Raw genomic sequence first — 144179 nt, 5'->3', positions numbered from 1 at the left:
CTAGGGTGGATGTGCAGGACAAGCAAATTTCACATCTTGATTGGAGGAACTATGCAGACATTAGAAAAAAGTATTTTAATTAGAGCCATTTTTGGTATCAGTCTACTCTGCTGACTCACTTATTATTAGTTTATTTACTTTTTCATTGGTATACGTTTGTAGTACATAATGATTGCATTAACTGTGGGGAGTTGGTACATGCACGTGACATTTAATTCTTCTTTTTCTCCTTTTCCTGTCCCTCCTTTCTCCTCCCTGCATCTCTTAGGCCCCTTCTCCTATACTTATATTTAATTTAAACCTTTGGGTTTTTTTCAAATGTATTTAACTATGCAGTGATTTTTGACATTTTAAATTTTGAAGTCACTATGCTATATGTCTTTTTTTATATACACATATTCATGTCCATGGCTTGCTGTCTATGTATAAACCTAAAATAAAACATGTGACTGTGTTTGCAATTATTGTGACCAACATTCTCCTGGAAAATCTTTTAGATATATTCATATTTATTATTTACTCTTACTGGCTCTATTAGCATTTGCACAGGGAAATAAAACAAGCAGAAAACTCAGGTTATTTGTTGGAATTCTGAGTCAAGACTTTTTGCGCTACTGTATTTTCTGTTGCACTGCAGTGATAGCATTCATTATTACCTAGCCCATCAACACTCAGACTAAATGAAGAATTGGGACAATATAAATAGAGAATCCAGGTCTTCCGCTCTACCCTGGACAAAGAAGAGAGGGGCCTTGGCTCTGTTTTATTTGGTTTGAGCTGAAATGAGCTCAACTGGATAACTAACTACATTGATTACATTATCTGACTCATGATTTTTCTTGGATTTAGGCATTTGACGGTATAATGCCAAACATCTGTAAAACATTTTTTTTTTATCAACAGTGGCAATTATGCATTTTTGTAGGAGAATGTTCCAGTTTTGGCATGTAATTGGCATCTTTTTTTTTTTGGAACCGGGGATCGAACTCGGGTCCTTGCACTTGCGCAGCAGGCAGCGAAACCACTGAGCTAAATCCCCAGCCCCCGTAATGGGCATCTTTATAAATGCTTTTTAACCAGATGCATCACACCACCTGGGCAATTCCAGATGTTTGGGTTAAAAAGACCCAAACTAATTAGGTTTAACATAGGCAGTTGGCAATCCCTGTAGATTCCTACATTCCCTTTCTCTGTGTCGGCATCATGTTCAGAAACATTTAAAATATATTGCCATAACATTTTCTAAATGACTGTATTGTAATTTAATTTTATATTTGGCAAACATACCCTAGAATATAGTAGCTAATAGTGCAAGCTCATTTTATTTGCATACCATTGTTAACTACTTTCATGTAGTACTTACAAAATGTGTCAGATTATTTTAGGATCTATTTAATGACTTAATGGATGAGACACATTGTTCTTAAATTCAATTATACCCTCTGCACCTCTAGAATTAAGGTCATGTCAACATTTCTATTATGTAAATGTCTGAGTTTAGCAGTCTTTAACTAAGCTATAAAAGTTGGCTTCCAAATCAAATTTTAGTAATAAAGGCTAGCACCTAAAGGACCCAAATTTAGTATATATAATTTTTTGGTACATCTCCTGCTTTCTAAAAAAATCTCTTACAATCTTCACATGATAGATGAAAAGGTCTTTCATTTCCTGTTTGCTTTATAAGACTAGATTTTCCTTCCTTGTTGAATGACAGTTATCCCAAGAAATCTGGATTTTAGTATACTCTGTACTTTTTACTGATTTTATTAGCCCAAGCTGTAACTCAGCCATTTTGTACTTCATCTGTAAAATGGACTATTAGTAGTACTTACCTCATAAATTTGTAGCAAGAATTTAATTAAATGTTACAGCACATATGTTTGGGGTAACACATATTAATTGCTCAGCAAGAGTTTGGTTTTATTATTATAATAAGAAAGAGATGAGATTTACTGAGTCCATTGAACATTAGTGGAACATCTGAAAAGAATATGCCACTGGCGTAGGATTTGGTATTTACTGAGAGGTATGGAAGAGACTATGGCTATAAGGATCATCACTCTAACATAAACACCTTTTTTCTTTTAGAAATCAATATTTGTTATTATTTATAAAGCAAGAAAAGAAATCTATTGTTTATAGATTTGTTTAGGAAGAGAACAAGATTTGCTTGACATGGTTGTGTTAGGGTAGGTTATGGCCCCGCAATGTTAAAATATTACTGTATGCATTGGCAATGAAACACTTAAGGAAGATCTATGTGGCTGCATATTAATCACAAGAACATGGATGCATTTTCCTGAGTACAGGAAAAAAGCTACTCCTTTACTGATTTTTGTTTTTGGATAAAAGGTTTGGCTAAGCAGCTGAAGTTGTGCTCAAACTTGTGATCCTCCTGCCTCAGCCTTCTGAGTGCTGGTTTTATAGATGTCCACCACAACATCCAAGCGTTACCGATTTTTTTTTTTTTTTTGGTACCAGGCATCGAACTCAGGTCATTGTGCTTGCATAGCAAGCAACAAAACCACTGAGGTAAATCCCCGGTCCTGATTTTTTGAAATAAATTCACGAATAAATTTGGTTTGGCATGGATCATGTGCTCCATTTATTCTTGAATAACATACAGAAAAATTTCCTTTTAAAACTTGGAAAGGGATGGGAAAACCTGCTTTCCTACTTTCTCACAGCAGAATCAGTAGTCCCTAAATTGTCATGACTTCCTGTTTCTGCAGGGAACACATGACTGTCTCCAGGACCCCACAACAGGACAGTATGGCAGTGTGATAGCTCCCGACTCTGAGCAGATTCCTCAGCCCTGGTGATGTATTACCTTGCAAAAATGTCTCAAAAAATGAATAAACCAACTGTATATCAGCTGTATATCTTTTTAAAGAAATTTTTATTTGAGTATATGCTGTCCAGGGGCTGGGGATTTAGCTCTGTGGTTCCGGGGCCTGGCTCACAAGTGCAAGATCCCAAGTTTGATCCCCAGTACCAAAAAAAAAAAATGCTGTCCAGACACTGTAAATTATAATTTCCAATTCAATTAATACATTTCCATCTCTATTTGAATTCTTTGGGCTGTTTTATCTGATTTAGGATGAATTTGGTGTTTTTTTTCCCTCTGACATAATACAGATGACAGTCATAAAATGGCAATCTGTTGTTTGCACCCTGCCATTTTACAAATGGAATCCTAGTGCTGGAAAGTCCCGCAGAATTCATTTTTACAAGTAAGTACTGAATATTTAAATTATTCTGTTCATATCATTTCCTCTCCCTAGAGAGAAAAGTTCACAGCCTTTGATGGGCAAAGTTTAAAGCATGGAAAATGACATTGTTTAAAGCCCTTGCTAGGCAGACCCATCAAAGTTAAAGGAATCTGATTTGGAGATCCATAACAAAACTTTATAAAAGGGAGTAAGGTCACCTAGAAGAACCATCTAAGTATGGCTTATGATTTGTTTGATTGCAATGTTTTTTAAAAAGTCAAAATAATCTGCAATATTTTCTAGCAAATAAGCAAGGTAAGTACAGTCAATATTCTAGGCAATAGACTACTTGGCACCTGATTCTCATAAAGAAAGTTAGAGGACTATCAAATTCCTTTTCAAAATTCAACAAATGTTTAAAAAACATACACCCTAGATGACTGGAAATTTCAAAGTTGGTATGATTTCTGAATAAATCTGGTATCTATTGGTTGACCATAAACCACTACTATCAACTTTAAAATGACAATTACACGGTTCAGTAGTCCATACTACATTAGTACCAGTAAGGGATTAACACTGGATGATGATATAATGACTCAGAAATTCATCACCATCATTCTATAAATTCTATTTAACCAAATTAACTGGGGAAGTGGCCAGCATACACAGCAGGCAGTAATTTTTTTTCTTAAAATTCTAATGTAGGCATAGTTCACCTGGAAAGAATAATACAGAAGTCAGCAGACATACATCAGTGGGAAAGCAGTGTCTCTATTCAAACAGAAGTGCAGAATTGTTACCAACCCACTCAATGGCATGTACAGTGGAAGAGACACAATTTTGCCAATTTAGAAAGCATGTGAACTTTATGTAAGTGTAATGAATGGATTATGCAACCTAAAAATGTTTTCAACTTCACAGAAAGAGCATCTTATATCCTGTAATTCTATATTATTAACTGAAGAAAAATAATGATAAAGTGAGGAACAAAGTAGTACATGTGCATTAACTTTCTGAAATCTCTTTCTTTTTAGTCCTAACTCAAATGATTCTCAATAAAGCTTCATGTTACTCACAGAGACAAAAATAATATTTTATGGCCCCAAGTTAAAACATGTACTTCTAATATTGTCGACATTTTAATAATTTTGTGTATATGTTAGTTCATCTATTAATATAATAGAAGTTTCTTGGCCCTGTGTCTTACTTATTTTTGCAAAACTGAGCACATTTCAGTCCATAATAATATATACTGAATTCATATGGGTCATTAATAGATGAGAAAAAGAATGTTCACGATGCCAGTGATGCTTGTAATTCCAAAGATAAATGTTTGACAGGCAAAACAAATTTCTACAGATCAGATTTCTGTTTACGAAAAACATCTGCTTGTCAGATCAAATTATTTGCGGTATCATCCAGAGACAAAACTCAAAGAGATCTTGCAAAGTTGAAGAACGCATCTATTCAACTCAAGATGGTACGTAAAAGAAATAAGAACCAATAATAATTTTAAAATCTTTGATCAGATCTTATGTCTAAAAGATGATTAGGAAAAAAACCCTGCATTTAAAACATCCACTTTTATTCTAATATTTAATTTGGAAATATATGATTTTTTTCCATATATAAAAAATTAACCTCAACCCTTTATTTCCATACATAAAAATAACTTGAAGGGATCTATATGATTTTTGTACCAATGTCTTAATGGGAGAAGGGATTGTGAAGAGGGTTGCTCATCGTTCTGAATTAGTGTAGTAGCTGTTTCTTCAGTTCTCTCCTCTGCTACCTTATGGCGATAACTTGTTATGCCACATGTTTCTCTCTTTAGGATGACACAAATGTTGTGAGGGAAAACTTTAAAAATTAAGTCAATACCTAAAAATGCAAAGCATCCAGAAAGAATGCAATGAAGACATTATTTGTTATTGATGTTAATAAAATGAACACTTGTATTCAGCTATCTGAAACTGTTATAAAAAGTTGTTCTCCTAAACTACATGCATTCTTTAGATGTAATTCAAACATTTTGGTCCTGAGTTTATGTAGAAATATTTGATTTGACAGACAAAAACACCTGGTTTTGCTAGATCACTAGTCTTGCCACTGACTTGCTGATATATTTCATTGAGGACAGTTTGGGTGAGCAATTAGGGCCCTCAAATGATATCGGCCTTCTGTTCTTTGCCAATTACATCAGCCTGGAAAGTTATTTGACCTCATTCTCAACGTCTTCATATACAAAAAGAAGACAATCAACTGTTTCAATGACATCATGCATACAAAAGCACTTGTAAACCCTAAAGTACCATATAAATGTTCGGGTTAGGGCGTCATCATATGACACGCACACATGGAATCTAGGAAGCCTATCTCTTTCAAATGAGCTTCCCTGCAACCAAATAGTGGAGACTTTTTACATTTGGTTTCTTGTTTTTCTTTTTTTCCCATTTTTTATTATGGAAAAATACACGTAACATGTAATTTATTATCTTCACCATTTAAAATATTCAATTTAGTGGCATTAAGTAGACTCATGTTGTTATACAACCATCACCACACGCATCTCCAGAACTGCACATTGCAAACCCGGAACTCCATATCCATTAAACAGCAATTCCCCAACAGCAGTTCTCCCCCCCAGCTTCCTTTTATTTTGAAGTAGTTTAAAACTCAAATGCTGGTTGGTTCCACATTATCCCTAACACAAAATTCGCTGTCAACCACTTAATAGTGATAATCTCAATCCCATCTGCTACTTCCATTATTTTTGATACTGGAGACATAAACAAAAGATATAGTGAAGAAGTGCTAACATGTAGAATTTGCATAAGGAAAATTTGCAATCCAGGTTCATGAAAAAAGCCCTAATATTTTATAAACTTTTGGACATAGTGATCCTTCTGGAAACATATTCTGAGGAAATAACTAGGACTATATACAAAGAATTATCTGATAATGGTTTTAAAAATGAGCAGCTTTCAAATTTCTATCAATTGCTGATCAGTTTAAAACAAATACATGTATATAAAATGAATCATATATACCTACTAAATATCTCATTATAGAATTATAATCAAACGATGTGTAGTGGCATGTCCCTTCCAGCTACTCTGGAAGGCTGAGGGCTGAGGCAGGAGAGTCTCCTGAGTCCTAGAGTTTGGGGCCAGTCTTGGAAACAGAGTGAGACCTCATCTCTCTCTTTTTTTAAATTTACTTTTTAAATTAAAAATTCTTTTATATGTATATTTTTAAAATTTTATTTTATTGTTGCATTTTAGGTATACAATATAATGACATTCATCATTGGAAATTTGCACCTTTACATAATCTCTCTTGGTTCTTTTTTTTTTGGTACCAGGGGTCAAACTCGGGACCTTGTGCTTGTGAGGCATGTGGTGGAACCACTGAGCTAAATCCCCGGCCCCTCTTGGTTCTTATTTTTTACCCCTTTCCCTGCCCTTCCTTCAACCCCTCCATTCCTCCCTATTTACAAAGACTTTGTTTCCATTTTTTCATTTGCTCATATTAATTCCATTCCCTTCTTTCTTTTCCCCTACTCCTCCTACTCCTCCCACTTCCCCTTCCCCTTTGCCCCTTTTCTTCCTATTTCACATTATCTATTATACCTTTTAGTCCTTATTTACAGTTTCAGTTTCTCACACTAGAAAAACTATTCAGTATTTACACATGTGTGTCCTATTTCTTTCACTTAAAAGTATCGCCTCAATGTGAGTCCATTTAGCTATAAATGTCTCTAGTTTTTTGTTCTTTATGGCTGAGTAATACTCCATTTTATTTTTTTAAAAACCACATTTTCTTTATCCAGTCTCCAGTTGATGGTCATTTGAGCTGCTTCCAAGTTTTAGCTATTACAAATTGTGCTGCTTTGAACATGTGTGCACATATATCACTGTGGTATGATTCTTTTAATTCTTTGGGGAAGATCCCCAGCAGGGGAATAGCTGGGTCAAATGGGACTTCCAGTCCTAGTTCTTTGAGGTCTCTCCATACTGATTTCCACAGTGGTTGCACCAGTCTACACTCCCACCAGCGGTAGAGCAGAGTTCCTCTTTCAATACAGCCCCGCCAGCATTTGTTATTGGTTGATTTCGTGATAGCAGCCATTCTTTCTGGGGTGAGGTGGAATCTCAATGTTGTTTTCATTTGCACCTCTCGAATGACCAGTGATGTTGAACATTTTTTCATATGTTTATTTGCTATTTCTACTTCTTTGTCTGAAAAGTGTCTTTGTCTTCTTTGTCTGTTCATTTCAGATGCCCATTTTTAGATTGGGAGACCTCATCTCTTAAAAAAAGAAAAGAACCAAAAATAAGGGGTATAGTTATGCTGTAATATTAAGTTAAAAATTTTTAAAACTATATATAGTGTTTTGATATTATTTCATTAATATACCAACTAAGTGCTAAAATAACACAGGAACATATATATATGTGTATATATACACATATGTGTGTATATGTATATATATACATGTACATATATGTATACATACATATATACACGTATATATGGGGAGATTGAAAGATACAATGAGTGTTAATTTAAAAAATTATTACAGCAAAAGGCACATTGCCAAGAATGAATGGATAAATGTGTTCAACGCAAAGGGTAGTATTTTGAAGGGGATTAATGGGAATATGTCTTTTACTGTAATACATCTAAAAAAATTAAACATTCACCATTTTGATCTCCCCTCCCATATGTATATATACGTGTGTATATATAAACACTGTCTGTGTGTGTGTGTGTGTGTGTGTGTGTGTGTGTGAGAGAGAGAGAGAGAGCAATATAGAAAAATGTTAATGGTAATTTCTGCATGGCAGAAATATTAGTGATTTTAATTTCTTTTATGTAATATTTTTATGTTCTGTAATTTTTTCAGTGGCCATATTTTACTTTTATAATCAGGAACAAAGTACAATTAAATAGAAACTCAAACACAGGCCACCTCTACAGCAAACCCAGCAATGAACCCTGAAGTACTTCAGCTATGAACACTTAAGTTATTGGAAATTTGGAGGACCCTAAAAAGTAGTCACTGGAGGCTACTATTTGAATAGAAAATCCAAAGAGCCTGTTTTGAATCATGCCAACTTTCACATTGCTTATATAATTAAAGCAAGAAAGTCAGCAGGGCCACATGCCACTCACCCTTCAGACACACGTCACAGCTGTCTGCACACTCACTATCTTCACCTTGCTCAAATTTTACAGTTTTTAATATGCATATGAATTCCCTTTTTCATAAACCTAACCGATAAATGCCACAACCCCTCTGAGGGTTTTCCCCAGATTTCTTGTTAGGCTACAGAAGAAAGGATGTAAAAGAGACTTTTCTTTTGTAAAGTGATTCTATAATTCTGTCCAACATCCATCATTTTCAAGGCCAAGTAATGATATTTAATAGACCCTAAATTACATTCTGTCAGGCAAGGATTCCCTGGATAACATTAACCAGAGCACAGAACTGACAGTCAGTGGCCTGAAAATAAGATATTGTTCTACAAAGAGCGGACACAGGCTTTTTTGCAGGCATTGACTCTAGTAGGTCTGCAGGGGTGCAAGATCTGAGAGCTCATCCCAGACTTCAGCCTTGCTTGAGTTACTCACAAACAAGCTCCTTATTTCCTGTCCTAAAATCACTTTTAAGATGAAATTGGTTGGCATATTTTTGACCTTTTCCTTGACATAAATTGCCATTGTGAATTTATTTTTACAACACTACTGTAGGAAGACAGGTGGGTGGGTAAGACCCTACCTGCACTGTTTCTATGGTAGGAAAAGGAAAGAAAAAAGCTTGAATGACTTTTTTTAATAACAGGAAAGATTGCAAGACCAAGGTACCAAACAATGGGTAAATGGAAAGGTTTTCCTTTGGAAAAGGAGGAACTCACAGGCCATATTTTTATTAGGGGAAGAGTTCTTGTCACTCCTTCTGTGAGTCTGTAAAGCAGTGGAACTTATTTTGTGGACTTTACATTTCAAAGGTATTAAAGAACAAGAAGAAATTTTAAAGTACACATTTCCCCAAGTTAAACAAAGCTTAAGTGTTTGATGCTTCAGTGATTAAAGTAATTCAAGCACAAATCCTTCTTTTAAACTGAATCTTTATTCAAAATCCAATTATTGAACTCTTACTATATACCTAGCCCTTATTGATGCTTTGTATCTATTGACCCATTTCATTCTTAGTCTGTAACCAGTAGATACATTTATCCCAATGTTAGGGATACCTATAAGCCAGCCCTTCCCTTCTCATTTCTAAAATCCTAGGATGGCTCAGTCGCCAACAATTTGAGCCACACTCAACTTTTGATGATCTGTCTCAACACAGAATTGGATGTCATTATTGTGAGGAAAAAAAATACCAAGCCAGTTGGTCTAAACCTCAAGATATGTGGATCTTCAAGTTCTTGCCTAAAGAAAAATTGTTAAAATACTGAAGGGTAGAGTATGAAGGAGAGATAATGGTAGTCATTGTTTAACATTTTAAGCAAGAAGTAGGATGATGAGCCGAAAGTAGTAGAAGAAAAAATACTAAACCATACCAAGATATTTGTTTTATAATTTTGAGGGGTGAAAATACACAAAGGGACCAATTCTGTCTGCTGATTTCTGACCAATTTTCTTATTTCTCTTCTTTCTTTTTTAAAGTTTTGGGGTCTCTATCTTTTCTTTGCTCTTCTTTACCAATTCTTTCATTTTTATTCAGATCTCTTCTTTCTCATTTATACTGTACTCTTACTTTTTCTTTAATGTTTTCCCTATACAAAAAAAGAGAAAAAAAATAAACCTGGCCTCTATGTTTCCCTTTAAATGTAGTAAAATACAGGTGCAAAAACTGAAGGAAGGAATTAGCTGGTTTCATGATCATTTCTACTATCTTTTATCATCATTAACTCCTCTTGCTACTCTCTTCTTCTTTTCTTCCTCCTTTCCAATAAGTTGCTCCCTTCTTTTCAATAAATCACCAAGGCTGAGATTTAAGAACACTTTGCCATATTCTGATACACTACAGTGGTTTAATTTTCATGTCAGCCTAACCCAAATTGGTTTCTCATTGACAGAACTCAGCTGCTACCTCCTTGCCTGCTGAATCTGCCGAATGGAAAATCTCAGTACAGTCTGTATTATCATTTATTTCCACTGTGGAAATATTAAGCAAGTTGGAATATTGTGATTTCTTTAGATTTTAGAAATCATAACACAATTATTACAATAATAACAATTTGCAATTTCCCTGGGAATGAATTTGTGTATGAAAGAGAATGATCATTTAAAATCTGACCATCAGAGATCTCCAGTGAATGTTGGTGCTTCCTTGGGTCTGGACATGTTAATATACTGCTTACCTTCTTCTGAGTGTCATTATTTTAAAAAAGGATTAACATTCTTTCATCTTTTAATGGGGTTATTTTAAAATTCATTTTTCTGTTCTCCATCTCCATTGGATACACAATAGCAGCTCTCTGCATTTGTGCTGCATTTTACATTTTTCAGACAAATTTTATAGCATTTATTTAGTCCTCATTAAAACCAGCCACTTGCCAGGCACTATGTTAGCTATTTTGGTTCAGATGAAAATATCACACAGTTCCTTTCTTGAGAGGCTGGCAGAGAAATTATGGAAAGACGTAATAATTCCAGACTTAATAATGTATTATGAGTTTCCATAACTTTATATATATGTGTAGATGATAGATAGGTAGATAGAAAGAATTATATATAGATACTGGTTACCAAATTACTAATTCTATTGTTTTCTGATAGAATTAATAAATACATTTTAATTTCATATATTTGGATCAATTGGCAATTCCTATCAAATTGTGAAAATTTCAAAGACAGAGATAAAACCATATTTCTCTGTATTCCTACTGTCAAACAAAGGGCTTTGAACATTATGTGATTACTCTTCAATGAATGAGTGAATGAATAGAGTGGAGGTACTATATTTAACTGAGAACTGCTATAAGTAGGACCTTTTATGTGAGGGAAAAAGAATGAATTGCTTTTTGGTTACTAGAAATATTGTCTTCTTTATTAATATGAAGCTAGCATATTCTAGATTGCAATATTAATTGCCAACTCTTTGTGATGGTATAACTGTAATGATCAAAGTCAGACTCCTATGAAGGATCAAAATTATCACATTGACCTTCATTCTGAGGAGTGAGATCCTTTAGATTGCTGCCCTTATTTTTCTTTTCCAACAGGACTGAAATTCATGTCTCATTTAGGAACATATTATTTTTCTATTCTTCCATCTTCATTTAGACAGATGGCTTCTTAAATATATGTGTTGTTATGTTAGCTTCCTGTCACTATGACAAATATAATCAACTTATAAAGGGGAAAGTTTTATTTTGGCTCACAGTCTGTAGCTGTTTTCACCGTTGCTTTTGGGCCCATGGTGAGGCAATGCACCCGGAATGCATGGAAGGGGAAGTTGCTGGCTTCATGGCAATCAGGAAGCAAAATGAGCAGAGGAGGAGGGGGGGATGCTACCAATGACCTAAGACCTCCTATTAGGCCCCACCTCCTAAACAGACCACCAACCTCCCCATAACCCCCCTCCGCCAAAGCTGGGGACCAACCCTTTTCACATGAGCCCATGGGGACACTTTTGCAAAGTGTAGCAGTTGCATTTCTTTTCTATGTGTATCTTCTTCAATTTCTTGTTCCTCCAACTTCAGCTTTGTTGACCACCATCCTAATTATCTTTGATTGCCTATTTTGGAAGGCAAACAAGAAAAGCTAAAGAGGAACTGAACTCAGAATCTCATTTTCTCATATTCAAACTGCATAGAAAATACCAGGTAGGGGCGGGGATTTAGCTCAGAGGCACCATGCCTGCCTCCCAAGTGTAAGCAAGGTCCTGAGTTTGATCCCCAGTACTGAAAAAGGAAAATACTGGGTAAAATTTGTAGCATGGTAGACTTTCTAAAATTATTTTACATTTAAATTAAATTTTTTTTCTTTCAACTGATACCCCAAAATATGATTTTATAAATTTATGGGTTACTGTGTGATATTTTGATACATGTATACATTTGTGTGATGTTTGAGTCAGGTTAAATATAACTCTCTTCAAATATTTATAATCTCTCAATTTCTAAAGTTTTTAACTTGTTCTAATTTTTAAAATTCATTTCATTCCTAAGCTCTCAGATGTATCTTATTTGGAGAAATGCTGGGCTGTAAGTAATTTTACTCACAGGAAAGGATAACGATAAATACTGTTAGCTTTTGCCAAGACTTTGCCCGAAAACCGTTTTTTTTTTTAACCTTATAGCCTTCCCCACCTCAGGAAAGTTAGATGAATATCTTTTATTACCACTGGCAACACCTTTATTTGTGACTCATCAGTTTAGACACTGTGTTTCCTTTATTTCTATTCCTCCTCTGATTTGGAAGCTGGGCTCCTTATCTCCATCTATGGCTTTCCTTGTTCAGGAATGAGGACCTAACGTGAACCTTAACAGTGGAGTTGATAAGGAACCTTATCTCTTAGCTGGTCCTCTTTTATAACTCTGTTAGGAGGAGCTTTAGACACCTTTCTCTTGTTTTCCAGGGGCTGGGTTTTCTGTGAGGAAACTGACACTTGTGGCTGACCTTGCTGAGAGCTGACCATGTGCCTACACTGACCCCACCAATTCCGCCACTGAAGACCCCTCCAGATACTTATTCTATGCTTTCCTAGAGAGACACCTGCTCTTTTTCAAGGGGAGTACTCACTGCGTCTTCCTTGTCCTCTCCTCCGGTTGATGCTTGGTTTCAGGCCCTCTTCCTACACTGGTTTTATAATAGCCACTCTCTGGCTATGATCTTCCTTGTGGTCTAACTCCCACCACTTTCTGAAACATTCAAGTTTTCCAGATAGTTTTAGCCTTCTTATTTTTTTCTGGCTGCTTCACTCAGTTCTGGCTAAGACAACAAGAGAAAGGGAAAAGAGAAAGGCTTTTTTCTTCAAGAGAAGCAGCTTTCTGTGAGTCAAGGAGATGATGATTTATATAAGGACCTTTTGATTGTATTCCAAAATGCATGAAGAACCCCCTCTGGACCATTCCGTTCAGAGTCTAAAAAATCTTAGAAAGGTTCTTTCTAGCCCTTTTAAAATTACCAGACTCACCAGGGATTTAGCTCAGTGGTTCTGCCGCCTGCCTCACAAGCGAAAGGTCCCGAGTTCGATCCCTTGGTACCATCCCCCCCCCAATAAATAAAATTACCAGACTCTTCCTGTAATGCCTTCATTCCTTGGATGAGGGATGAAGGTAGGAGAGAAGCAAAGGCATCCATAGCTAATTGTCTCTGGCTTGCTCACCACTGGTTGTTAGCCTTCCCTGCCTAGTCCTGTGTAGATGTGTACCACTCTTAATTTCCTGAGGGCATTAGTCAAGCTACCCTGAGGAAAGAGGAGGCTATTTCAAGGAAATGTGTAAAAGAGTTGATCTATACAAGGTCCGTAGGTCAATTTAAGTGAACAAAGGATGGTAAATTATCTAGGGCTAGAAGCAGGAAAGAGTGTTGAGCAGCCCTAGCATGAAGAGGCAGAGTGAGGGAAAAGCTACCAGAACTCAAGAGACAGATGTAGCTGTTGAAGAATACCAGATGGTGGGGGCTACAGTCTTTTCCAGAGAAAAGGAGCCGCTGCCAACACTTGTTCTTGTGGGGAGTAAACTTGCCCTCACTTTGTTGCTTCATCTTCATTCTGCCCTCACCTCAGGCTCCCTAGCTCTGGCAGGGCGGGACTGGCTGAACTCACCCGAAGGTAGAGGGGGAGGAAGCTGGGACGATGCTAAGAGCAGAGCTCAGCTCCCAGCACTGGTCAAGATGGGGAGGGTGGATAGAGCACCTGGAGGGTTATATTGAAGATTCCGGGCTCACTGGGTGATACGAGGTTTTTGCTGCAGTGAATGGAGTATATCAAAAGGGGTAGGGGTAGTGGGAAAGGAAAGAAGGGAAAGGAAAAATGATGAGACATGGAAAAAATGGAAATAAAGTCTTTGTAAATAGGGAAGGGTGGAGGGCGTGAAGGGAGGGCTAGGAATGGGGAAAAAATAAGAACCAAGATGCATTATGTAAAGGTACAATTCCCAATGAGAAATGTAATTGTGTTGTATACCTACAATGTACCAATAAAAGAATTTAATACAAAAAAAAAGAAATCTTATAGACGTCTACACAGTCATTTTTTCCCACAATGCTATTTTTTAAAAATAGTCAAATAAATGGTAGATAGAAGGTTTCCTACAGCCTTAGGGCCTCCCTGGGTCTTTGGCACACAGTTTTCTCCCAAAGCCCTCAGTCTCCAGCATTGTAGTGCAAAAATTGCTTCTGTGGTAGCTGAATTTGTGATAAAACTCCAGTTTTCTTCGATGCTGTGTTTGGTTATATTCCTTGCAGCAGTTGACATCAAACCACAAACTGACTTCCTCTCTTCTGCTTTCTTTCACTGGAGATTAACCTTCTTTATGAGACATGTCTACCAATTATTGGAAGCTGCAAAAGGATGTCTCCCTCCTCTGCCATCTCAACACACATGTGTGAACACACACACACACACACACACACACACACACACTCCCCTTGTAGAGAATTTGAAAACAGAATCTTTTGCTTTTAGGAGTGTGAAACCGACTCTTCAGATGGGAAACTGCGATATTCCTGAGCTGAGTGACAGCTGTCTCCTGTTGTGAGCTTGTGCAGCTCTGTGATTCAACATTTCTTCTGGAAATAAGTTAGAGGACTCCTTTATCTGCCAGCTCCAAAAGGGGCAGACCAGTCAGTGTACTGTAATCTCTAGACACAGGTTCTCAAACTAGCAGAGAAGGAGCAGCTTTGAAAGCAAAGGATGTCACTAGTTTACATACATACTATACTGTTCTTTAATTCTGCTTTGAATGCATTTTTATACTTCTTTAAAGAGGGGACTTGGAGGCAACACACTTTCCTCTCCACGGTGACACGGTGTCTAGTCACAGCTGTTCTAAAGGAGCTGTTCTAAAGGACTGCCTGGTGCTTCTAAAGACATCTGCACTGTGAGGGAAACCTGAGCTGGGCGGTCACAGCTCCATGCTGGGACACACATGCTGAGCCTCAGAAAGAGCGCTACAAACCCAGGAAACAGATTAACAGCAACACTGACCCCATGCAGTTGACATGGTGAGAAGTGCTTTGCCACCTGCTCCTGCTCGCCCTCCCTTGGAGAGCTGAGAGCTCCGGAAGGCTGCCTGCTGCTCAGCCGCCCACGCACTAGGTTCTCACACCATGAACCATGGAGCTCTGCACTGTGGCTAAGCAGCAGGTTTCCTGTGGCTCCAAGGCTAATGGATTTTACACTTCTGGTTTATAGAATTTGATGTTTTTCCTCTTGTAATTAAGATGACTGTTTCATCCTGGTTTGCCTGGGACTTCCCTGGGTTTAGCATTGGAAGTCTCGTGTGTTGGGAATCCCTCACTTGACACCTGACTTAGACTCTTGTGACACTGTGAGATGTAGGGAAAAGTCCAGATTGTGGTGCAACACATCTGAGTTGAGACCTACTAGGAGTGAGGCTGCAGTGTCACACCTTTCTCCACCTGGTCTCCAGGGATCCATAAACCAGGCTTATTGCTTCTGTCCCATAGGGCACTTGGTATGGTAGTGGGCTTGCTGAGATTTAAGCAAAATAGACAATAAAATAATGTGTACTAAAACTCTTTTTAGATGATAAAGCACTATACAAGAATTATTTTGATTACATTAGATTTTCTTCATTGACAATCTGTGCCTCAGTCACCTGTGGATCTCTTTAAAAAGGGAAATTATACACATTATTAATTTAATAAGCTACATAATAATTTGATACCTTTAAATATAATATATTGAAATAATAAATATTAAATACTTCATGTATCTACTGAATATTGCACTGAGTGCTTCTCTACAGGGGTAATTTTTAACCCTTCTAAAAACTCTGTGAAATAGTTAATATTTCCCATAGCCACTAGAGTCCATTTTCTCAATCAGAAAGTCTTGTTCTCTGTTGGTGTAGATTCAGGGCTGATGAAAGCAGGTGAGCCAGTATAAATGACCTGGGCTGGCTCTCCAGAATGGGCAGGCTATTTTGCCTATCAATCTATATCCCATGTGAAGATTTTTGTATGGCTAACTCTTTAGGACAGGGTGAGGGGCTCAGAATTATTGATTTGTGAGTGAAAATGGTTCTGTGTGGCCTTGCTCATACCTTGAGGCCTGCAGGTCTGGTTTATTACCACCTGGAGCCATATGTACAACCCAGTGACTCGAAAGGCCACAGAAGCAGGAGCTCAACTCCACCGTAATACATAGGTTAGAAATCTCCTACAGCTTCCCATGTCGTATCAGAAGAGTTTCCAGATAATGTCAACAAAATTATTGTACAGTCATGGTACAAATAGTTTTCTAAATTTTATATTTATCTATACAGCCTATCTTACATTTTCATTCAATTTTTATTGTTTTAGTTTCCCAAGCATTCACCTTTTATTTTCCATTGAGTTAAATATATTTTTTAAGAAGGCAGAGTGAAGTCCTCTTCTTACCAAGTCAATCTACACCTACCAGATACAGTATGGATTTTTATGATGCATTTGATACAGCAATTGAATCATGATATTTATTCATTTCCATTTATCCAGAGATGTTGTTCCCTTTCCTCTCACATCTAAGGCCCAGTTTTCTCAGAGGAAGATCTATCTGAAGGAAAGTCTTTTACTCCCTGATAGCAGCTAAGTCTGAATTCTATTGTCCAAAGAAGGAATTCCTCTCTATTAGTTGAATCAAAGTGCTCAGAGCTCTCAAAGAAACCATTTTTCTATATATTTGGAGGTTCTTGTAGATACCTATAATACTTTTCAATGACATATCTTAGCCAAAGTAGTAAAAGAATTACAATTTTTTTTTACTAAATGTTGTTTAAACAATTTGTTAGAGAAACAAGTTGTAAGCCCAAGTCAGCCACAAGGAGTGAGACCTTTAAGGATGCCAACTCAGGATTCCCTTTAGGAATTGTATAGCAAAAGTGAATGGTTAATCATTGTTAAACTGAATACAAGAAAAAATAATGTCTGGTTAAAAGTTATTAGGCTAGCCAATCAGCTAGGTGGGTAACCTTGGCTTCCCAGAAGTCCTTAATCTCATTTAGATCTATCAGAAAAGTGCTCAAGCATTTTAATAGCAATGCCAATTACTTCCCAGAGGAGCTCGTGAATTATACCTGATCACATAAAAGTACTTCCCTGGACTAGGCTTAGGACAATCTTTGTTCTCTATGTGAATATAACTTATGCCAAAAAGTTATCACCTATTCTTTTCTAAAATAATAATTTTAACCTCCTACTTGATTTAAGGTGGCTAACCCTTTTGGAATAAAGCTATGAAATATTTCTTACCTTAAAAAAATGCTGTACAATTTGAGAAACATGATAGACAAATCCAATATTTCTGATAAACAATGAGATTGAATGAGGAAGTTTGACTAAAGTGAGCTGCAAATGGAATTTTAAAGCAAGCCAGAGTTTCTAGATCTATCAGTTTATATAAAACACATAGTAAATTACACCCTGGATGGGCAGTGAGGATTGTCTAAACTATGGGAATTCTAGAAGACCCCAATCCTGGTTTCTTCAACAAATTGCAAGGAAAGGGAGGGAAGAGGAGAGAGAACCTATTAAAAACATTCCAATATTCACCAATCAACCACAATGTGTGGATTTCATTTAAATCCCTACTTTATTTTATTTTATTTTTGGTTTTCTTGAGACAGGATCTTGCTATGTAATTTAGGCTCACATTGAATTCACAGTGTAGCCCTGGCTGGCCTTGAACTCATGCAATCCTCCTATTTCAGCCTCCTGTGCTAGGATTACAGGCTTTTGCCACTGTGCCCAGCTTGAATCCCTATTCTAACAAACATACTAAAAACAAAATTATGCCATCTATGAGGTCGTTAAAAATTTGAATTCTTACTGGATATTTAATATTAATGAATTATTGGTTATTTTAAAATTATAATAATGGTATGGGGTGTATGTTAAAATCATTTACAGGCACAAAATGAAAAATTTGCATGTGAAATCACATGATATCTATGATTTGCTTCAAAATAATACAAGAAGAGAAGTAAGTGGGGACATAAATGAAATACCATCAACCTGAGTTGATATTGTTGAAGTGATAGGTGTTTGGAGTTCTGAGTGTGTCTACTTTTGCTTATGTTAGAAACTTTCTTTAGCAGCAAGTTTAAATAAAATGTCAGTTAGCTTGATTTTCTGAGCTGTTGTTGCTTTCATTGTCATCCTAGCTAAACTTTTACTCTAGAGCCTGTAGCCAGATAAGCTCTGGGCACAAAAGGAGCAGGTTACAGGGCAGTAATGCCAAAAATAGCAAACATGAAGTGATGCCATAATACGTTGTAAGGGAAACCTTTCCTCTATAGCACAACATAAAGGAAGAGAGAAATTACAGCTAGACACAAAGAAATATCTCTCACTTTTCTGCACTGTGGTGAAGGGTACCATTCATCTCTCTTTTGGCAATAAACAACATTATGGGGGTTCATTGGTCATGGATGGACAAGAGAGAAACAAGTGACAAAGAATGTAGTCCCATGTCTAGCCAGGAACAGAACTGTTCTTTACCAGTTAAAAGGCACAGGGCTTCTTTGGGGAAGGAGCAGTCCACTCAGAGGACTGAGATAAGGAATTCTGGGAAGTTGGTTAACAAACGTCTTCAACATCTCCTCATTCCTCCTTTGCATTCTCTTCTCATCTTTCTTTTTCTTTTCTAAAGATATTTCTCTAAAAAGCAAATTCTTTACCTTGGCTTGGCTCAGAGGTCTCTGTCTTTCCATCATGCTTGAAATAAAATGGTGACCAGTAAATGGTTGCCTTCATCAGTGTTTCTACTGGCACATTGTAAATAACAGGAATCCTGCACTTTCTAGTTCAGCAGATCAGAGCAGGTGATGGGATGCATGGAACTGGTGACAAAGAGAAAGCACACAGGGAAAGGGGAGCCCAGCAACAAGGCCAGAGTCCGGGCCTTTGGAGGGTAAAACACCTGAGAAATTGTGGTCTTACATTCGACCTGACATTTTTTCCTCATGGCTATTATTACTCCTCTCTGTCATCATCCCAGTAAATGACCACCCCACCCCTTGAGTTGCACAAGCCAGAAACTTGGGTTCCATCCTGGCTTCCTCTCATTCTTTCACGTCTGTATTTAATTTATCTGCAAATTCTGCTGGCAGACTTTCGGCGTATATCACAACCCAAGCACTCCTTACCATCACCAGAGCTAGGACGCTGGTTTCAGCCACCAGCTCTAACCCAGGTGGTTTCAATAGCTTCCAGATTTATTTTCCAACTTCCACCTTTGCCTCTTTTGGTCTTTCTATCCAGGAGTGAAATGATCCTCCTCAAACACAAGTTAAATCATATCGCCCTCTCTCTACTCCAGAGTCTGTGTAGCTTACCGGTTCTCTCTTAGTGAAGGCTGGTGTCAACACACTGGCCTTCTGGCCTGAGCCTTCTGCTTCCCACCCAGCCCTGGCCTGGTACCCCTCAGATTGCCCTTCGTTCATTCTCACTGTGGTCACAACTTTCCTCAGTGTAGAGTCATCAGTGAAGCCTCCTGAGTCTTTTTAGTTAAACAATCAATGCTTTCTTCTCAACATTCAGCTCGCCACCAAGCCCCTGACTTGTTTATTTTTTTTTCTACACTGTGGATTAAACCTGAACACAAGACCTTTGCATTGAGCTGCATCTCTACTCCTTTTTCTTATTTTTAAATTTTAAAACAGAGTCTTGCTAAATTGCTAAATTGCCCAGGCTAGGGTTGAGCTTGTAATGCTCCTGACTCCCCTTCTTTTTTTTTGTTTATCCTTTTATTGGTACATTTTAGGTGTACAACATAATGACGTTCATCACTGGAGATACGCACCTTTACATACTCTCTTGGTTCTTATTTTTTTCCCCCTTCCCCTGCCCTCCCTTCAACCCCTCCATCCCTCCCTATTTACAAAGACTTTGTTTCCATTTTTTCGTTTTCTCATATTAATTCCATTCCCTTCTTTCCTTTCCCTTACCCCTCCACTTCCCCTTCCCCTTTGCCCCTTTTCTTCCTATATCACATTATCTAGTATACCTTTTAGTCCTTATTTACACTTTCAGTTTCTCACACTAGAGAAACTATTCGGTATTTACACATGTGTGTCCTATTTATTTCATTTAAGAGTATTGCCTCAATGTGCATCCATTTAGCAATAAATGTCTCTAATTTCTCATTTTTGATGGCTGAGTAGTACTCCATTTTATAAAAAAAACCCCACATTTTCTTGATCCAGTCTCCAGTTAATGGGCATTTGGGCTGTTTCCAAGTTTTAGCTACCACAAACTGTGCTGCTATGAACATGGGTGCACATATATCACTGTGGTATGATTCTTTTAATTCTTTGGGGAAGATACCTAGCTGGGTCAAATGAAACTTCCAGTCCTAGTTCTTTGAGGTATCTCCATACTGATTTTCACAGTGGTAGTACCAGTCTACACTCCCACCAGCAGTGGAACAGGGTTCCTCTTTCCCCACAGCCCCGCCAGCATTTGTTATTGGTTGATTTCATGATAGCAGCCATTCTTTCTGGGGTGAGGTGGAATCTCAGTGTTGTTTTCATTTGCATCTCTTGAATGACCAGTGATGTTGAACATTTTTTCATATGTTTATTTGCTATTTCTACTTCTTTGTCTGAGAAATGTCTGTTTATTTCAGATGCCCATTTTTGGATTGGGTCTTTAAATTTGGGAGGTCTGATCTTTTTAAGGTTCTTTATAGATTCAAGATAGTAGACCTTTGTCTAAGGGACTTCTGATGAAAATTTTTTCCCACATTGTGGCTTGTCTCTTCACACTGCTGGTGGTTTCTCTTGCTGTGCAGAAGCTTTATAGAAAGAAGAGATCCCACTTGCTCATTGTGCTAGTTCATGGGCAACTGAGGTTTTGTTAATAAAGTCTTTTCCTACCCCAATGTCTTCAAGAGTTCTACTTAACCTCTGTTCCACCCGGTTCAGCATTTCTGGTTTTTTTTGGTACTGGGGATCGAACTCAGGTCCTTGTGCTTGCACAGCAAGAGGAGAAACCACTGAGCTAAATCCCCAGCCCTCTGTTTTTATATTTAGATCTTTAATCCATTTCAATCTGAGTTTAGTGCATGGTGAGAGATATAGGTCTAGTTTTAGTCTTTGGCAAGTTGAAACCCAATTTCTCCAGCACCATTTATTAAAGAGTCTATCTTTCCTCCAGTGAGGGTGTTTGGCTCCTTTGTCAAAGATGAGGTGGCTGAGTGTGTCTGTAGTTGTTTCTGCATCTTCTAATCTGTTCCACTGGTCCTCAGGTCTGTTTCTTTGCCAGTACCATGCTGTTTTTTATAACTGTAGCTTTGTAGTATAGTTGCAGGTTGGGGATTGTGATACCCCCTGCCATGTCTCTGTTACCTAGAATTGCTTTTGCTATTCTGAGTCTCTTCTTGTTCCAAATGAATTTTTGGATTGTTTTCTCAAGCCTGATTCAGCCTCTTACAGTGCTGAGATTAAAGACCTGCACCACCATTCCCAGCTTGTGTCCCTTTCTCTGCTTATTCTTTTTTGATGTACTTATTTCCAGGGAGGTCCTGCTACCATATCTTATTGTACTCATTGTTTAAGTGGCTTTCCTAGAACATAAATTCCTGGAAGGTGGAAATTTTTGTCTTTTTTGTTTTCTGCTAACTCCCCATCCCCAAGGCCTGAATAGGGCCTAGTCTGTAGCAGATGCTCCACAAATACTTGTTCAGTAGATTAATCAATCCCTCAAACTTTTAAATCCCAGCATTTACAAAATCCTTGGGCGAATAATGCTTTGGATGGTGAGCTAATAGTTCCAAAAATTTAGTGGAAACACACATTTTAAGTAAGAAGTGACAATGGAACTTGATACCCTGGAAAACTTCAGGAGATCTTGCTGATCTTCCATAATAGCCTGAGCCATTTATTTTGGTATTAAAACAAGGGCAGTCATAGAAGTTGGGCAATATTTGGGAATATTTGGTTACTTCTAAAAAAATTTAAAGTTGCATTTTGAAAACATGTCTTCTCATTCTGGACATTAATATATCTAATATGCTAATATGTTTTGCAATTTGTTTTTCAGAAAGAGGTTTAAATATTTGGTTAGACATCTGACAACCCTAATTAACTATCTTAAACAGGGCAGAGACAATCAGTGCTCCATTCTATATCTGTCCAACACGGGACTCACATCCAGGGCTGAGCTGGAGGCTGTGTGGATGTGCATGCCTTGTACACAGGCCACTTTCCTTTGCCATTTTGGTACATTAGAAAGAAACATTTTGGTACATTGTTTTCACACAGATCTAGGTTTGATCTGCTCTGGCTCTGCTAGTCTGCTTCCTCCTGTGGAACCTTGTGTAAGTTACCTAACACCTCTGAGTCTTGGCTGTCTCTAAATAGGCTTACTCTGCTTCCAAGGGCTCTTCTGAAAAGTAATGGCATCTGTATGCAGACTGCCTTGTGGAAGGGTGGTCATAGCACTAGTATGGAGTAGTAAATGCTCAACAAATATCAATTTTCTTTTCTTCTTGTACTGGATAATATGTACACTGATAGGCAAATTTGTTTTTCAATAAAATGACTTCAGTATTTGGGGGGATAATCTCAATTAAAATATTGGCATGTTAGGCAGACAAAAAAATTTTATTTTAATTCAATTCCAATTGGACGTCTTTGTGAATCTTCTTCTGTAGATGGTTATGGCTAAAAGTGCAGAAGACAGCTCAGCGCTTGGAGTTAATGATTATTCACAAAGCGCAGGGGTCTGTAGCAAGAAGTGATCACTGGTCCCTCTGCTTGCCCTCTTAGGGCTCTCCATCTCTCGTCACAGGGTGAGGGGGTGGGACATTGTTCCAGTTTGACCCGTTAGATTGCACCCATCTCTACCTTGCAGAGGTAACAGGGCAAGGACTCTGGATGGAGAGGCCACATTCCTGGGGTCCTTTTGATGCCCTTGATGCCTCAGCCAGGGTTGGATCTCAGGGCAGCACTACTTGGAGCTGCTCTGTATGGTGTGTCCCACAGGAAGCCGCTCTTCTCCATGGGACATGATGTAGCTTGCACGATGAACAACCAGTGAAGAGAGATTCTGCTCTAGGTTGGCATTTAGGACAAAATATTTTTGTTTCAACTGACCTAAGCCATTCAAAGCAAAAGAAATGACCATTGGAAAGGTGAAGAAAGAGGACTGAGTAAATGATTTGTGTAATATTTTTTAGTTTTGTTTGTTTTTTTTGTCTTTTTGGTGCCAGAGATCTAACTCGGGTCCTTGAACTTGCAGGGCAGGCGTCAGAACCAGTGAGCTAAATCCCCGGCTTGTGTAATATTTTTAAATGACATTTTCTTTTTTGGTACCGGGGATCGAACTCGGGTCCTTGTGCTTGCGCAGCAGGCAGCGAAACCACTGAGCTAAATCCCCGGCCCTAAATGACATTTTCTACTCCATGAAGATAGGGATCTGTGGGAGACCAGAGAATTGAAGCCCAGCTGGACTCTTCTGTGAGCCCAGAGGAGAAAGGCTGCACTCAGGGGTGTTGGAATGTTGCAGGTTCCAGGGCAAAGTTAAGACAACTGAGGTTAAGTTGTTTACTGGAGCATGCGCTGACGGATATTGGGAAGCAGATCAGTCTTGTGTTACTTTGATCGTTTGTACCTGTGTTCGGGTGAATAAAGGCGAGATGAGCCAGATGCAGGGGGCCCCTCTGTTTACTAAGAGGCAAGAGGCCCCTGGCTGCCTGCATGTCAAGCTGACCTCGGGTCTCTTTGTCATTCACCCTCATTCTGGGTTAGGGAGAACAAAGTAGCAGGTCTAGGTCCCCCACAAATGGCGCGTGGGTGAAGAAAGAGTGGGCTCAGAGGAGTGGGCTGGCTTGCCATGGGTGGCGCCTGGGGCCAGAGGGACCAGAGACCTGGCCGCTGGCTGGGTCAGCTACAGATGGCACCTGAATAGGCATCCGGAACCTCTATCAGCTACAGGACTCCTTAGAACCTCGCAAAATGGATACAAATATATGTTTTTCATGAACTGATGGGCCTTTGCTCTCTTTGGCTATATGTTATGTGGCATAAAAGGCTTCTAGCGAATAGTGTGGAATGGGGTGAGCAAGGAGAGGTGGGAATGAATCTCCCATCTGCTCTCCATTTCACTCTGAAGAAGATCAAACCAGAATTTGCTTTATTTTGGCATAATGGCTCTGTGCTTTCTTCCCAACAGCTGATTTAAACTACTGGAGTGGGATGTAGTTCGATGTCTTGCTCTGTTGGTTTCCTCAGCTTCAATCCCCTGAGCTTCGGCTGCCTGGCTGCTTGAGCAGCCCTGAGTAGGTAGCAAGCCAGGTCATTTACTGTTCATCCGTCTCTGTGTGGTTTCTCATATACAGCAGAGAGTGGCAATCACACAGTGATTCTTACAGGATGAGAGTGAGACAGTGTCTGTGTGTTCTGTTTTCCTGGGAGGAGGAGGATCTCATTTTCTTGGAGACATGAGTGGAAGCTGCTAGTCTCAGGAGTTTGGGGGTGAGGGGTATAGGTGCCTAAAAGAGATGAGAAGGAAAAAGATAACATTTGAAAACGTAGATAGAGCATCAGGGTATTGAATCAGGATGATGCTCTGGAGCTCAGTGAGGGCAGAATTTGGATCAGAGTCGCAGCTGTCGGGGGTTGTTTGGGGCTTGCTCTCTGTAGTGTCTCCTGTCATAGGCAACCATGTGTCCTGCTCAGCATATTCCTGGTTAGATCTGTTGCCCAGGGTACATAACAGAAGCACCCCCTTTTACTCTTACAAGGGTCCGGATTTGGGTGGTAAAAATATATTCACTTATGAGCTATTCCTTCGGTATCCCAGGAGGGTGTTAGGATTGACAGCCCAATAAAACATACACTGAAGCTTGTTTCAGACCAACAAGCTGAAATTGGGTAAGGATTTTCCTTGAGAAGCAGTGGGTTTCCTAGTGGCTACTAGGCATTTAATTTTAACTGTATACAAATCACTTTTGATCCTTTCCTTACTTCATTCCTTTTGGCTAGAATTTTTTGTTTTGCTTTTTCAAACAATATTATGCTGTAAATTTTTTTTTACTAAAAATGTAATTAAGTATTTCTCTATTAATTGTTTCTGCTTATGAACAATGCATACACATATGTACTTCCAGTTTCCTGCATTTATTTCTGTCTTCTTACCACGTAAAATAAGAAATCATAGAAAGGAAAAGAAAAAGAAAAAAATAGTCATAGGATTGATGCTAGAATTAAATGGTGTATTGCACATAAAAGCACTTAATACAGTAACTAGTCAAGAGTAAATGTTCAATAAAATTCACTCTGTTGTTATTTAAATATTAATTCCATAATTTTTTTCCCTTTTCTCAGAGAGCTCTTATTTGCGGCCTTCCAACTAGTGGAAATCAGGATCTTATGCCATTTTGAGGTGATGGGCAGGGCCATGGCATGTCCACATAAAATGCTTTCCTGAAGCATCACCCAGGACCTCACTAAGGTGCCAAGTTACGTCTCCAAAGTTCATGTGGCCTACGGCCCCCCTCAGCTCCCAGTTTCCAAGTGGATGACTCAGCCATTTCCATCCGGGCCAAGATGTGTGAATATCATTGAGATATTAGACTTTTTCCTCATCTCTAGGATACAAAGCTCAAAACAGCTAGAGATGCGAGGTTGTGGGAGATGGTAGGAAGTGATCTGCGATGTAGGACGATGGGAGAGGTGGACCTGGCACTCTATTAGAGCTTTCTTGTTGGAGGAGCTCCTGCTGAAATGGGAATGGGAATCTGCAGGATGAAGAGCTGCCACAACTTTTATGTTTAGAAGTTTGTTTTCCTGATGTCAGGAAATTGTCAGCCTTATATAAAGAGATAGCTCTCTGACCTCAAAAGAAAGTGACCAGCTGCCCCCTAAACATTTCTCTGCAGTCCAGAGCATCTAAAAGGAGATTTCTCTGGATGAAAATCAATTTTTTCCCTTTGTTGTTTCTGCTTTTTCTTAAAAGTGTTTTTCTTGATGTGAAGGTCTCCTATGAGAAACAGATCTGAAGAGCTTCCCTAGCCCCTGTCCTGGTGAGGCAAAGAAGGGCTTGATCTCACATGAGAAAGCTTCTCAAATGACACACTGTGGTTTTCAGTATTTTCTCTCTAGTTCCCACCTGCAGCGGTGCAGCGGCACATCCTGACAAGCTACAAAATCTGCTGACCCAAAGCCAAAAGCAACAAGACAGAAACTCAAAATACAGCTGAGTAAGACTGAGGCTTTAAGGAACTGCCAAGAAGAAAGGAAAGATGCTAATTCTACCCAACCAAGAGACAGAAAAGTTCAGGAGACAGAGGGAGGAAATGAAGAAAAATAATAGAAGTCTTACCATGTTTAATCTTTGTCTGCTTTCAAAGGACTTACACAATTTAAGACCAGTCACAGTGGAAAAATACTGAATACACTTTAACAAAGTCGGACTAGTAGGTGGTTATCATGTACCTACATAGTACAGTCTCCATTTTTCAGGGTCATAGGAGTGACAGCAAAGATAAATTAAACCCACAGACCCCCAGAAGAAAACTTTCATTTTTCTCTTTAACCTTACTTTCTTATTGTCCAGAGTTTAAAAAGGGAAAGAAAGAAATCACTCTGAGTTTCAGCAGCTTCTTTTCCTATTTATGTATTAATAAGTTATGAATATGGCTATTGGTAAAACAGAGGAAAGAAAGAAGCACAAAGTCTTGTTGGACCACACTGTGGATGCCTGTGAAAAAAGAATTCGTAGATGAAGTGCGTTGTGTCTATGTGAGAGAGAAACATAGACAGGGAGCTTAGCCTTGCTATTGTGTTTGAAGATTGAAGGAAATGAACTTAGTAAATGCCAGGAACCGTGATTTTTGCAATATATAAATTTAACTTCTATAACAGCCTGGTGAAGTGAAAATTTGTGTTCTGTTTCACAGAAGAACCTAGACTTCTCAGGATCTTGGTAGAAGTCACATATCCAGAAGGTGGTGGGGCTAAAAAGAATCAAAGATGAATCAATGTATTTGCCAGGCAGTGAGCAGGCATTTTTGCTCTATAATTTGAACTGAGAGACAGTTCTGAAAGGTTCTGCTGAGTCGCAGCCAGAATTGGTATTCACTCTTCCAAACCAAAGCTGTGATCCTTTGGTGTGACGCACAGTATCCCAGGAATTGGCTGCTTCAGGCAAGGAAGAAGCACATGGAGAAAAGAGAAACCAGAAACCACCGAGGGACATGTGTGTGTGTGTGCATGTGTGTGTTTGTGTGTGTGTGTGTGTGCGCGTACCATTTAAAACTACAGATACACGAACCCCTTCCTAAACTATGCAATGGAAGTTACCAAGAACTCTTTTAGCATTTCCCAAGTGATTCTGCTATGCCAGAGTTGGTAACCTGACCTAGTTTGAGTAGATTTTGTTCCTTGAAATCCTACAATGACTCTGACTGTACCTTTAGCTCCCTACCTTTGTACTTTAGCTCATGGCATTTCCTAAGCATAGAAATCTTGCAGTTAATTCAGGAAAAAGGCAACTGAAAAGAAAAACAAAGAAAAGATGGAGTCTGAACTCATGGCTTCTTTTCCTCTCAGATCTGCTGACACTTGTGCAGTTATTTGTGTTCAACATTATCAGAATTTATAGAAAGACTGTAGAATCTTTGCAAAGTGGACGCATAGCCACCAGAATGATTCAAGTGCAAATCCTTTTGCGTGATAATCAATAAGTGTGTATTTCAAGTCCTAGTGGAAAGATGGTATTTGTCAAATGCTACATCCAGTTATTTGTTGTATGTGAATGTTCTGTGTCCTGTATCCAGTCAAAGGACACATGCCTAGCTTACTCTAAAATACATGAATTCTACACATAGCTAGAAGAAAATTATTTGTGATGGGGAAACAGAAAATCACCCTTTCTTCTTGACTTATATTTTGCTTTGGACCTTTTATGATTCATTGAATGTATTCATGTGGTTTGTACATTTTCCAGACTTTTGTTTCTCTGGCCTTTCCAGAAATCCCTGCTTTTCTGTGATGTGTGAACATGTTGTGACAAGTGGAACAGAAAAGGGTCAATTGAAACCAAGGACAGCACAGAATAGCTCTTCCCTCCAGCCCTGGTCTTACAGCTGAGGGATCCTTCAGCTGTTAGATGAGAGAGAGGTCAGAACACAGAATAGTTCCTTCTGTTCATTCCACCACCCATTTGGAATGAAGGTCAAATCTTCACTAGTGTGGGAAGACAATTTTGAATAAAGTGGTTTCAGTTTCTTGTGTTTTGCTAGATGCCGGATAAATATGCAAATGTAGGATAATGACACGTCCACTCTTTAAAAACACAACGTTTAGAACTTTTCTTTGATACTAGGAATGCTGTTAACCACTGAAGATAAAAGAGCCCTCATCCTTATGGTCTAGTTTCTCTCTCTCAGGCTTCATTCTTTAGGTAAAAAATTAGTTACATTTTCCAGAATAAGATGTTTCCAGCTGAGTTGATGCTGTCACTTTAGGTCTGATTCAGAGATGCTTATCTGGAGGGATGGCTGTATTCAAGATCCTTCTCTTACTAATCTACCCAGGATCTACCCTGAAATATGTCACTTTATCAGTATATACAACAGAGTTGAAGTTCCCATTTGGAGTACTGAATTGCGGGCTTATAAAAATATGTTTCTTCTTCAAGAAGAGCTTAAGTCATATTTGAGTCTCTTTAGTAATCAAAAACAAAAAACTACTATCCCGTAGAGTTATCAAAGTTCATACTAATAATATTATAGAATATACAATTACGTTAGACACATTACTATTCTCACTTGTGGCCTGGTATAATACTGTATGTGCAAATTTTTAAAACAGTTTCTACCACTCAATGCAAAGAAATAGGAAGATATCAAGCCAAAGCACATCTAGAAAATTCGGTTTGCCAAGTCTTAAGCTCCACAAACAACACTGAGCCAAAAGGACCAGTAGGATGTCACAACAGCCTATAGCAATGGTCACATTTATCTTTGGGATGAGAACATGCATGTGGGTGGGGAGGAGAGGGCTGAGGTTAGGGAAAACAGTAGTTAGAGTTTGCATCAAACCACACAAAATCAGATCCACTTTTCCAAACATCCTATCAATAAGAAGCACACCTTCTGGGTCATGTTTTTCAAAAACATTGTCTAAGATGGTAGCAGATTTCTCTGCTGAAATTTAAACATGATTTAGATCTCTTCTTCTTGTCATCATCATCTAGCTCAAAAGAGTGAGAGAATTATGTGGTGTTGCTGTGTAATAATAACAGAGTGTTTGCCACTGTCTCCATTTGTCACATGCATTTATCTTGCATATTAAAGCACTTTTCCTGGTGAGAGGAGATTGGTAACAGTTTTCAGCAAGACACACATGCCCTTTTCTTGTTCTGTATTTTGGTTCTGTATTTGTTCCTTTTTCAGCCTCTAGGAGAGATTATTTCCCTTTCCTTCACCTACGTTTCTTCCTCAGTCTCTCCAGCTTCTCGTCTGGGCTGCTTTTTATTTCCCAAAACTTTAAACAACTCACAAATACAACTTTCTCTGATCACCATTTGAAATCACAAATTAAAATTTTTTTTTCCAATTCAATAAACTCTATTTACTTAGAAAAGGAAAGGATTCATAGGTATCTGGAAGAGAGTACTGAAGCTTGATGAGAAGGATAGGCTTTTCTCAAACGAGTGACGGGATTCAGAGAGGAAAAGACATCACAGAACTGGCCAAATTTTGCCAAATTATTGCTTGTGCCTGTGTGGTTGTAGACCTAGAATAGAATCATAGGGTTCTTCCCTGGTTTCTGGAAATAGCAGCTGGTAAGATTCTTCCTTTATCATAATTTACACAAAGACTTTACAGAAGTCAGACTTCCAGAATGTTCTGAGGTTGGTCACTGAGCTACAGATGAAACAGCATGTTTGTTCATGCTTGAGAGAGAATCGGTCACTGTATCACCTGATGATTAACTTCCGTGGTCATTACTTCCACATGAGATTCTGAGTGCAGTGGGAAACTCCAGCAGAGAGCACCTACCTGGTAAGAATGTCACTTCTTACTTCTGAATTGAAAGTGTGGGCCATCTAGACTCAGCAAGTCTTTTGGCAAAGAGCCTTTTATGGCTCTTCTGGTAGGAGATACACTCAGAGTGAATGTAAAAGTGGGAAAATTGGAAGAAAATGGACAAAACAGTGTCAGCAGAAGCTGATTCTTTGATAAATGGGTTATTGGGCATTTGGGATATCTTTGTCTAAATACCCCTTGTACCTACTGTAGTGCCCGCCAAGTAGTGGATCCTTAAGATGTGTGACAATTGAACGGCTCTGAATGAATATGTTAAATGACATTGCCCCTGAAAACAGGTGGCTTGACTGCCTTACTGCTGAATGGTGGTCTTTCGCGAGAATTCAAAGGCTCGCTGATCTAACCGTCAAGTTAGCAAATACTACCGAGCTCCTATTATGTGTCTCTTAGCAATCTATTGGAAATTATTCAGTTCATTTTTACTTCCTACCCTGACACAACAGGGCTCTAGAATGCAAAATCCATGAGAGCAGTAAGCTTTTTGGTCCTTCTTATTGCTTCATCTTTAGCACCTAGAATAGAACCTTAAGGATGGGAGGGGAGTCCTCAAAAGGTGTCAGGTGAATTTTCTGCCAGTTAGCACTGCCTGACTTGCAAATGACTTTGAATCTTTCCTTGTACTAAAACTGAATCCTGCTGGTGGAGATGGTTCTGAGTGGGGCTTGAGATCCTCTCTTGCAGGAACTTTGTCCATCTGATCAGCCTCTGCAGCTACCCAAGGCCATGTCCCAGGCTGACTCTGGATCCCATACCAGTTCATTTGATTAGAAATTCCATAGGTTTTCTGTATGTTTTTGAAGTTCATTTTTGAAGATATAGAGTCTGGTACTCCTTTGTGAAATCATTTCTGTTTTTATTTTATAAAATCCATAAAACATTGGATGTTAAAAGTTCAACTTTCCTTAGTAGAAAAATGCTTGAGAAATATCTTTGCCAAAACCTTTTTCTCTATGTTGCCAAGAGAGGATTGGTCTCATAAACGTTCCATACTGCAGGCTGCAGAAGACTAATTCCTAGGCTGAAGGCTGCCTGTGAGAATTTCCCCAGGTCTTTGGAGTATCCTGTTTTTTTCATTTGCTGCCCCAGTTACTATTCTGAAACCTACTTTCTGTTATAGAGGGAAAGAAATCAAAGAGGAGAGAGGTATTTTCATAGAACACAGTTTACAAAGCTTTTTCAAATGTTATTTTTAAAATCCTTGTCACTGAACTATAAAATGTGTATTATCTTAGTTTAGGGATGGTGAAGTAGAGGCTGAGGAGGTTACAGAGCTCACTAACAAGAAACACCATCTTCTAAATAGGAACCTTGCATGTTTTTCTACTTCCAAACTGTCATAAATTAATCTCTTAAATTTTTTAGATGTTTTGTTTGTTTGCTTCCTGCTCACTTTCCTTGTGGGCAACATGATTTCCCAAATTTACTCCCTCTTATATTTTTTGCTTAGGTAACTCATTCATTTCCCGAATCTGAGCTCAGGGAGACTGCCCACTCAGTGGCAAAACTGAGCTTTTGGAGTGACCCTGCCTAGACCCCATAGTTAGACCTTGGTTGGTTTCTTAACCTCTCAATCCTTGGTTATCCCAACTAGGTAATGGGGATAATTACAATGTACTTCTTCAAGAGCTGTCAATAAAGGATTGTAGATATCATATTGCTTAAGAATATTCACTTTGCTGCTGCTTCTGTCCAATTGAGAATGTCACCAGTCTCCTCTGCTTCCTGAACATTGCCTTTCATTATCCTGGGGTTTCCAAAAAACACCATTTTCCAAAGAGAGGAAAATAAAAGAGGGGGAAAAAAAGAGAGAATAGAAAAAAGATCATGGAGCAAGTGGAGAAAATATCAGATATAGAGAAAGCTTAGCCAACTGAAGGGAAAGAAGAGGAATATTAAAAGAAATTGTTGTGGCAAAGTTGGAGAGAAGAGAGAGAAATAGTTAAAGATGGCGCTGTGTGTCTCTGTAGACAGGTCTGGGCTCAAAGGGATCAGATGTGGATTGTGGAACCACCTCAGGAGCGTGGGTCCCAGCTTTGCAACTGAGTGAGGGAGGGAAGGAGTCTGAGACAAGCTGGCTTGCAAAGGAAGGAGGAGGGATGACAGGAGTTGTATCTGTGTAAGTCCAAGTGGCAGTTGGGGTGTATTTACATTTTAAAGTTTTTTTTTTTGAAGAAAGGACAACAAGCTTTTTATATACTTTTTGCTTAGCAACAAGAGACACCAAAGGCATGTGTTCAGTCAAGATGTCAGTTGCGCAGCTCATTAAAATATTAAGTGAAACACTGATGACAATCACATAGCACTCAGCCTTTTTGTCTGCCAAAGTGTGCCTTTCTGTGCGCAACAAAGTGGATCGTAGTTTGTTTTGTTATTTTATCACTTCTTTTTATCTTAGAGCTTCAATGGAGTTTCTTTTCAGTAGGTAAAGTGGTTGCCAAGTTTGCGGGGAGTCTGAGGACCAGTCCACCACAGAGACTCAGATGTCTACTTCTGGATGGACAAGAAAAAGAAAGCCTTCTTGAATTTTCTCTCGGGGCTGACATTCACTCAACAAATGTATTCTGAGCTTCTACTATGTGCAAAGCCCCAAACTAGATCCTGGGAATGAAGTCCTGAGCAGGATAGACATAGATTCATGATGAAGTCCTCGGCTTCTACTCAAGTCTGTTTACCTGGAAAACATCTTATGTTAAAATCTCTCTTTCAAGTACATAAAAGGAGATACATTAGTATCTTCTAATCATCTTCTGTCAGCCCTTGAAATGAGAATGACTATTGATTATCAGTGAATATTAATGGATACTGGGGTGTTGATGGCAAAGTCACCTTCCTTAGGTGACTTTTACCCAAAATACATCAAAATATACACTGGAAATATAAAGCCTTAGTGTACAGGATTGAATTTCTGCTTGTGCGATTTCAAGCATACATACACTTTCATCTATGTTGAACTCTATGGATGTACGTACTCATATTTTGATGGTTGTGATATAATGTGAGTGAGTATTCATTGAATAGCTACTTACCAAGCACCAAGAATTGTGTCAGGCACTTTAAACGAACAAACTCATTTAATTTTTAAATCCTTTAAGGTATCAAGAACTGTGAAGCATCTGAGATTCTGCTCTATTTGGCAGCTTCTGGATGCTGAAAGAAGACAAGAGACTCCTGGGTCAGAGACAAAAGATATCACACTATTCAAGACTTGTCCGTGGCATCATGAACTTCACATATCTGTGTAATGGCTCTGGCCTGAAGTTGCACACACAGTGATTTATGTTATTGAAGAACACTGAGCTTGGGAAACTTTCCTTTCTTCTAGCGGGGAGACACTATTTATATATTTCAAGCCTAACTGGTATACAGTATTATTGAGAAGACCGTTTGAAACAAAGGGCAGTCAGTGTCTTACAGGATAGGTAGAAACACAAGAGGCTCATAGAGAACTATCTTCCAAAAAATACAGTGAATGCACACTTTCTACAATGAGTAATGGAGACTTTCTTCTTTCTTTGCTTTGTCTCCCTCCCACCTTTTGCTTGCTGGTTACATGTGTTGCCTGGTAAGGTCCTATTTTAGATCCTTCCTTTCTCTCTCTACAAAGTCTTCTGGAAATTTTAGGCATGTCCATGTATTCAAGTACCACTTCCCATGCATGCTCATGATTCCTGAATTTTTATAATTAGCCCATAGCTTTTCTGAGCTTCAAATCCATATACACAAGGGCACCTGATTATTTTCACTTACTTGCCCCACAGATTGCCCTACAATAGTGTCCAAAATAAAGCTATATTTCTGGCTATATTAGGATGGCTTCTTTGGTGATGGGTCCACCACTCATCTAGTGGTTTAAGCCATAATCCTGTGCATCACCCTTTTCTTCCCCTCACCTGCATCCCCCATATTCAATCAAGCAAGTCTTGTTGATTCTATCTCCCGAGCATCTCCTGAATGCATCCATTTTCTCCACTTCAATGGCATTTCCTAATTCAGACCACCATCGTCTCTCATCTCCATGACTGCAACATTCTCCTTATTGATCTCATTGATCAGTCTTGCTGCCACTCTCCACACTACAGCTAAATGGATCACATCATTTCCCTGATTACAATCTTGCAACAGCTTTGCATTGCCCTCAAGCTGAAGTTCAACCTCTGCAATGATGCATGACACTCTATGAGGTAGACTTTGCTCATCTCTGCCTCTCTCCCTTCCCCTCCCTGTTCTGTCTCCATACACCTAATGCTCCCCTGGGACAGAATTTCCTTCTGGTCTTCAGGTGAGCCATGTTCTGTCCCACCAGAGGCCTGTGTGTACTGTTATCTTGGTCACAAAACTGCTGTACAAGCTATTCACGGGTCTGTGTTTATATTACCACCTTCATAAGCCTTCCCTGATTCATCAAGCTCCTGCAGGGGGCGCTTCCTTCGTGTGCTCTCAGTATCTACCCTATCATCAAATTTGGCACGTTGTTCTATAACTGTGTGTTATTTATCAATTCTCTCTCTACATCAGCCTCTGTGATGGGAGGAGCCCTTTCTGCTTCATGAATATGCCCTATATTTAGTGTAGCCCGACACATGGTAAGAATACAACCCACAAATGTTTACTGACTGAGCACAAGTCTGACATGTGCTTAGGAAGTCACACGTTGACTTTTTCTAAGCTGTCTTTAGTCAGAGTTAATATTAGGTGGAGTAGGATAGGAAGGGGAGAACAGAATGGAGGAGGAGGCCCAGTGGGCAGGACACTGGGTCCCTAATGTGATTTTAACCAGAACAGTTTAAAATTTTTAAAGTGTGCACAAGTGGTGTCATATTATATTTTATATGAGGAAAGCAAGGAAAAAGGAAACAAAAACAACCCCAATCTGAGTAGGCTATTGAAATAGATTTTTAAAAATCATCTTGTCATTAAATCAAGGAGACTTTGAAATGCAGGCAGATACTGTGGTCACTGAAGTATCCTGGTGTTATGTATTATTGGTATCACCAAAAAGGGTACAACGCCTAAACACTTTCCAAGTATAGTGGTATGTATACATAAGTGTGCCTCTTATTAAATCCATTTAGTTAAACTACCAATTGACATTTATTTATTTATTAGCAAGACTGATAATTTTAAGTCACCTTTTTCTTTGTCATTTCTTCTCTGTATATTTCTGTTGCTCTAGAAGACTGTACTTATATGCAATAGGACCTTTTGCTGAACAGAAAGGAGAAACATTTATAATCCTACTTTTAGACATTAGATTAAACCTATATAGGGAATTTACAATCTTAGTCTGCTACTTCTACTGATGCATGGGCATGATTTTGCACCTTATGGATCCCTAGTGGAATTCTGCACATATGTCCATGACCCATTTTCTAATACTGGAAATTGTGTTAGACAAAAAAAATTTTTTTCTCTTGGAAGGCTGTCTTAGTTACTTTTCTCATTGCTGAGACAAAATATTATATATTCAAAGTTAAAGGAAGAAAGGTTTGTTTCATCTCCCAGGTTGTAGAGGTTTCAGTCCAAAGTCAGCTGGTTTTAAAGCAGGGTGGCATGCAGAGGATCACAGCAGAGGAGAAACAATCCATGGCATGGCAAGCAGAAGGCAGTGAGCAGCAGCTATAGCAGCCAGCCTACCTTTCCCTTTTATTCCATCCAGGGTACCAGCCTTTTGGTGGTGCCACCTAGAACTATGCTAATTTAAATGAATGGACTAATTCAGAAACACACATCCTTAATGTCAGTATCACATGCCCTAGATCCAGCCAGCTCTAAAACCCCCCACCTCTGAGCACATGAGGCCTTGGGGGACATCTACAGACAAGCTATAACTTTCTCTCTCTGGGCCCTGAAAGTCTTATGCACGTTTCTTTATCCAAAAGGCTTTCAGTCCATCTGCAAGAGTTACAAAAGTCCTAACAGTTTCAGCATTGCTGAAAAGTCCGAGTCCTAAGTGTCCTCTGAGATTTAAGGCAAACTCTTAGCTTCAAGCCTCCGTACAAACGAAAAGAAACTTAAATACTTCTAACATACAAAGGCACAAGATAAACATTCCTATTCCAAAAGATACAAATAGGCGGACAGAAAGAGTGGGACCAAAGCAAGTCCAAAATACAGCAGGGCAAGCATGAAGTCCTGCAGTTCTATGTCCATTATCCAGGGCAATCAGTGGCCATATGTGAACTCCAAATGGCTTGCATGGCTCTGCTCCCATATGGCACTTCTTGTTGTTGTAGCTCTTGTAGCTTCTCTATTGGGCTGGCTTTCCTCACTCCTTGCAACTTTCCTCAGATGATCCAGATCCCTGGCTTCTCCAACCTTCTGGGGTCTCCACTGTATCTTTGGCTTCACACTCACAGTTTCACACACTGTCCTCTCAGGAGCACCCTGCCTGCCCTCCCAGGCCTCTTCTGAAATCTGGGTGCAAGCCTTCCGGACCCCACAACTCCTGCATTCTGCATATACCTAACACCAGCACCACATGGATGATGTCAGTGTCTGCCACCAGCTGGAGCAGTAGCTAGTTTCCTTCCTCTCTTTCTTGTAGGGTTGAGTGCCTGGATTGCTGAGCACTATGAATCAAATCCTGAGGAACAAGTTTCCTAGGCTCCAGTCATTCTTGGAACATGGTGGTCTGGGACTCTTTCACTTTTGCAGTTTTGAGAGTGCAAAGGCTAGAGTCCTGCTGTTTCTTGTGATGTCCTCAGGCCATTTTTTCTATTGTCTTCTAAAATACTTGGCTTTCTATTGCTAGTCTTTTTAGCAATCAGTTTCTCCTCTATTCTTCCTTTGTAAGCCACAGCTTTACTGGAGCTTTCTTTCTTGCTAAACTCAAAACTTTTAAAATCATTCTGTTGTGGGTTTTGCTCTTGATTTTCAACACAGATCTAGCTAAAAGCCCCAACAGTAGCCATGCCACCACTTCAACATAAGACTGCTTTGAAATTTCTTCTGTTAGATTAATTAATCCAGTGGCCTTAATCTCCATCTCAGACAAAGTCTTGGACATGAGCAAAATGCAGACAAATTTTCTACCAAAGCATAACCCACATGATCTGGAGTCCAACAGCCAGTGCAGTCCTTGTTCCTTACCGAAACCTCCTAAGCCTGGTCTCTACTGGCTGCATTTTTATCAGCATTCTGGTCTTCTGAGCTCTGACCAGAATCTTCTATCAAGTTCAGTTTACAGCATTCCAGGGCTGCTTCTTCAGCTGATATTTCCCAAACTTTCCAAATTCTTCCCACAAGTCATTTCCAAAGGTTCCTGAGCCACATGGCCAGGTAGTGTTACAGCAACAACCCCACTTCTGTGGCACTAAAATCTGTATCAGTCAGTGCTTACTACAGAAACATGTTTAATGCAAGATATACAAATATATACGAATTTACAAGGTTGGCTTACAATGGCCAACTGTAGAGTCAGTTGTGGAAAAGTGCAAAAGGCTTGTCTGTGCATTGGCAATCTGAAGGATCCAGTTGAAGGCCTGCAGCTCAGTGTAGAGTCCTGTGCCAAGTCAGTAGCAGGAGACCCAAGATCTATGATGGAAGACTGATGATGGTTCTGTGCTGGAGGCTGAAGAGTTTGCACTGGAAGTCAGGAGATGATGCCCAAGGTGAAGCAGAAGACTGGAGCTCCCCCGAAGAAACAGGAGTGAATCTTCCTTTGTTTCCCTTTTATTTCATTCAGGCGACAAGCCTACCCAGGGGAGGTCTTCTGTTTTTAGTAAATCCCCTCAGCCACATCCAAAACTATATTGATTCAATCCAGTTGGGCATTTCTCAATCAAATTGGTACAATCAGTTAACTAATGAAAAGCATTCATTCAAGCATGCAAAATAGCGCCTACTGTATACAAAGCACATGCAACATTTCTGGTGTTTGCAGATAAAACATTAAAAAACATAGAAGAGATCCCTGCCATTATGAGGCTTAAATTGTGAAGAAAGAGACAGTAAATAACAGGAAGATTTTCAAGAGTGACGAGCTGGATGAAGCCAGGATACAGTGCTGGGACTGACACCACGAGAGTGGAAATTCAGTGGCGCTGCCCTTCATGGAGGTGCCTTCCAGCTGGGTGAACTGCCGTGAAAGAGGCAGCGCGGTGGAGAAGTGAAGGAGGGAGGCTGCCCGTCAAAGGGAGAGAGTGACGGCCATTGTCCACTCCCTACATTTCCCAGTGGTTCCTTCAGGCAACCAGTGCCTGAGGTGGAGAATGAGTGACAAATCACCCCCAGAAAAAGAGGCCCCCAAACTATGCAGAAGTAGGAGACATTACTGAAAGCAAAACAAAACAGGTTAGGGAGAGAGGAGAAAGGAGTGAAGTGTTTATAGCGAGATATATCCATTTGAGTAAAATATCTTTTTCTTCATTTTGACATTTAAAAGAAGGTAATATTAAAGCTGTACACAAAATCCCAAATAAAAAATGGCCCTAAATTTTAAGGGGATTGAATTGGAGCATGTGTTCTTCCAGATTGGCCACTAGAGGGCAGTGTTGCCCATCAAATGCGCTAGAAGGCAGGACTAGGTGGCGGTTCAGGTTTCCAGGGGGAACCCAGCTCACCGGTGAGCCTGCCTCCCGCTTGCGCTTACTGTCTCTCGCCATCTCCCCTTGATCACACCCGGTAACTCCCTGACGTCTACCTGTCTACAATCTAGGTAAGTTTTACGTTTAGAGAAAAGTCCCTGACTCCACAGGAAAAAAAAAAAAAGAAAGGAAGGAAGGAAGGAGGGAAGAAAGAAGAAAGAAAGAAAGAAAGGAAACCAGCACATTTAACCTTGTGAAAGGTTATTTTGACCTTACCCTAGCCGCAGACTCCTGGGGTCAACAATTCCCACCTACGAGGCAAAGGGGCCGGGGCTTGGACCATTCTGCCCAGCTCTTCGGGCTCAGACCCATTATTTGGGCTACAGGTTAACATTTTTTTAGCCTACAGAGCAAGGAGCTTTGCTCCCTCAGTGTGTTAGAGCTGCTGCGGGCTGGAAGGTTTGGTGGCCTTGACGGGCGCCAGGACGCTTTGTTCTTTTCTGACCAGGCCAAGCTCTGTTTTGTGTTCTATATTTTATTTATTTCTTAATTGAGCCCCTTAATGAAAAAGTACACAAGAGAATGGATTCACCAAGAAAAAAAAGGAAAAGGGAGAAAGAAACAGCAGCATTTTAGCTATAGCCACACAACAAAATAAAGGCAAGAATTTAAATATGAGATAAGAATTAATATGCAACAATGTTATGAATTTATAACACTTCTTCCTTCCAACGGAGTCTTTGTGACATCATAAAGCAAAACACAAGTGGCTAGGAAAGGAAGGTAATTTATTTATTTAAAATATATTTACTATCCCCTTTCGTGCACTAGCAACCAGGAGTAAACCTGAGCAAACAAGGACAGAATGAGATCAGGAATCATACAGAAACAGCGTGCCTGTGTGTGTGTGTGTGTGTGTGTGTGTGTGTGTGTGAGGGCTGGCTCAAAGCTGGAAGGAATCTTAAAGTTATCATCTCTGATACTCTTCATTTTACAGATGAGTAACTGGTGGCTCAGAAAATTGTCACTGATCCAGAAATGAAACAATTATTTCATTTTGGCAGTAAAATTAGTTTTGAGCAAATGGGAAAACACCTATTATGTTTACTTAGCATTCAGTGTTTGACAAAAGAAAAGAGGATAATTAAAGAAGGGAAACTGCCCTTGGATACTGATATATTGAGAAAAAAATGATCCTATGGATCCTTATGTCACAGTAACACAGACATGGAGGGACAATTATTATTTAAAAATCATTAAACCTTCATGAAATTAAGGTATAGAGTAGTAAGTTGTATTTTAGTGAAGGGATTTCTATGTGAGGTCAAACTACTACATAACCCAAGAATGAGACTATTTAATCTGACATTACACAAGGATAGAGCCAGAAAGTCTGGGAAAATGTTTAACTCTTTTGATGTCCAGCACTGAATATCCATTCAGTCAACATGATGACTAAAACTCTTTCAATAAAGCCATTGCCCCCACAAGGCTGTCTGGTCCATTGAGCTCTAATTTTGCCCCTAAATTATCTGTTCTGTTGTTTCAATATCCACTTTTTGCTTGCGTAGATTCATCTTAAAGGAGAGACATAGAATGGAATACTGGTTTTTAAAAGAATAGAATACAAAAGAAATTGGAAGGTTTGACTGTGTTGTCTGTCTTTTCATTTGAACATAAACTCCTAGAGCTGGAATTGAATCTTGGATTTTTGGTTCTGCTGGCAGCACCCTGTGCTCAATAAAAATTAATCCATCAATCAGCAGGACAGAAAATCCTATTCTGCCAGAAGTAGTGCCTCCTGTTTGTCCCATACAAAGCCAATGAGAGTGTTCGGGCATTGCAATAGAGACAAAAACTGAGGAAAGTGATAAAAATAACAAAAATCTCTGAAACTATCAAATAAAAAATGAGAGAGGAAAAAATAAATACCAGTGGAAAGTTACTACTCAATTCAGTTTCCCCAATGACAGCCACTTTCAATTTAAGTTGCACTACAAGCATGGAATCCTGAATGGCCAACATCTCACTGGGGTTGGTGGGGGGCAGTGTCCATCTCCTTAACAGGCACCCAAGGTCTCTCATTGCAGAGGTCCGGCAGTCTTGTCCGTGACCTGGTGCCGCCATCAGTTCTGGGTCCTGCTCAAACTTGTTTGGAACACAAATCTATGCGTGGGCACAGTTTGGTGTATGATTCTGTGAATCTCCATTGTGCACACCAACATACCTTTTGTCTCATAAATTTTTTTTTTTTTTTTGGTACCAGGGATCGAACTCAGGCTCTTGAGCTTGCGCAGCAGGTGGCAAAACCACTGAGCTAAATTCCCGGCCCTGTCTCATAAACTTAAAATTTTGAAGTTATGAGTTTCCAAATCTTACTCATAAATAAGAAGTTCTGAAAACCTCTTGAATTATAACAACTTTTTTGAATTAAAGTTTCTGCAGTTTTGGAAAAACTTCCTAGAACTCTTAAGAATGGAAAAAAGTGGACAATTACAAGGGTAAAAACACCTGTTATTAATGCTTTTCCTCATGTTATAAAACACTGTACTTGTGGTTAGGGTTAGGGTTAGGGTTAGGGTTAGTCCTGACCTGGTGCAGAGTCTAGGGACTTCGCTTCATCCTCTTGTCAATGACCCTAGTAGGAGAGATTGGTATCAAGGGTGATACACAAAGGCAGTGGTGCCTGGGACACACAGCCAGAGGGCCAGGAGGAGCAACAATTTCCACTGACCTCACAGTGTGTGCAGAGCAGGCATAGACACAGTAGTGGCTGGCAGACAGAATGTGGGAGGAAATGAGGGGAAATCAATAAAACCAAGATGAAGAGGGCCAGGGATTTAGCTCAGTGGTTCCACCACCTGCCTTACAAGCACAAGGTCCTGAGTTCGATCCCTGGTACCAAAAAAAAAAAAAAAAAAAAGGCCAAGATGAAGAGAACACTGTGCTCCCCCGCCATGAAGGGAAGTCATTATGAGGACCCAAGTTAGGTCCCATAGTGCTTCCAGGGCTCAGAGAAATGAAACTGTCAAAAAGTGTTAGTTTTCTGAAGCCTACAGGCTGGATATTATTTATTCAAGTTAACTCCCATTTTAATAATAATAAAAAAGAATACAGTCTACCTCAGAGGGAAGAAAACTCTTGCTGATGTGTCCACTTCTTTTCTGCAGCACCTGTGTTGTTGCTGTAGCGCTTTGTGGTACTTTCTCTGTTGAGCAGCTTTGCTTTGCTTTAGGTGACACGCAGTGCATACTTCCGCCTGGGTCTGCCACTTTTCGTGACAAGCAGGCCAAGCATGTCTGAGTGTGTGTGTATAAATGCACTATTAATCTAAGATCTATGTGTATTCCATGAATGATGATTCAAAGCAGGAAAGAGAAAATGAAGACCAGCATAGATATGAAATCAGTCCTGAGTAAATTCTATAAAATCGCAACCCATAAAGCTGTCAAGAGAACAGGGCTGAGGTAGCCTCTGGGTCCAGATTCACTTTTTTGTGGTGACCCTTTTGTTCCCCCTCCAGGATCAGTCAGTGGCTGCCTGGGTATGGTCCAAATTTGACCTGGTGTGAAGGTAAACAGCACCTGGCTGCCAGCTTTGGGGATGTGGTTTCCGTGCTGCAATTTGCTGGTCTTCTTCGGGTTTTCCCAGTATATTTTCTCACTTCTGAGTCAGTGCATCATCTAGGTCTCTGCATGGATAGAAATCAGGTAAGGAGACCACAGCAGTCGGACCCTGGATGGGGCAGTCTGATACCCTGGTTCAACTCCCTGGTCTACCATTTGCTAGCCATGTGGCAAATCACTTCACTACTCCATGTCTCAATGCTGCCTCAGGATCGGAGGTAATATTACCTACCAGGTGGCTCCACTTGTAATTCCAGCACTCTAGGAGGCTGAGGCAGGAGGATCCCAAATTTAAGCTCAGTTTGGGCACTTCAGTGACTAGCTGGATCCTGTCTCAAAATAAAAAATAAGAAAAGGATGGGAACGTAGCTCAGTGTGAAGGCCCTGGGTTCAATCTCCAGTATTGAAAAAAAAAAAAAAAAAGATTACTTACCTCCAGGGATGTTAGGAGGTAGAAATGAGTAACCTGTGAAAGTAGTTTAGAATAGTACCTGGTACATGATGAGTTCACTATTATGGAACATTTGTTGTGATGATGGTTGTTGTTATTTTTCTGGTAACCACACACCCACACAACCCACACAGGAGTGGACATATAACACAAATCTAGTGAATCAATAAATTCCATCCTCCTGGCTACAGATCAGAACTCAGGGATGAAACAGTGATATAAATTGATCCGGTCAGGAAAAATCACAGGAATTTGTTTAGAACCATGGGGAAAAAGTTATCTTTGTTGTTTTGGTTTTGGTTTTAGTTTAAAATAGGGTCTCACTATGTAGTCCAGGCTTGCCATAAACTAGAAATATAGACCATGCTGTCCTTGACCTTGAGATCCTCCTGCCTCAGCCTTACAGGCATTTACTAGCACACCAAGTTGTCTTTGTGTTGGGTAAAAGGATATAATTCTGGAGCTACTAGGGCTACCACGTGGTTTTAGTCAATCTCAGACTAAAGCCAGTGCAAAGGAACGATGTACCAAGTGACAGAGAATGAGAAACAAATTGAAGCTGTAGAACCTCCACGACTCCAGCCATGCCTGAAGCCCAGGACAACTCCTGAATAATTCAGTTTGTTTTAAGCAATTGAAAGAACCGTCACTAACTCAGGTCCAACCTGTCCTTGAAAACACAGTGAAAATCTCACCTAGTGTCTGTACCATCTATTTAGCATTTATTACCCTGAATTAGAAAGTGAATCTTTTCTGATGCATTCATTGCTGAGCTTTAATGCTCTGCATTGACTCCATGTTTTACTCCATATTCCACTCTTTGGTGATCTCCACAGCCACGTAAGCATGTGGGATTTTACAGTAAGCTTACCAGCACTTGTTTCTTGAATTCTTTCTGTCCTCTTGTGTCCATTAGAAGAGGACAAAGGAATGTAAGCAGATGAATACATGAAGTCCACAGAGATGGCGCGGAATGGGATTGTATTGTTCATAGAGGAAATGTTCAAGGAAGGAGCTTAGCCTCTTGTCAGGTGTGGATATGAACTCTTTGATGTATGTCCCAGCAGGTTGTAAGTGTTCTATGAGCAAGGGCTGGCTCTTGTTTTTAAACACTATTTCCCAGTGCTTGGCTCTGTGCCTGCCACACTGTATGTGCTCAATAAATACTTGTCCAGTGTATGCTACATCTTACAGGCAGGGGACTCAGATCAACTAACTAACCCTTACCAACATGCAAAGGAAATGAAATGAGAAAAGAATTGCTTGTTCTGTGAAGCCAACACCTTCTTCCCATTATTCTGAGCTCTTTCTACCATCACCTCATTTCTCTGAATTACAAGAGTAAATAAAGCCATTCTCAGAATGACAGATGAGGTGCAATGACTGGAGCATGTTTGGAATTTCCAGCTTTGCAAGAAAGCTGTTATAAATTCCAGACCCAACAAAGAAAGACTTGCCACAATCAGAATGAATGGATGGAGGGATACGAAACCTGAATCACAGATTTAGAAAAAACCCACCACATTGGAATGTTCAGTGTACACACAGAGAACTCTGAGTTTGGGTCATTTCTATTTGTTTATATAACATTTTGTGGCATTAGTTCTATAGCAGCTTTACATATCATACTTTGGAGAAATCACAAACCACTTTTCCTTTAAGCTAGTTGATTGATAATATCAATACATTAATTATCCTTTTTTGTATTTCAATATTCTCCAAGTATTCATCCATTATTCACATGACAAAATTGTCATCCTAAACATTTTTATTCTGTCAATGTTTTCTCAAAAATAGTTGCTCTTGGGCCGGGGATTTAGCTCAGTGGTTCCGGCGCCTGCCTTGCAAATGCAAGGTCCCAAGTTCAATCCCCGGTACCAAAAAAAAAAAAAAAAAAAAAAAAATAGTTGCTCTTAGCATCAAATTTAAGCTAAGTCAGACAGCCAAGGCCTTCAGGAATTTGATCTCAATCCACCTTTTCATATGTGAACTTTTCTCATCCCCTCATTCAAGGCTCAAATTTACTTATCCTTGTGTAGTTATTGTCTCTTTCAGTTGCTTCACACCTTTGTACTTCTGAATTTTTCTCTCTGCTTATTTAAATGTATGCTTTCTTGTAGGTGACATTCTTTAACACCGTCCACCCCCCTCCGCCGGAGATATGATGTCCTGCCTCAAATCCTAGAGCATGGCTCCTCAAAAGAGCTGTCACTAACTCAGGTTCCCACATGACACAACCCATCTGTCTTGATTATTCAAGTCCAACCTATCTTGAAGTACAGTGAAAATCTCACCTTTATGGAAGAGATGCCTCCTTTTCTAAGTTCTTACAGCATCGACCATCTGTACCATCTTTTCAGGATTCAGCATTCCACTTTAGAAAGTGAATCTTTGCTGATCCATTCATTGCAAATCTTTAATGCTATGCATTGGCTCCATGTTTTACTCCATATTTCACTCTTTGGTGATCCTCACAGCCACTTAGGCATGTGGGACTTTGCAGCAAGCTTACCAGCATTTGTTTCTTGAATTCCTCTGTCTTCTTGTGTCCATCAGAAGAGGACAAAGGAATGCAAGCAGATGAATAGATGAAGTATGTGGAGATGCAGCAGAATGATCTGCATCACTAACTCCCTGGAGTGGTTCAGCTGTTCATGTTAGAGTGTTTTAAGGCCCTTACTATGTACTCCATGGGCAGAGATCAGCTCTTGGACTTCCCTGGTTTTTGCTTTACATATAATATGGATTATTTCAATGATAATTTTGGTAATAACAGAGGCAATACATAGCCAGGGCTTTGCACTATTATGCCTGGGAGGTTTTGCCTTTTTTTCTTTTATTACTTTTTATTAATAGATGTTTACAGTACATAATGATCACATTCATCTTGGGGAGTTGGTATATGTATATAACACATCTTAATTCTTTTTATTTCCCCTTCACCTCCACTCTGTCTCTCCTTCTTTTATCTGGAGATCTTCTTTCCATTTGCAAAAGATCTACCTCCTTCTTTCCTATTGTCTGTCCTTTATTTTGCTCTTTAAACTGTTTATACTTTAGGTTTCTCACAGAAGGCAAAACGTGATATTTAAGCTTGTGTGTCTGATTTATTTCACTTAAGATTATGGTCTCTAGGTCCATCCATTTTTCTACAAATGACTCATTTATCCTTTATGACAGAAGAGTACTCTCCTTGTGTATAAACCACATTTTCTTTATCCTTTCACCTGTTGATGAACATATAGGTCACTTTCAAGGGTTAGCTATTAGGACTTTTGCCCTATGTTGGTTAGTACAGTATTCCCACCTTATCCTTGGGGACTATGGTCCAAGGTCCCCAGCAGAGGCCTAAAATCCCCAATAGCATCAAACCCTATACTGTTTCCTACACACAGGTCATATGATAGGCACAGTGAGAGATGTTAATAACTTATAATAAAAATAACATAATAAAATAGAACAATTATAACAACGTACTATAGTCAAATTTATGTGATCTTTCCTTTCTCTCAAGAAAAATTTTTTTCCATTGAGTTTATTGGTACATTTTAGGTATAAAATACAGTTACATTCATCATTGGGATCTTGTACCTGTACATGATGTATCTTGGTTCTTATTTTTTCACCATCCCCCTGCCCTCCGTTCACCTACTCCACCCTTCCCTATTTACAAAGACTTTGTTTCTGCTTTTTTCCTTTTCTCATATTTTAAGAAATTTTATTGTACTCACTCAGGGTATTGTCTTTTCTCATTTAATTGAGAATTTTCATCTTTTCGCTTAAAGGAAATATTTTACAGCTTCTGTGCCACATCTGAATTACCACTATTACTAGATTTGCACTTTGGGGCTAGTATTAGGGCTACTTGGATAAAGCACTGTGATGCTGATAACTAAGATGGCCGCTAAGTGACAGTGGATCAGTAACATACACAGAGTGGACATGCTAGACAAAGGGATGAGTCATGTCCCTGTAGGAAAGAATAGGACAGCACAAGATTTTATCATGCTATTCAAAATGGCAAATTAAAACTTATGAACTGCTAACTTCTGGAAATTTCCATGTACTATTTCTGTACTGTGGATGATTGTAACTGAAACCATAGAAGTAAAATTGTGTATGAAAGAAGACTACTGTAATGCCAATGGCCTTTTTCAATTTATGAATATCCCTCATGACTGAAATAAGTTAGAATTGTTTTCATTTTTTTTCCTTTTTATGAACACGTGGCTTTAAAGTTTGTAATCTATTGACAGCTTTATAAACCAATAAGCAGAAAATCTAAATAGCCAATAGAAAATTGGGAATGGGGTATGAGTAATGAATAGCTAAGCTACTAAAATATAAAATGATGCCCATTTTAAAACTAAAGTTTTAAAAATTACAAGATTCTATCTTTTATCTATGAGACTAATAAAGATTAAAAAATTAAAATTTTCAGTGGACAGTATGGGCAAATTTGTGGAGAAATGGGAACCTATATTCACGTTTGGAGGGTTATTTAGCAATACAAGTAAACAATTTAAAATTTCTTAATCTTAGGTTGAAGGAGTCTACTTTTAGGAATTCTCCTTCCTGTATAGTCATAGAAGAGCACAAACACATGTAACGCATAGATGAAAAGATGTTCACTGCAGTATTCTATAGAACACCCAAAGACACCCAGTGCTCTTCAGTGAGGATTCACCCAAGGCTAAGCAGCAACCTGTGTGGCTGCTGGGACAGGGATCCTGGCAAGCTCACCGCACATTTATAAATACAAGGCTTTCCTGCTGCCCTCTGAATTTACTTAGGGCCGTTGTCTTAGAAGCTCAAAATCCTCTATAGACATTTTTCTGGTCTTTGGCCAGAGAGAAGAGTAGCTAGGAGTAAGTCATAAACATTACTACAGTCAGCATGGGCAAGACTAGAATTCCCATCTTTTTAACTCTTAGTTTGTAAAGCACTCTGCCATTTCTCATCTCAGCTTTGAATTGACACATATTTATTGAACTTGGTTACATGTCTGAAAATAAAAAGAAAAGAAAATGTTCTAATGAATCTTTCAGGGTGTTCTGATAGCTGCTCTGTATTGAAGTATATCTGATGAATGATTTATACTAGATTTATTTAAAACACATCCATTACTCTGGGACCTTTGGTAGATATCTAAGGGAGAGTGAGCAAAATATATTAGAAACATTGAACCTCCACCCAAAAAAGGTGAAATAAAGTGTGAGGGCAGGGAAAGGGCATTGAGAGGTGGGTAAAAATTATTAATGTATGTTATGCATGAGTACAAATATGTCAGAATAAAACCCACTAACCTGTAACCATTGGAAAAGAGAAAGAAAAATTCTCCATAATTAGATTAGGAATGGCCCACCTTTTCATGACAGATCAAAAGAAGCTCTGAGAAGTGAGCACATTTGTTCTCTCTAATTCATGATGCAGAAACAGAACCACTGCAGAAGATAATCTTGCTCCCATTCCTGTTGGCTTCAAACTTCAGACTTTTGCAAAGTCAGGCAACTGACTTTATTCCTCCCTGGTTCTAATTTATTAGACTCCCATTATGTTTGGACAAAAAGAAAATCTCAAATGAGATGACAACAAAGTACACTGTGCCTAGTTTACATAAGGAAAGAATGATTGAAGTCCCATTTGACCCATCTATTCCTCTGCTGGGTGTCTTCCCCAAAGAATTAAAAGAATCATACCACAGTGATATATGTGCACACATGTTCATAGCACAATTTGTGATAGCTAAAACTTGGAAGCAACCCAATTGCTCATCAACTGGAGACTGGATAAAGAAAATGTGGTTTTGTTTTTTTTTTTTTAATAAATTGGAGTATTACTGAGCCATAATGAATGAGAAACTAGAGACATTTATAGCTAAATGGATGCACATGGAGGAGATACTCAAGTGAAATAAATAGGACACACATGTATAAATACCAAATAGTTTCTCTAGTGTGAGAAACTGAAAGTGTAAATAAGGACTAAAAGGTAAAATAGATAATGTGAAATAGGAGGAAAAGGGGCAAAGGGGGAGGGAAGTTGGAGGGGTAGGGGAAAAGAAAGAAGGGAATGGAATTAATAGGAGAAAAAGAAAAAATGGAAACAAAGTCTTTATAAATAGGGAGGGGTGGAGGGGTTGAAGGGAGGGCAGGGTAATGGGGAAAAAATAAGAACCAAGATGAATTATGTAAAGGTGCAAATTTCAAATGATGAATGTCATTATGTTGTATACCTTAAATGTACCAATAAAATTAATTTTAAAAAAAAGAAAGTACAAAGATCTTTCAAAATCAACACTAGGTACAAGAGATTTCTAATTCCTTTGAGAAGTCAGCTGTAAAAGATAAACAAAGGGTTCAATATTCTCTCTCTCTCTCTCTCTCCCAGTTTTCTAACTACATTTTAGGAAAAACCAAAAATGCATTAGAGTTTGGAAGAGAAAAAGGTAAAAAGGTTGCAGGAATGCAAGATTTCAAGATTCATCTCTGAAAGCTAGGCTAATATATCAATTTGGTTCAGACTGCCAAAAATATGAAAATATAAAAACATCAGACAGAAGAGGAAAACCTAGGTAGAGGAGGTGAACATTCTGGGCCGCCGTTCCACCACCTCCAGTGCCAAGGAGCAGAGCCACCCCCAGTGCAGAGATGAACCTTCCAGGCCAACATACCACTGCCGCCAGTGCTGAGGAGCAGAGCTACACCCAGCCCAGAGGAGATAAAACTTCTGGGCTGCCATACCACTGACCCCAGCGCTGAGGAGGTAAGCTGCACAGGGGCCAGAGGCACCCCTCCCCCAACGTTGAAATGAAAAGACACATAGACAAGTCTCAAAACCAGACTTCCAGATCACCTAAAGCAGCCCCAAAGGGAAACAAGATGGAACAATCTGATACTCAACCACCTGGACTCCCCAAACTGGCAACAAAAGAGGATCTGGAAAATATGAAATCAGAAATAATTTCTTAGATAACAGCAGAGATTGTACCCATAGTGCAAGACATGATTAAGAAATCTAGACAGGACACAGATAAAAAAAATAGAGGAGCAGAGGAACATGATGGAATCCCAACATAGGAAACAAATGGAATCCATAAAACAGATGCAAACAGATTTCCAGGAGATTAAAAACTTCATTGAAAGTTTACACAGCAAAATGAGCCAATGTGAGGACAGAATTTCAGATATAGAAGATAAGATTGCAATAAGTGACCAGGAAAAGGAAAATTTCTTTAAAATAGTAAGGGACCATGAGAGATCAATCCAGTAGCTGCTAGATGATGCAAAGAAGAATAACATAAGACTGACTGGAGTCAATGAAGAAACAGGAGAGAGTGCAGATGGCATAAAAAACTGTTCACAATAGTGATGGTAGAAAACTTCCCAAGCAGGGGAAAAGAGCTTGACATACAGATAAGTGAGGCATATAGAACTCCAACTAGGCTTGGTCAAAAAAAAATCTACACATAGGCATATAATAGCTAAGATTCCAGAAACCCAACAGAAAAACAAAATTCTACAAGCAGTTAGAGAAAAGAAACAAATCACATATAAAGGAAAGCCCATCAGAATCACAGCAGACTTCTCAATGCAAACCCTCAAGGCAAGAAGAGCCTGGAGTGACTTTTTTCAAGCCCTAAAGGAAAACATCCCTGCAAAACTATCTTTCAATAATTGATGGAGAAATAAGATATTTTCATGACAAAGAGCACCTTAGGAACTTCATGAATACCAAACCAGCACTCCGGGAAATTTTAGACAATATCCTGGGAAAAGAAAACAAGGATCACAAGCCCAGGAAGCCCAGCAGAATGAATCCATCAGGTATGACAAGAAATTAAAGCAAAGGGGGAGAATCCAACAAAAAAAAAGTCATGACAATGATAACTCAATATGAATCAGTTATAACTATCAATGTTAATGGTCTCAATTCACATCAAAAGAAATAGACTAGCAGAATGGGTCAAGAAGCAAGATCCAACAATATGCTGCATACAAGAAACGCACTTAATTCAAAAAGAAACTCATAGACTTAAAGGGTGGAAAACAATGCTCTATGTGACAGGAACCAAAAAAAAAAAAAAAAGCAGGAGTAACTATCCTCTTTGCAGATCAAGTGGATTTCAAACCAACACTGATTAAGAGAGACAAAGAAGGACACTACATCCTTGTAAAGGTAACAATCCAAGAGGGAGAGATGAGAATCATAAATATATATGCACCAAATACTAGTGTGCCCAACTATACAAAGCAAATACTAACAGACATGAAAAATCAAATAAGCACCAATACAATAGGAGTGGGGGTCCTTAATAACCCACTGTCACAAATAGATAGATCAACTAGACAAAATTAAGCAACAAAATACTACAACTCAATCAAACTCTTGAACAAATGAAGTTAACAGATGTTTACAGAGTGTTCCACCCCCCAAAATCAGAATACACATTCTTTCAGATGCATATGGTTGTTCTCCAAAATAGACCACATACTCACACATAGAACATGTTTAAGTAAGTGCAAAGGAACTGAAGTAATCCCCTGTTATTATCAGACCATAGCGTGATGAAATTGGAAATAATTAGCAAAAGAAACCACAAGAATTTCATAAACACATTGGAATTGAACAACAGCCTTCTGAATAACCAATGGGTCACAGAGGAAACTAAAGAAGAAATCAGACAGTTCCTTCAATTAAATGACATTACAACATGTCAAAACCTGTGGGACACAATGAAAACAGTCTTACGAGGGAAATTCATAGCAGTGAATACGCATATTAGGAAAACAGAGTGAGCCCAATTAAACAACCTGATGCTGAACCTCAAGCTTCTAGAAAAGGAAGAGCAAGACAAACCCAAAACTCATACAAGGGAGGAAATTATAAAGATCAGAGCAGAAATCAATACAATGGGGACTAAGAGAATGATACAAAAAATCAATGAAGCCAAGAGTTGGTTCTTCAAAAGAATAAACAAAATTGACAAACCCTTAGCAAACCTTGTCAGAAAAAGGAAAGAAAAGGCCCAAATCCATGCAATTAGGAATGAAAAGGATGAAATGACAACAGACCCAGCAGAAATCCAGAGGATCATCAATACCTACTTTGAGAACCTATATGCCAGTAAGATGGAAAACACAGTAGAAACAGACAGATTCCTAGATACACATGAATTACCAAAGTAGAAAGAAGACCTAAAAATTCTAAACAACCCAATATCAATCAATGAAATTGAGAACATAATTAAAAATGTGCCAGCTAAGAAAAGCCTGGGTCCTGATGGCTTCAGTGCTGAATTCTACAAGACATGTAGAGAGGAACTATTGCCACGACTGTTTGAACTCTTCAATGAAACTGAAAGGGAAGCAATACTTTCAAATTCATTTGTGGAAGCAAGCATCATCTTTGATCCCCAAAGCAGAGAAAGACCCAACTGAAAAAGAGAACTATAGGCCAATCTCACTAATGAACATAGATGCAAAAATCCATAATAAGATACTGGCAAATAGAATGTAGAAGATAATCAAGAAGATCATACACCCTGATCAAGTGCGATTCATCCCAGGGAGGCAGGGATGTTTCAACATATGCAAATCAATAAATGTAATATACTATATCAATAGAGCCAAGGATATAAAACCATATGATCATCTCAGTAGATGCAGAACACGTATTTCACAAAATCCAACACACATTTATGATAAAAACCCTACAAAAAATTGGACTAGACGGTCTCTACCTTAATCTAATACAAGCCATCTATGAAAAACCAAGAGCCAATATCATGCTAAATGGTTAAAAACTGAAATCCTTCACACTAAAATCAGGAACAAGAGAAGGATGTCCACTATCACCACTCTTGTTCAATATAGTTCTGGAAACATTAGCCAGAGCAATTAGACAAGACAAAGTAATAAAAGGAATAAAGATAGGAAATGAAGAAGTCAAATTGTCATTATTTGCAGATGACATGATACTGTATATAGAAGACCCCAAGAACTCCACCAAAAGTCTTCTAGACTTAATAACCAAATTCAGTAAAATAGCTGGATACAAGGTCAACACGCAGAAATCAATAGCTTTCCTCTACACGAATAACAGACTCATTGTGAGAGATATAAGCAAACAATTCCTTTCACAATAGCATCCAAAAAACTGAAATACCTAGGAATCAACCTAACAAAAGAAATCAGACCTCTTCTCTGAAAACTATGGCACTCTGAAAAGAGTGATTGAAGACGATATCTGAAAATGGAAAGACATCCCTTGCTCCTGGGTAGGAAGGATCAACTTAGTGAAAATGGCCATACTTCCAAAACTGCTATATAGATTCAATGCAGTCCCACTTGAAATCCCAGCAGCATACTTCCTGGACCTTGAGAAAACAATTCAAAAATTCATTTGGAGCAAGGAGAGACCCAGAATAGCAAAAGCAATTCTAGGTAACAGAGACATGGCAGGGGGTATTACACCCCCAACTTGAAACTATACTACAAAGCTACTGTGATAAAAACAGCATGGTACTGGCAAAGAAACAGACCTGAGGACCAATGGAACAGATTAGAAGATGCAGAAACAACTACAGACACTCTCAGCCATCTCATCTTCGACAAAGGAGCCAAAGGCCCTCACTGGAGGAAAGATAGCCTCTTCAATAAATGGTGCTGGAAAAATTGGGTTTCAACTTGCCAAAGATTCAAACTAGACCTATGTCTCTCACCATGTACTAAACTAAAATCAAAATGAATTAAAGATCTCAATATTAAAACAGAAACACTGAACCGGCTGGATAGAGGTTAGGTAGAACTCTTGAAGACATTGGTGTAGGAAAAGATTTTATGAACAAAACCTCAGCTGCCCATGAACTAGCACAAACAATCAACAAGTGGGATCTATTCTTTTTAAAAAGCTTCTGCACAGCAAGAGAAACCACCAACAGAGTGAAGAGACAACCCACAATGTGGGAAAATATTTTCACCTGCTGTTCCTCAGAGAAAGGTCTACTATCTAGAATCTAAAAAGAACTTAAAAAAATCAGACCTCCCAAATTTAAAGACACAGTCCAAAAATGGGCATCTGAAATGAACAGATATTTTTCAGACAAAGAAGTAGAAATGACAAACATATAAAAAAATGTTCAACATCACTAGTCATTCAAGAGATACAAATGAAAACAACGCTGAGATTCCACTTCACTCCAGAAAGAATGGCTGCTATCATGAAACCAACCAATAACAAATACTGGCAGGGCTGTGGGAAAAGAGGAACATTGCTCCACTGCTTTTGGGATTGTAGACTGGTGCAACCTCAGTGGAAATCATTATAGAGATACCTCAAAGAACTAGGACTGGAAGTCCCATTTGACCCAGCTATTCCCCTGCTGGGTATCTTCCCCAAAGAATTAAAAGAATGATACCACAGTGATGTATGTGCACCCATGTTCATAGCAGCCCAAGTTTTAATAGCTAAAACTTGGAAACAGCCCAAATGCCCATCAACTGGAGACTGGATAAAGAAAATGTGGTTTTTTAATAAAATGGACTACTACTCAGCCATAAAAAATGAGAAATTAGAGACATTTATAGCTAATTGGATGACATTGAGGCGATATTCTTAAGTGAAGTAAATAGGACACACATGTAAATACTGACTAGTTTCTCTAGGGTGAGAAACTGAAAGTGTAAATAGGGAGTAAAAGTTATACTAGATAATGTGAAATAGTAAGAAAAGGGACAAATGGGAAGGGGAAATGAGAGGGCTAGGGGAAAGGAAAGAAGGGAATGGAATTAATATGAGAAAATGGAAAAACAGGAACAAAATCTTTGTAAATAGGAATGGAGGGGTTGAAGGGAGGGCTGGGCAAGGGTGAAAAATAAGAACCAAGAGAGACTATGTATAGGTGCAAATTTCCAATGATGAATGTCATTATATTGTATACCTAAAATGTACCAGATTAGAATGAATAATCAATAATGCAAAATAAGAAGAAAAGGTCCAAAGGGGTAGGGGTAGTGGGAGGGGCAGGGGAAAGGAAAGAAGGGAAAGGAAAAATGATGAGAAATGGAAAAAATGGAACCAAAGTCTTTGTAAATAGGGAAGGTTGGGGGCGGTGGGGGGGGGTGGGGGGGTGGGAGTGGGTGGGTAAAGGGAGGGCTAGGAATGGGAAAAAGTAAAAACCAAGATGCATCATGTAAAGGTACAATTCCCAATGATGAATGTAAATGTATTGTATACCTAAAATGTACCAATAAAAATTTTTTTTAAAAAAAAGGGGGGCAAAGGGGAAGGGGAAGTGGGAGGGGCAGGGGAAAGGAATGAAGGGAAAGAAATTAATATGTGAAAATGAAAAACTGGAAACAAATTCTTTGTAAATAGGGAGGGTGAAAGGGGTTGAAGGGAGGGCAGGGAAATGGGGAAAAAAATAAAAACCAAGATATATTATGTAAAGGTACAAACTCCCAATAATGAATGTCAACATATTGTATACCTAAAATGTACCAATAATATTAATTAAAAAAATAAAAACATAAATTTCACATGCATAGCAGTAATCTATTTGCTTGGTGCCACATGTACTTAGGATAATGAAAACAGGTGGCATTAGGATAGCAGGAAAATGTTGAGTACTTATGTAAGAAATTTTTTTTTTAAGAAATTTTAAGTAACAATGAGTTGGTATCTTATTAGAGTACACAGTTTAAAAGAAGTGGCCATGATTTATCTTGGACCAATGATGAGTCTTCTCAATTTAGCATTATCGTGTTCATTTAGGAAACTATAATACCATATAGTACAAATCCTTTATTAAATCAATGAATTCATTCTCTGAAAGAAAATTTTATTCAATTACTGTATTTGATGGACCAGACTATAGCACAGGGGTAGGAGATAATGGATTGGCTGGGGGCCTCAAGGAAAAGGAGCTCAGACCTCCTTTCTTACTCTAAAAAGACAGTTTCTGATGCCATCAAGGCATTCAGAAGGGTGACAAGGACTCTGATTCAGCCCTTTGTGGTATAACAAATCAGTGCACGAACTAGCTAACCATGTAACTGGAGAGAGGAAAAAATGAAATCATTCCTACTTAAAAATCTATTGGTGTCATCTTTTAACTTATTTAGGGGAATTGGCTCAGATGGCTCTATGATGATCCAGCTAGTTATTTGCTAAGAGCCAGCAGAAGCCAACATCAAAATTTGCAAATCTGCTTTTGCTCTCTGCAAGTTCTACTTGCTTAGCCCGATCTGTCCATCTCTGCTGCTGCTCAACACCTGGGGAAAGAGCATGAAGAGCTCTTAGGAGAGATAGGAGAGTGTGAGACCCCTAGGCACATATGCACACAAAACACAGATCCAGAAAAAATATGCTAATAGGTATTTTCACAGCCTGATTCACTTAAGCAAGAGGGAAATCAAGGCTTCTTGAAAAAATACTCACTTTCCCATAACTGTCTAAAACTCTCGTTGTCTATTGTTAGTCTTTTAACACTCCTTTGTATTTTGGGTGCTGAAAATATTATCAGTTTAGACTAATTTTAACAATAACTAAATACTAAATTCTTTTGGCAAGGGGGCAGAAACAAAGTTGATTCACATGTATTTTTTTAAAAGCTTCAGGACCAAAAATCAAATACACACTCGAGTAAACTGTTGTCATTTAAATATTGATGTGAGGTCTGTTTCTGAATGCCAAAAATTCCTTAAATTTCACATCTTAAAGATATTTCCCTTGATCACTGCAGATTTTTGCAACCATGTTCTGGATGCGAACATTGTTACAGGGGTCTCTGGGAAATGCTCTTTTGCAGCTAGTTTGAGAAATTACAATGGAAAAGTACTCATTAGCAAAAATTGTGTAAAAAGATAGTTATGCTACTTCCAGAACTTTTAATAACTATTTACATTTATTTTCACACGTAACTGGCATCACCATGTTAATATTAATGGTTTCTGTTACTAGTATGAGGAAGGGAAAGAAAGAAAGGAAGAGAGAAAAGAGCCAGTGGCTTGGCAAGGGTGAAATCAGCAGCTCTTCGCTTCTGAAAATATTCTAAAACTATCCCATCAGCAGGAGTTCAGATTTCCTACCTCATAAGGGGGAGGTCAGTAATTCTTGATTAGAGAGGCGATGGCTTAGGATCATGTCTTGCATTATTTCCCCATGCTTTACCACATGAGTGAGAAGAGGACAGAGGGAATGAGCCCCTTCAGAAGCAGTGTGGCCCGAGGTTGGACCAGCTTCCATCCAGGTCATGGTCAACACTGCATGTAGCAGACACCTTTACCCAGTTTTAGCAGGCTGTAGTGGCACAAGCTTCTTGTTCCTCCATAATTTGGCTGTGTTACATTGGAAGTAGCAGAGCTTGGGTGAGTTCACTCCTAGTGAAGGTCAGCTGACTCCAACTAAATTCTTCCCTTCTGAATTAACCATTTGTTCTCTTCAGCAAAGATATGCTTGTGCCCTCATTCTATAGTCCTGTCTGCTTGATACTTGCTATCAGCAGGTGTCCCAAGGCCTGCCCAGCTTCCTCCCTTCCTATGCTTGTAAAGAATAAACACTGGGTGGCCTGGGAGTTCTTTGTCTTTGCTGCCCAGAGCAGCTTATATCATCAGCCCAAGACTCAGTTTCTCTCAAGTCTCTGTCTGTGTTTTTTTTCTATTTCCCACCTTCCTATGTCAAGGATGTCCTACTGTCTTACTGGAGTCCATGACCGCTGCAGGGTCTCTGGCAACATCCCCTTTCCCTTTCCCTGTAACTGCACCCACTGCATCTTCCAACTGCAGCTCAGCTTCAGTGCTAAAATGTACAGGGTTGTATGCTTTGACTTATCCTGGACATAGTATAGGAATGATTTACAAGTGATGAGCAGAAATGGGTGAGTCCTGAGATACCTATCGTCTTCTGAGAATTCCCTGCCCACTTGACTAAGGTGGAAATAAGTGAAGTTTGCAGGGCTCTAAAAAGGCTCTCAGTCAGGTATGCTCAGTGTTCCACTTTTGGCCTGGGATCTTGAAAGAGTAGCAAATCACTGTTGTCTTCCTTTCAAAGGAATTATTCACATTAATGAGTGTTTTGTGGGTCCTGGGTTAGAAAAGCTGATACACAAGACAGCAAGTACCCATTTCCTTTCTTAACTAGTCTGGGGTGGCATTTGTCTGTCCAGTTGAACTGCCCAGTAAATATATTTTTAACATGTTCGTGATGGGGCCCTAATTTATATGTCTTGCTGCTGGGTGGCTCTGAACTACTGGTGGCACATGCGTAACTGTCTCATTGCATGGCATGGGACAGTCCATTGGGTGGTGCAAACTGTCAGATGGGAGGGTCATGCATCTACCATTGGAGGTTCATGCCAGCAGAAACGTGTTCAATCCCTTATTCAGGTTTTTAATGAATAAAACCTTTTCCCCCAGCCTTTTTTTTTTCACATTGTGTATCTATTTTCTCTGTGTTAGAAAAGAGGTAATTTTCTACCTCTCCTTATATTGACAGGAAGATCAGAGCTTGGCAATTTAAACTCTTTAAGAAACTCTAGAAGTTTGAAGCACTGCTTTATTCACTCATTAGGGAATAAAGACCTTTCCCAAAATAAATGGACTTGAGATCTGGACCACAGAGATCTAAATCTGTACCTAAAGTTAAATGCAAAAGAATTTCTTTTGAAGAAATTCACTGTGAAAATAGGGCACAGTGGCTCCAGCTATTTCTTGTGAGGACAAAAGATTAGGGACTTTGTTAACTTTGCTGTGGGATGAATTGTGTCTCCTCACCTCAATCCCACCCACAAATTTGTATGCTGAAATTGTCCTGCTACCTCAGAACATGGCTCTTTTTGGAGATAAGGCTTTTAAAGAGGAAACTGAGATAAAATGAGGTTATAAAATAGACAGCAATTTAATACGACTGATGACCTTACAAGAAGAGATGAGCAAACAGATACCTCAGAGGGTGAGAGGTGACCGGGTGAGGACACAACAAGAAAGAACCACCTGTAAGACAAGGAGAGAGGCCTCAGAAGCCCCCAAGTCTGCTGACATCTTCAATTCGGATCTCTAGCCTCTAGGACTCTGGGGAAACAACTCTCTGTTGTCTAAAGCACTTGGTCTGTAGTATTTTATCACGTCAGGCCTAGCAAACTTGCCTGGTAATTTATAAAGTATTATGCAAATGTTGGCTCTTCTCATTGTCACTATGGAGAACATTCTTGAGAATGAAGGGGGAAAAGTATCATGAAGGAGCTTGGGAAATGAGGCTGGAAATTTAAAGCAACATAGTGTAAATAAAAGGATATTGAAGGCTGATGCTGTTATTGGGTGTACAAGGTGACTAAGGTATGCTTTTTGATTCCTAGAAAATGTCAATATAGTAAGGCAGGTGTTAAAAGACTAGTGAAGCTCATGGAAAAAGCAACTGCTTCTCGTTGGGCCTGGTGGTGGAATTTGGAGGCAAGGGAGTGTGCCAGTGTTTTCATAAAAAGAAAGTGGCATTTCATGCTCTCAAACGAAGACTTCGCTGTGCAGCTGAGGTGAGAGCAGAGAAGGAAATCATCCAGGGGTGCTGACACATGACAGTGCACTGTGTTGTTGGGATGAAACACACAGGATGCCAGGAGGGCATAAAACACATCAGAAGGTACTTGGAGTCAGGGTCAAAAAATAAGATGGCAAGGATTTGTGAAGAGCTTTGAATGCCATGAGAAGGCATTTGGACTTTATTATATGGGTAGTAAAAAAAGAAGTGTGTGTGTATGTGTGTTTGTGTAAATTCTCTCAATGGTTCTTTATTTTCTGCTCTTCCTTGTTTTTTCTCACTTTCATTTTTACAAATTTATCCAGACGTCAAGTGCCTTCCCTCTCTTAAGTCTACCATGTTCCATCAGACAAATGCCTCCTTAAAGGCCATCTTTCCTGGAACCTTAACTGATTTTCCATTGACCCGTTTTTGAAAAGTAATTGATATCCAGGAAATCTTAGACTCTGTGTTAGGTTTAATCCCAATTTGATGGTTCTTTTTAGGATAAGCCATTTTTATAATTTGTCAAGATCTGGCAATAATGGTCACTCACAGGGGTCCTGTCCAACAACATATGTTCAGGCCAAAACATAAATTTACTGGGTGAGTCACATGTATTAAAAGCTGTTGTATACCTCTTCTCTGGCCTAGCCATTCTCTCTTTGTCCCTGTGTCTTTCTCCTTCTGTATCTGAATTAAAATAACAACTATCAATTATGGAACACAGCCAAACCATTAAAGACAAGTTATGAGATTAATTGGAAATGCTTGTCACTCCTTGGAGAAATTTCAAGAGGAACCTTTACTGATTCAAGTTTTTATATCATAAGGAATAATGAAAGTCACTTTCACCCTTTATTTAAAATAAACCGTCATCTTATGTATTCAAGTACCTCCACAGAATCTTTTGACAATGGTGGGAAAGTAGAAGAACACTTAGCAATTATAGGGTGCAAGAATAGGTGAATGCACAGAAAGGCAGAAAAAGTCTTAGTACCATATTATCTATTCCTCTGTACCAACTTGTAAATTAGAAGCTCATATACATGCCTGTGATCTCTAACTCTATCTTCAGGACACTAATACAAAGCATCCATTTTGGCCAAGAGATTTTTTTTCATTCTTATAACATATCTAAAATATCTATAATTTTCATTGTAGAAAGGCAATTCTTTGAGAAACATATGAACCAAGCAAGAGCTCTGGTGTCAGATTAACCAAGTCTAAGGTGTGGTTCTCCAGTTAGTAAAGACTATGTAAAGGCTTCAGAATACAGCTGGGTTTTGCCACTTGGCATGAAGTGAGTTGACAGGGAAGAGGTAACAGCATCAGCTATCACTCTCCTCTGCACTACAACTTCTCCAGTCAGTGGGAATAAATGATAATGTGGAGTTGGTAAACCACAATTCCAAATTTATAAGTTCTAACTGGTGGCTCTGAAGAAGCTGACTTTACACAACACTAGCAGGAAGCTAAAAGGTCAGGCAGTTTGTACTGACAGAATATGGGAACCTCTGAAGAAAAACACATTTATACCTAGGTAGAAAGGCTTATTGTTAAGCAAAAATGTCCAGGAAGTACAATACTATTAAACTCCTTAGTCCAATTTTGTACCAGTGGGACAAAGACATTCAAAATGGTGTTAAGAGCAGTTGGTGTGAAGAGCTCACTCATCAAGCAGAGGGGTGAAGTTCTTACTTGTTGGTCTCATTGCTAAGCCAGCCACAGGAGTGATTTGTCTTCTGGGTCAATGGGTCATGAGTACCAGAGCCAATTCAGGTGCCATCTTGTTCATCTGTGTTTCTAGCAGTGTCTGTATATCTAAAATCCAAAACAAGAAAAACAATGGGTTTTCACCTTGGCTCTGTATAGAGCAAGTACATAGTCAATAGCAGTGTTAAATAAATATATCTACCACTGCACAGTTGATTTCTGTGGGTGGGGGAGACAGGGGTAAAGTCTATTCTATCTTGTATGGGTCTGGCACCTACTGTTCCTTGGATCTGGTCCTAGGGTATATTTAGCCTGAGAGGTTTTCCATTATCACACCAAACAGAACTAATGTTAAAATATTTGCCAGGTCTTCAATTTTTCTAGTTTTCCAGCTTAGCAGAAATTATAATTGGAAAACAATTTAAAACACCTCTTCCTAGATCTGGAAATGATATTCAAGTTAAAATTACTTAAAATAAAACTAAGGAAAGCAATCTTAATGACACACTTAGGACACAATCTAACGATGATACAACTCAGCAATATAAGAAGGCATTTGTTGTTAATTTGATGATGTTAATTGGAGAGGAAAGCATGAAATAATATACATTATAAACAGGCTGGAAAACTATGAAGTGTATATTTTATTAATAAATGATAAAAACACAGGAAGAAAACAAAATTATTTTCACAATATCATCCAACTTCTAAATACAATAAAACTTTCTCATATGGCAGACATGCTTCTTTAAACTGAGAATTTCTTTGTAACTAAGATTGTCATAAAGTTGCCACATTAGACTAATGACCTTTAGTTATAATTGGATAACTGAATTTTAAATTGTCAAGAAATGGGATGAAATTCATAAAACTTGCCAAGAGTATAACTCTTTGATACATATTTGACAATCTGAAAAATGCCATAGTTAAAAAGAAAAAAGAATCTTCTATTAAATCTAAGGTCAAAACAAGCTCTTGAATATTGTTGCTAAAAGCATTTTCCCCATGGTCTCAGGATTAAAAAATAGCTTTTATTGAATTTATAATAGAAGTTTGCTTTAAATATCCTTTAGAGTAATTTTATCAATGAAGATTTTTATACCAATCCTGTCTTCAGTACAGGGTTCATTTATAACTAATTACTTATTGTAATGATATTTGATGATACATTCATAATGATACCTAATTTCTAATCAATAGTTAAAACCATGGAAGAAACTGGTGAACTATTTAATTGAGTAAAAATTGTAAGGTACAGGAATTAAATATCTATCAATTAAGAAGACTACTTATCCCTGAATTTATCCCACATTGATAATTGTTGACACTAGGAGTAAATGTTGACAGGAGGAGAGCTGATTAATACTGAACTTTAAGGGTCAAAGGACTTCATGTCTGATGTAATAAGCAACTAAGTTCAGGTATAGAATATTTCAGTAACATAACAAATATTAAGGGTCAGGCAAAGTTTCTATTATAGACTCCAATTTGGGGAGGCTTGTATCATTCCAGAGTCTGTAACAGCAGGAAATAGTATCCTCAAGCAAGATGATGGCTTGTAAATAAAGAGAAAAGTGAGTCTTAAAACTCAAATTTTAAAAATTAGATTATTTTTATTCTCCAAGTTCAAAACCTATGTCATCATTTCTAGACTTTTTACAAAATCTCTAAACTCAGGAAGCTTTAGATGAGTGGTAAACTTCATCTAAATTTTTAAATGTCAAAATCTTTCCTTTTGAGAATTCTCTAGCACATTTAAGCAGGCTATAAATTATTATAAATACTACCAAAGGGAGCTCTGTCACAATTCAACCAGATATGGTTCAATTCAACACCCTTTGCAGTTCCCACTTTGTCCTGTGTAGAACATTAGTGCCACATGGAAACCATTATTCTTTACTCAAGCATATTTAATCATGTTGGCCTACTGAATTACTTAAGGTTTGGTTTTTCAGCAACATAACATTTCATTTAACTAACAAATAGAGTTGTAAGTATTCACTTTAAATTTTGCATTAGATGCATTGTAATTTGAACTTCAAAAAATAAAAATAAATGTATACCAAATATTTTATTTAAAATGATGAAATAAGAAGTCAGAAATTACATTGATGTCTATATTGACTTAGAATCAAACAGCATAATTTATTTCCTTATTATCTGTTTTAAATTAACATGAAAAGAGTTTAAAATGATGAACTTTGAGTCTCAAAGGAAGGATGGCATATCTGAGTAGGTGGGGGTGTTGATAAAGTATTAACTCCAGTACTTTTTACCCAAGTAAATGAAAGGTTTGAATATCACATCATTTCTTGGTCAAACATTAAGTACCCTACCATCTGGTAACCCCAACTTTTTAAAAAAATGAGAATGTGTAGATACATTCAAACAACAGAAGTGAGCATTGACTGGTCAAGGAAGAAGCTGTGTATTTTTAGTTTCTATCACATTAAACAAAATACTCATTAGTGTTTGGTATTTTCCCAAGCAGACACAATCTAGGTGCCCACTGAGGCCTCATTGTATGGTTAAAATTTTTAAAAAGATCTAGACATCAACTAGGAATAATTAAGTGATGCTTAAAACTACTCCAGGGTAAGAAGGCTAGAATTACTGGGAACAAACACACATAGGAAATCAACTACAAAGCAGACAAACTATCTTTAAGATAGGTTAGATATTCAAAGAGAGAAAAACTAAAGATCTCTGTGATTAATAAGCATTATTCCTTGATGGAACCACAGGACACTTTACTATGGGAGGATTCAGTCATATTAAAACCAAATCATGTCAAGATATGTGTTAGAAAAAAACTCTCACGGAAATCTGTCATCACAACATAATTGTTTCTATCACTTACCCAACAAGGAAACTAAGTGCTGCTATTACTAACAGGTTATAATAATGTAAGTTCGCTCTGAAATCCATTAAAACTGTTAAAACTGTTGAAACATGTTCAATTGCGAAATCTCTATCCCTAGATCCAAAACAGCTTCTAGAAAATATTACAGAGAGCAACTACTTGCATGGAGGTCAGACTGACTATCCTGTTTTCCCAAGTGCTTTCTTCATTTTTTTCTTTCTTTCCCTATTCTTTTCCCCTGTACCTACCCTGTTTATCCCATCCATCTACCCACCCATCCACCCATGCAGCATTCAACAAGTACTCCCTGCAAGATACTCTGCCAAAGACAAGTAGCATGACAGACAAGGCTTAGGTGGACATGATGTTCAGGCTAGAACAACAGCAAAAGCTTTTCTATAATTTTTTGTTGCTACTGGTATTAAGACAACTATATTTGAGAAATATTGGTTCAAGACTGGTATATGAGTTAAACTTCAAAATTAATTCATGGTACCTTTCCTTGCCCTCTGGATAGAAGAATGGGAAGTAAAGCTTTTCATGTCCAAACTTCTCCTATTTTCAGGAGATATTTATATTTTAACTTTGGTTAATGTAATCTAATTTGCCAGCAAGTTCAGGGAACAAATGTTAAATATAAACTCTCAAAAGGATGCTGTGCGATCCATTCACAAGGAAGAAATATAGGAAAGCGTAGGCTAAAAGAAGGAAAGTATGCTTAATACAGAACTGGAAAACCTCCTGGAGGCTGCCACAATATACTTTGCTTGCTTTTAACTCAGACATGCTATTCTATCAGTACTCAACACAGATCTTTAAATCCCAGAGCTAATAATGCTTCCTAGCTACAGCTGGATGCATCTGACAAGCAGCATGCAGTAGGAATACTCACAGGGGATAAGGTTCCTAACAGTCAACTAAGAGTTCAAATCCCCAAAGAGGTGCCCTTGATGTGCAGAGCTCTTAACCCTTCGACCAGTACCAACATGACTATTCACAAATTATTCATGTCCCTAAATCCCTGGCAGATTGCAGACAGTTCTTGTATCCACTGAAGCTCAAGCATATGGCCACCAATGGGATGGATTAAAAAAATATGTATAGACATTCAGTCTTTGCTACATGAATGTAAAACTGCTGAAATGCTAGAAGATGATTGAACTGGATGGAACACTGTTAAATACATGCTTAGTCTCATGTTATGGATCATTTCCATTGACATCTGTCTGCATCCTTGGTACAGTTTAATTAAAGCTGTCTGGAACAAGTCAGCCCTCTAAATGAGTGGTATTGCAAAGAAAAGGTGAAACATGAGGAGGCTTGAGGCCTTTTTTTGTTAAGCATTCAAATGACTGTGGATAAGAAAGCAGCAGGGGAGAAATTCATTTTCAAAATTATCCAGCTCTTACACTTTTCCAAAAGAAAAGACAAAGCTTCTTTTGAAGTAATCCTAGAATAGCAGAAGCTGAGCAAAGTAATAATACCAGATCTTAAGAACTCAAACTAGTCTGTGCTCTGATCCAGAATAGACACAATTTTTAAGTATTTCTAAAGCAATAAACACAACAGCAAACTTTACTATTAGCAATTTGTTTTGCAAAATATAACACGCAAATTGAACAATTTTGCTTAAAATAGTTTCCTAGGGACAATTTTGCAACCAGAAGGCAAGAATATTATCTATTAAATTTGGTTTTATAGTATATAGAATAATAGCATGGATAGCTTGAAATGATTAAAATATTTATCAAATACCCTTGATATTTCCAGCACTGTTAAGGTGCCAGGAAAATAAAGAAAGTACAGATCTAGAGAGAAGCTGAACCAGTCCCAGCACCCGGAAGGAAGCTCCCTGCCTCCATCCCAGGCTCTGAAGGCAGAGAAGCTGAGCCTGTCCCAGAACCCAGAAGGAAGGTACCCCACTGCCATCCCAAGCTCCTAGGGCAGAGAAGGTGAGCTGTGTGGGTGCCAGAAGCAACCCCCTCCCCCTGTGGAAATGAGAAGACACATAAACAAGCCTCAAAAATAGACTTCCAGATCACCTACAGCAACCCCAAAGGGAAACGAGATGGAACAATCTGATACTTGACCACCTGGACTATCTGAACTGGCAACAAAAGAGGATCTGAGAAAAATGAAATCAGAAATAATTATTCAGATAACAGCAAAGATTTTGCTCATGGTGCAAGACATGATTAATAAATCTAGAGAGGACACAGATTAAAAAATAGAGGATCTGATGATGGAATCCCAACATACGAAACAAATGGAATCCATAAAACAGATACAAACAGATTTCCAAGAGATTAAAAACTCCATCAAAAGTCTGCACAGCAGAATGAACCAATGTGAGGATAGAATTTCACATATAGAAGATAAGATTGCAATTAGTGAGGAGGAAAAGAAAAATTGCTTTAAAATTGTAAGGGAACATGAGAAATCAATCCAGCAGCTGCTAGACAATGCAAACAAGAATAACATAAGACTGATTGGAGTCAATGAAGAAAGAGGAGAGAGTGCAGATGACATAAAAAAAATTGTTCACAGAAGTCATGGCAGAACACTTCCCAAGGAGGGGAAAAGAACTTGACATACAGATAAGTGAGGCATATAGGACTCCAGCTAGCCTTGATCAAAAAAAAAAAAATCTACACATAGGCATATAATAGTTAAGATTCCAGAAATCCAACAGAAGAACAGAATTCTACAAGCAGTGAGAGAGAAGAAACAAATCACATACAAAGGAAAGCCCATCAGAATCACAGCAGACTTCTCAATGCAAACCCTCAAGGCAAGAAGAGCTTGGAGTGATGTATTTCAGGCCCTAAAGGAAAACAGCCTCCAACCCAGATTGATGTACCCTGCAAAACTATCTTTCAAAATTGATGGAGAAATGAGATACTCTCATGACAAAGAGCACCTCAGGAACTTCATGAATACTAAACTGGCGCTCCAAAAAATTTTAGACAATACCCTAGGAAAAGACAATGAGGATCACAACCCCAGGAAACCCAGCAGAATGAATCCATTGGGCGTGACAAATTAAATGCAAAGAGGGGAGAATCCAACAAAAAGAAAAAGTCATGACAAGGCTTTTAAAACTTTGAACTTCGTCTCCCTAATGAGTGTATAATTCAGTCTCATTATTGTCCTGATTAGTATTTTCTTGATTCTAGAGTTGCACACCATTCCTTGTGCTATACTGGCTATTTATCATCTTCTTATGTCTACATTTTAATTGGGTTGTCTATTGAAGAGCTCTAAGGATTGTTTATATATTCTGGTCATAGGTTATATGCATTGTAAATATGGTCTGTTTAAGGACTTTTCATTTTAATGATGTCATTTAAAGTTCTAAGTTTTGATGGAATCTCATTTATCATTTTTTTCTTTTATACATCATGTCTTTTGTATCATAGGTAGTTCTTGCCTACCCTAAATTCATAAAAATTTTTCCTTATAATTTCTTCTTAAAGTTTTATACTTTTAGGCTTTCTTATTTAGGTTCATAGATCCCTTCAAGTTATTTTCATGTATGGAAAAAAAGGGTGGAGGTTAATTTTTTATATACGGATACCAGGTGTTCTAGTGCCATTTGCTGAAAACACTGTCTCATCCTCGGCTCTTGAATTGAATTTATATTCTATAAAATGCTAATGTTAAATAATCTTTCAAAACTCAGTGGACCATATATGTGTGGTTCTATTTCTAGATTCTGTTTTATTGCAGTGATCTGTATGTCTTTCCTTACACCAACACTGCCTTGATTACAGTAGCTTTAGAAGAAGTCTTAAAATTAGGTACTAAACGTCTTCCAACACTGTTTTTGTTTTTGTTTCCAACATTGTTTTTAACTTTTCTAGGTCCTTTGTACTCCTACATAACTTTTACATTTCAATATCCAATTCTTCATTTATAGCAAGTATACACAGACCTGAATTTTTATATATACCTTGTGTTTTCTAATCCTGCTAAATTCAAGTACAAGTTCTAGGGGCTCCTAGAGATTTCTTAGTATTTTCTCTGTAGATGATCATTTCATCTACGTATAAAGATTTTGCTTCTACCTTGCCAATCCTATCCTAATTGTGTCATTTTATTGCAAGACTATTTTGGTGGGGACTAGGTTTCAAAGTTTAATGGACAGATAAAGAGTAAGGATATCTGCCTTTGTTCCCCACCTTAAGGAGAAAGCATTGTATCTTGTATTGTATCCATTCATAGAAGGCATTCTCACTGGAAGTATGGAGTACATGTCTTTAATCTGTTGAGAAAGTTCTGTTCTACTTCTAGTCTCCTGATAGCTTTTACCATGAATAGCTGTGGAATGTAGTCCAATACTTTTTCTCCAACTAGTGACAGGATCATATGGCTTTCTCCTTTCCTCTGTTAAAATGATGACTTTTGGGGGTGGATCTTCCAATGTTGAACCAACACTGCCATCCCTATAACAAAACCACTTTCTACATCCTGCCAGATCTGACTTCTAATAGTTTGTTTTGTCAAACAAATTTCTATCTATGTTCATACATTTTTCTTCTGTTATCTTTATCCAGTTTTAGGATTAGCACAATGTTGATTTCCTAAAATGAGGGGAGAAGTGTTCCTTCTTTTTTCTGCTTTAATTGTTTGATATTATTTATCAGTTAAAATGTTTATGAGCCTGCTGTTGTCATATAGGTAGGTTTTCAAGCTAGGAATATACTTTCTTTAATAGATGCTATTCAAATTTTATATTTCCTCCAGAGTTTCATTAATTTGTCTTCCAAGGTACTTTTTAGAAGTTGTCAAATTTATTTCAAAAAAGATTTTTGTAATATGCTTTCTATATCCTTTTAAATTCTGTAAAATCTGTGGTAATGTCTCCTAGATCTTAATATTATATTTTTTAAAATGTATAACTGATATTGTGCAACAGGAAGAAAAGGTCTAAAAGAGCAGGGGAATTGGGAGGGGTAGGGGAAGGGAAAAAAAGGAAAGGAAAACATATAAGAAGAGGAAAAAAAACCCAGAAACACGGTCTTTGCAAATAGGGAAGGGTGGAGGGGGTGAAGGGAGGCCAAGGGAAGGGGAAAAAGAAATAAGAACCAAGAGACTCATGTAATGGTACAAGATCCCAATGATGAATGTAACTGTATTTTGTACCTAAAATGTACCAATAAAGTTAATGGGGGTAAAAAAAAAAGAAAGTACAGATCTAGGGCACAAGGAATGTGGGAGATAGTTAAGAGGTTGAATCTTAAATAAATTAATTTAATTATACATCTTTTCTATAGCACTCTCTCCCATTTATTATATTTTATTAAAGAGATGTAAATTAAAATGTGTTCATTAATACCAGAATTAATTATAATTTTTAAAGTATTCAAAGAACTGTATTATGCTTAAACATATCAGTCATTAGTTTCTTCATAGAAATTCATCAGGTGTGGGGTGAAATTTTTTTCTTCATATAATATTTACTTGATATCTACCCCATATATCCTGTGCCTGATCACATTCCTCTAGTTATACATTGAAAAAAGGCCACCTTTATTTGTGATAACATGTTCATTCAGGCAAGTAAAAAGTTAAAAGTAGCACTAACTATAAAAGTACCCCTAAATTCACTTTGGATGTTACTCAAAAGTGGATATTATTTAGTCCTGATGCCCAATGAAAATGAGTCAGACTTAGAAGCTATATTAAAGCAAATAAGACCTATTTAAAGTTTGTTAATCAGAACAACACTTATTAAATACCTTCCCATTGCTGGGACAAAATATCCAACAGCTACAACTTAAAGGAGAAGAGCTTTAGTTTTGCTAATGGCTTTAGAGGGTTCAGTCAATGGTTGACTAGCTCCAAAGCAGAAACAGCATGGTAGAAGGACGTGGGTGGAGGAAATCTGCTTACTCTATGATGGCCAGGAAGCAGAGGGAAAAGAAAGGAGGAGCTGGGGACAAGACTGTACCCTTCCAGATCATGTTTCTGCATAACTAATTTCCTTTAACTAGAACCATATCCTAACAGCATATTCCACAACAAACTTATTAATGGATTGATCTGCTTACGTGTAAAGAATTCCCCATAGTCCAGTCACCATCCAGAAGCTTCACCTATGAACACAAGATACTTTTTGGGGGTGCATTTTAGAAATAAACTGTAATAGGAGGGAATGCTGGGAAATAAAAACCAAGTACAGGTTTCTTCAATGAGTATATAAACTGGGATGATACACACATTGGAAATCACCAAGAAATGATGAAGTCAGATGAGTAAACACTACAGTGGAGGGCCGGGGATTTAGCTCAGTGGTTCTAGCGCCTGCCTCGCAAGTGCAAGGTCCCGAGTTCGATTCCCGGTACCAAGAAAAAACCAAAACACTACAGTGGTATTTAAAAGCTTTCAGGGAGGTTAAATTTTGATCTTAGCTCTGAAGAATGAAGCCAGATATGAATTCTAAAAATGTTATAACAGACAATGGAGGCTAAGAGGCCAGATACTAAATTGTGCTGCCTAGGGTATGGAGGATTGTGCCAGTTGAGGTCTAACCAGGAGAAAAATCACTTTAATTTACTTTGAACAGAAAAAAATTAATCCAGAGAATTAACTTTACAGATGATGAAAGGATAGGATTGCAGAAAGGATGTAGTGCAATAATTTAGAGATTAACAACTCCAGGAAGTGGCCACCAACCCTTGGATTGGAATAACAGGGAGAAGGCAGTGTTTCCAGAGCCCAGAGACTGGAAACACTCAGTAAAGGATGGAACTAGAAAAGGCCTAACCAGTTAGAGCTGAAGCAACAGAGGAATAAAAATGGAATCATTGTCAGAGATTGTGAAACAGAGAGAAGGGGAGGAATATGCTGGCTTTTTCCTGTCTGCTACCATCTGTCTCCCATCTCATTGGGCATGCCCAAGCCAAAGCTGACAAGCAGCTGAGGAAAAACAATGTGAGAGCCCAATCTCCTGTTGACATAGGACAGAATAGGGGAATGCAGGGAATATTTATAAGAGCAAACAGACTAATGATTGACAAAGAGACTCATACAAAATAAGATTGTTTCCACAGACTGCTACTATATAAAATATTTTGAATACCAGGGTGAGATATTTAAACCAAAGAAGAAGCCATTTTAGATTTTTGGGAAGGAGACATACAGAATGAAATTGTTGTTTTAGTAATATGTGGTTAGAAATGGAAAAAGTTTGATCCATGGTGACCAGTTAGGAGGTAGCTACAAATTAAAGATGGCCACAAATTGATATTCTTCCTCTTGGAAAGTGAAGTGTGTTTCCTTTCCCCATGCATGAGTGTTGGCCTTTGAAATCAGGGATGATGTGCCAGATCTGAAACTATCCTTTAAGAAGACTGACAGTTTCCATCTTGGTATCTTGAATCCCTGAATTGCCATATTAAGTTAACCCATTCTACTAACGAGCTCATGCAGAGAAGTCTTCACTGAAGGGCAGGCATAAGGGCCCAGCTGAATTCAGTAGTTTGGCTGTCACTGTACTAGTTAGTTTTCCCATTTTCCAGGACAAAATACCTAAGGCCTCAACTTAAAGGAGATATTTGATTTAACTCACAGTTTCAAAGGTTTCTGTTTGTGATTGGATGCTTTGAAGGCAAAATTATCGTTGGGAAAGGCATGGTGGAGGAAAGCAGGTCACTTCCCGGTGGCTGGGAAGCAGAGCACAGAGTAAGAGTGTCAGAGAGGAAGAGACAAGGCACAAGATAGAGTCCCAAAAGTCACACCCCCATGACACAGCAGACATACTCAGAATTACATTTTACTGATCCTTTAGGTAGCTCTCAAGCCAAACAAGTTGACAACCAAGATGAATCATCACATTCCCCAAGGCACCGGATACGTGAGGGAGCCACCTTAAATACTCAAGACAAGCCCAGCTGCTAGATCAATTCTAGTGGGTGACTCCTGCTGATGCCACATGGAGAAGAATTGCTTGTTGCTGAGGATTACTCAGATTTTGGATCCACAGAGTCATGAAATCTCATAAAATGGTTGTTTTAACTCAGTAACTTTTGGAATATTTGATATGTAGTAACTATTTAAAATGGAACCTATACAATCATATGAATATATTCTATGGTAAGCCCAAATATTGAGAGTTGTAATAGTAGGAATGGAGAAGAAACACACATTTGGGAAAAGATCCTGAGTCCTTTGTATTTATCATATCTTGACAATTGTTTTTCTTAAAGGGCCAGATGGTAAACATGTTTTGGCTTTGTGGGCCATATGAACTCTGTTGCTACTATTCAACTCTATGAGGGCAAAAGAAGCCACAGACCATATGAATGATGTAGCAATAAAACTATACAAAAGTAGTTGGCTGCCTAGGGTTAGCGGTGGGGCATCGATTGCTGACTTCTGGTTATATTGTCTGACATACACAGGAAAATGCAGGTGGGGATATGCTATAGGTAGATGGCAAACAGAAATGGAATTTTGAGAGGTTTCAGGGCTGGAAACATGAATGAAGGACACACAGATGTTCTGGAAGGACTAGGACTCTGGTAAGGCAGTTTCTTACATTGCTTCTGCTTCACTGAGTCTTTCACATATTGTTGGAATCATTGATAAAGACTTTAGTGGGCTGGGGATTTAGCTCAGTGGTTCCGCCACCTGCCTCGAAAGAGCAAGGTCCTGAGTTTGATCCCCAGTACCACAAAAAAAAAAAAAAAAAAAGACTTTAGTGGTCGAGGAATTACTTGAATCTATAAGGTGGCCCCACTAAACCAGAGAATGTATAATCTAGAGACATGCAGAGATCAAAGTCAAACAGATTTTATGATATATTAATAATAGTTCTGGGTCCACTGTCAAATGCTTTCAGATTTGTGAAATTTTTAAATTAACGTGTTTTATTAGTACATTAGACTCTTCTAGAACCATTTTTCCCTAGCGTGGCTAATAACATTATAATTCTTAATTTATAGCACATTCATGATTTATTTGAACAATTATGGGTTTGGCAATATCTCTTGCTCATATTTGAAGAGCATCTACAACATTAATCTCAAAGTATTTATATCTCAAACTATCCTGAAAAGTCTATAGTTATTTCTCATAATTTATGATATTTTGGAAGCATTTTATCATTTTATTTACTATTATGTCGTGGAAAAAGTTGTGACCTTTGAAGAAGTAAAACAAGCAGCTTTTTAGTTCTTCTGCCTATCTGTTAAGTTTATTGATATTTATTTTGGGATTTATAAAAATTCTACCAGTCAGCTGAACAATTTAGATGTACACAGCATGTAAATTCTATTAAACAAGGGCTCCTTTCCCTTTCCTTTTTTGCCCTACATGTGCTTGGCACAGTGATACAACTATTCAGCATAAACACTAATAGTCTGCTAAAAATCTTTAATATAACTAATGGAAGCATGCTAGAAGATTATAGTGAATATTCAGTGGAGTTCTATCCTTTTAAGGAAGAGAATTGTTTGAGCAGTTCTGTTTTGGCCCACACAAAGAGCAACCTGGTTAAGAGGTGAGACCTTTTTATAGTTCCTGAATTTGATAAAATACAGACCTTTTAGCATTTCCTCACAGACCTGTGACCTCAAGCCCTGGCCTTTAGAATTGTTTCTTTCTTAAGAGCAAAATGATTAGTGAGGTCCTTCTATTAGATATGGTAAAAAGGGATTTTAATAATTCTAACTTGCAAGGAATTACCAGGGAGACTCGCTCCTAGACACTAAGACAAATCCATATGAAGCCGACTACATAAGCTCCTGTGCAGGGCTGTCTGTTTAGCTCTAATAGCATTTTCTTTTTTTCATCTTGGTAGCTTGGTTCCTTCCTGGGACACCTGCTCAATGTGAAATGTAATTGTGGGTCTCAGTCCATTTGTGGCTGGCTGAAATTTTCCATCTTCCTATCCAGAAAAATGGTCCATAAGGAAATTAAGTGAAAAGAGTTAGACGTCACACATGGATTCACGTGTAGGTATATGGAAGGCCCAGATAATCTTCCTGTGTGAAAAGTACAATATAAATTCAACTCTGGTCCATTGGTTCATCTACTTTGCCTCTCAGCAGCTCTCTAACACCTGAGGTATCCTGTATCTTGAAGATGGTGCAACTTTAGGGACATCTTTTTACTATTCGAAGCCACTGAATAATTTGAGCTGAGATCGTAACTTGGCTTGAAATTGAGTGTGATTTGCTGCTTCATTTAAACAGGGATGGTATATAAAAATAGTATAGGAAGTACATGTTCTGTGCTTTTTTACATTATGTAAACAGGTCTAGTGTCTCTGTAAATAACAACTAAAGAATAGTCATAATTTAAGAGTAAACAGGTTAGAGGCCTTCAGACCATATATTTACCCAAGAGAGAAAACAGACCACATAATTTATTGTAACTCAAGGCAATATCACTCAAAAGTAATATGAATTTGGATTTCAAAAGTCAATAGGGTCTTTCCCATATAAATTTAAAAGCCACCAAAGATTTCACTGAACTTACTAAATGCACAATTAGTTTCTTGTTACAGACAATTTCTATTGATCCAAATCTGGTTTGTCAGCATGGATTAATCAAAATTGTCAGGGATTAAGTTCTGGATGGCTCAAGGGATCAGTTACTGGGCTAAGAGCCTTTCACCCTCAGGCCACTGATTCCAATACTTACAGGAGTTCTGAGAGGACTAAGTGATAGCTGGTAAGAAAAAGCCAGTACTTTCAACTAAGTACCTTGCATGGATTCATCGTCCTTCATATTCAAAGACATTACCACTTACTGTCTGAGTGTATGTGTAACGTAAAAAGTTATTACATTATCAGTAGTTCTAGTTATTATTCATAGATATGTCCATATTTATAATCTCCTCTGGTAAATGATAGCAGTTGCTATCCTCAAGACCTGCTGTATCTAGTTACAGAACATTTATCTCTGTATGACATTTTCCTGCAATCTAAACTGGTGGATCTTTGGTTGCCCCAAGCTATTGTATATCTTTTGCTTTGTAGAATAAATTGTAGGAACACTGCTTTTCTAGACTCTATGTATGTACATGTCCTTTCTCTGCTTGCCTTTCAGGCATTTTCTAAAGGGTAGGTTATAATGTTCAAATCTTTTCTCACTAATAAAGACTCAAGGTCTAGGTCCTAACCAGTTGCATAGCTTCCCTGGTGCTTCCTGGTTAGAAACATTTGCTCTAAGTCTTCAGGACTCTTTTGCTTCAGTTGGGGCATCCATAGTGATCTATCGGTTAGTACATGTCTACTACTCTGTGGCTACAAGATCTCATCACTCCAGGTCAAAGAAACCTGAAGATCTTCTTCCTTTCAGCCTCATTACATTGAAGCTACTAACAGTTTCATTTATTCAAGGTGAGCCAGGAAACATTATTTGCAAGATGTGATAGTTTCAAGGACAACCCCCCCAAACAAACCCAAACCCCCCAAAATTTCTTGCTTTCTTGTCTTGGTAGAAAAATTAATATGATTTTGCTATAAAGATACTAACCATTCTTTATATAAAGAACCCAAATTTAAAGAGCCAATCGAACACTGAGGAGCTGAAATGAATAGGTACTTCTCAGATGAAAAAGTAGAAATGGCCAATAAATACGTGAAAAAATGTTCAGCATCACTGGCTATTCAAGAAATGCTAATTAAAACACTGAAATTTCACCTCACTCCAGAAAGAATGGCTATCATTAAGAAATCAAACAATAACAAATGCTGGTGAGGCTGTGGGAATGGGGGGGTAGGGTGTCGTGAAGGGGAGAACCCTTCTTCACTGTTGGTGGGAGTGTAAACTGGTATTAACCACTATAGAAATTAGTATGGAGATCTCTCAAAACCTAAAAATAGAAATTCCACTTGACTCAACTATTCCCCCTCTAGGTATCTTCCTGAAAAAGTTAAAGACATCATATTACAGTGATACATGCATATCCATGTTTATAGCAGTACAATTCATAATAGCTAAATCTTGGAAGCAGCCTATATGTCCATCATCAGATGAGTGGATATAGAAAATACTGTATTTTCACACTATGGACTGCTACTCTTCCATAAAGGATAAACTTGAGTATCTTGTAGAAAAATGGGTGCACCTTGAGACCATAATGTTAAGTGAAGTAAATCAGACACACAAGGTTAAATATCTCATGGTTTCTCTTATATGAGAAACTTAATATATAACTAAAGTACAAAATAAAAGACAGACAATAGGAAAAAAAAGAGAGAAAGAAGTTATCATCACGGCCAATGTATTTAAAAGTGTGGTTTGATTTTAGTATAACTGCCTTGTGGGTTTTATATGTTTTTTGGCCTTTTAGTCTGGTTCTTAATCTGTGTTTATGATAATTAACTTGATAAAGACTTACAAAATAAATAAATGAATCTTATGCCAGAAAAAAAAAAAAAAAGATACTTTCCTTTTGTAGGAAAGAAAGAATCCTGGTTACCCTGAATTGGGGAAAAGATATACTAACTATTCTTGTTCATTTTTTGAAGTTTCACTACCTTTTCTTCACTAAAGTATTTTCAATTTCTTATTTTTCTGTGATACTGTATGTTTAAGAAGGCCAACATAAGGACTGGTACCTACAGTGATGCTGTATTGCTACTTATAGTGATGATTCTTACCTATATAGAGAATGGGAAACATCTGGTGCTTTTATCCATTCTCAGAAAGAGGTCATTTTGATTCTGGATGTTCTATAGAAGTCAATATAGTTCTCTACTACTACTCCTGGATCGTTTCCATACAATGAAGCCAGCTTGGTGGAATGTCTCCATGATGGAGGTAATGTGTAAGGGGCGGCCAAGGGAATTGATAGTTTTCTTACTTGTTATCTATATGTCTGTAGCCATTTAAAGTCTCATTGCTGTGGGATTAAAAGGGAAGGCATAGAAAGGTATACTAAAATCAAGCAATGTGCCTTCCTGGACTCCATATGTCAGGAAAATAGTTTAAGAGAGTTATTTTCCAATGAGATTGTTGACTAACTTTCTACAAGCTGATCAGAGTGCTCCAAGTCATAAATCTAGAGATGCAGGAGGGAAGAGAGAGATTCTCTTTTCAAGTAAATGGATAAAGTAGACTTAGCTAGGTGGTTTCCTTTCCAGTCTGGGGAAGGGGAGACAGATAATTATTTGCCTAGAGCTTGGTTCAGGAAGACTCTATGCTGGATTCTCCCTTAGAGGTTCTACTGTTATCCTGGAGACAGGCTGTCACTAAGTAAAAGCACATAATTTCTCCCATAGTGCCCACTTACCTCCCAATTATAGCATCATACAGAGCTTCAGTTTATTGTTTTCCCTCCCAATGGGTAATAAAGGCAGTAACTGTATGCTATTTATCTTTATATCCTCAGAACAAAGATAGAATTTGTCATATTATCTGAACTCAACAAATGTGTAGCAAGTAAGTGAATGAGAGAATACAGAGAAGAACATGAAGTGTTCCACACTTCTTTCTTATCCTATTCTTTCCTTTGGTGATGATTATGTATTAGAAAGCACTTGAATGCTGGATGCTTAATTTGAATCCTGATTCTGACACTTTTTAGCTGTGCAATTTTGAACATGTCCTCATCTATAAAATCAGAATAATACTTGTTTCACTTAGATGTTGTTTCACTTTAGATGTTAAATAACATAGTTCCTGGCAAATGTAAATTACATTATTAGTAGTGTCATTGCCATCAAAGTGTTCTTATGGCCAGCTTGCTGCTGTTGAGGGTACATGGTGGGGGGGGGCACACATATACCAGCAACAGAGTTCTACAATTCTTTTTGGACAACACTAAAGAATTATTAATCCCAATTATTGTTCATTCCCTCTGTGGTTGATTTACCAGGTGGACATATGTGACTTTCCTAATTTAATTTCACTTAGAGAGATTTTTTAGTCAAGAATATTCCATTTTGCTTCTTTTAAGTGGTTGCAGTGTATTTGCGTGTATGTGTGTGTGTGTGTGTTTGTGTGTGTGTTGCGTAGCTGACAGAAGCTATGTTTTAGTACTCAGCAAGCATGGAGGTGGAGAAAGAGGGTGAAAATGTATAAGCATAAAATGGTTTCATTCTAAGGCAGAGAATGAACCTGCATTTCTAGGTGTTAGCTAGAAATGCAAGAGAAAGGAGACAACAATGGACAGAAAGTTCTGCAAGAAGCCTTGTTTTGCAAGAAGAATACAAGAATGGACCTTCTGATGTGTGAATATGTAGGAATCCTAGAGAAGACCAAAGATCTTAGCCTTGGCTCTTTGGCACGCAGGAGCAAAATAATGTGGTAATGTGCAGGGATAGTGAGGACCCATAAACCAACAGAAAGTAATGAAAAAATTCTGGAAAGATTAGATAGTCTCTAGAGCCTAACTTCTCTGGAGGAATATAGTTATTTTATATTTATTAGGTTTTTTTCAGTTAGTATCTTTTACTTAACTTTAGTTTATACCACCTTTTCCCTTTACTTTCTTTGCACTCACAACTCTGCTAAAATAAATTGGTACTCTAGAACTACGTAGGTTCCATTTTTCTTTTGCCATTGGTCAGTTCTAAACAATCAATAAATAAAAGAACCTCACATATTCAGACCTTGCTTTGAAAGATATCTCAAAGATTTACAATATGCTAAACCAGGGGAAAACTTGGGAGTAATCAGCACAATACATTTTTCTCTCCATCATACTCAGTTTTTCAGTCTCCATGTCGATAAAACTTTTTCTCCTTTTTCAAAATGGTTTACAACTTAAATAATTTAATACAACAGTTGTTATATTTTTATTGCAAGCTTATAAAACCTGTGCCATAAGTCTTTTCCATGCAGTATATTACGAAAAAGTGACACTAGAGAAGGAGAACTGATGATTACTAAAACTGTAATTCAATCTTCAAGTTCTGAAGATGTCATAAAAATGTCTTCCGCTTTACTTGCATATGGCAGATACTATCAGGATGCCTCAAATGAACTCTCTCTGGGTATTCAATCTCTCCTTAGGCATTATTTTATATACAATAAAAGTGGGACTTTACAATGCAAATGCAACTGTGATTCAAGCCCAATAGTTCTTTTATCAAATAAGATTCTTTTATGAAGTTTCATCTTAAAATTAATTTTGATATCAATGCCTGTCAAGCTGTGGCAATTGAGCTGAACCAAGTGAGTCTATTCCTCTTTCCTCTGACTTTTGGGAAGTGGTAATTAGAAAAATTGCAGAGATTTTGTACTGTGCTAAAGAAAATTTAACTTGTCACACTACATATTGTCAATCCCATCAAAAACATAAGAATAAATAGCAACATTCTATAAATGCTATTTTTCATATATTTTAAAATCTGCTATGTATTAGTTTTTATCCAGTTGTGTCAGATATCAGGAAATAATTTTCTAATTTTGACTAATTGTTGCTGTGGTCAGAAAGATCCATGAAATTAAGTAATAGATTTCTATGTGTTTATGATTAACAATGTTCTACAAAACTTATGACACTAGCATGGACTGAAATGTATCCCCTCCAATAAAGAGAACAGTTAGCCTCTATACTTTCCTGCCCTTGTTTTCCCTCAGTGCCCTTATCACATCTGTACTGACTTTCTTCTAAAACAAAGAAGCATCCCAGTCACCAAGCCTCTCCTTCATATATCCAACATGCAGTCAATGTACCAATAATTCTGCAAATGAAATTTAGGAGCTGTTTTCTATTAACAGTGTTGGTTTGCTTCCTAAATTTACACACAATGGCTACATTTCTTCAAATCCTTTAGAAGTCTTCTCTGGAAGAAAATAAATTTACTTTTTGAGAGAGGTGGAGGAATTGAACTTTCTACTGCTGCCAAGTGATCAACACCTACAGTTAGGTAATGATGTTTTCCGCGTACTCCCCAGTCTGTGAAAGGGGCAGCAGCTTCTTGTGAATTTCTGCATTTTGTATCTCAGCCAATGCAACCCTGCCCAATTCCACCAGGGCTGAAAGGTCACAGACACTGTGTGAGTGGTGTTTAATTCTCGCTACAACAGGGCTGCTAATCACAAAATATTAGGGTGAATTATGGTGATCATAGCAGCCTGAGCACAGAGATTAAACAATGACGGTGCACAACCACTACTGTGATGGTGACAGCGGAAAGCAGTGTTCGCACAGCCCTGTGGCAATGGATCAGATCAGGATTCTAGAAACCTTTGGTGAAAGATGCTTTGCCCCTTCCAGGACAGCTGTTTCTAAACCAGCTCTATAAGAAAAATAGAACGACAATAACCATTTTAGCAGGTTTTAAGCTATGGAAAGACTCAGAACATTCTCTCCTGGCACACTGAAGCCCTGCAGCCCACAAAGTGGATGTTCATTCCGGAACCCCTGGTTCCTGGTGACTCTGCACCTTGCCAACTGTTAGCTTCTGTCTCCTACAAGACATTGTAGTCTGTCTGTTCTCATTTTGTTCTTCTAACATATCCAACCTCTGTAATGGACTTCATTTTTCCTCAGAAAGTTTGAGAAGCAACAAAGGAGAAGAGGCTATTCCTCGGTGGTTTTAAATCTAAGAAAAAATAATTACATGTTTTAAAAGCAGAAAAATAGATCCTGCGTATGAAGTGTAGTGAAGAGCAGCTAACTCAAATAGTCCCTAATGTTGAGACAGTTAAAAATACCTTGCAAAATGAGTTATTTTCCTTAATCAAAGGAAGCCAAGAGCTCTAGGAGCTGTGACTTGCAAGGGGAAATTGAGCTACTGTCAGTCCCAAAGTTTAGGTATAGAGGGTTTTTTCTTTCTTTCTTTCTTTCTCTTTCTTTCTTTCTTTCTTTCTTTCTTTCTTTCTTTCTTTCTTTCTTTCTTTCTTTCTTTCGAGGAGCATTTGTCAACCAAATTTCTTGAATGTACAGAGGGAGATGTAGCTTATATAAACAACAACAAAAAATTAAGGCTTTAGCTATATTTATAAACTGAACATAGCACACTGAATTTTACTGGGAAGTCAAAAAGTAGTCCTGGAAGACAAAATAAATGAGGTGGTAACATATATTTGGCTCAAATAATGCCATAAAGCAAATAGTCTCATATGTTCCAGCTGAGGTGTCTGGATAGTTTAAAAGATTTTTTTCTTAAAATATGATGCTGTGATCTAATGAGGAGGTAATGAATGTGGTATAATCTCTGACAAAATCTGAATCATGAAGAGAGAGTTCAAAGCTCTTTGGCACAGTTCAATAGAAGAAACCCAGGTGCTTTTTTAAATATTATGTTGTCAAGCCCAGTTGCTGTGAGGTTGTAATGATTCCAAACTAGACCTAGGTGGTTTATCTCGTACACTAGTAGACAACTTAACCCGCCTGGTTGGATAATAGCTTGGCAAGGGCAGTTTGGGGCTAAAAAGTGCTAGACATTAAGTACCTTTAAACTTTCACCTGTCATGAGAACAAGTATATTGTGAAGTTGCATTACTACTTAGGCAAATGGAGATTTAAATGTGTATATCTTTGTTTGGATCTTGAAGAGACAATATTAATAATAATAACCATAATAATGGCCCAAACTAAAATTCTTTAACAAATAAAGGGTATCATATTAGGTTTCTTACATGTATTATTTCATCTAATCCTCACAACATACAGAATCTGCTTTTTTTTTTCTTTTTTGGTACTGGGGATCAAACTCAGGACCTTCCACTTGTGAGGCAGGTGGTAGCACCATTGAGCTAAATCCCCGGCGCCAGAGTCTGCTTTTTGTTGTCACTCCCATTTTACAGATCAGCAAATTGAGGCTTAAAGAAGTTAAATAACCAGCCTTTCTGAATTGGATAAAAATGTAGGCTCTGCTAAGTTTTAGAAACATTCTGAGATAACAAATTGACTTATCCTGCTCTTCTGTGATTATTGGCTCTTAGCAGCAGTGCAGCTTTAGGAATCAATATAGGGCATGCATTCTATAAATGTGCCTCTTAATAAGTTAATAAAACAGAGATATTCTCATTGCCTCTCCGTCAAAGTTTCAGGGGGAAAATGAGAATATTAAATGCAGTAGGATAGGGAAGATCTGCTCCATTTGCTCTGCAATGATAATCTTTTACAAAAGAGGATTTTTATTATTAATTCTATGCCTTCTGGGGATATTATAATTTTCTAGAATGTAGAACTGCCTTAAGCACAGTAATTTGCTGAGCTAGACTGAATCTCAAAATGTTTCAAATGAGCTGATAAACAACTGCATAATTAGCCATTATTAGATCAAGTCTGTATATTACTGATATCCACATGAACAAACCATTGGATAGGCAAATTGTAGATATAGTTTTAAAAACTAAGACCTGTGTTATATTTTTACATGCTTTGTGGCTTGTCCTGTAAAGAATTAAAAATTGTATTTCATGTGCCTTTTTAATAAAGAAATTTAGATTATTATACTAAATAAATCCTTATTGACTTAATCAGTAAATATATACTCCCATGTAAGAATAAAGAAGGATTTGTGTGCTGAATGCAGTTCATGCTCTAAAAATGCCTCGATGGAGGGATTTTTCTTTGCAGTTAAAACTTGCCTCAAATTTATTGCTTGCATGGGTAATGTTCTTTCATTCCCCTTTGAGTTTTAGGTTAAGCCCAGAGTATGAATACATTTGGCCCTGGTTGAAGGGTTTTTGCATGCTCAAATCAGAAAAGGAAAATATGGTCAGTTTTTATGCTTAAACACACACACCTTGTTGAAGTGGTTAGCATTGAGTACAAAATGTATCCATGCTGTACTTAAACCCCTCAGTTTTCAAGGACTTGACACTGGATCATAAAACGTTGCCTTGGCTGGAATTCATGGTGCAGATTTATAGCCTAGGTGTAAGTTGTATGTGTGTGTTTTTAATAATAAAGTCAACTCAGTTTTTGTGAGGAACAGATAAAGACAAGAGGAAATTTCCCAAAAGAAACAGTTTTTAAGCTGGTTTAATTTAAACAAAATTATAGTTCATGTTCTGAACTCAGGATTCACGAAGCTAAAAATATAAAAGTATTAAATCACCTTTGAACAAAAAGGACTACAGTAACAATTCCTCTTACCAAATTAGAGGATTGATGTTTTGTGTTAAATTGTTTAGATGTCCTCTTTGGAGATACAGACCAGTTCATTTCTGAAGGTTCTTTGTAGGTCATTTATTCCTTGACTTTTATCCATTAGTATTTTGATGCCAATTTACAGTTATACAATGGGCACAATGCTATGTGTGAGCTGAGCTGGAGAATGGATTTGTCACAAAGTTTTATTTTTTAAATTTATTTTTATTTTTTTGAGACAGGGTCTCTCTATGTAGTTGGAACTGGCCTTGAACTCACGGCAATTCACCTGCCTCAGCCTCCTAAGTGCTCAGATTACAGGCTTGTGCCACCACCCCGGGTGGTTGTTACTAAATTTTAAAAAAGTGTTTTGACAATTTCAATAGCCTCTGAAATGCATACACCCTTCTTATGCTTCCCATTGTCACTGATCTGTCACTGGTCTTTCACTTGCTGCCAATGCAGTGTTAGGTAAAATTTTATTGACTTGGGTTCAAGTTATGTTTTTATTACAATGATTAGTTATACATACTCTGATTTGCTTTTTAAGTCTTAACCTTAACTTATTTCAACTCTTGCATCTCTGTTCTTATATTGTATTTACATTTTATTCAGGAAGTCCTTTCACTTTATAAGTGAGCATTCAGTGTATTTGCATATTAGCATGATTGCAGAGACAGACAACTTATCCTCAAAATAAAAGAAGCAGGGCAGCTAGACTTCCAATCCAGCAAGGAATGACATTTTTTTTCTCTATATGCTATAAAGAGAAAATAAGATCTTTGGCTCATAAAGTAGCAGCAATAATTGCTTTGTGTTTTTCAAAGGCACTACAAAAGATTTCAACTATTTTAGAATGTTCTGACCTGGTCAGGAACATTTTTCCTTTGTGTATTTAATATTAAAGTCAACTCTACAGTTTGAGGGCCAAGAAAAGACAGTAGGGAATCTTATCTGTATACTTTTTGTCTTTTTTTGTATTTAATTCATAAAACCAACACAGGCATTCTCCCAAATCCAAGAGATCTCATTAGGATTTTATTAATGAGCCATTTAAAAGCACTTCTTCCATAAAAGTAAAATTATATTTGATTTAGAGTAAATCAACTTATATAATTAAGATCTGATTTAAGACTCCACAGCTTAAGCAGATTTCAAATTTGGAATAATACTCTGACGTAGGCCCACAATAAGAATATTTTCCTAATTTGATTAAACTGCCACATAATGTAATGTTATACATGTTATTCAAAATTAAGTAAATATTACAGAAGTATGGGTCATTGTTGGGTTGCAGTCTAATGCATAAATAAGTTAAGAAAAATTTTTCACTAAATTTTATTTCAATTCTTTGTTTTTTCATCACTGATAAACTACAGTTTTGCTCTTCATGAAACATGTAAAGCAGCTTATCTGGCATTTGATTCCTATATGAATTTTCAGGTCAAAAGCTATTTCTCACAATTATTATAACTTTAATAGATATTGAATACTTGAGTTGCACGTTTGATCTGAAAGTATTTTGAAAAGACATTTAAAGTGGATAGTATGTGTGTTTTCACATTATAATACTCAGGGAAAAAATTAAAAATACAATTGATAATACCAATTTTGTGGAATAATCAAAGGATAAAAAAAGTCCAAACAATTTAAGTAAGTTATTTCCTTGCAAATGCAGATAGAAAAATATTGGAAAACAAACTGTCCAAATCATGTTAACAGACCATGCTCATAGCTGTCATTTATTTCATACTTGCACAAGGAAATAAGTAAAAGGTATAGACAAAACGTGAACCTAAATTCTTTTGAACAAATTTCGTAGTCGAGAAATCTGCTTTTGAGTCTCTGTCATCAAAACAGAGTTAAAGATTGTGAATCAAAGACCATGAATCACCCAGAAAAAAATGAAATGACAGTACACAGACAGAGAGAGAGAGAGAGAGAGAGAGAGAGGGAGAGAGAGAGAGAAACTATCACATAGGCTATGGACATCCAGGACTGGAAGCAATAAACTTATGCAAGATATTTGTTTCCACAAATAAATAAAAGCTATTACAGGGTGGGTGGGTATGAGATTTGATTCAATTATTTTACTAAAATGTGCAGTGAGGATAATGATTGTTTGCATTTGTTTTGCTACCATTATACCAACTACATTATCCCTATAAAACATCATATTAAAGTATGATGTTTCTTAAAAGAATTAGGTATAGAATTACCATATGATCCAGAAATGATACTTCTGGATGTATAAATAAATGAACTGAAAGCAGAGACTTGGATAAATACTCAAACATAAATGGTGATAGCAAGTTTATCCACCATATCCTAAAGATGGAAATAACCCAAATATTCATTCACAAATGAATGGATGGAGAAAATGATGTAAACATATAATGGAATATTACCCATCCTTAAAAAAGACCGAAATTCTAACACATTACAACATGAGTGAAGCTTGAAATCATTCTATTTAATGAAATAAAACCAACAAAAAGGACACTATTGTATGATTCCACTTACATGAAATATGCAGAGAAGTCAAAAATTATAGAGAAAGAAAAAAGTAGTTATTAGGGCTGAGGGTGAGGAATGCTGAGTTAGTGTCTAATGGTTGCAGAGTTCCAGTTTGGGATGGTGAAAAATGTATAGAGATGGGTGGTAGTATGTTTGTACAACAATGTAAATGCACTGAATGTTACTAAACAGTATATTTTAAAATGATTAAAATAGTGAATTTTACTACAATAAAAACAATAAATATTCATATTGAGTAACAAAAATTTTATAATAGTCAAGCATTTTAAATAATGTGCAGACCTCTGACATTCACAAAGATAGAAATGGATTAGCTCAGTGGCACCGTGCCTGCCTTACAAGCACAAGGTCCTCAGTTTGATCCCTATCAAAAAAAAAAAAAAAAAAGAGGCATTGAGACCTTTGTGAATTTCCAATTTTATATATATATGGGAATGTTTGTTCTGACTTTAGGCCTTCTCCCTAGTTACTTTTCCATTGACAGTTCTTTCTGCTATGTGCTCCTAACACCAAGGAAACATATTCAACTTTCACTAACTTTACTTCTCCGTGGTCTATAATTATCATATTGGTTAAGACATGAAACTTCTTCCTGAAACAATTTCCTTTTGCTCTGCAAAAGAAAGTTGTGTGAATTACTTTATGTAATGTGAATAATCCAATCTCAAATTCAACATGTCCTATTCAATCTATTGAAAACTTCTATTTTCTAGGACAGAAATATTACTTCCCCAAATTTCTTTCTTTTCTCTTCATTATTAACAGCTTTTTAGCAGCTGATTTTCTCTTTTGAATCATTCTTGTCTTTCATAAGCCTTCATTATAGTTACTATCAAAAACAAATTAAAAAATGAAGATGAATAGTAATAAAAGTGCTAGAAGGTGAGATATAAAAACAAGGCAACTCTCTAAGGTTTTTCATTGGTTGAATGAAAATTCTTTTTTTGGACTTTTTTTCATTAAGTTTATTGGTACATTTTAGGTATACAGTACAGTTACATTCATCATTGGGAACTTGTACCTATACATGATATATCCTGGTTCTTATTTTTTCTCCATTCCCCTGCCCTCCCTTCAACCCCTCCACCCCTCCCTATTTACAAAGACTTTGTTTCCATTTTTTCCTTTTCTCATATTTTTCTCCTTCCCCTCCTTTCCTTTCCCCTCCCCCTCTCACTTCCCCTATCCCATTTAGACCTTATCTTCCTATTTCACATTATCAATTACACATTTTGATCCTTATTTACACTTTTAGTTTCTCACACCAGGGAGGCTATTCAGTATTTACACGTATGTCCTATTTATTTCATTTATGAGTATGGCCTCAATATGCATCCATTTAGCTATAAATGAATCTAGTTTCTCATTCTTTATGGCTAAGTAGTACTTCATTTTATATAAAAAAAAAAAGCCTTCTTTATCCAGTCTCCAGTTGATAGGCAAATGGGCTGTTTCCAAGCTTTAGCTATTACAAACTGTGCCGCTATAAACATGGGTGCACATATATCACTGTGATATGATTCTTTTAATGCTTTTGGGAAGATACCAAGCAGAGGAATAGCTGGGTCAAATGGGACCTGTGATCCTAGTTTTCTGAGGTGTCTCCATATTGATTTCCATAGTGGTTGCACCAGTCCACACTCCCGCCAACAATGGAGAAGGGTTCCTTTCTCCCCACACCCTCGCCATCATTTGTTATTGGTTGATTTCTTGATAGCAGCCATTCTTTGTGGGGTGAGGTGGAATCTCAGTGTTGTTTTCATCTGCATCTCTTGAATGACCAGTGATGTTGAACATTTTTTCATGTATTTATTTGCTGCTTTTACTTCTTTGTCTGAGAAATGTCTGTTCATTTCAGATGCCCATTTTTGAATTGGGTCTTTATATTGGGGGGGGGTGTCTGATTTTAAGTTCTTTATATATTCTAGATAGTAGTCCTTTGTCTGAGGTACAGCTGGTAAAAATTTTTTCCCACAGGGTAGGTTGTCTCTTAGCTCTGTTGTTGGTTTCTCTTGCAGTGCAGAAGCTTTTCAATAAAATGAGATCCCAGTTGTTGATTCTTTCTGCTAGTTCCCGTGCTCCTGAGGTTTTGTTCATAAAGTCTTTTCCTATGCCAATGTCTTCAAGAGTTCTACCTAACTTATCGTCCAGCAAGTTTAGTGTTTTTGTTTTCATATTTGGAGCTGACATTTTGATATCCATTTTTCTGATTCTTATATCTATCTCTTAATTGGCTTGGGCTTCTGGGAAAATGTAGGTACTATCTGATTCCCTAAAATCCCAGCAAACATTAGCTGTTGCTATGATTATCAATTTATATAAAACTTGTTTGCAAACTGAATTGCCAGAGATCTCTAGTTCTCTGCATCCTATCAGATGGCTGATATGGTTCTGAAAGTTTTGCCTGCCACATTCAGCAGAAACCAACAGCCTGAAACACCAGAAGTCAGGGATGAAACAGACCACAGTCTCCAACACTTCCTAACCTCAGACCTCAGAAATAGGTTGAGAACAAAGCTGCCTGAGACCTTCTCCAAGGGCCTTCTTTTGTGAATAGTGTGTTATGATTAGGAGTCAAAGCCCAGCTAAGACGTCACTTTTCTTAATATTCTGCTGAATGAGTTTCACCTTGGGTGTCCCCAGGACTTTGTCAGAGCAGATAGGGGATTCTAGAAGGGTGACTAGATGTCCAGTCTATTTTGGTTCTCCAAATCTCCAGCAGTCTGGTGTATAAAGGTGACTCATTTCCAGCTCCCAAGCTTTTGTGCAGTCCACAACTGGGGACCAGAACATGGTTTTCACTGAAGCAGCACTGACACTTCCTTGTTCTGTGGTTAAGAAAATAGAGTCTGAAATGTAGGTATCCAATATCAAGGTGCTAGTGGGGACATGCTTCCTCTGAAGGGTCTCTTCCTTGCTTCTTCCTAATTTCTGGTCACTGGTGGCAATCCTTGACATTCCTTGGTTTGTAGCTGCATTGCTCCAGTCATTACCTCCACCTTTACATGACTCTCTTCTCTTCATTTGCATATCTCCAAGTCTTTCTCTCTCCTTTTTTTTTTTTTTTTGCATAAATTATTTTATTGGTACATTTTAGATATACAATACATTTACATTTATCATTGGGTGCTTGTGCCTGTACATGATGTATCTTGGTTCTTATTTTTTCCCCATTACCTGTGTGCCCTTCACCCCTCCACCCTTCCCTATTCTTTCTCTTTTTCTGAGAACACTTGCCTTAGGGCACAGTCCAGTCCAATAAGTCTCCATCTTAAATATATTGGCAAAAATCTCTGTTTCAAAGAAGTGATAGATTTCCCTCACCTTAAAATGGCTGCTACATATAATGGCTGCCTTCTCCTTCGAATGAAAATTCTTAAAAATATACATGACTCCAATTTCAGAAAATGTACACATCATTAATGTGGATTTATACTTACAAAGCTGAAGAACAGTGAAACATAGTATATACTGTATAACTTTAAATAAGAAAATACATATTATGCATCTTTAGTGTGTTAGAATCAACATAAAAGATAATCAGAGTTGAATGTACCAAAGCTGACACACAAGGAGGCGCTACATAGCTAAGAAGAAAGTTAGGGGGCCTTTCCAACCAGAAATTAAAAGAATAGAGGGAGGGGAAGAGGAGGAAGGACAATAAACAGGCAAGATTTTGAGTATAGGTTTGGGGATGGTTCATTAAATGGCTGTTAATGCCAATGGTTATTATGTCCAGGTTCCATGGTACTCATACTCATATTGAGAAACTTGGTTTCGAACAAGTCTGACTGAGGTACATAAGATTCCCGTGGGCTGTGGAGGTTCATTCAATAGATGTTTTAAGCATATGTACATACTTGAAATTTTAATGGGTTTCTTATAAGAGAAGTCCCCTGAGAAAAATAAAAATAAACATTAATATTTAATCTATGATTTCTGTGGATCTACACATTTTAAAAATAAAAATACTGATAGATAACAGTGGGAAAGTAGGTTGAGGGTTATACATGCTCTAAAAATGATATGAAGGATTATTTCTAGGATCTTCCTAAGGGAGTTTCTAAAGTCAGTTCTCTCTTTGGACCGATTTGTATAATGAAGTTCCCTGGTAGGAAAAGCCATGCAGAGTCTACTCAGTGGACTAACATGACCTATTGGAATAGCAGCAGTTATGTGAGGGTTTGGTAATCTTTCTGCTCCTCGAGCAATACATGAAGTTCCAGGGTGTCATTCTGCCTTGTACAGTAATTTTATTTGCATGTGTACATCATTGCCTTACTTTCAGCTTCTTGAGCTTGTGTCTATGTAGCACAGATGCTCATGTAATACTAGTTGAATGAATAAGCCAAAGAGATGGCATTTTTCTTCTCTTAATTCAACTGTAAATAGTAGATGCTGACCTATTTGTTCTCTTGGAATAGAAACAAAAAAGTATACTCTGGATATTTTTGAACGGAGGGGAACGGTGTGATGAATTTCAAAGAGGGAGATTCTACAATTAGATAAGCAACAAAATGTAAACTTTTTTAAACTGGAGAGTTAGAGGGAAAAAGCAGTGAAAGTTGCAACATTGGCATTAAGGAAATGGCTTTATCAAGAAAGATAAGAAATGCTTTATAAAGGGAAGCTTCCATGTGAACAAAAAAGGAATCTACTCTTTTGTCAACTTTTTATGTGTGATCAATAGATTAAAAAAAAACTATCATAAGGAAAAATGAGTAAAACTCTAGAGATGAAAACATTTCATTTTACTAATTTAATTTAAAACTTTTAAGAGAATGAATTAAGGTATTATTTCCCCATTAAAGAATGTTCCCATTTTAAGACTGGGAAAATAGGTTTGTCTTGATACATGGTAAATGATTCCTGTTGCTATAGCCATTAGAATTCCTTCATTTTTCCTAAGTGGGTAATTATTACTTAAAATAGCTCTTTCAGAGTGATTATTATAAAATACAACTCTCTTCTATTGACCTACTGCTTTATTTATCTCCTGTTAAAAGATCTTTAGAAATGTTTCTGTCACTAATGGACAAATTCCATTTTACAGATACATCCATCAGTTGCCAAGACTAATTCTGATCTGTCTAAAGGATAACCATTTAAGGTCACTAATTCAAATACTAAATGCTGTCAAAGACATCATATCTCCAGGCCTATTATTTTTTTTTCTTGGTGGAAGACAATAAATGAGACCTCACTGGATGGTTTTTCTCTTGCCTTCAGACTGGAGATAAAAAATATATTATTTGAGAAATGCTTCCAGGAGGCTTATAAGGATCAATGTAGATATTATGAAATAACAAAGTTTTTTTTGGTACCGGGGATTGAACTTGGGTCCTTGCGCTTGTGCAGCAGGCAGCGAAACCACTGAGCTAAATCCCTGGCCCCTGAAATAACAAAGTATTATGAATCTCTTTGAGGAAGAGGGGAGCTCATTAAAAAGAAAAATATATTATTGGAGCAACAGAACCCAAATGAGTATTTAAGGAAAAAAGAATGATAAGATATTTCTTATATCTAAGCAGCATTTTTCAGAAGGATGTAAGTTAATTTGTTGCTCTGATTATAACTATTTCCTATGCAATTAAGATGAAAATAGAATTTATCTTTTTTCATAAAGGTAATATTAGCAAGGCAAAAAATTATTTTTAGAAAAATGTTATGTAGATTATAAGCCTCTTGAAGGAAGGGAATTCCTGAATGCTTCAAGCTTACAAATGTGCTGAGTTCCAAAAGCATCCTGAGGAAGAGTGAAACTTAAAATACATTTTTCCACATAAAAAGGTATTATGGAGAATGCTAGGGTTGGCGAGTCATTTAATCCACCAAGAGCATAAACATCACATATCTGAAATGAGTGAGGAGCAGAAAAAAAATGCTACAGCAGTAAAACCAAAGAGAGAAATCATAAAAGTGAATAAAAAGTCAAAATTTTCTTGTCTCTCAGTTTGCAAGGAGAAATAGATATTTGGAGATCGTCACAGAGAGGCTTATATTCTCAAGGAATTTTAAAGCTGATGACCTATAAAATATCATGTACAAATGCCCTTCAAAACATATTTTTACTCCTCATTATAAAATACTTTGATGACACTCTTTCAATGCTTATCAGTCAAGATTAAACTAATACTTTAAAATTAAGAAATGAGATGCTGAGGAGAAACAAAGGAAACTCAGGTGAACTGGATTATAAAGATAAAAATATTGTAAAACACATTAATCTAGCACTCCCTGTGCTCCAGACACTGAGGACACAGATTTAGATGAAAACATATCCCTGTCCTCCAGAAACTTCAAGTGTAGTGTGAGGAGTCAAATTCATTACAATAACTGCAACCGTCATTCTAAAGACAATTTAAAAAAGGAAACTGGGCACAGTGGGGTCAAAACGAAAGTAGTCAGAGCCTCTTGTGGGAGTTAGGGAGGACTTGTGGATTTTTACAGAGGTACTTTGTAGGCCAGGGCTGGTGCAAGGAAGGGCTTCTGTCATTGCCATGAGAAGCTGCCTCCTGCCTACAGACCATTAGAATCGTGAGGGGGACTTTATTAAGCAAGGGAAGAACATGATGAGACAGGAAGATCACTGTGGCCACATAGGGAGGATAGATTGCAAATGTGAAATACAGGTAGCAAAGAAATTTGTTAGGAAACTGTGAGGGAGTGGGAGTTGGGCATACATCAAAGGCTAATTATACAGAGTGTATAGAGCCATATGGTCTGTACTAGTCCTTGAGAAGGACCTCAAATTTAGACTTGTGATGTGGTTTTTTACTAAGGTTATCTACACTGTTGCTGTGATTCAGTGTCAGCACTGAATTTTAAAAATATGGTAGAAATTTTGTAACCTTGTTTTAACATTTCTTTTATTTTTAATACACTGGAAGCTTCTATAGTGGAAAGGATCCAATAATGGTGCAGGGATCTCCAATAGAAAAGCCTGCTACCTTCCTGTCCCCAGTTTGTGTGCCATCTTCTTGAAGGAAAAGAATGTCAGAGAGAGAGAAGAGAAGACATTTAGGAAGTTTCCACAACTGGCACCAATTTAAGTTTGCTGCAGCTGGGTGAGGAGAGCATGCTTTCCTCCTGAGGTTTTGATATTTGGAAGGTGGGTGTTCATCGCTCGGGAGTGTCTGAACTATTATTAAATCATTCTTCATTTATAGCTGAAGGTACTAGATTTGCAATGTTTAGTAAAAGATATGCTTCTCTTAATTACTTTCAATTTTCCTGTCATAGAAGTTTGACTTTAAGAAATGACCCAAGGTTAATTATTTTTAAAATAAATTATCAAAAGTGCCTTATTGCTCTCATATTTACGTCTCTGGTGTTACACTTTCTAGTGCCTTATGAAAAGCACTGCAATCTTTTGCAAAACAAAGCATATTGTAGTTGTTGACTACAGGAAATGAAATATATTTTTAATTCTTGCTTTCTAAACATATTTGATTAGATATTGTTGGAAGGAGGACAAGACATGTGGCAAGGTTAGTTAAGAACTATTTATTTCCAAGTAATTATAGCACATTAACTCTGATAAAGTAAATGAGAGCACAGAAGATTTGAAGAGAGTTAAATTTTGAAGATTTTATAAAAAAGCATTCATTCATACATGCAATTAATTTATTAGCACTTTGATAAATAATTGAAATATAATTAATTAAAATAATTAAAATTCTATTATTCCACAAGGTCTATAAATCTTCTATTTCCAAAGAAAAATATACCTTTGGTTACCAATTGACATGGTTTTAAGACCAAACTTGATTGAAATAAAATATCACAATTTAATCTTATATTAAATTAAGAATCTAAATAAATCTAATTTATCCCTTTCAGTTCAATTGTCCTTGACAAGTAGAAAACCACAAAAATATGTTTGTTTTCAGAAGGGAAAGCACTTTTTCCTTTTAGGGTATGATGAAAGTTTTATCCATGTGGAGAAAACGATAAAAATAATAGAAATATTATGCTATTAAAATGAAGGGCGAGGTCTCCATATTTTTAAAGTTAGACAATTCACACAAGCCAAGAGCATAGAAAAGCTGTCTCTCTTCTGGAGCACTTACACATTTAAATCCAGTGCTCTGAGCCTGTGGGAAGGGACCATTTTCTTCTGTGTTTTTCTGCCTCTCCACTAGACAGCTTTTAAACAGCACCAGCCTGGAGAAGAGCAGCAAAACAAGCCACTAGCTGTATGCTAACTACTGCTCTGAGGCTAAGAGGATCTGAGTCTTTGAGAGCAGTCAGTTTACAGCTCTCTCATTGCTGGATCAAGCTTAGTATGGCTCTAATAGTTGTCAGTGAAACATGATTACATTGGGTGGATGCAAAGTTGGACACACTGACTGACAGAATGCATAGCAAGCTCAAGATTCTTCTTTTAATATTTGAATTGGAATTTGTTCAGTAGTAGTTACTACCTTGTTTCAGAGACTTCTTACTGTTTCCTTCAGTGGGCATCAATTTCTTGACCTAGAATTTTGTAAGGAAGATGCTCTAGGGTCAGCTGTGAAGCAAATTCTTTTCATTGTTGTGTTGATTTCACCAGACTTTTGAGGGTGGGCTGGGGAGGTGAGGGAATTGTTACTATCAAATAGAACTGCCTTAGCTTTTTGGATTTGCTTTGTTGGCAAGGAAAACTCATAGCTTTTTTTTGTTTTTGGTACCGGGGATCAAACTCAGGACCTTGCACTTGCGAGGCAGGCAGCGGAACCACTGAGCTAAATCCCCAGCCTATATCTTTCTTAATAGGAACAGTGAAGCAATTGGTTATTGTACCCACACCTAACCATTGTGTGATCCCAATTTTGTAACATAAATTTTCATTTTTTTCTATTTTTTAAAAAATTGAGGTCAATATTATGTCTTGTTCAATTTAGAACAGAAAATAGAATTGTCGCATGTCATCTTTGAATATATTGCCTTTAACTTTGCATCAAACTAGAAAAAAAAGCATCCAAAGTGGTTGCAGAGAAACTGGCTGTGAGTAGTCACTGGTGTGTAGTCACAGTTCTCCAATTGGCTTCTAGCAGCTGACCTTCCTTCCATTGCTTCTTTTGTCATATGAGAAACCCAGCAGAAGAAAGTGACCAGAGGAATTTGCAGTTTTGTGATGAACATTTCATAAGTGTATATTAAACATCTATCCATCAGGGAGGGAAAGGATAATTTACTTTTGGGTATTCTACTCATTGGATATTCTAAATGTCAAGTTTTCCATAACAGAAAAACAGACTCACATGTGCCAAGAATAGTTCCACGTTTAAAGATTTTTTTCTCGTGAGTAACATTCACTGGCCTCAGCCCATCTTTACATTAAAAAAAAAAATCCGGTTCTAAATATAGATTCTATAAAGACTAAGAATTATAAATAAAAGTTGAACTATGGGAAACTAAACAACTTTTTAAAATGTTACTATTTACAAGAGACATTTGCATTCAGATCTTTTCTGAATTTAGATCTCTGGCATTCCTTTCTTGCTTTCTAGCATTGTTCCAATGTCAGATCTGTTCTGTGGGTAGAAAAATGCCAAGTTCAAGAAAGATTCTACTGCACAAAGAACTATTTACTGAGATACATGCAATGGTTAACTATGAAGTAAACAGATGTAACATGCCTTTAATATAGGTTTTGACCAAAAAAATGAGACTAACTTGTCTTTAGCATCCTCATGCTGTGGAATTCACTGATAATGCCTTTGCTATATTTTGTAGGACAGTGCCTTTCATGGTTTTGGAAACACATAATTCTCTTAGCTTAGCCTTACATTTCACCCTCACATATGACTTTGCACTGTCTTTCAAAAGGTGAAGCTTCTTTTACTCTAATTTTTAACTGAGAAAGCCTTTTCATACTAATACGCAAGTTTCCTGTATTCTACCAATACTCATGACTTGTGTCACTCTTTGTCTGCCAGGTTGGAAACGTTGTCATTTTGACTCTTTCATCTACTTCATAAAATTCTTGCAACTTCTTTAAGTCCTTCAACTATAGATTCCACTTTCATTGTCACATTCTCTCTTCTAGGACAGTCAATCTCCAATTTTAGCGTGCTTATAAGAGAAACTCATTATGTTCTTGGTTCTATTCTCAGATGATTCAGTGAGTTTTAGGAAAGACACAAGGAACTGAATTTTAATAAGTTGCATAAATACAGCCCATGGTCCATAGTTTGAGTAACTATTCTGCAGCTTTAAAATTTCTACTTGGTCTTATAAAACTATTGCCAAGCAAAGCATCCTACAGAGTATATCATGTTCGTTCATTAATTTATGTCTTTAGCTATTTATTGAGTAACTCCTGGTTTTCAATACTGTTCTAGGTTTTGGGTTTATAGCAGTCAACAAAGCAAACATCCCTGTGTTCATGGCGTTCATAGTCTATGTTTCCTCAGGTTTAAGAGGGTGTTTCTATAACTTAATAGATCAATTCAAATTATCTCAGGCTGACGTTGGCAATCTTGCTCATCTTACCATCTTACCTGACTCTCTTCATCAAGGACACTCCCCTCTAGTCAGGTAACTCTCTCTTACTATTGCATAGCCTTTCTGGCACCATGCAAGTCAGGTTCCCTCTGGTTTTTGGTCCTATTATTCCCCATTAGAAAGATTGTACAGCGCGTGGATAGGTGATAGAGAAGGGAATGCAATGTTTGTTCATTCCCTAGACAAATATTTATTGACAGCCAAATTCTGTTCTAGATGTGGGGGAATTAGCAGGGAACAAACAGAAATTCCAGACAAACGCCATGCAAGGTGTGCTGATAGTGACTTTGCAACTACTTTATATTAAGGAGTCAGGGAATTCAGTGACATTTAGGTTGAAAGTTGAATGACAAAATATTGGCCAAGCAAGGTTCAAAAGGAAGGGCATCATAGAAGGAATAGTAGTATAAATGTTGTTAATGCTGTCAGGTGAAAATGTGTGTAAGGAGACTATAAATAAAGCCAGTGTGGCTGGTGCACGGAAAGAGATGACACAGTGATAAAGGGTCAGAGAGGGCCACATGGGCCAGATGAAACCGGGGCAAGAATATAGATTCTATTATAAGTAGAACAAAACACAACTGGAGGGTTTTAGCAGGGTGTAATAGGATCTTATTTGTTTTAACAAAGCTCTCTATCGCTGCTGGAGAGAAACTAGAGTGCAGAAGAAGGGCCCAGGTAGGAGCTACTGTGGCGGCCCAGTTGCATGAGATTGCTGTTTCGGATAGGGAAGTAGACCCAGGACCCAGAAATGGCAGGTGTTAGGAAAGTGGTGTCAGGGGCTTGGCGACAGGTTGGATACAGCGGTAAAAGACAAGGGTCAAAGATCATTCCTAAATTCTGAGCTTGAGTAACTTGTCGGCTGGTGATACCTTTACTGATCTAAAGAAGTTCAGGAGAGAGAGAAAGAGAGAGAGAGCGATCAAAGTTCAAATGGTGGCTGATGTGAGTGAATAGGAGGTTCAGTGACAAGTGTCCAAAAGGCTTACAAGGAGAGATGAATTTGAACACCCTACTGAGAGAGGCCTATGTTTGTTCCAAAAGTTGAAAATAATGACCTGTGTTTGAATCTTACAAACAAATTGACTTGGGAAAGGATCTGGGTTGGAAGAGAATAGACTTTTAAGTCTACCTCTGGTCCTTCCCTCTGCTGCTAGAAAAAGAGCTAGCATGTGTGTGTGGGTGGGGGGGCACTGTACATGGACATGTGTGTAAATAACAACCATGTCTGTATTTTGGTCATGGAAGTGAATTAGTCACCATATAAAAAACTGGCAACCATTTGTATTAGTAGGACCATCTTACAGGATACTTGATAAAAATGATAGATTTTAACACTTTCAGAGTTTCACATACTGTTTCATGCAGTAGGACATTTTAAGTCATTCTCATGAATTCTATTATATGGATAGGATATTTGTAAGGAGTATCTTTATCATAAGATGGGAGAAAAATTGTTCTTTTTTTATTTTTATTTTTATTTGGTATTGGGGATCAAACTCTGGTCCTTGTGCTTGTACAGCAGGCGGCAAAACCACCAAGCTAAATCCCCAGCCCAAATTGTTGTTCTTTATGATAAAAATTTTCTATTTTACATGAATTTTTTTTTCTAATTGAATTTCTTGCTTCCCATGTGACAGGCTAGATCAATAAGTCCACTCCATTTATAGCTTAGAAAATCTAGACAGGGAAGATCATCAAAGAGAAAGCAAGTAATGAAGAAAATTGATGAGTTTACTTATTCTGTTTTCCTTTATTCATTTTCTACTTCCCTTGTTTTCACTGAAACATGACCAATGAAGTTAAATGAGTCAGTACAATTTTTTTCCCAAAGAACCAAATTTTGGCTCAACTGTGTCAATTATAAAAGCAGCTGTTTCTTTCCTATGTCAGCCATTTTCTGAATAAGTGATATTTTGGGGAAGATGGAGGCAAGCTGAGTAATTTTGCCTTAGTCAATGGTTGGCATTATCATCAAATAGGAAGCAAATTAGTCACTGTGAATGAATTAATATCTTGCAGAAACAGTTATTTATGTCCTGAGTGATAAACTTGGGAACTGTTAATCAGTGCTCTGACAGAATTTGTAAATGAGATCAATGCATCACTGTTTGGGATCTTCCAGGAATGATGGAGGACAGGAGAGCTGCCAAAAGACTGGATTCACTTGTTTACTTGCTCTTTTTTTCCTTCACTCCCCTTTCCTCCCTTCCTCTCCCTTCTTCCTTGATTCCCCTCCCCTCTTCCTCCCTTCCTCCTTTCCTTTCATTTCTTCAGTGCTGTGAGGGATATCCTTAAGAAGACCATGTTACTCCAGCTTTTACAATTTAATGAGGAAAATAAATAGTCCAAAGAAGAACTATGTATGGGCTGGAGATGGAATTCAGTTACACAACACTTGTCTAGCATGCACAAGGCCCTGGCTTTGATCCACAGCACTTTAAAAAAAAACTATATGTTTAGGAAGTTGTGACCACATTGGTGTGTTGGTGCATAAAGTATGTGGTAGAAAAAATATTTAGAGAGGAGGATAGGCACAGCAGTAAACTAAACTGTATTACAGAACATGGTTCTGGCCTATTCTTGAGCAGGATGAATTTTCTTAGCTTGTTATCTGTCCACTCATTCATATACTGAATATTTGTTACATAAAGGATTTTAAACCAGCACAAAAAAAACCTACATAGACCCACTAAAAATGAAGTTAAAAGAAGAGAAAAATAAGGAAGAAAATATAATGGAGAAACAAGGCCAACTGAGTAGAATCTTGGTAGATGCTAGAACTATTTTACATCTTTGTGTGCAAATTAAAGAACCAAAGAATGAGAGAAGGCCATACTAACTCCTTGAGTGAGCTGAAATTTTACTCACTGGAAAGGCTAGGATTTTCCAAAATAATGATTTTTGAAGCCATTTAATCAGAAGAACAGATGGGTGATAGAAGTCCTGATGTCTTATTTCTTATAGCACAGTTGATATGGTTTTAGCTTTAAAAAATTTAAAGGAGATGTAACCACATGTCCCCCTTAACCAAAACATAATCTTAATAAAGCACCCAAATAGTCAATAATTCTATTGCCTGAATATTTGCCAGGATGACTTATGCCATTTATACCAGTCTAACTAAATAAGCTAACTTGCTGGGTTTTCTTGTTATTTTTAAACCAATTAAAAGATGAAGCTACCTAATAAATATAATAATTTTAGTTTCAGAATGTTTGACATGTAGCCCTTCTTTTTGACAGTGATTAACTAGAGGGGAGTTGCCTGCTCAGGCTACTCTAAATTTGCAAGACTTGAATCAGTTAAACATTCTCTATTATAAGGAAATTTTAATTATGTATACTCAGATATCCTTATAAGATTATAGAATCAAGTTAAAAAGACAAGCTTCCAGACCATAATCCTTGTAGAAGTTAACTGCTGTGTTAAAAGATCGTCCCAAGCAACCATAAATTTATGTCAGTAACCTAACTTTATTTATTTATTTATTTATTTATTTATTTATTTATTTATTTATTGGTGCCAGGGATCGAACTCAGGACCTTGTGTTTGTGAGTCAGGCGCCAGAATTACTGAGCCAAATCCCTGGCCTACCTAACTTCATTTTTGTGTAAACATTAATGAGATAGGGTGATAAGAGTGGCCTATGTTGAGTTCACGTTTCTTGGCCCATAACCAATTCTTATATGCAGAGGCTAAAGTTAATAAAAGCTGCACATGATCCAAAAGTGCTCCCAATGTGTGTTTCCAGGAAGTGGTAAAAAGCATGATATGTGGTGAAAGTCTATAGCACAATAGCTGGGTCTAAGTGCCACCAGATCCTCATGAAAAAATTGTCTCGAGTAACAAAGACTAATAATGGGTCAGAGATGTGGCTTGTGTATGAATTAGATGAACTGTCAATTGGCCTAATAAACCTATGATTTGGGGGAACAAAAATGAGCATTTTTGAAAATGGAATAAATGATAGGCAGACTCCAACCAGGATGTATTGTGCCCAGAGTCACAAAATGTTTACAACAGCTGTTAAAGAGGAGAGACAACAGGTCAGAAAAGTCACTGAATAACTCTGAGGGCAAAATGTCTTAACTAGGGCTTTTATTGGTTTATATTTTCAATCAGTTGTGTAGGATGAGGCGTAATCAATAGAAGCTGAGGCAACTAACTATGTTGTAAGGTGATGTGAATTGAGTCTCTAACAGTTGAGCCTCCATAACTTTTGCCCTGCACTCACTTCATACCTATAAGAACTCTGTCAAGAATCCTTTCTGACTGTTTGATGAAATATAATGGCAAGCCTCTAGTCCTCTTTCAGGTCTTATTAGAACCAACATTTTCTGTGTTAGTAAAACATATTAAGCTTTAAAAGATTTAAATTTTATAAAGCCATAGTCTATATAAAAGAACTTTTTATGTTTAGTTTTGTTCTCTTTTTAAGTTTGTCAGCAAACTTTCTCAAGCTAGGTATTAGAAAAGTTAAAAGTGGGACCTGTATTTGCTATGAAATATTTTGGGGTTTTTCTGGTAAAACTGGTTTTGAATTCTACTATTCTATGGAAGGGATCAGCTTCACCCTGAAGCTGCGAAGGCTGAGATTTAACTGGTTCTTACTAAATTGAAAGAGACTGAACTGGTCTTCAGTGACAGTTGAAAGCCCCCCTGCCCACCAGTTGTTAGTTTTATAAAGCATTTAAGTGATTTAACCTCATTACTCTGATCAATTTTTGTACCCTTTCTCATCAACTACTTATTGCTACTTTTTAAAATTGCAAATTAGTCTGGCTAAATAAATGTATATATTATGACTGTTCTTGATAGTTTTCCTTTATATGCTATTGATCATCCAAGTGCAACAAAGTGGTAATATTGGAGAGAAACCTATTCTCTTATCAAAACTAGTGAAACTGTTTATACTTTTTAAGATACAGTACTTTCAGTAAAACTAATTAAAATCTATGAGCATTTTTTTCAAAAATCTCAAAATTCCCATTTATTTTCATAAGTTCTTTTTTCTAGTCTTGATAATATGTTTGAGTCGAGAACAAACCAATCACTCAACCAAAGCAATGACTCATTTTGCAAACATAAACATAAGCAAAAACAAAGATTAAAATAAAACAAAACAAAATTTGTAAGTAGTGACTTTTGAAAATTGATACAAATGGCTTCAATGAAATTTATCACATATTATTTTTATCCTGCTAGTTAAAAGAAAGGATAAAAGATCACTGTCTAGATTACTAAAATCATGTATACAAAGAGATCATTTATTTCTTTAATGCTTAAAGTCTTCCTCCCTCTGATATCAGCCCTATGATTCAAATTGGAAGAGAAGCTTTCCTAAAAGTTGTCATTGGAGGTGTATGAAATGTACAGATTACATTTCTTTGGAAGTCTGCAAGAGAAAAATGTGTGACAGTTTATATTTGCTCTGAAAGTATGAGAAACCTATCAGTAACAGTGAGCGTGTGGCATGGACTTCAACACACACATGCACATCAAACCACCACACCTCAGAAAGAGCCATAAAATTTTATCTTCAACTTATGACAATTATTTTTCAGAATCTCATTCTTCCTAGGTACCATGAGAAACTAAAATGTATAAAATTGAGGATACTATGCCAGTAAAATTTATATGTCAACATGGTTTCCAGTTGTTTGGTCAAATAAAGTCTATGCACTAATGTGAAGAAAGCTTTTAGATATGGTTAACACTATAAGCAGTAGACTTTGAATTACCATGTGAGCCAGCCTCTCTCTCTCCCTCTCTCTCTCTCTCAAAAGATTTATATCTATATTCCTATATTCCTCTGTTTCACAGGAGAACTACTAATAGAATTATTATTGCCCAAATAATTTAAATAATATTTAAAAATAGATATTATCTTGATTACATCTGAAATAAGGTAATTTGATATTTTCATTTTGAGGAAACATCAATACTTTTATTTACATTTATCCAAAAATTTTTTTTCTTTTAACCTACATTGATAAAGAAAACTTTAAAAGTTCAAAAGGATTTATTCTTTCTACCCAACATGCCTTTTGCTTGGGTTTCTTTTCCCAGTCCCTACCATTTCCTATTCAGCCCAGGAATGAGTCATCTCTAACATAAACTTCATTTTTCTGAAATATGAGATCAGTGAAGAACTTTATCAACATTCAAACTGATTTTAAACCTCCCTTTCAGTGACCATCAGCACTAGATTCTGCTTTACTAATGTTTCCCTCAGTGATTGTTTTCTGTTATGTTAAAAATTTATATTTAACTGATACTTTTTAAAAATGTGAGCTGGAATGGTTTTGAACTAAGCTCAGAGACATTGGCTCAGTTACCATAAGGCTATCTTAAGATTTGCTTTATCTTCTTTAAAACAAGACCTCTTCATAGTGCTTAGGATAAAATTGTATTTTCATTTTCTTCTTTAGGCTCCAAGTAACTGATTTTACCTAAAACTTTTTTTTCCCCAAAGAACTGGAAATAGCTAATTAAAAACAAAGGTGTCCATGATCAAGAGGCCCAAATTTCTTCCTAAGGTAATAAACATGTTTCACAATAAATCTTGATGAGGGTTTTTCAAAGAAAGATGAAAAATTGCAAACTACAAAATTACTCTTCTGTTGTTGCTTACATAGGATTTACTCCTAATTCAATTTATCACACGGATTACCTTCATAAACAGTTACCCAAATCACCTTACTTGAATTCAGTGGCACTGGTATTCAAACATTTTCCTTTATATGGAATTAACTGAGTCTTCTATCACCTGACTGAACCAACTAAAGTCATTTCTCTTGAAGACATCAACAGCCCAAGGAAAAAAAGTTTTCTCCCTAGGGCCATGGGAGGACTTTTACTCTGCACTTGAAAATGTTTGCTCTGTTCCAAGAAGATATTAAGATCAGTTGACTGACAACAGGAAAAATTTTCCTGGCAGAGAAAGAAGCCAGAGGAAATTCATATGCAGACAAAATTTTAACTATCAGGCTGTGTGTATCCCCCATGTCTATTCTAATATGCCAAGTTAGGATAAATCAAATGTGCTCTAAATATAGTAGATAAAAATTGTGATTTTGCAATAATTTGGGAGTTTTGCAGAATATCCATCTTATTGTATCTTTTCCCAGTGCTATTTATTATTGGGAAAAATTATTATTGGGAAAAGTTTAAAACATGCACTACTCAAGAAAAAAAAAAGAGAAAACATTCTTAAAAATTCTGCATTTTAAAAGTGTTATAAAGAAGGCTGAGGATTTAGCTCAGTGGTTCCACCGCCTGCCTCGCAAGCTCAAAGATCAGAGTTCGATACCTGGTACCAAAAAAACAAAACAACCCCCCCTCCAAAAAAAACAAAAAGCATTATAAAGATACAACAGTTTTGCTGAAAGTGTTAGTGTGAGTTTAGGGACTGACATGCTTGGAAGGTGTTTGAAACAAGGAGGGAAAGCAGGTCAGTGGATGGAGCGAGGTGCCTGGTGGGTGTGTCTGCATGCCAGCTGGTCACCCTTCACGGGAAACATCAGGACTGAAGTGTCCTTGCTCAGGATGTGGGGCACGTGTCTACACAGCTTGCCTTTATCCTTAGGGCTGGAAATCTCTTCCAGATTGGGAACCAGACTCCAGGAACAAATTCAGAGGACCCAGCACACATGAGAGCACTGTTGGAGTTAAGTCAGCAAATAAAGGTTCAGAGCCTTCAGGACATACCAGTTTGGGTTTTATAGAAACTGTGCTCCATGTGAAATTAGTAGAACAACAGTGTGTAGACATCATCTCGAATCCAGGCTCTAATTAATATTATAAAAATCTCTCAAAGAGTGCAGGAAACTGATTTCTGAGAGGAAGAGGAGCAGATGGTTGACAAACTTCTCTTCAAATTTTAGGCCATTTTTATCACCTCCTTGATTACTGCTGGGACCTCACCTTCTCCCTGGTCTAAGACCTCCAAACTAGGGCTTTAGCTTAGCTGTCTTCCCTTTGTTGAGCCTTGTTTTTTTTTTTTCTTATTGTGAGATTTCACAGGCAATATGAAGGATATAAATGAAAATTCAAAATGAAGGCACTCATGGTATCTATGCTTGGTCTACAGCAATATAAGGAGAATGTGATTGGGTTTTACCTTCATTCTTTCCTGAAGAAGGCTCATTTTGAGAACCACTGAAGAACTATTTTAACTTAAATTTGATAAATGGAACAACTAAAGATAGTAACAGCAGGGGCCGGAGATTTAGCCCAGTGGTTCCGCTGCCTGCCTTGCATGCAAGGACCCGAGTTCGATCCCTGGTACAAAAAAAAAAAAAAAAAAAAAGGATAGTAACAGCAACAAAATAAAAAAGAAAGGCTCTAGGCACTGATAGTTCTAAAAGAATGAATGTGCTTGTAAATCACTATATAAGGTCTACAAGATTCTATTCAAAAAACCCTAAAATAGATAATCTGGAACCTATTTTATTAATGACAACTTTATCAAATTGTTCACTTCTTAATGATGTTCCTAGGTCAGAAATTTCCTTAGGGTTCTTCAACGTAAATTTTTGTTTTAATTGAATTATTTTCTTATTTTGGGGCCCATTCCTCATAAAACATTACTTTCTATTGCTTCCAGTAAATATATAGGATTTTATAGAAAAGCTATCTTTCATTAGATATTTTCCACTTACCCAAGTAATGAGATGTTCTTTCTCTGTCTCCTCACAAAAACCTAAGCTGATTTACTTCAAACAATTGATGATGATAAACAGAAATTTTTCACAATTGTTTATCTAGGGTAGGTAGGCCATGCTAATAAACAAAGAAGTTTAGAAGTTGATTTATTGGTCTAGTTAGAAATTAAATGGTTTATATTAAAAAAGAAATGTTGAAGGAAGCTTTTCAATAATCACAATTTATTGTTTTTAGTGAATTTTAGTTTGTCCCCCCACCCCTTTTTTATCCTTGGTGTGACCTTTGAATTTTAATGATTCTGAGGGCAAGACTTGATATCTAAGTATAGGGAAATAATATTAAATTTATGATTAATTATATCTTACTTTTCTTTTTGAGGTTATTCATTAAAATAATTTTATGTTTTTCTATAAAATATCCTTCCTACAACATCCAGAAATCATAAAGAAAAAAACTGAAAGCTTCTGTGATTCTGCCATCTAGAAATAACACTTTTTAAAAAAACATTTTAGGGAATTTCCTTTTACTCTTTTGTGCGCATGCATGCATTTCCAGTGGCTCCTATTAGATTTCATAGCATAGAGATGTCTTCGTCTCTGTTTGGCACTTACGGTGAGTTTTCTCACAGTTTGCTTTCTCAGCGTCCTTCAGCTTGACACTCTCTACATGGAAACACACCGACCTGGAGTCTCGAAGAGCAGCGACTGGTGATTACTGTCTATAGGAGGAGTCAAAAAGTGGAAATGTTGCTCAGTAGCTGGTAAACTGACAAGATGTATGAACTGTTTCTGGAGAGCCAGCCCTCATGATGTTTTCTAGGCTGGCAGCCTAAAATGTTTCCTGTTCCTGTCTGAGTATGTTAGATACCTTCCGTTTGTCAAAATTCTTCTGCTGTTTCTTCCTTTGCTGAAATCCAGGCCTGAATCATTGGCTTCATTAGAGTACAGAGATAAAAACAGCTTCAAGTTCTGAAGTAGTTAAAGTCACTAGCAATCAAAGAATAATTTTATTTATGCACTATAAAGATATTTCTGCCTATATATCTATTTGTTGCTCTCTCTACCTACTTCTTCTTCTTCTTTTTTTTTTTTTGGTACCAGAGATCGAACTCGGGACCATACGCTTGCAAGGCAGGCAGGGGAAACACTGAGCTAAATCCCCGGCCCTTTCTCTACCCACTTCTTGAGGCAAAATGCTTCTCCTAGTTTCACTTTTTAGAGTAATTATTAAAAATAAATAACATAATAAAATATTTAAATTCTCTTTGCAATAGGATTTTATTTTTCCAGAGCTACATAAACAAATAGAACTCCCAAATATTGAAGGGTAACCATGAAAATTCATATGAAGTTTAGATGAATATAACAGGCTTATAGTTTTGTGTATATGTACATGTGTATAACTATGTGTGCACACAAGCATTTTATTAAAAGTCTTAGTGAATATATACTACTTTTATGATAGATAAAACATGAAAGTTCACGAGGAAGAATAATGTAATAGTCTTCCATTTCTGGAACTTTAAAGTATAGTCAACCACAGAATGTTTTAAAAACTGTGATATCAGGGCTGGAGGTTTATAGCTCAGTGGTTCTGCTGTCTACCTTGCAAGCGCAAGAACCCAAATTTGATCCTCGGTACCAAAAAAACAAAAAACTGTGATATCAAAGTTGACTGTAAAGAATATTTGTTTGCTTAATGATCAGGAATGCCTCATGTTTAATATTTTCTTTTCTCACCTTTAATTTCTCATTTCCTCTCCCCTCCATTCTTGTACACTGTCAGATTCATACCTCTAAACAGCATCTTTTGTTTTGGATGTTATGGAGAAGAAAATGGGTAATTGTTTTATGCATTAGTTCGGCTTGACTGCCCTGTATTCTTTGCCTTATATACTTTCTGTTCCCTTCCTCCTGTCCCCTTCAGCCTTCTTTCCTAGAATAATCATATTGATGTGCTACATTGAAAGAAGTACCACTAATGGTGCTACTAGTGGTGAATGTGAAAAACTTTACAATATTTTTTATAGTGTCTTAGTATTAATTTGGGTAGGCAGCAGAAGCAGTGATGAGAAAGTCAGATGAGGGAATTTGGAAAAACTTCACCTATCTGGATTTTTGAGATATTTGGAACAAAGATCAAGATGGGTTTTATGCTCTGTAAGACAGTCATATGAAATACAGAGAACTTAAAAATGCATTTCAAACTCACGAAGACAGATGGTTGGAAAAAAATCTGAATCATCTGTGGGCAGAGGAAGTACTTGATTAAACCCCAGCAGGTGAGTGAAAATCATAATATAAAACAAAGGAATTTAAAATACCATTATCATGCCATTAACATAGAAGAATTAGAGCAATCAGATAATTCAGAAGATGCTGTCCTGATGCCTTTAAATGTGGGACTTGTAATGCCTTGGGCTGCAGACAATTAGTCCTGTGTGTCACAGAAGCTTGGGAGTGACAACACCTTTTGACAGCTCTGAATGATGTACTAGTGCCCAGGAGAACAGCAATTGAGAAATTGACTTGATTTGATACTCCTTTTTGTTTAAAGCAGCCAACATTTCAGTGATCTATTATACTCCTGGGTTGTATTTATCTACTCTTACTGTAATGCAATTGTTTCGAAATAAATAATGGGTAAGCTAAATAACAAGACTAATGGCACTTCAGGATAAATAAGAATACAGGAAAATTCACATTGTTAAAAATCTTGCATATCTATTCTTGCCACCTCTCTTAAGTTAACAAAATTATTTGATTTTTTCTTATATCACATGCGATTGGCCTGAAACTATACTTTGGCTCCCCACTTAAACTAATTATAGTTTGTTCTATATATTCCACATTTTTAGGGAATACCCATTTCTTAACATTAACATCTTTGGTAGGATGTGTTTAATTTACATAAAAATTAACTATATACACTATTTGAATGGATCCTTATAATCTAGTATTGTTATGTCTCCTTCATATTTCTACCATCTACTCAATTATTCAAAATTAGAGACCTGAGAGTCCTTCTTGGCTCTTTCCTCTTTCTTGTCACCTCATATCTAATCAGCATGTGATTGCAATGTAACTCTGAAGTATCTTGTAAAAGTTTCCAATCCACAAAGGTGGCATTTCTTTGGGCCCAGAGACATATATGGTCCTGCTGAGATTAGAACCCAGGGATTCAGATTCCTGGCTAAGCCCTCTCTCTGATCTATATTACTTTAAGAATAGAGGCTTTCTTTTTCATTCTGGTCTGTCCTTTCTCAATACATAACTACATCACACACACACACACACACACACACACACACACACACACCCTCCTTGCAAACATTAAGAAAAAAAGCACAGATACAGCAACCAGTATTAATGAATATGAAGCACTATTAACAGCACCTGTGATAGCTAGCTCTGTATTTATCATTCTTATACTTTACTTTTTTATTGAATGTCCACAAGCCCAATTTCTTGATTTGTGTTGAGGATCTTAACCTTTCCTGCCTCCCGAGGAGTAAGGGTTCAGTAATCCTTTCTTTTCTTTCACTGTCCTCTCTTGCTCTTTCCTTTCAGTGTATAAATATTCTTAGGTTTCTTCCAACCAAAACAAAGCAAAGCAGAAACATTAAACAACTATAAAAAACCTAACCTAAGAAATTTTTCTTGTCCTCCCCATTCCCACCAACACTAGGTGTTTCTTTTTCAGTCAAGCCAACTCACAGAGCAGCCCTTGCCTGGGCTCTCCCCAGTGCCGCATCATTATGCATACCTCAACCCCAGGAGCTTCTGCCCTGGTGTCCCCAGGCCACTGTCACTGTCACTGTGTTTTGCCCAAACCAGTAGTTCGTTCTTTCTTTCTTTCTTTCTCTCTCTCTTTCTTTCTTTCTTCTTTCTCTTTCTTTCTTTTTCTTCCTCCCTCCCTCCCCCTCCCTCTTTCTTTCTTTCTTTCTTTCTTTCTTTCTCTCTTTTTTCTTTCTTCTTTCTCTTTCTTTCTTTCTTTCTTTCTTTCTTTCTTTCTTTCTTTCTTTCTTTCTTTCTTTCTTTCTTTCTTTTTCTTTTTCTCTTAGTGGTCCTAGGGATTGAACGCAGAACCTTTGCACTGAGATACATCCCCAGCCTATCTATGTATCTATTTATCTATCTATCTATCTATCTATCTATCTATCTATCTATCTATCTAATTTTATTTTGAGACAAGGTCTCTCCAAATTTCTAAGCTGCCCAGGCTTGGCTTGAACTTAAACCTTCCTGTCTCGGCCTTCAAGAGCACTGGACATGTAGGCAAGCATCACCAGTCCTGGCTCCATTCATTTATTTAATGAGCTTCATATGGGTTGGGCATTATGCTAAGTGACCAGGAGACAAAAGCATGCAAAAAACCTGAAGAAACAGACTTCAGTAACCGTGGGCTTTGCTGGCTTTCTTTCTACTTCTTTTTGTCTTTACCTTTCTCTTTGTGGGCTCCTCTTCTGCCCAATATTGTTGAGACACAATAAATGTTGGTTAAATACTGGCACTCTTCCTGGTGACCTCACTCACATGACTGGACACGTCCATCAGTAGTGAATAAGAGGATGCTTCACCCAGAGCTCCTTCCTGCAGGATGGACCCAGCTGCAATGGATGAACACAGAGCCTCCAGCTCTCAATCCTGCAGCAGCAACTTCAGCTGAGCTGCCTTGCCTGAGGCCAAGCCTTTTTGTAGGACCAGATAGTGATAAGTGAAAGGAAGTAAGATCTAGTTCTTTGGACCTAAAGGGGATGGTTATGCAAGATGACTCTGGAAACCTTGACACACAAGCACACAGTGACACCTTCAAAGACTCTAGAGCCAAATTTCCCCTGGCTGAAGTGTGAGAATTTGAATATTAATCATCATCACCATCATCATCGTAGTAATGATTAAAAGCCATCAAATATGTTGAAAGGCCATTAATTAATAAGAATACTGGTAGAGATCCATAAAACCTCACTGGTTACCTTTGGGAAACACTGGGAAACCACTTCATTATTCACGCAAATGGTAAATGAAGTATCTAACCTGCCTTTCAGTATCAGCTGGACCTGCATATAATAAAAAAGTGGCTGAAATAAGTTTCTTCTTATAGAAGAATTTCATCTAATAATGAATACAATTAATGATTGTTGTATTAAAATGATATAATGATAATCTGATTGTTTTGCTTATCTGTTATGTTGTAGTGGATCAAAGAAAAGATTGTACAAAACAAATTTATAGAACAAGCTCACTAATATATACTACTGTAAAAATCATAAAATATTAGCAAATAGAATTCAAGTATTCATTAAAGATATGAGATTTGTGCCAGAAATGCAAGAATGCTTCAATATCAGGACATAGATTAGTCTAATTCATTACATTATAAATCTGAGGAGAAAAACCATGAGTTCATCCATCTTCATAGATCCTGAAAAAGCATTTGACAAAATTGGATGCTTATTTTTTAAAACATGTAATATAAAAGTCATCAATAGATACTTCATTAACTTAATAAAATAAATATATCTCTGTCCAAAAGCTAACATCTAACTTAACAGAGAAACATTGAGATATTCCCTAAAGGAGGAACGAGGATAAAGAAGCCTGTCAGCATGCTGGCATTCAACACTGACCTGAGATATTAGGTAACAAAATGATATAAGAGAAAGTGATTAGATGATACAGAATTATGTCATTTTTAGATGATATAGTTATATACCTGGAAAACTTAAGAAAATCAACTGAAAAATCATTATATACAATGATATACTTTAGGAGATAGTTGATGTATATCAAAAAAAGTGTTCCTGCTCACAAATTTCCAGTTAGCAGGCATAACCAAAGAAAAAAATTGTTAAAAAGGTAATAGAAAAGATAAAATATTTAGGAATAAACTTTACAAAACAAATGAGAGGAAACACTCCTGAACTAAACAAAAGCAAACTTGGAACAAATGTAAAGAAAAAACCATATACCTAGATAAGGAAGCCCAATAACACAAAGATGTCAGTTTGTAATTTTGAGAACATACCTACCTACTCCCAAAATATCACCATGTTTTATTGCTCTTCATCTCCTGCCTTCACAGTATATGAGCTAGTGGAAAAACAAATGAGAAAGGTCACCAGAAGACGACTAATGATGTGGAACTATATCTAACAAATATTAATACAAACTCCAAAGTTCTGAGAATTATGTCATTCTGGCAAGTGAAAGAGACTCAAAATACCAACCAGGAATTCAGTATATGATAAAAGTAGCTTCTCAAATCAATGAGGCAGAAATACAGGTTTAAATTACAGTGAGATGATATAGTAATCATCTAGAGAAACATAAAGCTATAGATTTTACTCCACTTATCAGAATTACTAGATCAGATATTTAAAAGTAAAAATGAGCCAGGTGTGGTGGCACATTCTTGTAATCTCAGCACTCTGGGAGGCTTAGGCAGGAGGATTGCAATTGGAGTCCACCCTGGACAACTTAGTATTGGGCATTCCCCAGTACGATACACACACACACACACATGCACATGCATACACACACACACACACACACACACAGTGTTATGTCCAAAATATCATCACTAAGATCAATTTCAATGAGATTTTCCCCTATGCTTTCTTCTAGAAGTTTTATTGTTTCAGTTCTTACATTTAAATCTTTAGTCTGTTTTGATTTATTTTTGGATATGATTTTAAAATTATTTTCTATATCTGTTAAGAAGCATTCAATTTTTGAAGGGAGGTAAGAGGGGAAGGGGTATTAAAAAGAATTAAGATGTGACATCACATACCCACAATCAAGTAGGTAATATGTATTTCAAACATGTGCTAGTAAAAACTGCAAAAAAGAAGTATCCAATTTCATTCTTTTGCATGTGTATATTCAGTTTTTCCAGTGTCAATTCTTGTAAAGACTATTCTTTCCCCACTGTAATTCTTGGTGCCCTTCTCAGAGATTAGTTGACCATTGATTTATATTTTTATTTTTAGGTTCTCTATTCTGTTTCATTGATCTTTGTGTTTGTTTTTTTGCCAGTGCCATACCATTTTGATTACTATAGTTCTGTGATTTAGAGGGAAAGTGATATCTTCAGCTTTGTTCTTTCTTGAGATTGCTTTTGCTATCCAGGGTATTTTGTGGTAAAAATAAAATTTTAGGAATTTTTTCTACTTCTGTGAAAACTGCCATTGGGAGTTTGATAGGGATTGCATTGAATCTATAGATTGCTTTGGGTAATAGCCATTTTAATAATATTAATTACTTCAATCTATGAACTATATATTTCTAATTAGTTGTGTCTTTTTCAATTTCTTTTATCAACATCTTGGCAATAATTTTTGGGATATGACATTAAAAGCACGGGCATAAAAAGTAAAAGTAAACAGGTAGAACTATATCAAACTAAAAAGGTTTTTCACTTCAAAGGAAACAATCATCAAAATAAAAAAGCAACTATGAGCAGGTGAAATATTTGCAAACCACATATTCAATAATAGGTTAATATTCAAAATATTCAAGGAACTTCTAAAACCCAACAGAAGAAAAAACAAAAAACAACATAAGAATAGACAAAGAACCAGAACAGACACTTCTTTAAAGGAAGACATAAAAATGGTTGACAGATATATGAAAAGATGCTCAACATTATTAATCATCAAATGAAGGTCAAAACCATGTTGAGACACCAACTCATACCTGGCTATTTTCAAAAAGATAAGAGATAAGTGGTTATTATTAAAAAGCATAGTTATTATTAAAAAGGGCAAGGCATAAGTGTTGGCAAGGGTGTGGAGGAAAAGGAACCTTTTCACACTGTTGGTAGTATAGCCATTATGTATGGAATTTCTTCTATAATTAAAAATAGAACTTCAGTACTCTACGATGCAGCTTTTGGGTATACAGTATATATAAAATAAGAGAAATCAAAACATCTAAGAGAAATCTGCATCTCCAAGTTCATTGCAGCACTATTAACAATAGCTAATAACCTAAGTGTCTATTATCAGATGAAAGGATAAAGTATAGTATATAATATGGGATATTATTCAGCCAAAAAAAGAAGACAGTCCTGCAATTTATGAAAACATGGATGAACCTGGAAGATATTATGTTAAGTGAAACAAGTCAAACACAAAAAGACAAATATTATTTTATTTCACTTTTATGTGGAATCTAAAAAAGTAAGACATATAGGAATAGAGTAGAGTAATATAGGTTCAGCAGAGATGGAGGTATGATGAGGGAGGGGAAAACTGGGTGATGTCCAAGGATACAGTTTGTTAGTTCTGGGTATCCAGTGTTCTGCAAGGTGCTATTGGCACTATGTTGCTTACTTGAAATGTGTTGCAGATTTTAGGTGTTGTTACCACATATACACATACACACGTGTAATGGTGACCATGGGCAGTGATGGGTGTGCTAATTAATGTGACTGTCATAATTAATACACAATGTACAAATATATCAAATTTCACATTGCATACCTTGAATGTATATGTAATTGGACAATTACATATTTCATTGTTTAAAAAGGCAAAAATAGTAAAAAATGAAACATAAATCCTCTCAAAGGAAACCTTTAGAAACTGAAAATGTGAAAGGCCTTCTAAATAATGATCAGGTTAGTATCTATAACTTCTGTACGTGTATCCTGTACCAGACACCGATCTACGAGTTCTACCTGTATTTATATATTTAATCCTCACAATAGCTGTATGGAGTAGATATTTTTATTGCCTCCCTATTAAAATAAACACAGCATTAAGCAGTACAGTTTATTATAAGTGTTCTCACAGAGATACAACAGATGTTAGAGATTCACAATAAGAACAGCAATTCAATTGGAGAAAAGATGGATTCATAGAAGCAGCAATAAGGGCCAGGGATTTAGCTCAGTGGTTCCGCCTCCTGCCCTGCAAACGCAGGGACTCGAGTTCGATCCCCGGTACCAAAAAAAAAAAAAAAAAAAAGATACAACCATAGAAGCAGAGAAGCAGCAATATCTGTAATATGTCCAAAAAGGTTAAGAAGTGAAGGCATGAAATACTGAATAAATCCTAATTCCCTGGACATGGTTAACATGTTACCGCTTTAAGAGCCGAAGATCTAATTCAGGTTTATTAATTTATACTGAAGGTGCCTGAATGAGATAGGTAGTTATTGACTGTTTGGGAATTGTCAAATATGACCCAAAGGCTCTTTTTTTTTTTTTTTTTGAAACTTAGGCTGAAATATTTGAGCAAATGAGGTTTTGTGTTTGTTTGTCCCCCCCCGCCCCTGTACCGGGGATCAAACTCAAGACCTTGTGCTTAAGAGGCAGACACGGTGCCACTGAGCTAAATCTCTGACCCTGAGCAAGTGAGTTTTCTAACAAGTGAAGCCTTAAACATCGGAGGACTGTTCTAAGAACAAGCACAATTTCCGTATTCTGCAGTAGACAACAGCAAGGGTCAACTGTTCACACACTATCATTGCCCTGGAGTTGCTCAAAAGAATTCTTGCTGGGAGTCGGGGTCTTCTCAGTGCCAGTGTTGCGTGGTGAGCACAGAAATACTTTTACGTATATCCATCCACCATAACTTCGTATGTGGCCCAGATGCTGTTCTGCTCCACAGCCCACTCATTTCTTTGATGCCAAATACTTCCACTGGCTTTCTCTAAGGAGAATGAAGATCCAGTGCACCGGGAGTCTTATGATTTTTTAATTTTATATCCTTGACTTTTGCAAAATGGACCAGCAAATTGGAAATTGGAAAGATTTTTGCAAATAGAGACAGTGTAAACGTTATTTTCAATTGTATCTCATGTCCATGTTTTATAATCACTTTACTCTTTCTGAGGTGGCAGAGGGAGAGAAAGACATCAGCATTACAGCTAGAAAACAAAATCAACAACATATTTTTTATCATATGGTGCAATTTAATAACAGCACAACAGAGGGAGGCTTGAGAATAGCAATAGAAAAGTTTCTTAGCCATTTGAACTGCTAGTATACAACGAAAATTTATATGAACCTCTTGAAGAATCTCATTTAGTTTCCAAACAGTATCTGCCAACAGTGAAGTCCAGAACAACTCTGCAGCTGTTATTCATAATAAACACTCAGAAATATAAAACTATTTAGCCATGGATCATGGGAGTTTTCAACAAATATAAGTCTGGAATGCAGAGCTTATACTGTGAATTTTATGCAAGATCCTCAGAAATCTTAAAATAAACAGCAACCAAAATTAGCTGTTGCTCCTACCTAAATATGCAAACTTGGAGTTAAAAGCACATGGTAGGGCTTTTACCTGGGAAGCACTGTACTCATTCCAAGTAATAAAAATGTAACAGAGACATAGGGTTTTTTTTTTTAGAGAATTGTGGATATATTAATAAGGAAGGTTACTATGAAGGTTAAAGTTTCTATTAGAATCTGAAATAAAAACAGAGCCCTTTTCTGGTTTACATTTATGATTCCAAAATGATGATTTTTCTATAAGGTTTGAAGATATTCAGACTATGGAGACAATGTATCTTTTATAAATTTATTTTTCAATTGACTTGTTTCTCTCCTGATCTCCAAACCCCACAAACACAAAAGACAAATAAACACAAACATTTGAATGTAATGAGAAAGGAAGAGGTTAAAAATAAAAGTAGGTAATTAGATTGAGTTATCATCTTTAACCAGAGAAGTGGGTTTACTTTCATACCACTTATTTTTAGCTCCTCTACAAATGGTTTTCTTTTAGCTTAAATTAAAGTATTGTTTGTAAAGCTATGTATGGCTTAGTATTGCTTATAAACTTCAATGTGCATTCAAAACACCTGGGGAATTACAACTAACCTGAAGATTCTGACTCAGTAGCTCTGGACCATGGCCTTACAGTCAATTTTTTATAAATTTCCAGTTGATGATAATGTGGTAGTCCCTGGACCACATTTTGAATAGCAAACCTCTACAGTTCAGAATATTTCTCCCTTGAGATGGTTAGGAAGCTAAGGATTCTGCATACTTCGTCCTCTTCTGGGAATAAATTACATCAGTATATTGAATGGCTCTGAAAAACTCAAGATTTTTGTGAAAAATACACATGTTCATCTTTGTTCTGTTGAGTGTTAACCTAACTTAAATGATAAATCCTATAGAATTTCCCCTTCGCATTTTAAAAAATGGAACATTAAAATCAAGGAGAGATTTAGTTCTATGGTACACACTTTTAGAGACACTGGCTCAAAAATAGTACATACTAATTGACCCATTATTCTAAATCTATTTCTTTAACAAAGAATATATTACATTTTTTGAAGTTTATATTTCATTTCTGAAAAGTAAGAAATATAGACATTCTTGCACTTGGTGGGAAGAGTACCATTTTCCTTTGGTAAAATCCCTAGTAAGGGTTGGCTACCCACAGCTCCTTGTGGCCAGTTTTTGTACATAGCTATGACTGGTTCTTATATTTTTAAATGGTTGAAAAAAGCCAAGTGAAGAATAATGTTTTGTGATATAAAAATTGTATGAAATTCAAATTTAAGTGCTCATAAGCAAAGGTTTATTGAAACACAGCCCTTCCATTCATTCATGTGCTATTGATGGCTGCTGTCACTATATGAAAGAAAGGTGAGTAGTTGCAACTGAAACTGTAAGACCCACAAAATAAAAATATTCAATTTTCAGCCCACAGAAAAAAAATCTGCCAACTTCCTCCATAATGGACCTGAAGAACATAAGATTAAAAAGGTAAACCATATGGTATTTTATATTATTTTCCCCATCCTAATTTTTAAAATTAGAAAGTTTATTGCTTAAGAATCAGAATTAGGCCATGTGTTTTGTTCAGTGATACTGCTGAACTAAAAACTAAATGCATGAGTGGCATTTGCATTTAATTTTTTAAAGATTTAACACCCAGGAGGATTTCAGGAACTCAAGACCCAACATCATTTGTGTTATCACACCATTCAAGATGCATGGAACATGGAGCTTGTGACATGGAAGACTTCTATTTCTATAGAGCATCATAATGGGTTACTATGTACGCGTGACCCCAGCAATTGTGGAGAGCAGCAGAACTCTGCAACGGGGTGGGGGACGGGGCAGAGACAGAGACAGAGAGGCTGAAATTATAAATTGCAGAACATGAAACTCCTTCAAGGAAGGGCCTTCAAACTTTCCAAAAGAATGCAAAGAGACAAATGCTTAATGAGGAGGATTTTGTTGTGGAAACCTGGAAAGGGCGAAGTTTTACATTCAAGATGAATGATAGCTAGAACCCAAGAGAAAGCCAAGGAAATTAGTAGGAAAATGTGGGAAGGCATTAGGATTTCAAAAGTTGGTAATTGAATGGTTTGAGACCATCCTATGTAAATGTCCAGGGGAAGGAAGATGCAACTAATATTTGACATATAATCAATACATATTTGTTGAATGGTGAGCTGCACAAGTTACTTTACTTTGTTAAGTCTTATTTTGTCTTCTAGCAGATGGAGACAAGAATATCTATTTCTCAGTGCTGTCGTGAGAACTAAATCCCTATGAAGCATGTGGCCCCGTACCTAGTGTATAATGGGGTTTCAACAGTTACTAAATTATGTTACCATTGCTTTTATGTCCTCATTCTGAGAATATTGCTAAGCAGATAGTAGGTGCTCAGATGGTATTTGTTGGGTATAAAATGGAAAAATTTGTTCCCATGACTAATGTTAATCTAGCATGAAACAATGTATATCTTTTTTTTTTCCGGTATGGGGGATCAAATTCAGGACCTTGCGCTTGCAAGGCAGGCGTGGTCCCACTGAGCTAAATCCCTGGCCTGTATATATATATATATATATATATATATATATATATATATATATAAAATTTTTTTTTTTTGGTACCAGGTATCAAACTCGGGTCCTTGCACTTGCGATGCAGGCATCAGAACCACTGAGCTAAATCCCCAGCCCTAGCCTGCATATCTTTAAAAAGTGTTCCCTCTTATGTTTTGATGTTAAATGAAAGGAGCACCAATAGGAAAAAGTGCCTGAGCCGTTATGAGTTGGGATTGATGTAACAGTGAGCTCTTTTTACTCACAGTAGCCTTAACATTATGAAACCTATGCGGCCCTGGAAACACATTGTCCCTACACTGTTTTAAAATATCACCCAAATGGACCACAGCCCATTGATGATACAGTCAGACACAAGTTTGACTGAGACAAATAAGCAATGAAGACAGCAAGAAAAACAATTATGCCTTTTACAAAAATGTGAAAAAGGGAGCTATGTGAGGAAAATGTTCTCTTTCCCTGAGAGCATTTTAGAAAACTGAATGTTTCACCCCTGGCTGTCTCTTCATCTGAAGACATGACAACTTCACAGAGGAAAAGGAACTTTGAGCGATGGCCTGTCTATGACCTCCAGCAGAGGTTAACTGAGGTAGAAAACAAATGTACCAGATCTTCTCCTGCATGATCGGAGTGCACATCTCCCAACCTTGCCCGCATCATTACAAAGTGTTAGAGCTAACCCTAAAAAGGACTGGATTTAGGAAACTCCTCCTAACTGAAACAAGAGCCAGAGAACTATAAAAGTTTGAATCCAGATTTCTTTTCCTTTGTGTGTAGTGCAGTTCTTCATGCATGTTCCCTGACATTGTCTCATTTGATTGTGCTGTCCTCTCTAGGAAGCACTCAGGTGTAATTACCCTCCACATTAGACACAAGGACCTCAAAACTCTGAGGCAACAAGGGTTTCATCCAGTTTCCCATGGCTCAAAGGTGCCAGAGATGGAACTAAAAATTTTAGCCTTTTCCACTGCTCTTTCTGTCACATCACACAGTCTGGTTCAGGAGTCCTTGGGGTAAATGTTAAAGAGCAAAGGGAAAAGGAAGCCTATGTACCTTCAGGCCTTATAGTTTGCTACCCACAGGCTTAGCTGTCCTTATGTAAAACACATGCCAAGATGACATTTATCATATTGAATGTGCATGCAAAAGTGACACTCAGCTTGAGGGGGACTGGGTCATGTTCATGAAAAAGGCAACCACAGATGAAGTTTAATGTTCGAATTGTGTTCTTTCATGAGAAAGGCACTGTTTCATGAGACATTACTTTTATTACTCTCATCTATCATAGTTATTTCACTGAAAACAAATTAGACTTACACTATTTTTAAATGCTTATATTTTACAGGTATATTTTGAAATGTCTTACATAAAATTTATCTTGAAAGTTATATTAAAGAATCACCTTTTTTTAGAGATATGAAAAAACTAGATGTCTGAAAAATATCCCCTCCACAGATTACACTCAAACTACTTTATCTTCTTTCCCTTCTGAAATTTGTGAAGGGACTCCTGAATGCTTAAAGACTCTTGAATTTCTTTTTGTAAAAACACAGCCTAGAGGTTTTCAATAAATATGAAATATACAACATTATGTGCATAGATGTATTTCCTTTTTAACAATTAAAAATCAGAAAAATTGACCTGTGAGGATAGAGTTTTATACTGTACTTATTTATGATACATGTTGCATAAAAGGAAGCAGAACATGTCAATGGCCAATTTGAGTAAGATTTAGGAAACTTTTTAAAAAGACAAACATCTGAAAGCATAAACTAAATGCTTCTTCTTTTAAACATCTGGAATATTAACCTTTAAATCTTACTTGGAATAGTCTGATGTGAAAAAGAGTTTAATAGTACCTTCTTTTGTACTGTAAGGTTAAACAACACTATAATGCTTTTTAACACTTTAAATAAAATTTGTTCCAAATACTTTTCAACATGTGAATCTGCGTGTGTGTGTGTGTGTGTGTGTGTGTGTGTCTGTGTGTGTCTGTGTGTGTAGAAGGGGTATGGAATGAGATGGGGCACATTTATTTGAGGGGAATCTAATGGTGGATGGAAAGAATAAGGGAAGCCAATTCATTCGAGCTGTTGAGAAAGGCTCTGGTTTTCGCTTTGTCCTGATTTGGAGATACAGATATTTGTCTTGATCTGATTATTTTTTCTCCCCAGTTTCACCAAACTATTGTTGTGTGAAGTGTGATGTACAGGGAAGCCTCAGTGGATCACAAAGACAGAAATCCAATTACAGGTGCTTTGTGTGTAGGAAGTGGATATTGACCTACCTGTTTATAAGGGAGATGTCCAGGACTGAATTAGAACTTTCTGAGCAGCACAATTTAGACATTATATATAGCCAGTCTATAGGATCTAAGTACATGTATGCCACTGGAGATAAAGCAACTTTTAATTATATTTTGGAGATTTTAAAACATTGTATTCTGAAGTACTTGACAAGCATCACTACAATTTTTGGTTTATGAATTGGATCTTGATCATCTAGAATCATTACACTTTCAGGAAATCCATTTCTATAGAGGTAGATACAGATAATTAAATGTTAAAAATAGGAATGTTTGTGATAGTCTTCTTTTATAATATCATAATCTTTTCAGTTAATTATTGTTCTAGTTTTTTCTATTTTAGTGCGTAAACCTTTAAAATTAATGAAGCGAATCGAATTGTTTCATGAACACACATAAACTGTATGCCAGTCATCATTATATCCCACATGGAGTTCAGAACTTCATATCACATATCAACTGCTTGCATTTTTAAGATTATATAATGCAGAGATAAGCATCGTGCGTTCATGAATGTTTGACATTGTTTTCAAAATTTTACATGTATGGATAAAGTCTTTGTGTGTGCGTGGTGTATGTGATAGCTTTTAATAAACTGTCAGAGGAGTCCATGACCACCTTTCTCTTCCCAGAGAAACCACAAATAATAATTAAGCAGAACAGTTTACATAAGACTATTAAAACACAAGAAGCTAGAGACCACATTTGAGCACTAGTTTCCCTCATTTCCTGCCTTGTCCACTGTGCTTGCTGTGGAGGCTCATTTTGGTCTTAGGCTCCTATGTGTGCACAGTCAAGTTGATAATGAGAGATATATGGAATGGCTGCTTCTATTGCCTATTCTTTAATTCTGAATAAGTACCTATCATGAATCTTAGTTGGCATTCCTGTTATTGTGAACTCATTGGGCATTGAAGAAATAAATTTAAAAATTTTCTTTTTCATTCTCTTTCTGTAACTGCCTAGAATTTTAGGCCTGGATATGGGTCTATAGCAAGCAGGACTGCAAATCTACCCCACAAAAACAAAAAACTAAACAACAAAAAACAACCTTTATCAGATAATGTATACTTGTCATCTTTTTACTTTTTCTATGAAAAAGTCATACTTTTGCCTTGAAGTTTCTTAGATAATATTTAAATACTACATATGCCAACTATGTAAGAGGAGGAAAGAGGGTATCCGTCTTTGCCCAGGCTCTAATTGTGACGCCTTCTCATCTCCAGTCTTTCGGTAGTGCCCAGTTCTTTACTGTCTGCTCCTAATTTGCATCCTGGCCCCTCTCTCAAAGGGTGAGAAGGGGAGAAATGAAAAAGAAAAAGTGTGAGACCAAAAAAATCACATTTCAAATTGGCTGAGATCTCTGTTTTCTTTATCTTGAGTGGGCTATGGAAATATTTTTCCTTGGATTTATTTTCCCATTACTTGAACTGCTACCCTCATTAAGGATCTCAATACACTAATTTCACTATGGTTTTCATGGAATTAGGGAATTATATGCATTCACTTAATATAATCTGATTCATTTTTTTTTAAAAACCCTACTTATATGAACAGTATATTTATCCAAAGATTCTTACATTGAATTGTTTTAGAACTCAAAACACCCAGGTTAATAACATTCATAATTATTTCTTTACAACTTGTGCTGTTATATATTATGTAAGAAAAATTATAAAAAGGATTTAAATAGTCCTCAACTTGAGTTAAATAAGTAACAGATAGAACGAATAGTAGTATTTATGCTAGAAAAGCTTTTTTCAGCTTTAAATTTTTTAGTTATGGCATGACTAAGAAAAACTTGAATGTTTGCATACTAGCATACATCATGGGTTTTAGTTAGGAAAATTAGTGTTAGCAAAAGAAACTAAATGATTTAAAAACAAAACAAAATAAGCCCCTTTTCCCACTCTACCTCTATCTCACCTAGCAAAATCCTTATCCTCTTAAAACCTAACTCACCACATATTCCCTGGCTGTGCCAAACAGCAAAGTGGGGCTAGGAAATAAATCATAGGCAGCCTTTATTTTATTTATTTATTTATTTATTTATTTATTTATTTGGTACTGGGGACCGAACTCGGGTCCTTGCGCTTGCACAACAAGCGGCGAAACCGCTGAGCTAAATCCCCAGCCCACAGCCCTTATTTTAAATAGAGAAATGCTCTCATCCTTAAATTTATATTCACTAGTCTTAAATGGGTGTCAGCAATCTTGCTGCATTTATGTAGTTACTTTATTCTTTTATTTTCCATGCTAGCAGTTTCAGACCCTTTCTTTTTTTTCTTTAGCTTCTAACATATCTCAGCTGCTCATTCTGTTAATAATCTTGCTTCTTATTTCAGTACAAGATTGACAGTTCAGAAAAGAATTACTTCAGCTCCCCAGTACCAAAGCTACCCCCACATACTTCAACTTTTTTCTTTTATACTGGGAAACTATGTTCCTATGTAAAGCCAATTCCTTCATTTTCATAATCAATCCCATTCCCCTGGATCATGAGAGGACTTCACTTCTACATTTATCCTACCTTTTCCTTTTGTCTTTAGTTGCTGCTCTTCTACTAGATTATTCTCACCTGAGTAACTATGGACTATAATATCTTCTATTACAAATGTACTCTTCTCAAGACCCCACATCCCAACTATTGTCCCACTTCTTTGCTCTCTACCTTACAGTAAAACTTTTTTTTTTTTTGGCAGTATGTAGAAAGTGGTTTTATTATAGGGATGGCAGTGTTGGTTCAGCATTGGAAGATCCACCCCCAAAAGTCATCATTTTAACAGAGGAAAGGAAAAAACCATATGATCCTGTCACTAGTTGGAGAAAAAGTATTGGACTAAATTCCACAGCTGTTCATGGTAAAAGCTATCAGGAGACTAGAAGTAGAACAGAACTTTCTCAACAGATTAAAGACATGTACTCCATACTTCCAGTGAGAATGCCTTATATGAATGGAGAAGATACAACGCTTTCTCCTTAAGGTGGGGAACAAGGGCAGATATGCCTACTCTTCATCTGTCCATTGAACTTTGAAACATAGGACCAAACCAAAATAGTCTTGCAATAAAATGACACAATTAGAATAGGATTGGCAAGGTAGAAGCATAATCTTTATGTGTAGATGAAATGATCATCTACAGAGAAAATACTAAGAAATCTCTAGGAGCCCCTAGAACTTGTACTTGAATTTAGCAGGATTAGAAAACACAAGGTATATATAAAAATTCAGGTCTGCGTATACTTGCTATAAATGAAGAATTGGATATTGAAATTTAAAAGTTATGTAGGAGTACAAAGGACCTAGAAAAATAAAAAGAAAAAAAAACAGTGTTGGAAGACATTTAGTACCTAGTTTTACAACTTCCTCTAAAGCTACAGTAATCAACACAGTGTTGGTGTAAGGAAAGACATAGATCATTGGAATAAAACAGAAAATCTAGAAATAGAACCACACATATATGGTCCACTGAGTTTTGAAAGATTATTTAACATTAACATTTTATAGAATATAAACTCAGTTCAAGAGCCAAGGAAGAGATAGTGTTTTCAGCAAGTGACACTAGAACACCTGGTATCCGTATATAAAAAATTAACCTCAACCCTTTATTTCCATACATAAAAATAACTTCAAAGGATCTATGAACCTAAATATGAAAGATTAAAACTATAAAACTTTAAGAAGAAATTATAAGGGAAAATGTTTATGAATTCAGGGTAGGCAAGAACTTCCTAGGATGCAAAAAACATGATGTATAAAAGAAAAAAGTGATAAATGAGATTCCATCAAAATTTAGAACTTTAAAAGACATCATTAAAATGAAAAGTAGTCCTTAAACAGACCATATTTACAATGCATATAACCTATGACCAGAATATATAAAGAACTCTTACAGCTCATTAATAGACAACCTAATTAAAAAGTAAACACAAGAAAATGATAAATAGCCAGTACAGCACAAGGAAAGGAGTGCAACACTAGAATCAGAAAAATACTAATCAGTACAATAACAAGATTGAGTTATACACTCATTAGGGTGATGAAGTTAAAAGTTTTAAAAGCCTTGTCATGACCTTTTCTTTTGTTGGATTCTCCCCCTTTGCATTTAATTTGTCATCCCCAATGGATTCATTCTGCTGAGCTTCCTGGGGTTGTGATCCTCCATGTCTTTTCCTAGGATACTGTCTAAAATTTTTTAGAGTGCTGGTTTGGTATTCATGAAGTTCCTAAGGTTCTCTTTATCATGAAAGTATCTTATTTCTCCATCAATTTTGAAAGATAGTTTTGCAGGGTACATCAATCTAGGTTGGAGGCTGTTTTCCTTTATAGCTTGAAATATGTCACTCCAAGCTCTTCTTGCCTTGAGGGTTTGCATTGAGAAGTCTGCTGTGATTCTGATGGGCTTTCCTTTGTATGTGATTTGTTTCTTTTCTCTCACTGCTTGTAGAATTTTGTTCTTCTGTTGGGTTTTTGGAATCCTAACTATTATATGCCTATGTGTAGATTTTTTTTGATCAAGGCTATTTGGAGTCCTATATACCTCAGTTATCTGTATGTCAAATTCTTTTCCCCTGCTTGGGAAGTTTTCTGCCATCACTTCTGTGAAAAGATTTTTTAAGCCATCTGCACTCTCTTGTTTCTTCATTGACTCTGATCAGTCTTACGTTATTATTCTTTGCATTGTCTAGCAGCTGCTGGATTGATTTCTCATGGTCCCTTACAATTTTAAAGAAATTTTTCTTTTCCTGGTCACTAATTGCAATCTTATCTTTTATCATTTTTTTTTTTTTTTTTTTTTTTTTGGTACTGGAGATTGAACTTGGGACCTTGAGCTTGCAAGGCAAGTGCCGGAACCACTGAGCTACATCACTGGCCCTAATCTTATCTTCTATATCTGAAATTCTGTCCTCACATTGGTTCATTCCGCTGCATAGTCTTTCAATGGAGTTTTTAATCTCCTGGAAATCTGTTTGTATCTGTTTTATGGATTCCATTTGTTTCCTATGTTGGGATTCCATCATGTTACTCAGCTCCTGTATTTTTTTTATCTGTGTCTTCTCTAGATTTATTAATCATGTCTTGCACTATGGGCACAATCTCTACTGTTATCTGAGAAATTATTTCTGATTTCATTTTTTCCATATCCTCTTTTGTTGCCAGTTCAGGGAGTCCAGGTGGTTGAGTATCAGATTGTTCCATCTTGTTTCCCTTTGGGTTTGCTGTAGGTGATCTGGAAGTCTGTTTTTGAGGCTTGTTGACATGTCTTCTTATTTCCACTGCAGGGGTGGGGTGCTGCTTGCTCCCATGCGGCTCACCTCCTCTGCCCTAGGAGCGGTGGAATGGTAGCTAGAGAGCCTCCTCCTGGGTGCTGGGAGTGGCTCACCTCCTCTGCCCTGGGAGAGGTGGAATGGCAGCTGGAGAGCCTCCTCCTGGGCACTGGGATTTGCAGTAAAACTTTCAAAGGCTTCTGTGTCTAGACTCTCCACCTACCTCTTTACTTCTTTCCCAATCCACTCCAAGCAGGTTGTCTTCCCACTGCTCCACAGAAACCATTTTTGACAGAATCCCCAGTATTATTTCTAGCAAACTCTAATATGGTCCTCTCTCTCTCTCTCTCTCTCTCTCTCTCTCTCTTTCTCCACCCACCTCTCATTTTGAAAATCTGCATTTAGGCTGCTCTTTCTTGAAACACATTCTTCTATCTTAGATTTCTGAAAGACTGTGCCTTTCTAGTCTTTCTGTTACCTCAGGAAACTCTCCTGTGGTAAATTTGGTCTTCTTTGGTAAATTTGCTAACTCTTTCATATTTAAGAGTTCCTCTCCTTAATATTTTACTTTCTTCAATTCCCTTTTACAGTTTTAAATCTACAAGACATCAGTCTTCCAAATTTATATCTCCAGACTCAAACTCTCCCGCGTCCACAGTCCTGCATTTAACTCCCTATTCACTGCTACTTAAGTGATTCATGGGCTTGTCAACATCTACAGTGAAGGGTCCAGAACCATACCTCTCTGTTATGGATGAATGTTTTTTGTATTCTCTATATTCAAATTCATAAATTGGAGCTCTAGTCCCCAGTGTGATGCTATCTGGAAATAGGGTTTGGGGGAGATAATTAAAGTTAGATCAGCTCATGAGAACAGAGCCCTGGTCTCATGAGATAAATGTCTTTTTAGAAGAAACACTAGGAGTGTGGTCTCCCTCCACTTCTCTCCTTGTTTCTGCTTATGAGGACATAGAAGGCAAGAGTCTATAAATCTGAGAGAGAGAGAGAGAGAGAGAGAGAGAGAGAGAGAGAGAGAGAGAGAGAGAGCACTCACCAGGAGTTTAATTAACCAGAACCTTGATCTTGGATTTCTCAGCCTCTGGAACTGTGAGAAATATTTAGTTATTTAAGCCACCCAGTCCATGACACTTTTATAGCAGTACAAACTGACTAATATACTCCCTTTTGCCTGCCAAACTGCTCCTACCCATACTACCTATTTTAATTAGTGGCACAAGTACTTATCCACTTGCTCAGGCAAGAGAACTGGGAATCATCCTGATTTTCTTTTCTACATTTCTCATCCAAATTTACTAGTAAATCATATCAAGTCTTCAAAATATACTCTGAATCTTTTTTTTCTTTTTTTTTTTTGAGAGTCGGAGAATTTATTGAAAGAAAGATATCATCTGTCTAAGAGAGATAGAAGGGAGACTGGAAAGTGAGTTGCCAGCTGACCTAACTTCTCAAAGGTATTTTATGGGACAAAGCCATGAGGTGAGGCAGGTTCAAGGTGGGACAAAACTGTAGACACCTAGTAGGATTACAAGTACAGTTGCTTAGGTAATGATCCAATAAGAAATCACAAGGTAGTCAAAACTATGAACAACCAATAATACTATGACATGTATAGTTGCTTAGGTAATATTTATTAAATGGGGATCCAATTGGGAAACAAGTCACATAGCAAACATACAAGGAATGAGCCAGGATTTTCAGTGGAAAGGGGTGGGTCAGGGATCTTTCTTGGAAGTTCTTTGTCCCCACCCAGGTGATTGATACTTATTTAGAATATCAATCACTGCTGTTCTTCCTACATGGGTGTGGTAGTTTCTCTCCTTTTACAATTCTGGCCTTCAGTGAATGTGTCTTGATTGTCCTCCATGTTGGCTCCTTAACTGTCCCCCATGTTGGTTCCTCCTGGGCTGGCCCTACCTAAAAGATACCTAATTTGCTTATCTGAAATATTCCCCCCTCTGAAAAAGTACCCCTAATTGGTGTGAGGGGCCAAAAGGTGAAAACCATTCTGGCTACTTGTGGCTGAAGAGGGTCAGAGTTGTGATCAGCAGTTAGAGTTACTCTACCGAGGGCTAGCTAGAGGCCCTTGATAGGTGCCAGGCATTGTCATTTTAGGTAGACTAATAGCTTGGAGTCTGGAGGAGACAAAGTCAAAGAAACCCTTAAGAATACATGGGCCAAATTATAAGGTCAGCAGGATTGTGATGAATATAGCCAACATGTGTTTCCACCAGGAGGAACTAGTAATAGCCTACCCCAAAGAGGATAAGGAGAAGATCCAGGGGACTTCAGAATCCAACATAGAAGTCATATTGTGTAGTTTAGCAGTTATGAGCTGTTTACAAGTTCGATCTAATAGATCCCAGTAAAACAAGTGTAGCACATTTGTCATTGGTTTCATTTGTATGACTCCTTGGAGTTTGGGAGCCTGTGGGCAAGAATAAACAAAACCTATAAGAAATTAGAGCATGCATAATCTTAGCATGAGCACACTAGAATGAAAGGGGAAGATGGGAGAAAGTCACACCTAGAAATTGAAATAGTAATTGTAACCTGCTGGCTCTTAGATTCTTTCATTGATAGAGGTTATCTATAAGTCTGATACTTTGTCATAATTCTCTCTAGTTTTAGCTCTAAGAAGATAAGAGACAATTTGAAAAACAAATTTTACTAAGAAGTTTAAAACTCTAGCTGAGCTCTTATAGATTCTACCATAGTTTTTCCTAATGATCCATAACTATTGTCAGCTACGGATGTAGCTGCAAACTTACAGAAGGAGTCAGCAATTGGAGTCCCTTTTTATATATACCGTCTACATATTGCAAGACTGTGATTTGGGAAAAACTAAAGTATTTTCTTTTATCAAATCAGAATCCAGGGATGTCCTCATCTTTTTCCTGATAAATAGTTGACAATTTAAAATAATTGAAGGGCTTGGTTTTCATGTTTCTTAGACCTTCAACAATACATGCCTGAAAATGTCTTCTATTTAATCTCCTATCTGATTGGCAGGCCAGTGGGAGTCTTGTATAGGAACTGCTTGTGTTCCAGGAGGAACCAGTTGTTCCCCTGGCTTCCTGTCTTTTGAACTTCCAAAATTAAGATAATATTTGTCTCTACATGCCGTAGCAGCTTGTAATACTCCTTGTCTCTTATTAGAAATTGATGTTTGATTTAAGAGCAACATTACATCTTTTTAATCTAGTCCACAGGTATAAGTCTTCTAAAGACCTCAATGTACATATCAGGGTCATCTGAAAACTTTCTTAGGTCTCATTTGATCTGTCTTAGGTCACTGAGAGAAAAAGACACATGAGCACAGGTAGTCCCATATTTTCCATTTACTTCCTGCAAGGGATATTGTCTTTAAGGGACCTGAACAACTTAGCTAAGGATGGATATAGCCTCATGGAGGTCTCAATTATGGTTGGCCTAGAAACTTCACCCTCAGCACCTGGTGGTCAAGGTTTAAAGTTGTCTTGGAAACTTTGTTCTCAGGTTCTAAAGGGCACGGAGTAGCCTCAGGCTTGGAGGTACTGAATGTTTTAAGGGTGAAGTGTCTCTCATTTTTCTATGTCCCACATTTACATTTGAACATAAGCAAGAATTACTTCTTAATATAAAGTCTCAACATATGACTGATTTTGACCATTTTTTCCCTCTCTTACAGCAAAGACCAAAGTTAGAACATATGGAACAAAAGCAAACAAATTCTTACCTCACAGTAATCTCAGTGGAAGACTTCCAGAATGATATAGGGGGAAGAGATGTAACTCCCAAACCTACTAGATATATGAAACATGAGTTCATATTCTCTAAAATCAAAAAATGAATTCTAGGAACAAAAGAGTTGGAAAATTTATTGAGAGAAACATAGCTTCTGTCTAAGAGAAACAGAAGGGGGACCGGAAAGTGGGTTGTCCTATACTCTGAAACTTGACCATTTCTTGCTACTTCAACTGCTCCCAACATAGATCAAGGCCATCTTATCTTTGTTATAAACTATGGCAGAGTCTTCTAATAGGTCTTCCTGATTCCATTATTCTCTATCTCCAACACAACATTCTCCACTCAGCAGCCAAGATATCTTTTAGAAAAGTCAGTCAGAAAATATTACTTCCCATGCCTGAAATCTTTCATGACATCCCAGGACACTGAGAAAATCCAACTTTCTAAATGTGACCTGAACATTCTTCATAATATTCAAGCCACTATTTATTCCTACACCCTTCCAGTTTGTTTATTTTCTCTTCTCTGCCTACATTTGTTGCTTCTGGGTATGCTTATCTCATTTTTGTCTTGGGGCTGCTCTCAGAACTTTCTAGAACTTATTTCCCCTCTAATTTAGGTCTCTGTTCAGACTTTACCTTCTCATAAAACCTGTCTTGAGTACTTTATCTATGTCATTAATCTGTTTTTCTATCTCCCTTTTCCTGTTTTATTTCTACTCATAATAACTAATTTTATTTATTTATTTTTTATAATAACTGATTTTAAATCATCCCTCTCTTCCTCCAGAATGTAAACTGCAGGAAGACAAGGATTTTTGTCTAGAAGAATACCCCCCACAAAGGAGCAGATACTCAATAGATATGTGTTGAGTGAGTGAATGCATGAATGAACAATTTCAAATGTTTTCCCTAAAACAGACAAATTGCTATTCATGTACTTTAAAATATGAAAGCTGCTTTAAAAAATGTATTCTTTTAATGACTGAAAGAAAAAAATCCTCTCAAACTTTTAAACAAATGGACACAGCAGCCAGGCCTAGATCCCTGCAAGCCAGGAATACTTCACAGTGGCAAGAGAGGCAGTAACAGCACAGCTTACAACTGTAGAGAGAAAGTCAATTAAATGGAGAAAACAAATTTACATTTGCTGTTTGGATCCCTGGTGGAGAATCAGGGTGAAAGAGGTAGGTTTTACTCACCCAACCACAATGTTCTCACCCCTATGCCTTTTGAGCTGGAGTTGTTACATTTTATTTGGGCTTTTCTGAAGGTTGTTCTAGGGCTGCTTTGGCCCCAGCAGATATGATTAGTTTGTTTCCTTCCCTCATAGGTTTTAACTTACCACTGAACCCAAGTTTTACTGCCATTTTTCTTCCTCCATCTTGAATTCTAAAACTGACATTGCCTTTCTGTAGGATCCTGCACCATCCCCCAAAATGCAACCTTTTATCATATTTCTTACCTGGCCTATAGTCTAAGTATAAATACACTACCATCTCTAAAATAAAACCATAAAACCATTTCTTCAAATTAAAATATTAAAATTAATATTTTAATTTGAAGAAATAGCCAGGATTTTTCATTCAGTTGTAAAATTGTGCTAATGAGAATAAATAAAGTACATTTGATTTATATAATATGTAATGGACCTAAAAGTCATGCTAAGCAGTTTATCTAATCATAGCCTCAAATACATCTTTGGGTACTGACTGCATATAATTAGGAATAGGAATAAAAGGGCAAGAACTGAATTATCACATCTAAATTAACTACTCAAACAAGCAAACCTTTTGTGAACTGTCTTGGTCATGATATTGCACATCAGTACCCTCTAATGACATACTAGGACAAATGCTCAAAACAACTAATTCTTTCCATGGTTGGTAGGTTGGCCTTGAGCAGCAAAAGGCAACTGGATTTATTTTGTTCTGGCAGCAGCTCAGTGGGAACATAAACTAGCTATACTAGGGAACAGAAGGCCTATGAAGAAAAAGAGGTTCTACTCATATACTATACTAAACCCTCAAAAGCCAACTACACTTAAACCAGAAGCAGTGTGAGTGGTAAACACTAACATTTTCAAAGAATTGTCTAATATTCATGGCAGAATCTATAAAAGGTGACTTTGAATAATCCTTTCCTAGCAAACCTGTAAAAGTTTTATAAAATATGCTGCAAAAAATGACTCACAGTAGATGTAATTACAGGGCAACCTTGGAAACTGATGTAAAAAATTCAGCTGCCAGCATGTTAACTGCCACCTAATATATGGGTTGTTTGATTGGACTCTTTGGGCAAAACTGCAAAATTCCTAACCCATAGCTGCTATATATTTTATCAGGGGCAAATTTAGCTACTTTCATTTTTTAAAATGCCATTTCACCACAGCGAATCAAGTCAGAATTGCTTAATTGCTTGCATACATTACAAGCTAATACATTTCCCCAAACAGTAATTTAACTACTTATTATTTATTTTTATTTTTTAGGACAGTGGTAGAGTTCTTATGCCTCAACTATAAAATTTGGCAAAATCATTGCTTTCTTAACAACAACAACAAACTGTAAGTATCAGCAGTGAAATTTCCTCTTTTATGTAGTCAGCAACTGTTTTTCTTTTGGGTTTTTTTTTTTTTTTTTTGGTACTGGGGATCGAACTCAGGACCTTGTGCTCATGAGGTAGGCGTGGTGTCACTGAGATAAATCCTGGCCCAGCAACTGTTTTTCTTTAATGAATCTTCTCTAACTTACAGTTTGGCAAAAAAATTAATTTAGCTCCCATGTTTTGTTTTTAATTATAAGGAAGTATTTTGGAGGTGCAGAGAAAATCCCTGGGCAGTGTGCCACGGTTGAGCCCTGTACCTTCGGCCTTGGTTAGGATGATCAGCTATACTGTTAGAATATACCAAATGCATCAGCTTTTAAAAGACACTCCCTTATTATAAAATGTCCACTCTATAGTCATCATCATCCTAGTCTTTGGTCTCATGGGCTGTCACCTTTGGAAAACTGAATATAAATTTGGTGTTTGCAAAGTCGATTCTATGTTAATGTCACTGTAAGTGTTTGCTAGTTAAATGACCTTAACAATGAATCTTTCAGAAAAGAGACCACTCCACCATTTTGTAATGGAATAATAAGGTCATCTCTTCCCCAAACTTGGTAGGTATACAAATATAGCATTTTCTTCAAACCAACACCCATCTTGACCACAGGTAAAAGATTGGATGGTTAAAAAAAAAGCTCTATCAGTCTTCTTTCAGATTAATATTTAGAACTATGAGGATTATCCAAATACAGTAGCCACACAGAATGAGGTGAGCCCTCAATTTAACATGTGCATTGCATACCCCCTCTTTATTCTAATACTTAAATTGCAAGCAAGCAGGGATTTTATCTTGCTAATCTGTATACTTCAACAAATATTTATTTGTTCAGTCAAAACAATGCCTCATGTTATTATATGGTGTGCTCTGGCAGAACACATTTTGATTTACTTATAGGAAACTAAAATTAATTTCTAACTTAAAATAAAATGAAGTATTCCAAGAAGGAGGGTTAATGGTGAAACTTTCAAGCATATCAATAACAATTAAACCTCTCTGTTTTCAAAATTCCAAATTTCATAACTACAAGTATTAAAATCCAAACTGTTCTAAATAACGTCAGTCCCATAGAAACATACCTGTAGATGCTATATGAAATTGAATTTTCCAGGACTCGATGTAATCTATTTTGAGAATTAGAATTTTTTTTCATTAATTTTATTGGTACATTTTAGGTATACAATATATTGACATTCATTATTGGGAGTTTGTACCTTTACATAATATATCTTGGTTTTTATTTTTTTCCCCATTCCCCTGCCCTCCCTTCAACCCCTCCACCCTTCCCTATTTATAAAGACTTTGTTTCCATTTTTTTCTTTTTTCATATTTATTCCTTTCCCTTCTTTCCTTTCCCCTACCCCTACAACTTCCTCTTCCCCTTTGAAATTTTCTCCCTATTTCACATTATTATACACTTTGATCCTTATTTACACTTTCAGTTTTTCACACCAGAGAAACTATTTGGTATTTACACATGTGACCTATTTATTTCACTTAAGAGTATGGCTTCAATGCACATCCTTTTACCTATAAATGTCTCTAGTTTCTCATTCTTTATGGCTGAGTAGTACTCCATTTTATAAAAAAAAAAGCCACATCTTTATCCAGTCTCCAATTAGAGAATTAGAATATTTTGCCAGTACAGTAAAGTAGAGCAAATGCTCAGTTCAGAAGTCATTTCAACTGCAAACACTATGTATACCTTTAATTAGCTTACACATGTTTTCTTAGTTGTTGTGCTTAGTAATCAGAAGATCTAAGTCTTCTTAGCCAGCTAATCTTCATATATAATACTGAGCAACCTAAATTTCAGGATGGCAACTTCACTTTTGAAGTCTGTAGAATGTAAAAGATGTAGATCCCTTTGAGTTGCCAACAAAGTCCCAGATATCTATAGAAATCATATGCCTACAAAGTTTTAACATCTTTGAGATTCATCTCATCTCAAATAATTTGGGGACAGCTTTCTTATAGTAATAAAAACAATCAGATTAGTATCTAAAACAACATTAAGAGGACTTCTGTTACTGGATTTTCTAACATATATGCTAAAACGTTGACAATACAGAGCTTTCCCTCTTTGGTGTCCCCTAAGTGCTGGGGATCAAACCAAGGGCTTCATACATGCTAGGCAAGGACTCTGTCACTGAGGTATGTCCCAAGTCTTGCATTTCACTTTTAAAACTGATGAGCTTCAGGACATACTACCCTAAGATGTGGCATCTTGGCCTGCTGAATATTTTAAGCTCATTTGAAAAATGACAAGATGGAGCATCTGAACTTCTCAGGCCTTCGCCCCTGAGGGAAGTCATAAGCCTCCATGTGAGATGTGCCTGCTCATTCCCATACTTACTGAAAATAATGTTTTTATCATTGGCCACAGAGGGATAGTAAGACAAATTAGAAAGAACAAGCTTTGCTAAGTATCCCCTCAGTTTACTACACTTACTTTATACTCTGGGTCCTATCATACTTTTCATGACTTTTCACTTTTCATCAAAACCAACATAAAACATTTCAGAAGTATTCATTTTTCGAAAACATTTCTTCAAGTATTCATTTCCTTACAAAGTTGCCCTTGTCACGTAAAATTCATATTAAATGAAAGTGTGTGCTTTTCTCTTATCAATTTTTCTTTGGCAGAGGTCCCAGTCAAGAACATAGAAAGATGGAAGGAAGACATATTTTCCTCTCAGCAAAAACAAGAGTGAAGAATGATTTTTCTTCACCTCAAAATCATCAACCACAGAAGTACAAGATTCTGCATTGGCCTCCATTGGACATTCTATGGAGTTTAGAAGATGACAATAACGCTGTTGGTGTAACAAGGGAGAATGTAAAAAGAAATTGTATAACCCTCTGGTTCAAAATTATTTTAACAAGTGAATGATTAGTGATGTAATGTTAAGGATTACAACAAAAAGAATGTTGAAGAATGTCAGGCTGCAGGGCTCTTTCCCAAAGAGGAGGCCATCATAAGCATGCTCCTGAGATGAGGCACTGACCATTTAAAGGGAGCTGTGGTAGACAATTCTATCACTCTCCAGCAATAGGGAAGAGGAGCTTAACGGAAAAATGTATCACTTTGTAAAGGCAATGGATGGAAAGGTTCTTGTCAGGGAAAAAAGTACTTTGTACATTTTACAAATACTAATGAACCAGAAGAGTTAAGGGTATCAAAGGAAGTGAATGTCTTTGATAACCTCTACTCTAGTATATGCCCAGATTAGGGAAATCAATTCATAGGGATCAGCAATAAAACTAGACCTATCTTTAAATGATGCTTTAAAATTTGGGAAGAAAAGCTGGTTTATAAATTTTGTGATAAAGAGTGAAATCACATTTATACCCTTTTAAAAACCATGAGAAGTCTCAGAAGATTAGCAGCAAGCACAACAGCAACAATATGTATTGGAAGGAGGGGCAGGAGAAGGACAGGGAATGGGAAAAAAAGAGTAGAAGGTGGAAAAACAATGAAAATAGAGCTTTTGATTTTTTTTGATTTTTTAAAATTAAATTCTTTTATTGGTACATTGTAGGCATACAACACAATTACATTTCTCAGTGGGAATTGTACCTTTACATGATGCATCTTGGTTCTTATTTTTTCCCCATTCCTAGCCCTCCCTTCACACCCTCCACCCTTCCCTATTTACAAAGACTTTATTTCCATTTTTTCCATTTCTCATCATTTTTCCTTTCCCTTCTTTCCTTTCCCCTGCCCCTCCCACTACCCCTACCCCTTTGGACCTTTTCTTCCTATTTTGCATTATCGATTATTCATTCTAATCATTGGTACATTTTAGGTATACAATATAATGACATTCATCAGAAAATAGAGCTTTTGCAAATGGGAAAAGGACCAAGAGTTGGAAGGAACAGGGAGGGTAGGGTGGGGGAGAGGATTAAAAAAAAGAAGAATTGGGGCCTGGGATTTAGCTCAGTGGTTCTGCCACCTGCTTCAAAAGCAGAAGGTCTGGAGTTCGATCCCCGGTACCAAAAAAAAAAAAAAAACAACCCCAAAAAGAAGAATTAAGAGGTATCATGTACGTGTACCAATTCCCCACAGTAAATGTAACCATTATGTACTGAAAACATGTACTAATAAAAAAAACTTGCATTGGTACACTTCACAGTGAAGAAAAACACTTCCAAATACATTGTCTCAATTGATTAATTACCTCTCCAAATATAGACTAGTTAGCATTTCTGTTTTACAAATAAGGACATTGAGGCTTTGAAGAGATTGTTGGTGGTTGTTTTCACAAAGACATTTGTCATTTAAAAAAAATACTGGGAAGGAGAAGTTCTGGGATTGAATCCAGGGCCTTCACACTGAGCTATATCCCCAGTTCTCTCTTCATTTCTTTTCTTTCTCTCTCTATCTTTTTTTTTTTTTTTTTTTTTTTGGTACTGGGGATCGAACTCGGGACCTTGCGCTTGCAAGGCAGGTGTGGTGCCACTGAGCTACCTCCCCGGCCCTCTTTCTTTGTTTTGAGACTGGGTCTTGCTAAGTAGCTAAGTCACTCAGGTTGAGGTTGAGTTTACAATCCTCCTACCTTAATCTCCTAGAGTGCTGGGATTACATGCATGTACCACCATGCTTGGCTTCACTTAAAATTTTTTAAATCCAAATTAGAAAAGTACTACATTCATAGAGATAGAAAATTTGTTGGATAAAACTTATACTAAATGTTACATTTCATATTATATTTTACTTCTTTTGTTCTATGCTAGAATTTTATAACTTTTTTTAAAAACAAAGGAGAAATTTCAAATACCTGACCATCTGCTTCAGAATTAGACATCTGGAAACCCCTAAGTTTAGAGAGTTTTCAGGAATGGGCCATTTATAGAGCATGATCTCTAACTCAGTCTTGCTCCAATTTCAGAATATTTTGCGCTAACATACAGAGTTTCCACAAAGAAAAAAGGTCATCTCTGTTCTTCCTGCTAACTTTCTGAACTGCATCAAGTGCCCAAATTGTGATGTAAGTGTGGGTAAGAGAATGAGATGGCGACAGCCACGTGGAATAACATTCTTGATTGATCACAAGGTACTAACTTTCCCATACTTTCAGCTGTGACACTAAGTTTATCCCACAATGAGTGAAATTTGCTGTGGTGACTCTAGCTCCAGCTCTGTTGCTGGGAATGACACAGAAAAGTAAAGCTATTATTATGCTTGTTGGATGGCACTAGAATATTTAAAATAGTTCTAAGATAGAAAGGACTTAAGGTTTAGTTCATAACTCTTTTCATTGGTTGTTTTCACCTACTTACTGGACAGCGTTTACATATTACAAGCAAGACTCATAATAGGAGAAATGCTTGAAATAAAAATTTCATACTGATAACTTTTTAAAGTTTTCTTCATAATTATGAATCTTCTTATACCTAGTACATTGGACATCCAGTGTTTAACACTGGAGTATATGACCTGGCCTATACTTTATTTTTTCCTGAGCTAAATGATGTTGCCTTATAAAGAAAAGTGAACATCTTAATCACAAACTTTACAAAGAGGATTGCCTGACTGCTGCTATATAAACCTTCAGTATATTGTGTCCAGGATTGTGCAAATACTACTATTTCAAGCTCTCTTTACTGATAATTTAATGCTCCCTCTAAATTTAATGCTATTGCCTTTTCACCAGAAAGCAGTTTTTACTGATGATAATGATGATGGTCATTAGGGCCTTCGAGACTTTTAAAAGGATCCAAGAATGAATGAATAAATAAAACCACGATGACTCATTCTGCACCCAGTGCCATTAGTATAACGCACAGCTCAGCACAGTTTTTCTGCCTCACAAAACCGCTATTTAAATGTGTGTTAAATTTCTTTTTTAAATAAAATGAGTATAATTTATTCAGGGAATAATATGAGCTTGTAGAATGTTAGCAGTCAAGTAGGCAAGCTGCAAAAAGGAAATACATTTTTACCAGGCTGATTTATTTTTCTCTGAAATTAGTCCTAGTAGAACAACCAGATTATGTTGGGTTTGTATACATTCCTTCCTTCCCTATTGAGAAAAGTTTGTTCCTTGCCTCATTTTCATAGCATTCTTTATTTCACGTTTTAAGTCTATTGAGGAATGTTTAGTTGAATTTCCTTCTGGTACTGCTTCAGGATAAATGAGGAGGATAGGATAAGGAGATCTTATAGTGCCATTTCTTTACATTATTTAAATTATTATGTATCAGTAAATATTTCATATTCATAAAATGTGAATGGATAAACCCTACCTTTAAATATTCACTTACAGGAATAAAGAGATATGCCCAAAATTATTTTTATGAAGACATATATAGTGTTTCTCCAAAACTAGGGTTGTAAGATGGTGTGTTATGAGCCATTATGGAGAATTTTGTTTCATAAAGGATTAAACTATAGAAAATCCCAAAGTTGCAACAAAAGAGATGTAGTTATGCTCATTAGGCACTGAGTTTATTAGAATAGTCTCTGTTCCCTTCATGCATTGATTAGGCTTTCCAATGACTCATGTGGTAAGCAGCTACTTTTCCGTTTCCCATACAACTATTTTTCCCTTTCTTCTTACAGCAGACAGTGGAACAGGGAAAGGGACACTGAAGCATAACACAAGTGGCAAGCATTTTATATCTGATTATTCACAAGGGAGCCAGGTTTGTACTCGGAAGGGTGGCTAGGAGCATCTGGGACTTGCTCTTTCCCCCATAGCTTAGAAATAATAAAGTAAGTCTCAGAGAGCATGAGTGTTACTATAACATGTGGTCTGCAAAGAAACAAGCACCAAGAGATCTAAAGATTAACAATTAGCTTCAGAAATGTCTTTACTTTCAACAGAGTCAATATATTAAAAATCTGTGTTTAAACAAAGATAATGAGCAGGTAGTTTTTCACTTTAGAAATTTTTGATGAAATAAGTAATATATTTTAAAGGCTAACTTCTACAAAAGGTTGAAAATACAATTCAATTTGTAAATATCAAATTCAAAAATACCTATAGCAAGGCCTGACAGAAAACTATATTTTAAAATCCACTGATGGACTTTGCATGCAACTTAGACTATGATAAAAGAATAGTACATCAAATTACAATTGATCACTTAGAATCAATTCAGTCAGTCAGTGCCATTTATATGAGGCTGTCCAATGAAAACAAAAAGTTTCATTGGCCTGGGAAGAATAAGAATTTCCTTTTGCTATTCAAATAGGAGTCTGGCACCTTAGACCACTCTGCCATGCTGACACTATTCAAATATGAAAGCAACCTGTTGGTTAGCTAAAATGTTCTGATTCTTAATCCTGATCTGTATGATGAGAATGAAATGTGCCTTACAGTTCAGATCCCTTGCTTTGGTGGCCAGCTTCACAGAAAAACATGCCAACTGCACACTGGCATGTTTCTGACTCTTAGAAGGATGAGTAAAATGTATTGCCTCTTCAGTAGAATGCTCTGGGAACATGAATGGCAGAGCTTCCCTGACTCAGAGTTGGTTCTGGGGGATGAGATTTTGGCTCTCGTTTATGTGTGTAGACCATGGAGCCAGGTCTACATTGAAGCTGGTCTAGATCCTATGACATGCCTCTAAAGTATAGTATTCATGGTACAGTGCATACAAACCTACTCACTAATATGCATGTATAAATTACAATGTATGAACATGGTTTGGAATATAATAAAAAGGTTGTCTAGTAAGAAAAATAAGTTCTTTTCTTTAAAATCCTAGAATCCCTAATAGGGTACTGAGAGGTTTATACTAAAGGCAGAGGAGAACTGAGATCAACAGAAAGAACAGTGGATTCACAACCCCCTTCTTATACTCTCACTGACTGGACTGGGGCAAAAGTCTTCCATGTTACTTACATCTCTCTCTCTCTCTCTCTCTCTCTCTCTTAGAAGCATATATGATATGACTACACAATTTGTACTTTCTGTTTACCTTTCTGATAGTCTTCTTACCTGCTTGCAGAACCTGGCATGGATGCTGTCTTTTTAAAAACAGAATATTTTAAAACACAACAGTGCAGCTTGGCTGTCTTCAGAGTCTTTACCTTGCTTGTACAAACACAGCCATCAGGTTTTCTAGAGCCCTGTTTAAGTCTGGTAAGGAAATAGAAGTTAGGATTCATGTTAAGGAAATGGAAACAAATGCTTTGGAAGCATAAAGGATGCTGCAGCTGCACATTCAATTTGGAAACTCTCCAATATCTTTTTGGAGCAGAACTGCAATGATATTCCACTTGCCTGTAGCATCCCTGGGGAGACAAGGAATTACCATAACCATGAGAATGCTACAGCATTGCCTTAATACCTATGTGCTTTCTAGAAACAGAAGATAACAAATCAAGATGTTGAGGTCAGACTGAATCTGCTAGTATTCCAGAAACCTTATTCAATAAATATTTAGTAAATATCAATTCAGAGTGTTTAAGTAATAATTATGTAATAAGTGAAAATAGGTTGAAATACAGGTGACGTAGAAAGTGCTTTAGCTCACTAGCTCTAAATTAATAATCTTTGCCAATAATTAGCAATATAAACTAGGGGTCCTGTATATACATTTGTATGTTGAAGTTTTTTTTATCTTTATGCTAATGTCTTTGGTAGAACCAAGCAAGAAAAAAGATTAAAATTCACCTTATGTTTAAAAACATATGTGGGCATATGCACTGAGCACATCATTAGTGACTGCATGCCATATAACTGTAAGTGCAAAAATATATATGTGTTTTTACACATACTGATACACTTATACTTAGTTCCTAAAAGGTACAATGATTCACTTGTGGTGATTCATTTGCGGTTATCATGCTTTTCATTGATTAGTCATAATTCAAGATATTATAATAACTCTACTCTCAGAAATAGCTTATTCCTTCTATATCTTTGCATTTCCTACAGACTTTTATGAGGAAATAAGAATATTTTTAGATTATAAAATGAAATTTATCTTATATGTAAGAAAACTATGGTTATAACTACTATGTCTTTTTTCAACCAATAGGGATGAATTTCTGCAAAGTTAGTCTGGGACTGTAAGATTGGCACATCCAAAAATGAACTGGTTGCCTTCCCTATAAAATATCTTTCTTATCTTGGGAAATGTCATCAATACACTCACTTTACCACTATTGGGAAGGAAATTTTATTCTTAATTCCTCCTCCTTGCCTCTCCACAATTCTAGGCAGCCAGTGAGCCCTGTCCTTTCTAATTCCTTAACATCACATAAATATGCCTATTTCTCCCTATCCCTTTACTTTTACTTTAATTTAAGCCATGGTCATTTATATGTTGCTTGGATATCTATGAAGCTTACTAATTTGCTGTTATGGTTTAGATCTAAAATAGGCTTCAAAACCTCACATGTTTGGAAGGTATTTGGATGATGGGAGCAATATAGCTGGCTTGCTATTGGGAGGCAAGTTTTGATTGGAGGTACCTGGGGGCATGGCCTTAAAGGGTTTACCTCCCTCCCCAGTTTCTTCATTCATGCTCTCTCTCCTTCCTGTCTATTATGTCATGAGCAGCTCTGCTCCACCATGCCCTGCTGCTATGCTGTTTCTTCTTTGGAGCTGGCATACCCTGAAGCATCAACTAAAATAAACCTCTCCTCCTTTAAATTGAGGGTGTCAGCTATTTTGTCCCAGCAACAAAGAAAATGACTATGACAGATTTTGGTATTGATATAGGGCACCAAGTAATTCAAATAAGCAAAAATAATCCAAACAAGGGAAATATTATAACTCCCAACCTGCTAGGCATCCAAAAGTCATGTTCATGTTCTCTAAAATCTAAGAATGAATTCTACAAACAAAAGTTAAGAGTAAGGAATATTTATTGAGGAAAAGATAGCTTCTGCCTGAGAGGGACAGGAGAGGACACCCAGAAAGTGGGTTGCCCACCCACCCTGCTTCTTAAAAGTGTTTCATGGGCAAAGCCATGAGGTGAGGTGGGCACAAGGTGGGACAAAATTATAAGATCCAATGGAAAATCACAAGGTGGGCATGAGGTAGGACCAACCATGACCAACCAATAAGATTACAAGTATAGTCACCCAGGTAATATTGATTAAATGGAGATCAAATGGGGAAGCTAGTTATGAGTACATGGATTTCCCAGAAGGAATAGCCTAGCTAGGGATGGTTTGGTCCCCAATTAAGGTGATTGAGGTCTATTTAGAATATCAATCACTGATATTCATCCCTAGGGTAGGTAGGTGGGTATAGTACTTCCTCTGTTTTTATAATGTTAACCTTCACTGAACATGCCTCAGTTGTTTTCTATGCTGAGGGGCTAGCCTTGTCTAACTGCCTTATAATTTCTGGCTAACATAGCTGTCTGCAATAATATCAGAGAAGTGGAATCATTGCTGTGATGCCTTCTGAGCATGTGGCTTAGGAGCTTTTGGAATTAGTTCATGGGAGAGGTTTGCTGAAGTTTGGAGATGCTATCTGGAAAAGAAACCCTAAAATTCTGTAATCCAAGGTTGATACTTTCCAGAGCCCAGAAGATTAGACTACAGATAGAAATGCAGAATGCATATAGCAGGCTCAGGAGGTTTCAGTTGGAAAGAAGGATTCCTTTGGCATCTGGACTCTGGGACATTTGTGTTATGCTCTGGCAGAAAAATTTGTATACATTTTGCTCATGTCTGAGACTTTGTAGGAGATTTAGATTAATCTTGGAGAGGAAAGTTCAATGCAGCCCAATATGGGCACTATGTAGTGGGTACCCTTGAGCACCCAGAAATATGGAGCAAAGGAGAGCTTGGTTTTTGGAAAGATTAGCATTAAAGTGAAGCCACATAGAGCTGTGCAGGTGCCAGGAGAAGAGATCCTATCCCCAAACTGAAGATATGAGAAGACACATAAAGAAGTCTAAAAACCAGACTTCCAGATCACCTACAGCAACTCGAAAGGGAAACGAGATGGAACACTCTGATACTCAACCACCTGGACTCCCTGAACTGGCAACAAAAGAGGATCTGGAAAAAATGAAATCAGAAATAATTTCTCAGATAACAGCAGAGATGGTGCCCATAGTGCAAGACATGATTAATAAACCTAGAGAGGACACAGATAAAAAATAGAGGAGCTCAGGAACATGATGGAATCTCAACATAGGAAACAGATCAGATCCATAAAACAGATACAAACAGATTTCTAGGAGACTAAAGACTCCATTGAAAGTTTACGCAGCAGAATGAGCCAGTGTGAGGACAGAATTTCAGATATGGAAGACAAGATTGCAATTATTGACCAGGAAAAAAAATTTCTTTAAAATTGTAAGGGACCATGAGAAATCAATTCAGCAGCTGCTAGACGATGCAAAGAAGAATAACATAAGACTGATGCGAGTCACTGAAGAAACAAGAGAGAGTGAAGATGGCATAAAAAAAAAATGTTAACAGAAGTGATGGCAGAAAACTTCCCAAGCAGGGGAAAAGAACTTGACATACAGATAAGTGAGGCATATCAGACTCCAACTAGCCTTGATCAAAAAAAAATCTACACATAGACATATAATAGTTAAGATTCCAGAAACCTAACAGAAGAACAAAATTCTAGAAGCAGTTAGAGAAAAGAAACAAATCACATACAAAGAAAACCCATCAGAATCACAACAGACTTCTCAATGCAAACCATCAAGGCAAGAAGAGCTTGGAGTGACATATTTCAAGCCTTAAAGAAAAACAGCCTCCAACCCAGATGGATGTACTCTGCAAAACTATCTTTCAAAATTGATGGAGAAATAAGATACTTTCATGACAAATACCACCTTAGGAATTTCATGACTGCCAAACCAGCACTGCAAAAAATTTAAACATGATCATAGGAAATGACAATGAGGATCACAATCCCAGGAAGACCAGCAGAATGAATGCATCAGGCATGACAAGAAATTAAATGCAAAGGGAGAGAATCCAACAAAAAGAAAAAGTCATAACAATGATAAATCAATACATATCAGTTATAACCATCAATGTTAAATGTCTCAATTCACACCAATCAAAAGAAATATACTGGCAGAATGGATCAAGAAGCAAGACCTAACAATATGCTACATACAAGATACACACTTAATTCAAAAAGAAACTCATAGACTGAAAGGTAAAGGGTGGAAAACAATACTTCATGTGACAGGAAACAAAAAAAAAGGCAGGACTAGCTATTCTCTTTACAGATCAAGTGGATTTCAAACCAACACTGATTAAGAGAGACAAAGAAGGTCACTACATTCTTGTAAAGTGAACAGTCCAAGAGGAAGAGATGACAATCATAAATATCTATGCACCAAACACTAGTGCACCCAACTGTATAAAACAAATACTAACGGACATGAAAAATGAAATAAGCACTAATACAACAGTAGTGGGGGACCGCAATATACCACTGTCACAAATAGATAGAACAACTAGACAAAAAATAAGCAAAGAAATACTACAACTCAATCAAACTCTTGAATAAATGAATTTAACAGATGTGTACAGAGTATTTTACCCCACAAAATTAGAATACATTTTCTTTTCAGCTGGACTCAGGTCATTCTCCAAAATAGACCACATACT

The 144179-nt window shown here is 37.1% G+C and overlaps 1 long non-coding RNA gene across 1 annotated transcript; it reads left to right on the top strand.

The window, feature by feature from the left end:
* The first annotated feature begins 38775 nt into the window (after positions 1-38775).
* LOC110345203 (uncharacterized) lies at positions 38776-140148 on the top strand. The gene is made up of 4 exons (XR_002388375.2): positions 38776-39121; positions 116537-116599; positions 131501-131575; positions 134264-140148. It is a non-coding gene; the product is annotated as an uncharacterized LOC110345203 (long non-coding RNA).
* The last annotated feature ends 4031 nt before the right edge of the window (positions 140149-144179 follow it).

This window comes from Heterocephalus glaber, unplaced genomic scaffold, assembly GCF_053883595.1.
Source record: "Heterocephalus glaber isolate CG9 unplaced genomic scaffold, H.glaber_assembly_v1.0 deba00000809, whole genome shotgun sequence".
NCBI lineage: Eukaryota > Metazoa > Chordata > Mammalia > Rodentia > Bathyergidae > Heterocephalus > Heterocephalus glaber.
Note: the sequence above shows the minus strand (reverse complement) of the source record. Positions and strands in the feature narration are given on the sequence as shown.